Here is a 144,179-nt window from a genome sequence, read left to right as displayed (position 1 = left end):
GATACTGCAATATCTAGATTCATTCCAGAAAGTGCAGCACTACCATAAAATAATACAACACTTTGAAGTCCAGGTCTCCACTAGATCCTGCAAACCAATATGCAGGAGGTGTGGTATTATATTAAAATAGTAGCCTTAATCTTAAAATATTTATTAAAAACTGACTTCCAAATTCTGGAAATTTGAGCCCCATAATGTCATTAGGCTTTGACCAGCAATTACATGCACAGTTCTAAACATCTTGTCAATAGCTGTGCCCTATTCAAGTACTGAAAGTTATCCTCATTGATTTTGTAAGAAAATGACCAAAACTCACAATACAGCAAAGAAATACCATGCTATACAGTACTTTTAAAAATGGTAACATGGTTATAAAATAATTCACAGTCATGCATATCACTACACATAAAATGTGTATTTTGAATATTTGTACCATCTCTTCAATCACACTCAAAGCAAGCAAAATAATGTACAGAATTTAGATAATAGTGACATTAAACTATGTATTAGCTACTCCATGTGCTACAAAGCAAACTTAAATCTACATCATAAAGGAAACTCAGCCGTAAGAAAACAGTTTTCCTCCAATAAGTGTGGCAAAATGTGCAATGCACATTTCTCTCACTGAATTAACTGCTCCCTAGTTCCAACAGTCCAAATGGAGTGTCAAAGAATGGCTTTACTAACACAAGAGTTCAGACTGCATTCAGGCAGAATTCCCATCAAAACAAGTGGGAATCTCTCCTACAGCTCTGTTTCTGAAAATGCATACACATGTGCATATTGAAGGCCACAGGCCCACATGTTTAAAATTAATCCCACATAAATTTGTGGGCTCAAAGGCTAAAGTGGGTGTACAACACTGAGCATTACAGGAACAATGGCTCAGAGATTCCAAGAGGAATTGCTTATAAAAACTTACATTAAGACTGCAATGCTTAATTCTTCAAGCCTCCTTTGAAAAATTTCTTCATTTACTTCAGCTGTTTCCTCAGTAGTTCAACACTTCTGTGTGCCAGGAAAAAAAGAGAAAAGATATCCTCACTGCCTTAACTATTCATGCACTAGGATTCATGCACTATATGAATAGCTATGATCCAGATCAAGTTCTACACTTTATCAAATGGCATAACTATCTAATATGATCATGCTAGACCTGTATTCATTAGTGCTTTAGTCAATGGGGACGTATTTGTAACAGTAAGACACTGTCGCTTCTAAAGGGAAAAGATCATTTTGTGACAGGTAAATTATTGCTATATCTCATTAGGAATGTTATGTTCCTGCACTAAGACATACCAATTGCAAAGTGGTAATCACCATAATAGCATCAAGATGTTGCTATATATAATCTAGAAATCAGAAGAATGTGCTCCCCTTGGACCTGCACAGAAATTTCAGTGCAATTATCAATATTTTACAATTAATCTCTGCTAACTTTTCTCCCATAAATCAATGGTGCACACCGATACCAAACAACCAAAGTGTTGCTTTAGATGGGCAGCTCTTCAAGATCCCAAGTTTATAAAGGGCAGCTGTTTCTCTAGTTCAGAATCAGCTGTATCAGTGCCATCTCATTCAGCAAGGAAGTCTTAGAAACGTCTCTGCCCAATGCCAGGGAGCCCCTGAAGTGATCCTGGAAATCCCCTGGAGCTCAGTTGCTCTTAACATGTAATTCTGTCCACAAGATCTACTGTACCAATCTTGTGTGGGATTGGTTGTATCCATAGTGACAAAAACAGAAATTTGAGACCTCAGATTTAAATCAGAAATACTGACAACCTTTCCTCTTGTTACACAGCTAAAATAAACCACAAGTAATATTTATACTTCCAGTATCAGGCATTTCAAGTGCAACTAAAATTTCCTGAAAAATGGAAGTCAGTTCTTCCACTTTGATTTACTGTATTAACAAAGGAACCCCTCCTGATTTACATTAGAGCATGTGAATGAAAAATTGCTATTACATATGTCAAAATGGTACCTGATAAATTTTTTAGAATCAGAGATTACACCACAAATATTTTTAATGAAACCTAAAAACAAACAAGTGAATTTAAGCCTTTAATTCATTAAGAGCTAAATTTTCAGGGCTGAGAGACATATGTCACTTCTGGGGGATTCATAACAAATCTGAATTTTTCACCATGATAGAAAAATGTGACAAGAGTAATAATACATGGTATTATATACTGCTACACAACTTGGAAAAATTACATCTGCTACTGGATAGATGTGGAAAGAGTCTGCATTAGAAAAGTTCCTGCTGGGTCACAAACATGCATCAGTAATGGTTTGTTTTCAGCGCAAGAAAAATTGCCATTGTCATATTCCAAAGTGAGCGTAAATTGTTTTATTATAAATTCCCTGTTGGTCCCTGTTTAACTGAGAAATCATTCAATCTAAATTTAGCTTTTCTCTGTGGCAATGCCATGTGTCGGTATGACCAAATTTTGCCTCAATAAGACCAGTATTTCTGTAAAAGAGAGACTACACTCCTGATCTTAAGAAACCTCGCCATATATTAACTCTTAGTTTGCCTTCATTTCCTTTGAATTGTAATCCAAGGCTCTCAGTTTCATAAAGAAAAGGCCTCATTGTTGTTGATTCACAAGGCAATCAGTCTCTACAAACTTCCATCATGCTTGACAATTAGACATGTATATGAAAATATATATTTTGAAAACATTGAAAATTAATGAAAACTATCCCCTATTTATGTGACTTCCTGTACGTCAATAGAAAGAAATCCTAGTCCAGATTAGTAGTGATAGATATACCTTTTCCAGCTATCCTCCATTCACTTCGTTTTCATTTGATTTGCAAGAGAACTGACCTGCTTAAATAATGCCACTTAAATGTACACAAAACCAGTATGTAACCTTTTTGGTTCTCCCTTTTCTACATTCTTTGTTCTTCCATCTTATCTTTAGCATCGATGACAACAGGGTAAGTGTCAAAGACTCAAAAAGAACAGTGAAGCAACCACTTAGACATCATACAGGCTCCAATTAGCATAAGAAGGTGTTACTGTTGTCTCCAAGAGCTCCACCAAGCAAGGCTTTGTTGAGGATGTAATTTTTCACACTTAGTGCCATGAAATGTCAACCTGAAGCAAAATCAAATCCACCACACCTAATGTCATAAACAGCTCCATTATACCAACAAGAGCACAGTTGAGGAAATAGAACAAAACTAGGTCTCCAGTAAATACTTACCTGCTAAAGATTAAAAGTATTTTACTTGAATTTATATCCATTGGAAATATTATAAGTTTGATTTTCATATGTATACATCTGCCCACATTCAAAAGGGAATAGAATTGTTTAAAACAAAACATTTCCTTTAATTTTCTTTAATTGGCAATTACAAGCAAGCAAGGCATCAGACAACCCTTCTACTCACTAATTTAACCTCCGGGGAATAGGAATATATTTTGTATCTTAACACTCTTCGCTGCAAACCTGGAGCTATTCCTATATTTTCTTTAAGAAAGGAAGTTGAAAAACATGATGTTACTAGAAACTGTGGGGATCCAATCTTTTCTGTATCTAGCTTCTCCAAGTTCTCACTGGCCAAAGTAGCAGCCAGCTCAGTGTGACTTGCATAGACAAGCCAAGCCAAGTCTGGTGCTGTCTCAGAAGAAAGCAGAAGACAGTGCTGCTTCTCTAATTACGCTAATGAATGTCATCCTTAAAGCATATAATTCATTCCTCTTTCATAGGGTTTTCCAGAAGAGGATATCTAGGATATCTAAAGAAAGGCATAGCATATACTTTTTTTTTTTAATAAATATTATTTACTGGATGGAAAAAACACCAATCCATTGAAATCCCTTTTTATAATGGGATTTTCCAGGGGGGTTTTTTGCTGGGTTTTTGTTTGTTTGTTTGTTTGCTTTTGTTTGTTTGTTTGTTTTTTGGGGTTTTTTTTTGCATACCTGGAGAAAGTAGAAGGCACAAGTGGTGAAAAATGATAGCTTACTTACTTCAGGTGACTGGGAGATCTTCCAAATGAAGAAGGGAGTGTGTCAATTATATTTCTGCAGTATGCAGAAATTTTAGCATTTATCTGGAAAGTGGGTGCTAGAATATGGCTTTGACTCAGCTTAAACTGAGTAAGAATTATTTCCTACAAGAGGAAAGAGAACCTGAGTTTGCCACTGCCCTTCTCCTGCCTCGGTGCTGTTTTTCCATTCAAAAGCATGGGATGGAGAAACTGGAGAGTTCCTGGAGCACACTGCTGCTCCCCACTGGCAGCTGCTAGGTCCCAGCTATTCCAGCTGGGGCTAATTGAAGAAGTCACAGGTGCAGCAATAATCTAACAGCAGGAACTAAGTCGTTGTGATTACACTTTTGGGCATAGAACTGCAGCTATAGACTGAGCTCTGTCTTAGGTATGAACTTACATCAGATCTGCTAAGACAGTTACAGCAAATCTTCAGCAGGGACTTCAGAAGTTGGAGAGGCAGAGAAAATTCAGCTTTGTTTTGGACATATGTGGTATACTGAGTTATTCTGAAGATCCCCTAATCTAAAATGAGATAAAAATTAAAAATATTTGTAACAAAAAGCAGTGACTTTGGCTGCTACTGGCTTTCTTTCCTGTTGGGAAAAGCAGTTTGTGAAATATCTTTAGACAGTTTCTTGTAGCTGCACGATATCTGTTTATTAAAACCCACTGATGTAACTTGGAAGCAAAACATTACATTTGCCAATAAAACTATTGCTAAAGAAAAGCACATATCCTCCCAGTTATTATCTTCACAAGGGTGAGTTCCAGAGAGACTTATATTGAGCAAATGAATAATTTGCGGGTTTTCTGTTAAAAAATCACTGTCTCATGCTATTCAAGCATAACTTTAAACTTCCTTTAGACAAGAATCTAACAATGAAAAAAGAGATTATTTATTTGAATATAAGAGCCTTGGAGGAAAAAAAATATTTTTTTATTAATCTAAGTCAAGAGCAATAACTACGCATACAAGAAATGCATCCAAAATGTGGCATGCTTAGTGGTAGGATCTCACTTATCCCAAAGTTACCAAAACCCAAAAATCTCTTAATGAAGTACAAATGTATAATTCAGACAGAAAAATGAAGAAAGTGTTCATCTTGTGAGAAAAGAAGCACAGAGGCCCCATTAAAGGAGATATTAGAGATGGAGAATGAAAGCTAGGAAACCACTGCAGTTAAAAAGGGAATTAAAAAGCAGCCACACACATTTGATTTCTGAAAACTTTTGAAAAGGCAGCAGTTTAGAAAAACAAAGGGGAAGAAATCAAAACAATGCTTATTTTCTGACATTTCCCTGCCGAGACAAAAAGATACAGATGAGGGGGAAAAGCATTTTCTGAGAATGATGTGAACACACTAATTGGCAGGCTGGACAGTGAGTAACTGAAGGGACTCACAAGGTGAACAACATTCCAAGTGCTGGAGAAATTACTAGTACATTAATCATTCACCAGCTAGGAAAGAATTAGAAGGCCTACCCACTCCTCAATGACCATAATTTCTGGGGTTTATTGTGGTGGGAATATTATTTAAATTAAAAATATGAATAAGTTAAAATATTTTGTTTCACAATACATTTCATTGCTATCATTTTTCTACTAACATGAAGTGCTAAACAGAAGTCCTTTTATACCTGACTCGCTTGTTTTATTTCAAAATTCAGCTAGTCAATCAATTAATTTCTATTACATGTTTGAATAAAAAATATCCTTTTTAAGGCTGCCTTTCTCCCATCTCAAATTTTGTTAATTCTAGCTGTTTGTTACAGCACAGCTGCAATGCACTACAAACATGGGGGAATGAGGGCGAAGGGAGGGCTTTGGAAAGGGCATCTGGTTCAAGGTTAAGATGAGATAAAGCCATAACTTGCTTTAGAGACTTAGAGACTTTAGAGACTTATCTATGTCTCATCTCAGCTGTGTGATATGACCCTCTCTTCTTGCTGAGCTGCACTATCTGATGCTGATACTGTATCAGCTGACAGACTTCTTGAGCTTTATTCTTGCCACTGAGATTTCAAAGATGGCTACAATGAAGTATGGATGAGTATTTAGAGACTGAAGGAAATTTGGAAATAAGTTTTATTTCACAACCATTAGTCAGCTAAACCTGCATCTTGTAATACAATATTTACAATTACTGTCAGTGAAAATAAGGTTTCACTAATTTCCAGTTCATTATTAACTGTGTCTTGCTATTTTTATGTTAATTCAGACTATTTTAAATATACTCAACTGCTTGAAGTACCCAATGGAACACTGTTACTTCAAAATTACATAGTTACTTCAAAAGTAACTAATTAGAGAAATAACAGGAGCATAAGTTAAGTTAGGAATAATCAGCAGCAGATAACTATTTTAGGGTCTTTATTTTTGGGAGCCAAACACTGTCTTCAGCAGAAGAAATGGCTAGAAAATGCAGAGCAGATTTTGAGAAGATTTTAGCTGAATTCTGGAAGTAGCAGGTAGTAATATTACCCAAGCCAGCAAATATCAAGAGGTTTTCAAAGGTTTCGGCTTTGGCCCACTTCAGTGCAAAAGCCATTATGTTGCTTCTAGAATACTTTTGTCTTCCTGCATTACAGAAGCAGCTAACAGATCTCTAACATTAAAGACTGATCAGAACTTTAAGCTTCAGCTGGAGTGAGTCCAGAGATGCTCACATCTGGTTTCATGCTTCAGTGACCACTGAGTCTCAGGAAAGTAAGTTAATAGCTTGGATTTTGATCCTGTTTTGCTCTTGTGCCATAACAATTAAAAGAAATAGTTGTCTTCTGTCTCCCACCAACCATTCTAAATTGTCTTTTAAAAGAACATGTGTTTATTTATGAGAACTGCTTCAAATAATTTAAATTTTGTGTTCAGAACAAAGGACACTGCATTTACACTAAATTCCACTTACTTGCTTCTGCAGCATCCATAAGTGACATCCTTTGTCGGAGATTCTGATATTTAAATCTTAAATTCATACCAGATGACCATGGGCCCAGAAACACCGTAACTGTAAAATATTTGCTTCTGATTTGTTTTATTCAATTTCTATTATTAAGCCTTATTAAAGAACAACTGGACATTCATTACGAATGTTATGCAATATGCAAAATGTATAGGTTTGGTTACTCCACTATATTTTTGATAGCAAAAATAAATTTTCCTAAAACAAGACTGAAAATCATTTATGGACTATCTCCTGCTCTGTTTTCCATTCAGCATCTAAATATTCAAGGCAAACCATAGCTGAAATCCATATATTATGAAAACTACCATTTAAAATTTATTTATGTTTAAAATTACCTATAAAAGTTTTCTTCTAAACCTCAGTTGAGGTATCAGTTGTTTAAATATATTCATCACATTTAGCAGAATACTATCATCTCTCCTCTTCCTATTTAATTAAGAGTTACTTTTGCCAGCCACAGGAGAATCAGAAGAGCTTTCTTTTTAGTTATTCAGAAAGTGGTAAAATAACACATGCAGATACAGCAGCTGACAACATAAGCAGGGTCAGTATTAGGACAAACTGGCCTAAAAGAGCAGCTTTTGGCATAATTTTAATCAGTCCTTGGGTACATGAAATGTCATGGAGTTTCATATTAAATGAAATTATCCCTTTCTCTTAGTTTATTTTTGTTCCAACTAATCCTCTAACTCTTTATTAAACATTATCTTTACCATCTGCTCTGGGTGAATGTTCAACACCTTGCAGAGGAACTCTGGGCTGATTGGTTTTTATGGGCAACATGATCTGAGTTTTATGCACATACTCAGGATTATGTCAAGGACAAAGAGGATGAATAATCCATTAACTATAATAAGCAGGAACCCATATCAGTGCAGCTAGAACATGTGTTATGTTTCAAAAGCAAAAGATGAATTAGAGATATGTGGATCATAAAATACCCATAACCCAGGATCATCTCTATACCAGAACATAATTTCCACACATACACCCTCCACAAAACAGAATTCCTGAAAGTGACGTTTCATTCTTGATGAATCAGACTTTATAGTGCTGAAATGGCATTTCCAGGCCTACATTATGCAAAGAAATAGCTCTGCTGAATTGGGCATTTCCTCTAAGATGGAACAGATGGTAGCAAAATATCTGCCCCACGCACAGGTCTTTTAACCACATCTATATTGTCAATAATAGAACTTCATTGTCTTACTTTCAGCAAGACTCTAAAAAAATCATCAAGGAACTGCTGCTGTTTAGAGTCACAATTTTAAAATTAACACTTCAAAAAGTAATTGTCAAAAGTTAGTCAAACGTTGCAATCAATTAGATCCAGTTATTGCTTCCAGTCTTTGACTACCACAAGCACTAAAATAACATTCACTATTAATTGTGATATTTAGTGTAATGTGTATCAGCTCACCAAGACTGCATTTGCTACAAAACACATAGAGTTTGATTCCTTGCTTGCAATAGTTCATGTAATTACTCCCCTTTTTCACCTTTCCACATCTTCTGCAATAATTTGTCTTTCTCTGACTAACCTTTCAGACCAAAGTATTTACCTTCTCTTCCACTATAAAGGTTTATGATCTCAAAATGAACAACAATTATGATAGTATTTGATAACAGTATATTAACAACAGAAAATATCTGGACAATAAGTCTTTACTTATCGCCTTTGATGCAGAAGGTTTGCACCATATATCCTTGCAGTATGCTCTAAGCCTTACTGACAGACTACTCTTCTAAACAATTTCAGCAACTTGTTGAGAAATATTTGACTCCCACTGAGCAGTATACTTCACTGCTTCACATTCCATACATGAAGGGAAGGATCAAGGCTCTCCACTGGTAGAAGTAATCTGTTGATTTCAGTAGAAGTGTGTTGATTTGAGTCAATTGTGTGATCTATACACTTTTAGAAGAGTGAAACAGTAAGGACTCTGAGAGGGGTAATTGCTAGCTACTGGATATGCTGCTAAAGACTATGAAAATAGTCTAGCTGAGACCTTTGACTGGCAACAGAAGGCTGTATTAAATCCCAGTATTCAAACTCAGTACTACACAAGGTTTGGCTGAATAGGGACCTTGACTTCTTTACCTGTTCCTGTAGTACACACTAGGGGCAAAATAAGCTTAGAAGCAAATCACAGAAACCATGTTCCATGAGCCATGCTCCAGACCACTGCCCTCATAGCTCACTGGATTAAAGGGAGATCAGATTAGACTTGAGATCATTTACTGTATGGGGACCTGCTCAAGTTGCTTACCCTAATCTAAATCTCAAGTGTGCTAAGCAACAGATGAAAAGCTACACAATAATTGCACAGTTCAGGCGCTTGGTAAACTTACTTTCCTATACTTCCAGACTAGTGATCAGCTTAGAAACAAAACCTAGTAATAAATAAAAAATAATACAGCTGAGAGAGCCCAAATAGCATTATACTAAGCTACAAACAATAACCTAGTATCTTCCTCCCCAGTTCCTCTAGCCATGGGCAGCATTTAGTGACAGTCATAGGTGGACAAGGAAGGATCCAGTATGTTTATGTCACAGAATTTCCCATGTAAATATTAGCTGCTTAACATACACACAAGAGTTCTTCCTAGACTAACAGGCCTTTGTGAATCCCCCAGTTCAGAACACAAACTTCAATATTAAATGTAAGAATAAACATACACATAATATTCAGAGCAAATCTCATCGAAGATAAGATATTACTATTCTTAAATAGAAAGAAAAATGGGTTCCAAACACTCAAGTCTAGTCAGGGGTCTGAGTCACTCACCAGAAGATATCCCTATCAGCTCCCATCCTAAACACTGAATTTCAAAGACTCCTCAAAAGTACAGAAGGGAGTTACTTTTTCTACTGCTAATGTTTTCATTAAACATCTCTTTATGAAAGTAAAGTTACTTTCCAGTGCCAATTTTCAACCCAATGGGAATTTTAAAATAAAAGATAAATGTAATGTTCATTCTTACCCATAAAGTGTCTCTCCCCTCCCTAAATCTTATTACATACCTATATGCATGATTTAACTGAGGTAGAAGGACAGTGGAAGATGAAGAAAAATCTTCTCTAAAATAAAAATTCTGAAAGTATAAAAAGTGGAAAGCAAAAGAGTTATGTAAAGTGTTAAAGGGTAATAAAGATTTTATATATATCTTAACTGTTAGCATGAGTAATACACAAAATGGATTTGTTTTAGGTTACCAGCTTTTATCCAGATTATCCCGACCATCAGCATCTGGTTTAAGTCCCCAATGTAACCATCTGCAGTAATGTCACATGAAGGATTAGCCTTATCTGACATTTGTAATGAATCTATGGATGGAAGAAGAGGAAGGAGTGTGACATAGGGTACAACAGTTAAACCTTAAAAGGAGGTGAAACCACATCTTTATTTGCTGATTCTAACCATGGAGGTTTTTTACTTTTCAAACGTTAGCATATGTGTTGAAAAAGAACACATCCTCATTGATTTTTTAAAGAAAAGCAAGCAAACTGAGAAAAATATTTTTATATTTGACCTTTTAAACATAATTAGAACATTAAATAAAAATAAAGCTACTTCACCATATTCAGCTATGACAGATGGATATGATCACAAAAACATCAAAGGCAGGCTTATCCTAATCCTGTCAAGTGGTAAGTGCCTCCTCAAAGGTCCTGAGTGCCTTCTAATCCTACTGAGGATAGGCTGCAAGTGCATGAAGAGGTAATGGGAGCAAGTAACAGAGGTAAGAGTGGGCTTTCCTGGCCACATGAGGAAGAGCTTGTATTAAAAAGACCTGATACATTAGGAAATTACCTGATTTATCTAAATACAGAAATCAGAAAGGGGAAGATGTGTGTTTATTCTCCACTCTCTGTAAATTAGTCCCACATCATGCTGCCCTAATTCAGAAAACCTGCCTTCTCTTTGAGGCTTTGTTATTTGTATAAAGTTGCACTGTGTCCCAGATCAATATATTTACCCCTTGGCAGCACTGTCTTCTTTCCATGAATGGTGAAACTGAAGTGACTACTTTTAACAGATCATGAAGTTGTGCAAAATTGACAATACAGAAGAATCTATGACCATGATTAGTTTTAATGCATCAGAATATATGATGAAAAAGCTGGGGTTTAAAGCAGAAAGAAAAACTCAAATCCTACAAGATGTTTTGATTTGAGGTTTCTCCTTTGGGTGCAATCAAACATTTAGGATAGGGAAAAGGAGAATAAAGGATTCTATCAACTTAAGGCAGGTACCACTATCTTTGGAAGAACAGCTGAATTGAAATGGCTGCTGATCAGGTCAAGTTCAACGAGAAGAGTCCTTTTATTAAAAAACGGCCAGGTGAAAGGTGTCTGAAGATCAGGCCATGTGTTTTGAGGCTAGGTGATATGAGAACACACTACTGCAGCAAAGCAGAGCAGCTCAACAAACAAGGTATATTGTGACAATGCCAACCACTCCTCCCCAGTTTAAAACAAGCTTGTTAAGTCACACTGCAGAAGTACCTTGTGCAAAGTCATTGATGATATCTAGTGCAGCCTGAGAACTACGCCTCAACCAGTTTTATCTCATTGCACTGAAACTCTAGAATCCACCCAGTGGTCATGGATATCTTATTTCCTCTGGTGAAATGGCCACGATATTTAAAAAAGGCTTCCTCATATGTGTATTATTAGATGTCACATGTCCATGAAACTCAAGCTAGGTGGGTATTTTTCAGGTATCCAGACACTTGTTACCAGGCAGAGTATCACTAATGCCTACATTTTATAAATTTGCATGAGACATTTTTATAGCACATGCTGTATTGGCACCATTGCCCAATAGTGCATGCAATTACTTTGTTGTTGGTGTTGTTGCTGAGGGCCAAGCTCTAACAAATTAAATTTAGAGAAGGGAAATAGGCTTATATGCAAATGGAATTAAATGCTGACACAAGGATAAAACAGCCCTGGATTTAGACAGGGCTCTCCCCCCCAACTTTTTAACCAATCATTAGATTTAAATTGAACAGACAGATTCATCTTTGATTTAACTCCACCGTAATCAATGGAACTGCAGCAGGGATGAAGCCAAAGCAATATGGTTTTGACAGGTTTTATGCAGTGACTATCCAGCATGAAGTAGATGAAACAGATTATTTTTTGCTTATAATTTATGAAATTATTTCACCATCCCCAAATCCCTACATCAAGGAAATTAGTTGGTGCATAAAAATGGATAAAGTAGGCAGTTGCATGCCAAACACCAACTGCTGACCATAGGCTCTGTACCCAAATATGCAAAGCCAAAATATTTATCTGACTTACCTGTGATCCAGAACAAGCTCCCTAATGGTGTCAGTACAGCTGGAAAATTGCACAGTTTCTCCTCAATGTCACTTGAGCTGCATAAAAAGAATGAAGTACATTTACTATCTCCATAATATTAGTATCACATATAAATAATGAACTTAGAAAATTATGTTCTTTGGTGATCTATAGAACTCCTAGGAGGAATAATGACTCTCGAGCTGATCATTGCATTGTACGAGAAATGCATTTCAGTAAACTTTTAGAACCCTTGGTTGCATTTTGTGCCTTTGTTACATGACTGCTCCTAGACATTGCTCCCTCCCTTGTCTGTCTCCACTGGCACATCTTGCGGGAAGAATAAATTAGTAACTTAGGGAAGTAACTTGGGAAGAATAAATTAGGACTTACTAAATTAATGTAGGACCAAAGGTCTCTGTCAACATGCACTGTATATGGAGCTAATGAGAACTAGAGATTATTGCTCCTACCAATCTGACAGAGCCTGATTTTTTTTGGAACCTTGTTTTTCAGCATCAACTCCTCTTCATTTTTTTCTCTCTTCCTAGTTTTCCATTGCTTCTTTTCAGCTGACACCTCATTTCTTATTCATTTATTCATGGTCTCATTTTTTTGGTTTTGAGGATTCTCTATTCAATGCTAAGTTCAGAAGTACAACAGTTTGTTATTCCGCACAGCCACTTCTCTGTATTAAAGCCACCAAACAATACATGGCTACATGGGTGTGTAGCTTTACCCTTCTTGTGTCATAGTTTCCACTCTTACATTGTTTCTTCCCACGAAAAGTTTTAGCTTCTTTTTAACTGTATATGTACATGTAATGCTATTTTTGGTAACTGCTAATGGTTAACCAACCATACACAAAGCAAGCATAACAGACTTCCTGCTGGCTCCCATGACATAGTCACTATCAGCCAGAGTCTGCAGATAATCTTCTTGAAATATTAGACTAGGACAGTGCTTTTTACTTGGAGGTCCACAATAGGTCACTAAGGCAAGTATATCGTCAAAAAGTAATTCCATCCATTAAACATTCATTAACTACTGCAGTAGAGATATCCTCAGCTGGTGGAGCAGCCTTGGCACTATAGGTACTCTAGGCAAAGACAGCAAAGCAGACAAATTTCAAAAAGCAAACATCATTTCAAAATAAATCAAATTCAGATCAAACAGCCTTACTGAAACATGTATTTCCTTTGTATATGTTGTCCTACCAACATAAAAACAAGAGGTAGGAATCTAACAAGGCCTAACATTGAACTTACATTGGGGGGATTACTGATCTTTGTTTACATTTCCTGTTCTGTAGCAAATCAGTAGGGACATAGCAAAAGAGTGCTTATCAGTACTATTATACTAAAGTGCTTGAATCAGGTCTAAAGCCTGTAAGAATGTCTCTTCCTTTCCTCAAATATACGTATTTCCTCCAAAAGCACAAAACAGGTATTTGTTACAACTGCATTTTGCTCATTAGATATTTTTGAAAATATAATCAGAATTAACTGGCAACATGCAGTCCTGTGAAAATACGTACAACAGAGAGAATTACTGTGGCATTATGTATCTTAATGCAAAATTGGTTCCAAAAAAAAGGTATAAAAATATAAGTCAATAAAAAGTGTGGAAAGCAACTGCTTTTATAATACACATCCAGCTTTAAAAAGAAAGAAAAGATACTACTTTTGCAAGTATGTCACCATATAATTTATAGGAAAATTAAGATTTTTCATTTCAGCTACTAATAGTTTCCAGAATATAGAGCATGAAAGTCTGAGTACTCCCTTTTTTCAAGCAGTAAAGGTCTCAAGTCTTTACCCCATTCATATTTGTTACCACATTCCAATCATTTGTATTTCATTGATTTCAAAACGTACAAAATGATCCATCAAAATAATGTATTTTATAGATGTTACAAACTGTATTACAATCCTTCTACATTTTTCACCATGGAAACTACAGTAATTTTCAAGTAATAAAACTTCATGCTTACTTTCTGGAGTTCCAATTCTAAACATTTCATTCTGCTCAGTGACTCAATATAATCTGATAGCACCACACTCAAAAGCATTCTCCTTTGTGAAAAAATCAGAGTTAGAGATGGTAACTGATACTTGCATGAATTCAGGAGTCTAAGCAAAACTAAGATACTGGATGTCTGTTTATTAAGAAGTCAAATTGGCATTCAACTGCCCCTTAAAATATTATTAATATTATTAAGAAAGTTTTCAACTCAAACATTATAACCATGATTTCTTTCCCTAATCTTTCAACAGCAGGAATAGAAAGGGAATTTTAAGAAGAGACACATGTATTAAATTCAGTATCTGGGAAAAAACTTGCTGGATTACTATCAGCCTCATGGAGTAACATTAACTGCTGGCCTTCATACTTCAAAGTAAGTGGTCCATTAATTTTTAGCTCTTTCTTCTACTCCAGCTTTGAATTTCTTCTTTTTGCCTGCCAAAATACCTGAATTGATCTGTGGTTGCAAGAATATGATTCTCCAGTGTTTCTTGTGTCTGCAAAGAATCAGCATCAAAACCAGTTAGAGAATTCAGACTGAAGGGAGTCTGTCCATAAAATCAGTTAATCAATTCATGAACATACTATAGGGTTTTATGCTGAAATATTAAATACAATAAACTTATTTAGTACTCTTTAAAATGCTCTTGAGACCTGCGGGTGCCTGGCCGCTATACGGGGTTGGCTTTCTCTGCCCTGGAGCCCCCGCCGGGCTGTGCGTGCACATCCTGCAAACCCCAGGGCGGCTGCTCCTGCCTGGCCCCGTCGGCGGAAGAGCCGGATAAACCACAGCTGGGGAGGAGCTGGCTAAAGCACAGCTGAGGCACAGCCGGCTAACCACGGCTGGGGGAACAGCCGGATAAATCACAGCTGAGGAACAGCCGGATAAATCACAGCAGAGGAACAGCCGGCTAAACCACAGCTGGGAGAACAGCCGGCTAAACCACAGCTGGGGGAACAGCCGGATAAATCACAGCTGAGGAACAGCCGGCTAAACCACAGTTGGGAGAACAGCCGGCTAAACCACAGCTGGGGGAACAGCCGGATAAATCACAGCTGAGGAACAGCCGGATAAACCACAGCTGGGAGAACAGCCGGCTAAACCACAGCTGGGGAACAGCCGGCTAAAGCACAGCTGGGGGAACAGCCGGATAAACCACAGTTGAGGAACAGCCGGCTAAACCACAGCTGGGGGAACAGCCGGCTAAAGCACAGCTGGGGAAGAGCCGGCTAAACCACAGCTGCCACCGGTGCGTGGCTCTCACACGGACATAACATCTTCTACTAGGAACACTTCCTCTTCATTTTTCCTCAATGCTAGAAGTTTATGAGTCTTTTATCCAAACTAAATGATGTTCCTAAAGAAAGTTTTGCATTCCTTTGGGAAGAAAGCTGTAAAATGGGGAGTTAGATAAGGGTCTTTTATACAAAACAAAACAAAACAAAACAAAATATTCAAAATATGCAACTGTCTAACTATCCTGGATTTAAAAATCCAATATGGATTTTTAAAGTGGGTTCATTTTGGGAAACTTCTTCATTCAAATATGCAACTGTCTAACCATCATAGATATCCAACATGGAATTTTAAAATGGGTTCGTTTTGGGAAACTTCTTCATTCATGGGAAAGCACCCACAACACAGAGAGAAAGAACAAATGCAAGTAAAAGAAATGAACCAAACACAAAATCTGAGAGAACTCTCAGGGAAAAGTATTTTACCACCTCTAATATGATTGAATATCCATCTTGCAAATAAATAGTCCAAACAGTGGGGGAAAAAATTAGTAACAATTTCAGATCAAATTAAAATGAACCATTGGATGGCACTGAAGTGTGAAACAAATTTTGGATTCTTCTTGCAGAGCTGTGTCTGACTTGTTATGAAATCTCACTTGCTATCCTCCATTCCTGTTCTCAACTCTGGTGAGCTACAGAAGTTATGGACCAGTTCTCACAGTGGATACGTCTATGCCAAAATCAAGAGTGACAGAGGGGGATGAATGAAAACATTCCCAGACGAGCTTTACTCTCACTGGCCTGCTCAACAGACTTTAGTTGTCCAAGTAAGTCCCCATGATGTCTGTCAGATTTGCATCCTGTGCTGTAGTGCATGTTTCCTGTCCAAGTTCCTTGATAAAGCTTCTTTCAGCTATGCCTACCAGTCCTTCACTTCCACCACTTATGTACAGTGTGCAACAGTAACATTGAATAGGTGACAGACACCTGGATCCCAATGAGCTCTCTTAAGCACTACTTTATAACACATAAAACTAGGTGCTGCTGAAATACAAGCAACTTTCTTGCACTGATGACTTGTTGCTGGATTGGCCTTTCTTTTCACCCAATTTGCTTCTAAAAGCATTTCCTGCAAGTCTGGGCGATTCATGCCCCCTCTGCCTGGAGTGTAGATCCCAGCAGTTTGTGCACTGAGCAGTCCCAACCATTCTGAGCCCCCTGCACCAGGCCCTGCAGCCAGACACCCCGAAATGCACCAGGGAGCAGATGCATCACCTCCCCCTGCAAGCACTGCAACAGCCACTGCACGGGTGGTTGCTTAATGCCAACAGTGTGATGCATATTTCCCGTGCTGAGGGAAATTGCATCTTTCAGGAATTGCACCAGGCTCTGGCAAAAAAATAAAACAGCTAGGGAGAACATATTTCAATATGAGTGAGTTAATTATAATTTTGGCTCCTAAAACTTTTTAACAGACAACATATAAAGTCCAGCTGGCATGTCCTTCCACCTGCTTGAAGGAAATAATCCCAATTTATAGTATAATCAAAAATCACGTTTCTATATTTTTGGGGTTTTCTTTAAGTTACTGCCAATACATCAGCCTATGGAAAAGTCTCAGATTGCTTTCCAAGTGAGTGCCAGGAAGAAAAAGTTTCAATGTATACACATTTTACTGCCTCTACACTGGTTTAAAAGGCACCCAAGATTGCCTGTCTGGAAGTAAGGGGAAAAGAAGTATCAGTTAAGTAAGGAATTTTTGAATCACATAGCCGTGTGCAAGTAAGGGGCCATTGTTAATTTTCAGATTGTCATCAAGCCATTGGTAAATTTGAGACAGTTCAAAAACCAGTTACAATAGAAGGAAGAGGGACTTGGCAATCTGCTGAAAGGAAATCCAGCCCACAGAAAAAAATCTTGCAAGAACCGAGCACTGAAGTATGCTGTGAGAATAAAAAATATATAAGCAAGTGCACAGATATAAAGACCAACGTTATTTGGTATGAAGGCAGAGGGTGTTGCACAGCTCTGAACACAGGTTTGCTAAGTGTATCAGGTTCTTAGTTCTTTCAATTATATTCTGAAAAGTTTGAAACCACCACAGATGTACAGGGAAGCAGATGTATTGATTTTCACTCACTATACCTGTAGTAATAAATCCATTAATAACTCTCAGAAAAATACCATAGCTTTACTTGCCCTGAAACAGCATTGTGAGTATGCACCAGCAAAGGCAGATAAATTTTTCTGCATCTCAATACTAAAACACTGCACCACAAGTAGCAGTTTGCAGTGATCAAAACAGCATTTATATATCTATTTTAAGTGATGTTTCTTTAGAAATATGATTTTGATTACTTAAGTATCATTGTAAACTACATGAAACATATTCTAGGTCGTATGGAAAAATTGTAAGTGACAAAAACTACAACCTTTATTAAAATACACAAGTTTTAAATTATTAACATCATAGATTTCAGCATGACTCTTTTTGTATGCAAAAAGTTTGTATAGTAATCCTAAATTAATTAAAGTCCAGGAATGTGATCTTGATTAGTAATCCTGCAAACCAAGGATAGGGAACCATATTCACTCTTCAGCTAATAGTCATCTTGTAGGATCTGTAGCACATGAAGTTTAAAATGTAACATTTATTCAGGTTCTGAGACTGAAATTTGAATAGGGTACACCTCCTGCATTCTATGGTGCATTGTGACTTGAATGCCATTAACAGCAGAACTCCAGATGGAGGACTTTAGGTGTCTGAAGAAACAGCCAATTTCAGCTATTTTCTCCAGTTGCACAAATTCTTTCAGTAGTTAAACAATGTGCAACTTTAAAGTATGCTTTGGATGGAAATGAAGGCAGAATGGAAACCTGCCTCCACACCCTGCCTGCTACTTCAGCCTTTAGCCTTTATAAAATCAAAACCTTCATCTGCTCCTGATACCTCTCCTCAGCATGTATTATTACACTATAAAGGATGTAGTTTGAAGCACCAATATTTTATGACTTCCTAGTTCAGTCTGTGACAATTGTCCAGCACTCATCAGTCTCCTAGTACTAATAGCTAGTTATTTACTAGCAACTACATCCAGAACCCTGATTTTCTCTCAGGACCCCTGAGAATTCTCCTGTCTTATCAGTTAAATACAAAATTCTGCACATCTTTATACCTTGACTATCTGGTTATCTCAACTACATGTCCTTCAGAGATAACATTTGGGTGTATGAGCTCCTGAGAAGAGGATGCCAATCTTCAGGTCTGAGGATGCAGGGATTGCCAGGATCCATTTTTTGGGGCGGGGGCAGGTGAAGCAATGTCCTTGCTTGCAGCAATGAGCTCACATTACATCTAAAGACAGTGAAGACAGCACTCGTTGTCCTGGACTGTGTAACAGCATAATCAGTAGATTAAGAGAGGAGAAACTCCTCACATCTTAGACCACATCTGAGAGTGTATTTGGGGTTGGAATGTCTACCACTCAAAAGACACAGGCACACTGGTGTGTCACCAACACTGTCAGGGACAGAACACATATTTATATCTCCAGAATATATGTATACATCCAGAATACATACACACACACACACATGTGTATATACACATATATATACACACATATGTGTGTGTGTATATATACACACACATATATATATATATACATACACGTGTATTTTTCCTCATTTTTATATACACATATACAAAAATAGAACACACACGCACACACATATATATAAGCATTTCTTGACTCACAGTTGGCTGTGTGCCAGAAAAACATCTAGATGATATACCTGATGTATATTTTCATATCTTTCCCTTTTTATTTAGCTACTCTTAGAAATAAGATATTGGGCTAGATAAACTTCTAATGCGATTTAATATGGAACTTTTTATAAAGATTATTTTCAACTGTTTCAGTAATATGTTAAGTTTACTATCCCAAATATCCAAAGCATAATTGACAAGAATCCAAATAATTTAGAGTGGTTTGGATTAGCTCCTGTTTTTCATAAAGAAAGTATGAGGTTCAGGAGAGTGGAAGACAAGATGAGCCACAACAGAATCAAGCTGCAGCCATGGTCCACAAAAGTCTGAGAACTACCAAATCACTAAGTACTCAAAAGTGTGCAAAATATGAATAAAATATTGATTTCATTAAAAATGTTAAGGACTACTTAATTCAACAACATTTTATATGTTTGCATATTTATTTCCAAATTTGCATATCTGTTTGCATATATCTTGTAAAGCTGAACATTAATTATACTTTAAAATCATGTATAAATTGTAACAAGAATATTGTATGAATTTTTGAAATGAGACATGCTCAAGTACCATTAATTATAAACTGTCATTTAAAGCACACTGAAACAGACCTCATATTGAAAAAATATTGAGCCCTTGACAAATAAAAAAGGCAGCAAGAGTTATTAATGGGTCTAGCTGATTAAATGGTGTCTCCTACAAGCATAGCACAGATTTTTTTTTTTTCTCTTTCTCCCTCCAGACTTTTCTCCCTCCTTCTTTTACTTAGAAGTGACACATGACGATTTGCTGGCCAAGGTAAAATTGCTATAAAGACCACATGATTCACTGGTTCATTGTTTCCATTTAGGGAAATTAGGTTTTTTTATTTTTATTCACATAGAACTGACTGAAATATATAACAATAGGCAAAACTTCATGAGTTATCTTAATGGACTAATGTCAAATGTGGTGAGTTGAAGTGATTTTCTCACATACTAATTAGATACGTGAAATGATTCCGAGTAATTTAAAAAGCAAGGTCAAATCTCCAACAGCTTCCAAAAACCTAAGTATACAAGGCATGTTGATCTGACTATCACTTAAAGTGGCAATTGGAGACAGCCAAATCTCTAACAGCTTTAGATATAAATCCAAGGTCAGCTATCCAAGTAATCCTTAAAAGCCAGGAGTTTCCTAAGACACAGTTCCTTAAGAAGATTGCAAAAGTATTATTTGCTCTTGTTAATTTTGAGATGTGTTGAACATCCATAAATAAAGAAAATAATTCAAACATACAGCTTGCATAGAGAAGGCTCCACAAGCTTATTAGTGCAAATCAGTGTTGCTGCCCTTAAAAATTACCTATCTCTGTGACAGGCTGTTCCCTTAAGCAAGAACAGCAGAAGGGTAAAAGTCCACACCTCTCTCTAGTCCCTCCAAACCTGAGATCTTAATTTACATGAACAATGAAGCTGAATTTGCATTAATCCATCAGGCTGAAAAGTATATAAGCAGAGATGCAAACTCACCTATCTTGTTGTTCTAGCTTTGCCTCAGGGGTAAGATGAGTGCAAGGAGCAGACTGACAGCAGGAGCAGTGAAGTCTCAAACTTCTGCATGTGTTACGCAAATGGGACCATGCTCATCAGCTTTACTCATGCCGCACTACAGATTGAATTTGGCCTGCATAGGTCTGGCCTAACACTGGCATGTTATTAGCCATTCACACTCCTTGTTCCAGCAAGGGAACGTTCTTCAAATCTGTGGAAGCCTCTTTGCCTGATCTAGTATTTCCCACTAGAAATATAGACTATAGCAAGAGGCAGAGTCAAGAGATGCATTATGGAAATGCAGTTCTTATGCAGTGGTTATCTCTATGTTAACATGTGATTTCAGGAAAATAGCCACAGAGCAGCCACTTCAGGGACATAAACTTCTCATTTAATCCTGTCTTCTGACACCTATTTTGCCTGCACCTTCTTTCTTCTTCACCCACTGAAGAAGAGACTAAGCAGTTGGTTCCATAAGAGGACATGAGTAGGACAGAGGCCTACTGTTAACATTTCTTCCCATGCAAATACTGCTCACACTTGTTGATCTGAGTTAGGTTTGCACTAAACTTTAATAGTTGTGGATTCATACTATAACATGTCAGTGGTAAAAAATCCTGGCCAATTTTCTTTCTCTCTGTAGGAAAATAATGTGAAACCCCATGAGTTCAGACTTTTGATTTCCCAATTTTTTTTATTTTTCTTTTCTTTTCACAGAACATTCTGCAAAGGAAATAAATGCTGCAATTCCTGTGACCCTTCATAAAATCATGTCATTACTTCCAAAAGTAACTGATTCTCAGCCTTGGTTCTTCCTCCTGTATCAGTGCAGAACTTAGAGAACTTAGTTTTAAAGGAGCAACCAGCACAGCTGTATAGAGCAGGGAACTTCCCTCATGGCCAAAAACACAATTAATAAATTACCAGCAGCCATTTGATGCTTTTCTTCCAATGCCAAAGTCCTTCACCTACAACCATGAAACATTTATTTTGAAAAGGGGAAAGAAAAAAGTGCTTCTGTTTCTTGAAAGGAAGACATTTCTCCAGCTGTAATTTTCCATTCTAATGAGGGTCTACAGCAAATGAATTACTAAAGTACTAGACAAGCACCAAATAGTTCTCCCTCCTGACTGATTACACTCTAAAGGCAACAAAATCTCATGGTTGAGGCACTAATGAGTATTAGATAACCCATCTGTTTGCAATAGGAGCATGCTGTAGCGCTTGTAACAGAAGGACATCGTATTGGTATTTTTTTACAGAAGGGTCTAGAACTAGGTTTTTTTAAGAATTGGGATCCAAACAAAGACCTTTGTAGGAAAGATGCCAATTGCAGGGACAAGCCAATATCCTGACTCAGTGTTATGCACTCAAACTTGTATGACTCAAAGTATTTAAGCATTGAGTAAATTTCTTTTGCTGAGCTTTCATGACTAAAGTTACCGATTTAGCTAAACGCGGAAGTAATTTGGCAGCATGATTTAAACATATGCTAAACTAATTCAGCTTAAATTTTAATTTCCTCTGTTCCTTTATAATGGTTTGCTACTTTGATACAAAACAGCAATTGTATTAGGGTCAGGCCTCAGTATCTAATTAGTAGGTGGTAGTGGAATTAGTTAATAACAGTTCAGAAATGTTAATATAGCAATTCATAGTTTGTGTCATCTTTGTTTAATTTTAGTGCAGGTAGGTAGTTCAGTAATGCTTGACAATAATCATTGCATTTTGGCATATTCAACACTTGCAAGACTAATACATGTAAGCTATTGTCTAACTTACATATTTTTCAAGTCTAAGAATCTTCTCAAATGATTTATCAGCAAATTCATTTCTTAACTGAAAGTAGTATACACGAAATATATATAAAGATGCACCCATCAATTCTTTATTTATGAAAAAAAAATAAATACCATTGTAGTTGTTGGAGATTTTAATATGCAGCACGCTCCAGATAACTGCTTTAAAATGGATAAATGTAGTAATTCCTTACTACTTAGCAGAATATTAACAGTGTGATTCCCAAAGAGAGGCAGTCAGGCAGGCAGACAGGAAGGAAGGAAGGAAATGTAATTTTGTCCTTTTTCAAAATAAAATAAAGAATAATTAATAAAGAAAAAAATCCTGTGGGAAAGTAAAGGGACTTTTTCAGATAATTGCCACGCCTTGTTATTTAAACTTACCAATAGACCATATTCTGATTACACTTCATAAAGAACTTTGCAAAAGTAAGTTTCAAATTTCACTTTTTGATCTCACTGATTTTCATTTAAAAATAAAAAATACCCTGTACTTGTTGGAAATACACCTGTAACCATTAAAATGTTAGGTGGCTGCAGCTGGAAAGCAGCTACCATCTTATGCTTTCAAATAGTCTATCATGTGTCTCCCAGTCTTGGCTTCCCCAAAGATGCAAAAAAAGACCAAGGGCCTTAAAAGACAGAGCATCAACTTTTGGACTTGCCTTCTGCAGTTGCAGCCATGAGAAAAGATATCTCTGAACATAACAGCAATCCCCAAAGCAAAACCAGGGGTTGTGTCTTTTTGCTGCTTTTATACATTCTATAGAATGGCAGGATGTTGTTTTACAAGTTGCTAAAAAGCCTACTTTTTGCTTTTTGAAATAGAAGGGAGACCAGGTTTTACTCAGCACTAATTGGAGGGGATGGAAGCACTGAACCTTTGTCAGTTTTTTTCCTCACAACTGCTGTTGCTTAGCAGTTAAGACATACTGAAAATACTTTTGTTATGCTTGTTGTAAACTTCAAGACAGCATTTGCTGTAGTATATTAGCTATTACTCCTGCACAGTTCTGTATACTCTGCCTGAGGAAAAATAAAATATAGACAGCTTGTGGTGACAGTCCACCTTTTCATGCACTCTTACATGCATAGAAAACCAAAAGACAACAAAACCTCATTTGATAATGTCAGGAAAGTGAGTCTCTAATCTTCAACAGTTTGATTTTCGCAACTGCCAGGCTAATCTACTGTTACAATACTACTTCATCCTCAAAAACCCTATTCTGGGTGCAAGCAGTGATATCAGCATTGCAAAGGAAGGGCCATTATGACCGTTTTAATAAGCCTATTACCACTTCCTAGCTAAGTGACACTTTTTTAATGGTTAAAGAAACTCTCACAGCAGAGCCTGTTCAAAATCAGGTAGCACTTAAGCATATCACATGAAATACTTAACTTTGTGTAGCTTTAGGGATTTTAAACTGGCCATGTATTTCCCTCTAACATGACATTAAAAATGAGACTTGCAGAGAGAGGGAGACAAAGAGAGAATATGAGCGATAGAAATCACTCATTAACTGGATGAATCAAAATTCCTGAATGTGTATAGTGTTGGCAGACTGAGAAATTCCTGTGGATGGATCTACACTGAGCAATGTGATCAAGGCAGAGGTAGAATCAATGCCATCCTGTGTATAGAATAGAATAAATTCAAAATCTTAACTACATAAAAAGGGGTTTTCCTTCTTTTCTTTCCCTGTATCAAAATGTCCACTTCAATGAAGATAAAGCCAAAACTATTGTCTTATTAAAAGTTCTGTATATTTACTAACAGAAAAGGCAGAGCTCTCTTGCTTTGAGAAGTATCTGTACAATCTATGACACCAGAGAAAGCACAGGGCTTTATGACACTTGTATTTGTAGGATTGCTTAATTTGGCTCTAAAGTAGAACACATCTATGCCAATCTAGCTTTCAGATGAGTTTTGCAAGCACAGCCTCATATGTCCAAATTTGTACCAATTTAATTAACAAGAAATTAAGATTGCTTTTTTAATACAAAATACTTTTCTAGAATTATCAGTATATGAACTTAAATGTATCCATCCTCAGAGTAACTGCTTGCCTGAGCTGAAACCAACAAATAAGGAAGCCTGAACATGGAATTCCCCCCAGCTGTATATTGAAATCCCCAGGAAAACTTTGTCTTTTCCATGTTCTGAAAATTATTTCAGCTAGGGGGCGTTCAACTAACATATTTTCGATGGCTGCACTTCAGGCATCAATCTGCTCTCAGCAGCCGTGACAGCAGCTTCCTGGTGAGAGCTGTAAGTGTAAAACTCTTATATTCCAGGATTTTAAATTTCTCCCTTACTCTGTATGCAAGGGCCTCAGACTCCACTGTGAAGCTATAGCAAAACGAATAAATAAGAATTAGTGTCTCATACAGAAACGTGCCTGTTATTTGCTTGTTCTATAGCTCTACTATAGGCACTCCAATGCAGGGATACCCCAAAGCTCTCCTGCTGTGAATGTAACAGCATGAATGTAGCAGGTGAATTATACCAACACAGTTAAGCCATGATGCACAGAACAGATTACAGCAGCAACACTTTTGCTAGTGTAAGTTCATGTACACAAAACTCCTTCTGGCACAAAGCAGAGATCAGACCTCGTGTCACCCCAGCTTTCCTACTTCCTACAAGTGACAGCAGCAGCATAACTACAACCTTACTTACCAATGCAACTATTTTGAAATACTACATTTTGGGTATTGATGGGAGCAAGGGCTTCATATCAATTAAAGCTTAGCTTCCCCGGCCACAATCACATGTGGCTCCAGGACACCAGCACCTCCACTTTGCTGCATAAGTTTCCTTGGTGAATGGAAGTCAGAGAAGTTTCATCACATGTCCAGACACATGGGCCTGCAAGAGAACATTTATTCCTGCCTCTTCAATGTAGGCAAGACATGAGCAACAGCACCTTTTTACTGGCTTGAATAAGGGATGCAGATTTCAAAGCTTTGAACCAACAAATGAAATAAATACAGATCTATAAGCCTGGGTTCAATAAGGGTAGCTAGACACTGAAGTAAGGCTAAAATTTTCTTTCAGCAACTGTCACCTCTCCTACACTGATGATTCTCTGGCACGTCATAGGCTTAGCCTATGCCCCCTGTGTTGGGGCAGGAGGTCTGGTTAAGAAAATGCTTTAATACCCCTTCAGGACACATTGAATGAGAATTCTTTTCCTGTTATCTCCCCCTCAGCAGATGAATAACAGAGGAAAATACACACTGCAGTAGGTGACTCATTATATTAGTGGATGCCCTGTGCTAAACTCTATCTATGAGAATTTCCATAATTTCATGGGTACCACTTTAAGAAACAAAATGAGCTGAACTTTCATTGTGCTGTGGGAAGTAACAGCACATCAGCAGTTATGGTATTACACATGGACTTTTGCTTCCTCCTGGGAGTTGTTTTCCTTAGAAGCAAAGCTGATTCCTATTTTCCACTTTGCTGATAGCTCTGTTCCTGCATAGTTTGTATACTACAGTGGGAACTATTATGCACCCTTCCCTCTCCCGCCCACCCCTGCATACCTACACACTTCCTCTTTCCAGAACAAAAGCTTTTTCCATTTATTTAAGGAATCTCACCAAATTATACTTCCTATCCTTATATACTTCCTATCCCTATATAGTGATGTCAATTATTAGTTCCAAAACATACTTTTGAAGGGGAAAGTATAATTGTTACTCAGGAGATGAGGCTCAAGCCTCTATCAATTTTGTATTTAATGTTAAAATAGTCACGGGAGAAAAGCTTTTGGGGAAAATGGAATTCTCTACCAGTTGTGGTTGCACTACCAGTGTAAAAACAATTTGATTTCAGAGGATTACTAATGCAAGGATTCCAGAATCCAAACTTACTATAAATTCTGGTTACTTTCAGGTATTCCTAGTTACTGTTTTATGGAACTACCATTTGGGATTTAGTTCATAGTCTGCAAGCAGTAATGATAGAAACACAAGACAGGTCAGGTTACTACAGCTTAGCTATCAGACCCCTTGAAAATACACTGTACAACCTTCAGAAAAACAGGCTTCCAATAAACACAAGAGGAAAGTTCCAGTCTCTAATTAAGAATTCTATCTCTTAGCCCTGGTTCCCAGGCTAATGAGATGACTTTGAGAAAGCTGTCTTTAAGAGTCTCCCCTTTCTGCTGTCCAGAATTCTGCAGGCTGTATGGTTCATTGCATGTTTCTCATACTGATTTGCCTCTGCCATAATCTGTCTCTCTGCTGCCTGAGTGCAGGAATGCCTCACATTAAATTAAAGGGCCAGAAGCACAGGACATTTCAAGAAGGACAAGGATGTGGCAAAGCTCACTGATTCTGCAGGGAAATCGCTTTCTTAAGGGAAGTGTTGCATTTACTCAGGATGTCTGGAAGATGTAGTTTCTGGGAGAAGGTGGCTCAGCGCTGATAGAGGTGCTAATATAAACTGTATATGAGACTACTGCTGTAATTTCAAAATTAAAGAGATATACAGCCAATCCTTCAGCCTTTTTGTTCCCCCAAAGTCAGTATTTTATTGTTTTTAAAGCTTTGCATTGATACAGTGCCAACCAAAGGCAAACACTACAAAATACAAGCACAGACACAGCGTGTCACTTTGCAAAACAAAAATAGAATGGGGAAGAAGTGCTACAATGTCATGCAAAATATCTCTAGGCCTAATTAAAAAAGAAGAAGGAAGACAATTTTAGATGGAATTAATTGTCCTTAACCTAGAAAAAGAAACATATTCAGAGAACTGGAAGAAAAGCAGTGCCATATACTATTAGATCAAAAAAATATCTTAGCTAAACTGTAGCATTCTATAAATGATTGAATTTAAAATTATCTAAGAACTGCAAACACCTGAACACTGAAAATTACAGTCCAGAAGAAAATAGCCTAAAACTGGAGGTAGAATTTTACTGAAACTTTGATATTTTGGAACTTTGCTTACAATATTTAGCCACACACAGAGAACAGGAGCAGTGTACATAAGGTGAAGGAGTTGTGGGGCACTGTACTACAAAACACACAGGGCCACAAACTGATCTGTGATTAGCACAGGGCAGTGGAACAGCCTTTGATAATTAAGCCTCAGAATAGGATCAGACTAAGACCAGAGCTGCTCTTGTCAGTAACAACTTTATTAAGCAAATCATTGACATTCCCCACATCTAAACAGAAAAAAAACCCAAACAAAACCAAGCCAAAACAAACAAAAACAAAAAACACCAAAAATAAACAAACAAAACCCCCACTTTTTTATTGATTATGCCTTTCTTTTTGAACAATACATTTTCAAACAGCATGGGGGAGTCTAACCAGTACCACTGTAAGCTTAGTTCAGTCTTGCAGTGAATTCAAGAAAAGAATTTTCCATTTACATTGCAGTTGGTCTCACTAGGCCAAGTTTACAAAGAGCACATCCCTGTAATGTAGTCGAGTTAAAAACAATGGCCCTGTTCATACAAGTAAAGTTTTGTACAAGTATGTCATAGGAAGGAAGGTGTTCAGGATACAGTGCTATTGGTAACTTCTGTGGCACAAAATCGCCTCAGCAAAAAAGAATCAGGCTGAATATACTAAAGGTTAAAAAAGAGGAAAACATACTTTGCTGTGTAACAGATAAACTGTATCTTTGGATATTTCTTTATCACACAACCCCAAAAATATGGAAATATTCACTCAGCAGTTTCAATCATCCATCCAGCACAAAAATAAGTGTTTAACAATAATTTGTGATGGTTCTGAAACAATAAACATGCAAATTACACCAATACAATAAAGACTTGATTATGCAACTGTTTTGCCTCCTTCACTGCAGCAATATGCAAGCAAATAGAGACTGAATTGAACACAATTTATACTGCAAAAAAATATTCACTCGTGTTACTGTTTCAGCTACTTAAAATAAATAATTTTGGTAAATCATTATCATTAGGGGACCCTATTTAAGGTCTATATCAAAATGATCTTAAGACTGATTTCATCATGTTTGTGCTCCACTTCCAGATTTTAAAGACAAAATTGCTTTGCTTTCAAAAGACGGTAGAATACTTTTTACAAAATGTATTCAATAAATTTTGTGTCAGCATTCAATTTTTGAGAACTAGTATCTTGAAATAATCTTTCCTAAGTATTTCTACATGAAAATACCTATGCATATTATAATTTACAAGTCTTTTTTTAACCTCATCACAGTCAATGGAAGTTAAGTAGAGGCTTAAATGTGTTCTGCTATTTTTTATTCTGAACCAGTGGATATTCCATTGAACAACACTGAAAACGATACATCAGACAGCATTCAGAGTACACATACAAGGTATGCTATACAAATCATGGCCATATGCTAATAAATAATTTCTTTTCTCATACTGTTGTAAGAAAAGGCACCAACAATGTTGTTTATGGGGGTGATTAGAAGAAAAAGACACCTTTTTTTTAGCTACATGGAATCTAAATTTAAGAGAACATTTCTCTTCCCTGGATTCTTCTCAGAGTAATGGACTTTCTCACACCACTGTGGATGAGAATCCACATTTAAAATTTGATTCATGAATGGTGCTAGAAACAGCATTAACTCACCCTCCAGCCCTTGTGATCTGTGTCAGAAGGGGTCACAGAGTACTGGTGCTGGCCAGCAGCCCGTGACAGCATGGCGAGCAGCCAGTCATTCTGCTATGAACAGGAGGGGGTTCCTGAGGGAATTTTACAGTTTTTCTGTATTTCCACCTTTATCGCAGCTCAAGATCTCCTGCAGAGTTTGCATGTACAGCTTATGGATACTAAAGGCTATGCTTTTCTTTCACTGAACGCTTTCATAAAGAAACCAAATCAACAGTAAGATTTTTATACAGCTTCAGGAAGTTTAGGTGCATGAACTTCTTTTAGCCCCATCACATCCACACTTAAGACTTTGTGGAATTGATAATTTAAGGTAATTCATGTTTTCCTTGCAAGCTGAGAAAAACAAATATAGGAACTAGTAATACTGTCTTGTCTAAATTCTCTGTTTAGGAGGAAAATAATCTTCTTTGTTACAGTTTCCTGTACTTTAACAGTCTTACCAATGAATTACCGGATTTGGTCCTGAAACATTCTGCAGCAATTTGGAAAATTTGTATATACCTATGAAATGAAACCAAGTTACACATGGCTTCAGAGAAGATAAAATAATTAAAGCTTGTATACAAGAAAAAGAGGCAGTATGGGTTATGGAGAAAAAGAATGCACTGTGGCATACTACAACAGTAGGCAGTATCACCAACACATCGTTTTCTCATACATATTTATAAAGCTCCACACGTAAAAGCACCTGCCCACAAATGCACAACACAAAAATCCACAGTTCTTTGGGAAATGGACTTCATACAATCTGATAGAAAAACTTCACTGCGGCATGCTTGAAAATAGATTGAAAATTATTGCCCCACTTTGAACATTTCCTGAAATGCACTGTAATATCAGTACAAAGCTGACTGCATCAATCAGGTATCTTCAGATGCTTCATTTGATTTTTCAGAGAGATGAGAAAGCAACAAAGTGACTAGACCAAGCAATTCCAGGTACTTATGGCACATTAATCAATTTGAAATGAACTCCTTTTGTCTGCTGCTGCAATGGTTTAGAAGATATTTCCTAAACAAATAGATTATACTTTCTTTTCTATTACAACTGATCAAACTCTGAGACTTATATGAGAATTTTTTTAAAAAAACCCACCACACAGTACTAGGGCTTTTTTATTATTATTAAGGAGCATGCTTACAATTGTGAAATCATGGTTACAGAAGTCCAAATAAAGCTTATTTTTTAAATTCTATCTGACCTTGGATTTGACAAAATTGTATATGGGTCAAGATTATGAAAGGGCTTTCATTACATGAAGTTATCTAAGTATTGTTCAGACTGGTTTTCAGGATGAAATACTAGCTGAAGTTTGTATTTACTTCATGTGCAATCACTTTAACCTTGCTATTTGCACAGCACGTCTTCTTCACAAGAAGATAGAAGCTATTGACTATAAATCTTGATAAAGTAAGCTGTTCATTCCTTCCTTGTCAAAGCACTCTAAAAAAGTCGCATAAAAGAGACCAATTACTGAACTGAGGCAAATACTAAATGTTGATCCTAGAGGTCTTATGGGGTGTTCTATACATCAGCTTCTGCCCAAGTCAATCCAGCAGAATTAGAATCCTTGTAGGAAAGTCATAATACAGAATTTGATTCACTTGTGACACTAAATTCATATGAATGCCAAGACTGCAGTTACAATTTTTCTAATTGGCACTATTCCTGAAAACTCAAGAGTTAAAGGAAGATTAAATGAGCATAGGAATTCAGCTACTTCCTTTATCCTTGCAACTTGCCCATTCATTCATCAGTGACACAATGTGTGGTGATAGTGGGAATTGAAAAGCTTGTATTCCCCATCCTAGTGCCAACTCAACAGTTTAAATTACCAAAAGCCTCCAATGAATGCTTTCCATTATCTCTGGAAATAGTCTTGGAAAGCAGGTTCCATCCATTTTTCTGCTTTACTTATTAAGAAAGTGTGTTCCACTTACAAAAACAACATCAAATCAACATAAGAAAGACTGAGGGCCTCAACTTTCTGTTAAGAACAGAAAGTTATGAAAAATATACAGCAGATGATATTTTGGCCATGTGTCTTCACAATAATGGTTAAAACAAAACAAAACGTGGATAAGGTGAACTGTCCTGAAGAGAAGGGAAGATCGTTCCTTCATTGGAGAGCTATAAACATACTCTAGGCAAAGTTTCTAATTCATCCCAAAAAAGTTTGGCATTTTTGAATTTAAATTAGTGGCCTTCAGGGAACTCACTATAAGGACAGAAGTACTATCATTTTAATTTCTCTCCATAAGGTGAAACAAAAAACCACCACTCCTGCTATTTCAATTGTTTTCTACAAATGAACTATCTTGATATACAAACCTGATTCTGCTTTTACTTATGTGATGCCAATGAGCTTCTCCTGAACTTTCTGAAGTAGATAAACAGTCAGGTTATTTCCTATTGACTTTCTGTGGGATAACAATTCATTGATGCTAAGCAACAAAAGATGCATTATGACTGATGTCCTTTTTTTATATAGCATTGCCTCTTTTGGCTTACAATATTTTACAGCCTTTAGGCATCTGGGAATTCCACAACAGAAAAGTTATCTGCAACCCTACCTTCAAAGATGACTTATTGGATAACAAATAATTGGCATAGCACACAAAAATGCCATAAGATAGTCCCATCTTTAAAGCCCATGCACATAGGGACAGGCCTCAAAAAAAAATTAGCATTACTATACATAAATTAGTCAGATAATCTGTGTATTCTCAGTCCAATAAACTGTATTTACTCAATTCAAACAGGACTCTGCAGTGGCAAGACCACAGATACTATTTGCATGCTGCTGTGCAGTCTCCTTTGCCTGTATGCTGTTGTTAAATCTTTCTGAAAAGAAGATTCCCTACTGCACTTTCTGAATAAAATGAAACAGAAATTACAAAGGTATACAATCCTTTAATACTTAATTAGCTATCTAATCAAGGAGTGAAACCAAGCAAAATAATATGACTGATAATACTGATGATATAACTGATCCATTTGGACTGGTTTTGTCACATTATTCTTCTCCAAGTGACCAGAGAGACTTAACACAAGTAATGAGGAGAACTATTCTTTGGTTGCTTAGAATAGAAGTTTAACACATTTGCTGGTGATTTTCCTAGCTTCCCCTGTCAGCCCTGCCAAATTTCTTTTCAGCAAGCTAATACCCAGTTGTTTTTGCCAAGTCTTCAAGCTTTTACTAAGTTAGAAAAGCATGATATATCTGTTTTCAGAGGCTGAGAATCCACAATTTTCCATATCCTCACATGAGTGGCAGATCCTGTTATTTGAGCACTACAACCCAAGTGTTCTTTCATAACTGCCACACACAGTAAAGCAATTGTTTTAGGTAATTTCAAAGACAGCTCTCGTGTGAAAGAAAAGAAAATAGTCATAATATCAGATATGCACCTCGTGAGGATAGCAAGTTACATGGGTGAGCTGTAGAATTAGGTCTGTAACTGGAAAGCATTTCTAATAGTCCTAGAAGCAGCAAACAATAAATGTGACAGTGCACAGGAAATTAATGATGCACACCTATTTCCAGGAGAACATGCAGAGAAGTATTACAGTATTACTGTCTTACAGCAAACAAACATGACACAACATTATGTTTAAAGGAGGTAAATTTCAAACTAAGTTCAACATAATCTATCCATCCTTCTTAGTAAATCATCCTATCAGCTTTAGGAAACAATCTCATCATTAGAAAGCCACAGGTGTTGTTCAGGTGCATTTCCTAAAGGCTTGTAGGACACTGCATCCTCCTACAGTTTTGTAATGTAACACAGGCCTGTTACCTCTTAACAGATACAAAATTGTATGATCCAGATGCATCAGCCTTGCAGACTCTTAATTTGCTCAAATACAACAGCTACCAACTTTTAACTTAGGTTTGCACAAGACATTCTGGTATATATATATACATCTGCACATATCTCAGGTCAGTTGCCACAAGGACATTTTTGGGGCCTTTAATCTGAGGTTGAATTCCTCGTCTTGCTTGTTGTGGGTGCAATATACAGACTTTTTCCAGAAAAGCGTTATTAAATGAGACATATGCACTTCAGAAGGACATCCTCTCTTTCTGTTGGAGCTTTCTACAATGTCCAGTTCTATATTCCAACACGCAAATCTAATACTAAACCCAGAAAGCAGACTGAAAAATACTGCTTCTAGGGAATGTTTGCCTCCATTGCAACCCCTTATTATTTTCTGTTCCAAATCACCTTGCATATTGTAACCCACTTTTCACACACAGGAGAGGAGGGAAAACTTAAACCCCACAATCTACTCTAGGAGAATAACAGGACAAAATTCAGTTTAGAAAAACAGGGAAAGAAAAGAGAAGCAGCTGAAAAGATAAGAGCAATATAGAAGTCCTTGAACACCTAAATTTTCCCCTGCTATGCCTGGTTCATATCTCCAGCTGCCAGTCTGCCGAGTCTGACAATAACTGCTGTGATTGGAATCTGCTAAAGAAAATAGGACGCTATGAGCAGCCATGTTTAATTAAACAGTGGGAAGTTCACATAAGCAATAAACACAGGAAGTGTCAGAAGTCTTGGCAATAGCCAAGTACACAGGGTCACTTCTCTGCTCTGTACTTAAGAGGTCCTTTTTACTGGTTGTCTTTATAACAGAGTAGAGACATTCAGGATTTTGACATAAAGATTTTTAGGTATGCTAATGAAATACCATGTGATTCCACCTGTTCAGAGTAAGAATGCCTAATTCTGCTTCAGACGTTCTGCTTCCAAAGCTTTGATTCACAATTTCACAGAAGCATGAACACAGACATGGGGAGCTTGATGGACTGAAAAAAATGCCTCTCAAGATGGACTTCTGCTTTGGTAGCAGTAAATCTAGAAAGCAGCACCAGAACAGTTCATAGACTGTTCTGCAGTCACAGAATAGACATAATTAAAATAATTTCAGATTAGCTACAATATTAGAACTGAAATTATTCCTGAAGTCTGCACGGTATCAGAGGTTAAAAGCTCACACCAAAACACACCTGAGTAGAACAACTGAGTAGAATGCTTTTTTGTCTGTCAGCATGGAAATACATAAAGACAAGAAATCACATGCTGGTTTTCTTTTCCACACTACAAACCACTAAAATGGATAATTTTTGATTAGAAGTAGATGTGAAAATCAGTTATTTTCAATTATATAAAAGAAAGCAAACCATGTAAACACCACAGAATTAGAATATGATATTCAATAAGAATCATATGAAATAAATTTTAAGAAGGAATTAAACTTGACAGAACTAGAAAAATCATCAATGATAAGAATGTACTGAAAAGAAACAAACAAACAAAAAAAAAAGAAAACAGTGTGTATTTATTTCTTTCAGGGAGATAACATCTATATGATCAAAAAGGGTTGAATAATCAGTAAGATTAGATTTTATTAAAATCCAAAATGAAAGAGGTTAGCCATGCCTGGAGATCTAGAATCACCTTTTGATGAAAGAGAATAATAGTTATTTGCCCAATTAAGTCACACAATCCAGCATTAAGCCAATGAAATAAGCAACCTGATACAGTAAACAATGTAAAATGCAAAATGCCACAGGACAGATTGAAAGAATTAAAACTTCATGGCATTGGTCTAATGAAGAAGATGCATGAGAACAAAATGTTCAGAAATTTGGGAGAAAAGCAAGCTCTTCAAGTTCAGGATAATGCCAAAAAAACCCAACAACTCTGAACTGTCCTATGGAAGTTGTTCAGAGAAAAGGCTCAGATCAGATGGATCAGCATGAGTACTGTCAGTAACCTGCAAAAAGATAAACATGCTCACCATTTTTGCATCCACCCATACCATTTTTAAAAAGACATACTCTGCTAGAAACCAAGGAAGTATTACAGAAGCAAAGATGAAGCCTAAAGAAAAAGCGGACATTGCCTAATATTTATTCACACTGCATGTGGGTAACAGCCAAGTTCTGATGAGCACATCTTGAAAAAAAATAAAAAAGTATACATCAAATATTGTCTCCCTCAGTGCACATGCTGGCTGTTTCCTGGGACTGCTGCTGTTTGGCTCAGGCCTGGAACATTCTGTTTCATTACAAAAATAAGGCATTTTCGATGGAATGAGAAGTAAAATGGTAAAGATGCTTTCTAATATCAAAATCACTACAAAGACACAATAAAGCAACTCCAGAGAGGAGCAAAGTTGCACCAGTACAAATCATCATAAGGCATACTCTGACAATATCTCAGGAAACAAGAAAGATTTCATATACATATTTTTAATTAACTCAAAAGAAATTTATACTGTCTTAAGATAAAAGACCTTTCCATTTCACAGCAATTAATTATTTCTTCATGCAGTATTATCAGGATGTGCTACCTTTGTATCTCACATTTTGCAAGTTAAGCCTAAAGTACAACAGCTGAGGTTAAAATGCACACTGAAAGGAAACTTTATTTAGTATGTAGGGAAGTTACACAATTGTGATATTCAGTGGCCTGGGAAAGGAAGATAGGAATAGCAATCTGCAGTTTTAAGTGACCAAACTAATTGGGAAGAGGAAGTCTGGAAAAGTGCACTACAAGTGAATAATAAAAACAAGTCTTGGGATACAATAAAACTCTTCTAGTCTTATAGAACAGTTTCTTAATATTAAAGGAGTATTTAGACATGAAATAAGGAGAGAATTAATTTACCAGGAAATTAAAGGTAGCAGATAAACCAAAACTGAAAAATGAATGACAAAAGTAAAGGACAGGGGAGTAAGCAACTTGTTACATTTTCAAGGACAGACAACTTTCTTTTTTAAAAATCTAGTACTTAAAATCTGAATCTACACTACTTCAGTTAGCCCTTTCTCTTGCTTTTCATTTTAAAATGTTTTTTTTTGTGTTCTGCAGGACTTCAGCTGCTGGTTGCAGTTTTGGGCTCTATTCAGAAACTGAAAAACAATACTGAACAATCACCCTGAAAGTGATTTGCTGTTCTATGATTTTGCATTCCTAAGCACCTCAGTTCCCTTTAAAGCCAGCTGCACAGGGGATCACAGCAGTGGGCAGCAAGAAATATGAGGGCCTCCTCAAGTGCTCCCTCTTTTTTGATTGTTTGTTTGGGGGTTTTTTTGTCTTTTCAAGGTGTTCAAAGGAAGAAAGCATCAGAGATGTCTGGATTAAATCTCTTCTTAAACATTTTTCTTTTGAAGTTTCTCCCTGCTTTCATACAGCTGGGAAACACAGGTGTTTTCACCTTGATTGACATAAGAATTCCAATTGCTTGTAAAGTATTTTGACATTAACGAATCATTCAATTATTCATTATTATTATTATGAAAAGTACAGCATCAGTGCCAGTTAAGGCATTTGAATGACATGATCTGCAACTGATATTTCTATCACGTCAGGACATGAGATGCATCTTACTATGCTGGACTCAGTACATGATTCACTGTGTATTTTAACTCTTTGACTTCATCCTTATTGTACTATTTATGCAATTCAGCTTCTCAATTTTCCCTCCCAGGCCCAAGGAGAATCTGAACCAAAGACAGTAAGGCATGAAAATCAAGACCTCAAAGGCAGTTGAGACACTTGGACACATAAGGCTTGCTTCCATTGAAGCAAACAGTAAAAATCCTCAGAAGAAACTGGAAGGAAAATCAAAGTTTGTACCGTCTCACATGTGCAGTTCCCTTGGTAGAGAGCTTCCTACATAAAAGACGAATTCAATCTTAAATTCTTAAGAGGCATAATCATTACTAAAGGATAAGAACCACTAAAGGAAAATGTCAGTTTTAGAAGACAGCCACTAGATGGAGCAATTTAATATTAAGATTCCATTTATAAAGATTCTTTCACCTTTCCCATTATCAAATAATTTTTTCTTTTTTATGCTAAGGATACTTAGAAATACTGTGTCCTTGCATACTACGCAAGTAAAAGGAAAACTGCATATGAATAAACACTAATGTTTCTATATTTTGTCTGTATTGAAGCGAAGGCTGGAAACAATGTAAAGTAAACTGCAATTCTAAACCACTTCTGTTGGACTGTTAATTTAATTAATCCACCAGTCTACACTCCCTAATCTTCTGAAACATTAAGCATTAAGAAATATTAAGGAGTTTATCAGAATACTATGCTCTCTATTCACCAGACACCAGAAACTTTTGCCAGAAGAGATTATTCTATCCTACCCTGAACCTTAGCCTATTATATATATAGAATTCTTCTATATTTTAGTATCAAATTAAGAATTAAGAATATTTTGTACTGACACAAAAGGAAAAGAGAATTGACCTCATTAGCTTGAGTCCAAATTTACATCAGTTGTATCTAAAATAGCTGTAGAACTACCATGCCTTCTGTCAATACAAGACCAAAGTTTGAACCTATGTCTACTTATATTTCTAATGTTAATTTCAAGTAACAATTTGCAAAATATCCAAAATATCACATCTATCTTTACCTTGTGAAGTTGATATGTATGTTTAAAAACAAAACAATGGTGTTGTTGCTGAATGCAGCTCAGAGACACCAAGAAAGTAAATCCTCAATGATTACATGTGTCTTAAAATCCTTCTTAAATACTGGATTTGCTGGGAAAGAGGAAGCAATAAACACAGTTAAGGACAGCCTGCAAACAGCAATCCCCAGCTGGCCTCTGCTTCACCATTTTCTTTTAAGGACTTCTGTGATACCATACTTACGAAATTTTCATATTTCTGATTGATAAGTATGATAATCTAAGCATCATGAAAATAAATTTTACTGTCTGCTGCATCTAAAGTCTGCTAACATCATAATACAATATACATTTTAATATTCTTCCTATTATTGCACTTTTCTAATGTTAAATCAACATCTACCTGCACAACAGGTGCAGATAACAACTGGATCTACTGCTGTGTTTAGGTCCACTGTGAAGATCCATGCTTTTAATGTCTAGATATGGTGCTTTCTTTTAACAACTGTTAGGCTGTTTATACTACTATTTATATATTATTATATTATGTTTATACTACTATTAAGGTAATGGTGCATTTCTCTCTTACAGAATTCAGCCACGGTTCTAAAGATTCTCAAGATGTATCACTGATATATCCCCATCACGTCCATCATTATCATGACCACATTTAGCACAGGTTCAACTAATCTAAATTCTCTATCTCAATCAAATAGTCATTAAGGACATTGTAGCTCAATGGCTTACCAGATGGATCTCAGAATGAAGAGAAAGCATATAGCACAAGAGAAGGGTAAACCTTATTATTTTGTTTTGAGATTATTACACTTCATTTTCATGCCTTGCTCCATCACTGCACTACTTCTGGGGGGAAGAGGGGTGTATGCAGGCAAGAGAAGAAAGCAAAGAATGAGCCAAAAAGAAAGCAAAGAACAAGCATGTGCTGCATTAGCTAAAGACATTTCTGACACGTGTAAAAGCTACCTTTATTAAAGCTAACATGTTAACACTGCAGCAAGCAGACATAAATGAACATAAAGAACATCTACATTATCACATTTCAAATATCAAACCAGTATACTTGAGATCTCTCCTCCATTAACTCCACCTCAGTGATTGCCTCTGGCTGACTGGTCTTCTTGACAGGGTAGCTACAGAAAACAGATCTAGGATCCAAAAATTTTTTTCCCTACATTTTTCAGTAGCTTATAGACTCATTTTTCTTATAAAGAACAAACAAATTCACTAACTGCAAACTACCTGCTAGACAAAGCAACTTGAAAGTGTTTTAGATTTGATTGCATGATGATAATAATTCAAACCTGAGGCCAGACTAACAGTGTGGGATTTCAGTTAATCCATTTCAAGAAACATAACCCAAACTGATTCAGCTCAGTCCTTGAGACTTCCAGTGTTTGCCCTAGAAAACCCATGACATTAAGCCCTTACAAGAAAACACTTTACACTTTAAAAAATCACTGGCATCTATGTATCTAAGCAAATTAAGAGAAGCACAAGAATTTAATAAATCTCTCAGATGCCTAATCACTTTCCAGTCAGAAGAGTCACTCCACAAGTACCTTTGCAACCAGGCTTCAGTACAGAAATCTCACCTAAGACTTTCTACATTGTGGTATTTTTCAGAACACATGAAAACACCTTTGAAAAACCTGAAATGTGTGGAAATTACAGCTAGGTAAAAAGGTATATCCCAAATGCGCTAGGTGCGATTAAATTCCCTGCTCGCTTGTGTTATGACCACCCCTCTCCAGGGACGGGGGAGAAAGAGGAAAGAAAAAGAAAGAAAAAAAAGAAGAAAAAAAAAAAAAGGAAAGGAGAGAGAGAGATACTAGTCTAACTTCCCTTTATGCTTAAATAACATTTAAGGGGAATACACTGTAACAAACCATCTCTGAACCACAGAGTTCATAAGCAGCAGAACATAAATAAAAGCAATGTAAAGTTGCACTAAATTACACGACAGCAAGTTTGCCATAGCCTAAAAATAAAAAAAAAAAAAACCAGAAGGTGATGGAATTAAAACAAGAAAGAGTGAGGGGGAAGTACTAACATATTTGGTATTAGAAGTTTTTTGAGTGTTTTTCTCTTTATATTGTTTGATGCAATTGACAGGAAAGTTTTTAAGCTCTCTTCTCTCCTGAGAATGTCCGTCCCAGCAGAACAAGAAGAATGCAATTAGAGCTAGCTACAAACCTGCCAGGTAACTCTTGTTCTAAGTGTTCATTAGATGAAGATAGATCTGCCCTTTTAATTCAGAGACATTGCCTACTAAGTACAAGCTAATAACTACTTAGAACTTCAATCCCTGATGGAGTTACATATGCAGGCTACTGTCTCTGAGACGAGATAAAGACATGGAGCAAAACACCAGCCATCAAGTTAACCCTGACCAGAAATCATTACCATCTAAGACTGAGTGTCTGATGAAGTCTGTTTCAGGACCATTCGACATAGTTATTCATGTGTCCACAAACATATTAGAGCTAAGAAAACACTCATGTGTAGATGCTGTATCACCAGATGCATCATACAAAGGACTTATTTCCTCGTTTTGTTACTCTTAGCTGCAGATTTCAAAACAGCAAGTTAAAACTGGTTGAGGATGATCAGAAATTCACAAACACACACAAACATCAGCTTCCACAGCACAAGGTGAGACAAGTCTGTCAACAGCATGATGCGGTACAGAGGAGAATGGACACAACCTTCTGACTTCTGTATACACCACTGTGAGCTGCTAGCAAATCTGCAGTCTAATATTTCTGGAAGCAACAAACTGCCCTTAGGCAGGTCAAACCCCACATTACAAGCACACAAGAGACATCCCTGCAGCAGCCTTTTAAGCACAAGATCTCTTTTGCAAAGACTTCTTTGAGTAAGCTGTGTCTGACTCATCCTTTGCAATACATTTCCCTTTCCTCCAAATGCAGACTGGGATTTCAGCTGAAGTAGTAAAACTCTTTGTTTTATATTTGAAAAGCCTTTTGGAGGAACTTAATTTTACTAGAATCATAGGAAGTTGCACACCTTTCTGCTGCACAAGAAAGTCCTTCAATTATCTCTCGAAAATGAATTTTCTAATGTTTATTTATAGCAACTTTAGGTCACAGCCAGTCACTTACATTCTTTCAGGAAATCAGTCTTCTTCATAACAGGATGACATATTTGTCATCTTGCCTTGTTTTTGTAACAAACTAAGGTATTTTCCCCTAGTCACCATTTGAAGTAATCTGCTTGCAATTTACAGAAATAAAGCAATGAGACCAGGAACTATCCAGAGGTATAGGACTATCCAGAGTCCTTGCTTGGACTGATGTCTTATCTACATTGTTGGAAAATAAGCTCTTGATGTATCCAGTGCTGCACCAGGCCCTATTCACTTCAGTGGATTCAATGAAAGCATGAGAGTCCATCTGGGCAGTTCATTTGCAGAAACAACATCAAGTATAATAAGCTGGATCCTGCAATCAAGATTAATTAGAATCACTGGGACTTAGTATAGGTGTAGAGATTGATAATGTTGATCCACTTGTGGGCTCACAGCCTTAATGTAAAGGCATAGTGCATTTTGTTATTACTTCAAATAATCCAAGTTTATCTCCTCTAGGGAAATGAGGTCTGATCTTAACAGCTGGTTCTGCACAGGTAGGACTTTCCTCTCATCAAGGTACCACTGACATTAACTAGCATAAAGCAGATTTTCCTCATAAGAAAAGGATGGAAAAGAAAAACAGGAGGCCATAACGAACAGGAATAAACCTCCTTCCCCTGGAGCACTCTTTTTTCACTGACTGCAAGTCTTCCCAGGGTCCAGAACTAATAAAATAGATAGTAAGATAAAGTTTGTTGCACTCCATACCCCATAACATCTGCCTACACTTAGCCCTGGGTAATAGTATGTAAACATAAAAGACAAATTTTAAGTAGAAAGTGTGCAACAATTGCTAGGAGGGTTATGATTACATCACAGTAATCCACACAGAAGTTGCAAGATTAGTTGTGTAATTAAAAGAGTAATAAAGGAATAGTTCAAGTATATGTGAAATTTGCAAGCACCACAAGAGCTAAAATAACAGTCATTTTAGTTTTCTGTGTATAACGTGCCATAAACTCGTCCCCTTCACTGCCACTGGGAGATCCGTAAGAGCTCAGAGCTTTTTCTTTCAGGAGCCTTTTCTTACACGGAATTCCCTTTGAGAAATCTGAGTGAAAGGTGGGTAAGTAACTTCTTAGAAGTGCAATGAAAGAAGTGAGTTTTCAAAAAAAAGCAAAATTATCCACACTTTTGGTTTTTTCAATTTTTTATTTTCTTCTTTATGGCATTTTCTTTAATAAACACCAGCAAGTTCTTGATCTAACAAATATTATTACGTAAATTTATTTTTTGTCTCAAGTTTTAACCCAACCTAGACATATTTATTCCTAAACCTATTGTAAGATGTAGTATAGGAAGCTTTATAAAATGAAGACTCCTCCTAATCCCACAATTATTTGCAAATCAAAACAAGAAGATGGAAAGTACTATTCTTCATTAATATACTATTTTTTCAACACCGTTGGGCTGAAGTCAATAAATAAAGAAGGCAAAGATGTATACATTCTCCAACTCATTTTTCTGTGCCTCATAGTTCCAGAATTTCATAAGGTTTTTAAAGGATCCAACTTAGAGGGTCAACTATGCAAGAGTAACATTGCTTTGTCTAGAAGTCAGGGACAATTAATAGTTACATTATAGAAAATCTGTTGGTGGTGGATTTTATTTTAAACTAATATTGGAGCTACACTTCTTTTATATAGTTAGTTGTCTTTATTCCTAAGTGAAAGAACTTAAATTTTATTCTAAAGCAGCCTTCAAATGTGAATTTTAGCATTCCTGCTTTATGAGACAAAGATTTCCCTTTACAGGTATCAACACTACTTGCAAAACCAAATAACCTTTACCCCACCCCATTAACAAGGTCATTAATTCTTAGATTTTGTTCCGTGCTCAAAAAGGTGGTGAGCTGGCCTAGTATTGCTCTACCTCACTCATCTATTAAGAGCGTATGTAGAATCACATCAAATTTCTTCTTTTCAGGAGTTTCATTTTGTCCATACCTAGGCACATCTCTACACTGTTGTCCCTCTAGACCTGCATTGCTAAATTAAACAAGCAATATTAACCAGAAGTTTAAATAAGAAACTACATTTTTTCCTGGTAGAGTTTTACCAGGAGTTTCATTTTGTCCATACCTAGGCACATCTCTACACTGTTGTCCCTCTAGACCTGCATTGCTAAATTAAACAAGCAATATTAACCAGAAGTTTAAATAAGAAACTACATTTTTTCCTGGTAGAGTTTTACCAGTAGTGAGTATAATAATATAATTATTAAGCACCTATCTAGTGCTCTTCACATGTCAGTCCTCATTTCTATATGCATCAGTAAGTGGAAGTAAGCTCTTTCTTAGGTGAAATACTGGACTAGTTAGAAGTATTCTAAAAAATACCTTTGATTTTGCTTACAGTATCCTGAACATTTACCTAGAGAGCTCTGTACTCTGCTTAAGGGTTCACAAGGTGTGTTTTGCACCAGGAACTCTGAACATCTCAGCTATAGACTTTTCCAGGTCTTTGTGACAAAGACATTAATAACACAACCTGAAGAAAAGAAACAACTGAAGGCCTTAGCCAGCAGTACTGACATCCATTACATTCAGCTTGCTTTTCTAGCTTGCTAATTGACTGCAGGGATGAGCTAACAGAATAGTGGCTGAAGAAATTGCATTCAGATATTTTAAGGCACAGGCTGAACTCAGAACTCCATATAACGCTAAATTCTCAGACTTACGTACTTAACTGCCTTCTATTTTGGGACTCATTCGGAATGTTCCCTCTTCCTCAGCAGTTCACTGTCATAGTACCAAATGCAGAGCTACAGCTCTCCAGGACTGCCTTGTGTTTTCCAGACTCTAAAGGAAGAATTATTAAGTATAAGAGCTTTAGCTAAACTAAAATTGTTTTACCAACCAGTGTTTCTCTGGATTCCTATGACACTCCACTTTCATCAAAGAATCTAGGACTGTGTCCTTCCAAGCTGTGTAAATAACATTTGGAATACAAAAAAAAGATTACAGGCCTTGTCTTGAGAGGGATAATAATATGCTCTAGGCTACACACAATAGGCAGGCTAGGTTAAGCATGAACCAAACCCAGCTGGCTGTTTTAGAGAGAATCTCAAAGCTTCACTAACTTTGTTGACACCCATCCATATATCTATGAATTTTCTCTGGGGCACAATCTGCATTTCCCTTTGACCACATCTTGTAAACTAGACATGCAAGCACATTGATTCTTCTTTGCAATGGGACCAGGCAAGGAGATGAGCTGCAGTAATGGACCACGTACATGCTGACAAGTAAATGAAGTCACTAAGTAACAGTAATCCAGTAATTTGTGATTACTTCTTTATATCCTTCAACATCTGTTCTCAAAACCAGTTCAAATGAGGTTTAAACATTTGGAATCATTCTATCATGGTCAAAATGAGAAACTATTGTAAAAAATTCTTTCCCCATTCCCCCCCATCCTGTTTGTAGCCACTGTGCCCAAAACCACACCATGCACCACAAGTCATTTTATGGCTGCTGACACAGGACCACTAAAATAACACTAATTCATACAACTGACACTGAAGCTGTGCTAACACAGATTTCACTGGGTAAGGGCCTTTCTAAAATAGTGACTTGTAGACAATCAGCAAGTAAAGTTTTCCTCTGAGGCTGTACTTGCCTGGCCACATAGCACAGAAATTAAGCCACTGTTTTCATGTGGACTACGTCTAGACATAAATTTGTATATGTGAAAGATTATGAACTGTATCAAACAGCTACTTACATATAAGTCAGTGAAACTGCAATAGCTGTAAAAATTATACTGTATCAATTGCATGCAATGATACTGTAGAATTATATTAATATTTCTTTTACGTGAAACTAACTGCATGCATAAACTTCTACTGCTTGATAGTACCTCAGACTGTCAGGTTTGTTTGGTGCTCAACTGTGGAAGTATAAGCACACTTAAAACGCTTCAAATTTGCTAGGAATAGTAGTGATAGTCTAACACTGTCTTCTGCCATTCCTATTTCCTAAAAAAAACAAAACAAAACAACCCAACCCTCCAAAGTTTAACTTGCACTCCTAAAGCAAACAGACTACTATTGGTCTGGAGCCATACAGAGATGCAGTAGCATATACAGAGCAAATGCTGATGATGCTTGCATGAAGTTGAATCTATTGAAAATGCCTCAGCTTATGAATTTGACATGAACTGCACAGAGTTAAAAAAAAAAAACAACAACAAAACAAACAGCTATAATTGCTTCACAGAGCATTTTGCATTAGTCCAATTAGCCGAATGTAACATCCGATATTAGGGTGGAATGAGAATGTATGTGGGTATAGAACCGACAACAGAAAGCACACGTTTATGGATAGGTGAAGAAAAGCACCAGCCCTGGACACAAGCAGGAAGCTGAAAAGCCCGCTGTCACTTAGTGTCACGAGGAAACAGAAACCATTTCCTCCCAGACACTCAAACCGATTTTGAAGCTCTGAGAAGCGTATTACTCTGCAGATTAACTGAATAGTGCCAATCCCCAAAAAAGTCACCAAGCATCCCAAGTACAAATGTTTAGCTCTTTAAACTGTTAAAAATGACATTTACAGCCCCCACTCACCACAACCTCCTGGGCCACTGCTCCAGGTCCCCAGGGCGGCAGGTGGCTGCTTGAGACAAGGGTGAACTCTCCTTCCTGAGCTACCCGCTTTCGCTACCCAACAAACTGAGGGCTTCACCTGTCTCCCGGGCCCGGGAGAGCCGAATCCCTGCAGCCCCCAACACCGGGAATGTACCACACGCTCCCCAAACCCGGCCACAAGAGGAAACGATAGGATTCCCAGCGTTTGAGCCTAAAGGATGGGGAAGCGCCAACAGCGGAGTGTGCAGAGAAGGAGGTGGCGAGGCGGCCGCGGGGCTGAGGGGAGTGAGGGGCTGAGGGGAGTGAGGGGCTGAGGGGCCTCGCGCCCCTTCCCGCGCTCGGCGCCTCGCGCCGCTCTGCCCGCGCGGGGAGGTGGGGCCGGGGGGCGCGCGCCGCTCGCCGCCTCCGAGGGAGCCCGCTCTTACTCCGGCACAGTCACGTGCTCCGGGAGCCGCAAAGCAGGGACGCCTTTGCGACGGGGTGACAGCCAAATGGTGCGACATCGGCGGCGGCCGCAGGCGCAGCAGCCGCGGCGGCCCCAGCGCTGCCAGGGCCGAGCGCCGCGCCCGGGCGGGGAGCGCAGCGCGGGCACCGCACGGCGGGGAACGCTCCGCGCCGCTCCGAACGCGCCGCCCCGCACCGCGGGGAGAGCGCCGCTCTGCACCGCGCCGCACCGCGCCCCACTGTCCACCGCGACCCCCATGAGAGTAGAGGGGTCAGCGGCGGCCCCCCCGCGCACCCCCGCCCGCCTGCCTGAGCACGGAGCGCTCCCCCCGCCCCCGATGCGCCCTTAGTCCCGGCCCCGGACCCGCCTCCCTCGCTCCCCTCCCCGCCGGCGGCGGCGGCAGCGGCAGCAGCAGCGCCCAGGTGCGGACTTCAAACCCCGGCGAAATGGCGTCCAACGCGGCCGAGAGGGAGATCCTCTTCACCGAGCTACAGGTAAGAGGCGAGGGGCGCCGCCCCGGCCCCGCTCCTCTCCCTTCCTGGCGGGGAGGACGGAGGAGCCGCCGCGCCCCGCCGCCCCCTGCCCGCCGCTCGGCGCGGGACGCCCACCGCAGCCCTGCCCAGCCCGGGCTGGGGGCCGGCGGAAGCCCGTGCCCACCCCGGGCCTCTTCCCGCTGCTCTCCTCCGGGAGCGGAGGCGCCGCCGCCCGGTCACAGCCCCACCCCGCCGCCGGCCGCGACCCGCTTTTGTCTGCGCTCGGCTCCCTCCTTCCCCCGCCGAGCGGCCGCGTCCCTCCGGCGGGGCCTGCCCGGGCCGCGCCCCCGGCCCCGGGATCTCCCTCCGCCCGCCCAGGGCTGCCCGCGCCCGGAGCCGCTGCGGGGCCGCAGCTCTCGCCTCCCCCCGCGCGGGGCACGGCGCTCGGCCCGGCCGGGCCCGGAGGGCTCCCGGTGGCCACCCCACGCCCGCGTCAGGGTCAGGCTGAGAGCCTCTCTCTCCTCTGGACATGGCACCGCGCAGGAGCCGCAGCAGCTTCCTTCTTGTAGGCCTTGAGCGCCGAGCTTGGAAAGAGGAGAAAATGGTGCGATCAATGCTATTTGTCACACGGCGAGGGCTCTTGTCACTACAAAAAAAACAATCCCAAAAGACCCCGCAACACTAGAGGCTTCCATCCCTGTAATTTGACCGGTTTTGGTTGCCTGTGCAACTGTTACTTTTCTCCTTGTCAGCTGCAAGGTTAGATGCAATTCCGGAGCTTCACTTTTGTGGTCTAGTCTTCAAATGTCAGCACAACCTGCTACCTCTTCAGCTTCCTTGTTCCAAAGAAAGCTTGCTTTATTTTTCTTATTTGTTTTTTAGTTGTTTTTTTAATATACATCACTAAATCCGTGCAAGTTGTTACGTTTACCCAGGCAAAGAATGTGTCTCTGAATTTATTAGTTGGACAATGAACCAGAGTAAGAAGTCCATAAATGGAAAGTATTGAATTTAATGATCAAATAAAAATTGGAAAGGCATATATTAAAAACCAGTAATTTTATTTCCTTAATGCTGTTAAGTTCTCCTGTAATTCTGAATGTTGGAGGTGTGCTCACTTGAATAGCAAAGGAAGAGAAGGCACAACAGATATAGGAGTCTACTTACTATGTAGCACATGAGATGGCTGAAGGCTAAGAATCCATCTAAAATGCTGAACATTAATCAGTGGCTCATAAGTGCCTAGGAAGAATCAGTATGTTAATACAAACTTGATACAATGATATATAAGCTGGTAAACCTGTTTGAAGTGGAGAGCTCTGTGAATAACAAACTATAGTCATGTTTCAAGTAAGCTAAATGGAAGCAACATTTCTGTAGAAGTACCCAAAGCGAGCTTCTGATTACTTTACACAGAAATGTCTGGAGATTTTTGTTTGGGGGGATCGGAAAGGTTAATTTTGGTTTTGTTTTGTTTCTTTTTTCTTGAAAGACGAGACTGACAGTGATACTAATTTTAAAAAATAATAAAGAAACACCACCAGAAAAACCCACCAACCAGGCTGGGTCCAGCTAGGATGGGTTAGATTCTTTGGTTGCACTCTCTTCCATTGTATATGGTAACTTCTGTATCAATAAATACAGTTTCTTGCACAAGACAAAAAGGTTAAGTTAACATAGGAATGCCAGTGGGGTTTAAGCTTAGTGCTAACTTTTAGTTATTTTTAAGAGGAACTTTCATATCAGAAAGAACCACTGTGAAGATGTTGTTTCATTTGCCATGCCCTTTATTAGCAGTGAAATACAGAAGCATCAATATAGTTCTGCTTGGGAATACTTCAAAACAAATTGCTCTTCATATGCCTGTACATAAAAGTTGCTTTAGTGATACGTTCTGAAAGTAAAGGGAACTACAGTGAAGTGTGAGATACGCCATTTCGCTCGTGTTTCTTCAGGAGGGAACTTCCTCAATCGTAAGAACTCTAACTTAAAAAGTGCTTATATATGAAACTGACTTTTACTTGCCTATTGCAATCCTGCACAGAAAGATGAGGAAGTTGTAGAATTCATGGCAACAGTAAAGGTTTAAAGGGTCAAATACATGGGTTGATCTAGATCATGGGTGATGTTTTGTTAATAGGTATGAAAACTTATTGGAAACAAGCTAAACCCAGTGTAAATGCCAAGCTTGTTCCTGACATAGACTCTAAAGTATCAGTCAGTGATGAATATAACACATTGCTTTGTGCTGTGCTGTGTGCTGTGTGCACCTGGTTGTGACAGCCCTGTGTGCTCCAGCGTGCTCCGAGGAAACTGTTAGGTTGGGGTGAAGTTGATAGAAGTGGATCTGTAGCTAGGAATCAATTGAATGCTCCTGACAGAAAGATTGGCAGACTGTCACAACTACTGACTAACAGGATGTGGATTCTGAAAAAATATGAAAAACAAAGGAGCAAAATAACTAGTTGCTAATAAGAAAGTGGTAAAACATAGATGTGGTACATGTACTTGTTTCAAAGGCTTAATTAAACAGACCTTAAATAGACCTTAGATCTCACTTCTCACAATGAAAGTTTTGTATCTTAAGTGATGCCAATCCAATAAGAGCAATTTCTTTTAACCTCTGCTAGAAAATATCCACTTGATATTTCTGTCCTCCTTTTTCTGCAAAATATTGTATCAATTCTTCTATATTTTATTTTATTTTAAACATTTTACAGACTTATAGTGGGATATGGGAATTATATCTTGCTACTTAGCAAGTTTTAAACTAAGTTTGTTCAAGGTGAAAAATGCAACACTTATTTCTCAGGAGTTAGCAAATGCAAAGTACAAGGTAAACTTGGCAATAAGCAAATCCTCTTTTTAGTTTGTTCTGGTAGCTTCACCAGCAAAATTGCCCGATTACTAAAGATTGAAAGATTACATAAAGCCAGATTACCCTTTTTTTACCTCCTTTTATCTCCAGTACATGTTCTTTATAGGCAGAGGAATGAGCTTGGGTAAGAACCAGTATTGCTGATGTTGCCTTCCCTTCCAAAACTCTGCTGTCCTTCTCTGGGCTTGCATCCTTTAGAACTTTGTACACCAGGTAAACTAGCCTCTCCAGTGCTTGCTCTCAGGTTAATTGCACAGTCTTTAACTCTGCTGGCTGGTGGAAGTGGCAACTCTGTTTCTTCAAAGAAATTAAACTCTAACATACATGCTGTAATTTGTTAAATAAGGTATCCATGAAATAAAATATTTTTAAGTTTTTTATGGAAAAAATGTTTGGTTTGTATTTTCCAAATCATTATTAAAAGGAATTTTTTTTTTAAGTGTGTATGCTTTCTTGGCAGTGATGGTAGATGTCAGCTTAGTATGTTGGTATGCCTGGGTTAACAGAAATTATTGCTGATAGAATTTAAATGAAACCATTGTGTATGCCCAGTGATTACACTTGTGTACTTCTAGGTGTTCACTACTGCTTCTTTTCTAGACAGTACTGTAAATCTAAACTTGGGGCTTTTATTTTTAATGTTGCACGATTTATTTTACAAAAATTTTTGCTTCTCTTGAAGTAGTGTTTTGCAAAGCAATACTTGTTTAATATCAGGGGAAAATAGTGTATTATTTGGGTTTATTTGCTTAATTGAAATTGTTTGGTCAAGATACTTGGGCTATGCCCTGAAATAAATAAGCATGCAACAAATCCTCCATTGCTTCAAATGGAAATATTAAAGGCTGTACCTGCAATTAAGTTTTCAAACTCAAACATCATACATATTTTAATATTACAGAACATTGTGAAAAATGTCTTTATACTGGTCAGCATAAAGGGATTTTTTTAATGGATATTTTGTTTTAATACCCTGGTCACCTAATTTCCTAAGGTGCTGTACTTTAGGTATTGTAAAGCATAAATTTCCTGACAGGATCATATTTAAAAGCTACAGTAATTTTTTTTTTTTTTTTTTTTTTTAATACTGATGAACAGTACCACAACTGAAATATGTGTAAATTATGATTATATGGTGGCACATCGGGTATAGTTTTTTTTTATTATTATTTTTCCATTTCATATCTAGGGCAAGAATATTTGTCACATTTATGTGACTGAACAATGCTTAGTATTTTGTTGGTCTGCATGATAGAAATTGGACTGTTGAGTTTGAGGTTATACAACTATGTTTTGTATATAAATGTGCATAAAACTGGACACTTGTATTTGTTAAACTACTAGCTGGGATTCTGAAAACATGTATTTTCCTCGCTTCTCTGTTCTCAGCTAGGTGACATTTAGGCAGATGACTTTGCTTACTCATGTCTTAGTTTCCTCATCTTTAGAATAGAGGTAACAATGTCTGCTTTTTTGGAGTTAGAAAGTACTAGGTATTTATTATTAGCTGTGGTCAAGTGCCTAAGGACACTGTAAAAAGGTACAAGTAACCTAATTAATGTGTTTTGAAGAGACATTGTAATTGGGCTGAACACTCAGCAGTGAGACTGCCTTCAAATAATATTCAGCTAGGACAGCTTTAAATAATTTTGAATGACTCTTGTTTCTTCAGGAGGAAGAATCTCACATTCAGGTGAAAATACTCTGAACTAGTCAATTGTAGTTTAGAAATGAAAATGTGTGTACAGCTGCTTGGGACTTCTTAGGTTCCTACAAATGCTTTCACAATTGGTGGATTTACAGAAGCACTTCAGGGTTTTTTTTCCATTTGTGGATGTATATTACTCTTTAAACAGTCCACTGTTCAAATCTTTTATTAGCAAAATCTGCATCCTGTTCTCAGTGGAACATAAACATCCTTAAAATACCTTTTGGTAGGTGCATGGGTGGAGTTTTTGGTTTTGTTTTAGGGTTTCTTTTTCCATTTTTTAAGTTCTGTTAGTCTTCCTGTTAACACAGGAACTTGTATACTATGTAGACTTGTATGTATTTGGCTGAATTTTCTTTATCAGAGCAGCTGTCTTTTTAGAACTCAGATCTGTTACTTTAACTCAAGATAAATTATTAGTGATGGTTCATGGAAAAGTATTTAGTTACACGATATATAATAGCTCTTCTGGAACAGTTTTTGTACATTATGAAGGTCATTCATTACAATATGGCCTAAAATCTGCAGTAGAATAACTAGATAAATATGTCCTTTACATTGGGAAACAGTGGTTTGAGGATTTCATGTTGGGATTAAGAATTTCTTCATCAGTGCCTCGGTGCTGAATTAGAGACTTAAGACCTCTACATAGATTCAGAGTAGCAAAGTCTTATGTGTGTTCTGTATGTGTTGTGTGCAATGGAGGGCTCAGTCTGCTTTCTTTCTTTTTTTTTTGTCTTTATTTTTTTTGCTTTTGCTAGAAATGACTTGTACAACTGGTACAAATTGGTTGATGGTAGGCTTTTTGCTTGTTTTGTTTTTTCGCTACATGGGTCCAGTAACTGAATGGGTTCAGGAACAGACTGAGCTGAAGCATCTCTCATGAGACTGCACTGGAGCATAAGCAGAGCATTTGTATGGTCTACTTTGAAGTTTTAATTTTTAATGCTTGGTCTGCAGTTCTTGGCACAAGCAAAAGAGCATCTTTGCTAGTCTTTGGTGTGGGTGGGGGAGGTACTTTTTAAAGAAATGAGATTTCTGTAGAATCAAATCCATGGCTTCTGTTACTTTGAGATACACGATTGAGAAGTACTACATTGAAACAAACTAATAGTGCCATTAGCTAACTAAATTCTTTAGACCTGTGCTTAAAAGTAGCAGTAGATCTGGTATATTTGTTTATTTGAACTACAGCAATATAATTACATCACAGTGATATGTAAATTATGCCAAATAGACACAAATTGATACCATTTTTGTTACTGCCATTTAACAACTACCAGTTACTTTCTATTTGACACCTCACCAGTGAATTTAACTGCTTTCATGGCAGTCTGGGAGTACATCCTTTACAGCAAAGTACTGCTGTCTTGGTTTTTTCATGATTTTGCCAGATGATTTTTCCAAGCTTTCAGGAATTCTGTGTCTGTATGTCAAACTAAGGAAGTTTTGTGGCATCCGTCAGGTTTGCCGGTGCAAGTTCTGGTCGCTGGTGAGGGTGAGATGGCTGAGGTTTCACTCACATGGACAGATAGTAGTGCACACTTGCTTATGTTCAGTTAAATGGGCCACCTTTGCTGGGAGTTCTGCTGCTGTTCTGCTCTGCATAATAGAAGAGGCTGAAATGAAGCTATTCGAGTAGTGCATTTAACTTCTGGAGCAGGGTGAGCTGAGAGGGTTCTGTGATCAGTTACTGTGGCTCGGCTGTGGGACCACCAGCTGGATAGTGGTGAGCTGATTGTTTTTTAAGAGCAGGCCACGCCTTACTTTTGATGTTAGGTATAGATACAGCTTCCTATATTTTGTATCAACATTATGCCCGCTGTGGCTGTACTTCCTGTTTACTGCTGCTGCGGTGCACAGAGCACTTCTGGAGTGCATGCACGGAGATGGCAAGACTCTGCTCTCAGTAGTGCAGCTCATTGCTTCCACTGGGCAGCCTGGGAAAAAATAGGAATATTAGCAGAAGTGTATTTTCATAGGCTGAGTATATCTATACTAAAAGCCTTTGTTATTTTCCTGTAGATGCATAGCTAGCTATCAGATAGGTACCAAATAAGAAATGATGGCTGGAAAGGGCTGGGCTTAATATAGGCAGCATTTCCCTGTTCTTTTCTTGTACCATGAAGAAAGGTTGATATTTGGCAAGACCCAGGGACAGTGTGCTCTGGCCCAACGTGCAAATCAGGGTTAGTAAAAACCTTAATGTGGACGTGACTAAGTTAGTTCGCTATTACTACTTCCAATTCCTTTAAACCTTGTTTTCTTCACTGGATTTGCATTGGTTTTTAAATGAGAGAGGGTTTCTGACTTCTCTAAGTGCAGATCAGAGAGCTTGAATCAGAAGCCTCTAAGACCTGGTTCCTGTCTGTGGTGCTATGTATGGGAGTCTGGTGTTGAAGCAAACTGTTTCTTCTCTTGAGGTTTTTCTGACATTTGTTACCTTGCAATGTGGTAGTAGGTTCATAGATTTTAAGTTTCCATTAAACATAAGAACATGTTAGCCTGAAAATGAAAGTAGCAGAATCAGTTCCGTTTCTACTGAGAAGAACCAGGGAGACAGTTTTCCATTAACTTTGCACACTTGTTATTAGGATGTAACAAAATGCAATAGGCAGCAGATCTATAACCAGGAGAAGGCATAATTAATATGCAATACCAAGGTACTAATAGATGGTACTAAAGCTCTAAGATAAATTTCAGGAATATTGTGGGGCTCTCTTTGTTACTGTGATGAAACACTTCCAAGCAGATCAGGTCAAAAAGAACTTTTCCTGTGGGTAAATACAACAATAGTAGTTTCCTGTGCCCTAAACCCAGAGAATAATTCTCAATTCTTGGAATGTGGGGCTGATACACCTTGTGGTTGTTTGGGGCTTTTTTAGCTCCTAATACTCAAAGTACTTGAACATCACTACCACCTACATTTTCTCTAATGAAATTTAAAATTTAATACACATGCATGAACTTCATAAATACATGTACAATATCCTATGTTCTCATATTTGTTAGACTATGGAAATAAATAGGTTATTAAAATTAATAAGAAGTACTAGTAAGTTTAATTGTTATTTACCTGAAATAGTACATGTAAATAATTGCAGTATGTAGGTGTTCTGAAATTATCCTTTTATTCATCTGTGTGTATGTATATCTTTTTTATATATAAACTTCATGTAAATTCTGAGGAGAAATTGAGAGTTGATGTATAAAACATCAGAAAAAATGTCCTTTTTTTTTCCATTTCAAACACGAACTGTCTGATTAACCAGGTAATAGTGATATGATTTAGTATATCACTGGTGCTATAGTTGAACTTAGGAACTTTAATGTATGTAATTTTGAAAACTGTTTAAAGTATATTCAATTTGATTTTCTTTGTTGCAGTAAGATGTAAGGCAGGTCTGGGACATAAATTTAGGATGGAAAAGTTCTAGTTGGTTTGTTGATGTTGTCATGTGCTGGGTTTGGAAGCTTTGCCCATACAGCTTGAGTCTGTTGCTCAAAGAAAGTGTTAGACTTTGTCAGCTGGTACCACTGCTGGAAATGAGTGTGTGCCATATTGTGTTGCTTTACATTTGCACAGGCAGCTTTATGGTGAACAGATTTTGTTGTTTTGTGTTGGTGGGGTTTTTTTCATCCCTAGATTAGTTTTCAGCTAGATGAGGTTGATTATTGCAGTTCACTGTGTGGCCATATAAAGGTTTGTACTGGCATATATCAGTGAATGGTCTGGGGCAGGAACAAACTGTTAGGGGAGGTCAGGACTGCTGGTTCTTTAGGATGCTTTTTTTTTGCCTGCAGTGGTAGTTCATGCAGTAAAATGTTTATCAGATTACAGATTCACAGCTAAGGACTGCCAAGAGTCCAATTCTGCTACAGGTGAATATGCAGAAAATGAACAGTCCAAGCATTGTCTGTGGCAATTCTTTTCTAGCTTTACATTCTTCAAGCAGAAAGTCTCAAAATAAGCATATGACAGTGAAAACCTGTTTGTCTGAAAAAGCATTAAAAATAGATTTGATTTGGACATCATGCATGGATGGAAAATGTAGTTACATTTAGTTTGATGTTGAAGGCTGAGATCAGTAGTAAGGTTTTGTAGCAGTACCTGAGGTCAGTGTAGGGGTATAAACCCAAGTTTATTAGCTAACTTTCAGAAGAGGTAAGCCTTGGCTGTTAAACCTTTTATGCACTCAGTGCAAGGAAGAGTTTTGAAAAATCTTGAGTCTTTTTGTTATTTCTCTTACTGAAATAGAAGAAAAAGTGAGTTTATAATTGAAATGGATGAGATTGAATTTTTGAGTGAAGGCAAAGTACTGTGCAAGTAGTATTGTAAATGTACTGCCCATAAAGATAATGAAGAGACTGAGGTATTATATACAGCTTGCTATGAAGACATTTGTCAGTTAATGAGTAGCTCTATAACTGTGAGATGTTTGAATGTTCAGTAAGGGAAAAAAACCCCATACAGTGATGAGTTCAATGTTTGCAATAAGAAAATATCTCTGAATGGTCACATGAACATCAGTTAAAGCACCACTTAGAGGACTTTGAACTGCTGTGTACAAAATTGATGCAGTGTTTCAGAGGTCTAGGCTAATTTGGGGGAGAAAAGGCCTAAAAATTTGATGCAGAAGTAAGAAGTTTGAGGTAGCAAGGTGATTAAATCTTTTCAACGCTCTTGTGTTGAATTAATTTCAAAATTATCAATTCTTTCTCATTTTCTTTGTACTTACAAACCCTGAACGTATTATTTTATATTTGTGCTGTTTAGGTGAAAGATTATGTTTAAAATAAGCAAAGAGATTGGTTTTTGTGATTCCAGGTGTTCCAAAGCTCTCTGATAACAGCAGGTTTATTTCTGTAATGTAGGCTAGAAACTTTATGCTAGTCCTTAGAAAAATGAAAAAAACTTGCTTGGTTTTGTTTTTCTACTTTTCTTATTTCTCTTCTGCAGGAAGAGGAACATAACCTCTTCCTTTTATGATAGATTTTAGGACTTGCCCTATTTATATCACTGAGCTTAGTAAATATGAGATTGAAGTTTCTTTCTCATCATTGTGATACGTGCTATCACTTGGATTTTTGACTAACATAAGCCCAAAAGCTATTGCCGAGAATTTAGAAAGAATGCAAATTGACTGTGTGGCCTGTTGCTTTTTACAAGCACAATATATAAAACCATCCACTGCTTTTCAACTTACTGTGTTTATTTATATGAGAAGACGCTGCAAAACAATTAAGTGGAATGCGTTTTAAGAGGATGTTTCCTTTATAGATGGATCTGCATATGGCATGACAAGATTTTTTCTTTCCTAATACTCAAATTGTGGAAGCTAAAATTATAAGATAAATTATGACAAAGAGGTGTCAGCTTTTCTGACAAGTCTTTTTAACTGCTGACGTTGTAAGGGTGTGTGCTGCCTGTAACTCATCCAGAGCATGTAGGGAATTATATGAACATAATTGGATGGGGAGACCCCATACAGTAAACCAGATTCTAGCAAAATCTTACAGAAGACAAAGTTTCAAAGATTTGTATTGAAAAAATACAAAAACAAGCATGCAGATCTACAGAACATTTTAAAATCAGCAAGGCCTTTTTGTAGACATATTCTAAACTTAGTGACAGCAGTAGAAAAGTAAAAGTACTGTAAATCGTACATGCCTGACTACTCGTGTAGCATTCTTGAACCGCTGCCCATTTGGGACTCGGCAATCGCCTTTAATGGAAGCATGCTTTCCTCAATATTTGAGTTTGTTTGTTGCTTATTTATAAGCTCATATGAAACTGTTGTTTTAGGCTGAGAATGCCTGGATGTCAAAAGTTATGATTTGCAAATTATAATATCCATAACTGGGGATCCTCAGAATGATTATTTAAATTTAGTTATTGAAACTCATTATTTAGGGGGTTTTCTTCAATTGCTGTGATTTGCGTCTTTGGTTTCTCCTCTCCTGAAGAGATGGAAACATCTCTTTAAACATTAAAGCAGATAGTTCTTCAACATTGGAACAACATAATTTCTTTCAGAGGGTTTTTAAATTGTACTCTACTTCTTTACTCATGCAAGTTAGTATGAGTCAAGCTAATTATTTTTCTGTTGGGTGATAAACTTAGTTTTAACTATTCATTTTTATCAAGCTGGTTCAAATATGATTCCTCAGCATATAAGCAAGCCACTTCACAAAGGAACATCTCAATCCAACTTTTTTCCTTTTCATTTTCTGTGTGCATTTTTCAAATAAAATATTAATTTATGGCAAAGTATGCAGCATTTATCAGCAGTTAATTTTTGTTTTGGGGCAAACTCTTTTCTTGAATTCTGCCTTTACTTGTAACATGCTGGATAACGCAGAAACAATTTACAATTGTAAATTTAATTGCTTTAGAAACTGATCTTTATCTGTATTAGGATTTCGTACAAGAGAGCAAGTGAATATATTCTCAAGTTTTAACTAAACTAATTCTAACAGATTTTTTTTTTTTTTTTTAAATCCTTGGAGGTTTCTGAAGTGCAGGAAGAAAAGGAATGATGGCCTGCTGTAGAGAGGTGTGCAGTACCATCATATATTTTTCATGTTAGCAGCCAGCACTAATTTGTAGTGTTTCTTTTTGATGGGAGTAACTCGGTGACACTGTCAGGGCAGCAGTTTCTGTGCACATGGGAATTGATTTATTTAACTTCGGTCTCATTCTTGAACTAGACAACCTTGGGTATGAAAGAAAAGCAAGGGAGATCCAAGTTCTACTAATGGTCTTCCATTTTTGCAAGTTTTTTTTCTTTCTGCAATAGACTACACTGTTTTATTAGCTCAAAAGTAGCATTTCCTTTCTCTAGCATTTGCCTCCCTTCCCATCTGTTGTTGTCTCCTTTACTTAATTCACTGTCAATTTAAGGTTTATACAGTACTTCAAGTAAACACATTTTTAAAACTTAACTACAGGCATCTGCATTCTGAATTGGTTCACCTACATTTTCTGAACTACGGAGCTGAATTATTTTCTTATTCATTTTTATCAGGCATGTAGTTTTTTCTGCAAATTCTTCCACTAATTTTGGTCTTGCACTTTGCCGACAATGTACATTGCAAATGTCAGATGTTTCTAATTACTTCTGTTAATTTTTCCACTGTTATAAAATAATCCATCCTGAAATACATATGTTTCTTTATTGCAATGAATGTACGTTGTACATAGGGAAGTACAACTACTGGGAATTTCTGCAAACCTGAGATACAAAGGCAGTGAGCAATTTAGTGGCATATACTGGGAATGAACAGAGCTGCCTCTTCCTCACTCAGGATTAGCTGGCTGTGGTTCTGGCATCTTCAGAAAATGGGAAGGACCTGTGCCTAGGCAGAAGCATTGGCTGTACCCCAGAATGTTCATAATAATGCTGGTTCATTGTGTCCTAGCTGGGTAAAACAGTATGAAGGGCATTAAAAAGGAACCAGTAATGCTCAGAGAGGTCAGAGATGTTTGGAGTTGAGAGGATGGTAGCCTGAGCTAAATATAGTAGCTTAGTTTGGAAAACACTGTAGACAGATTGGGACTGTACTTTATTTTTGTAGTTTAGTTTCTTATTATAGAGACTGATTTTTGTTTTTCTCCTGTGACTCTTGACATCTTTAATACAATACTTGAGAGAGCATCAAAAGACACACCCCACCCACTCAAAATCAGCCCCTTCCAAGTGCAGTTAGGAAATAGTCTCAACCACCTAACACTTAAATTTCAGAATATACAAGTCTCTTTCATCAAGTAAGAGTCATCTTCCTGCTGGTATTTTTCAGTCAGAAGTATTTGTGTATTTTTGTCTCCTGAAGATGACATGCTTTAGATTAGACAGGTCATTATAGAGGAATACATTGTAGATACTCTGGGGAATGCAGCAGGTTAAACTTCAACCATAAATAGCTTCTGACTGCAGTACTTTTTTTCCTTAGCTTAAGGCACTTCTTCATGAAGGTTTTGCTCAATGTCATATCTAGAGTTTTCTTTGGTAGTTCTTAGTTATTAATAAAGCAGAATATTCTACTCTTGCTTAACATATTTTTCATGCTACAGTTTCTAGTAGTACCTGAAGGTTTTTCTCAGGCTGCTAACTGAAATACTTCTGAAGTGGAATGAAGTGGAAAATTTTTAGTCTTGAAGAAAAATGCCTCAAAATTTGTGAGCATACCAAAATCAGATTCACATTGGCAACAAATATTTCTATGATGTTTTTCGAAATTGTGTATATGAAAATTGCTATTTATATGTGCCCTGTAAAATAGGATGAGGCTTTTAGTATTAAAAAATGGGTCAATTTAGGATAAACAGGGTTACATACCATTCAAGGTTCCATTCATGTGATTGCTGCTGGAAAATACATAAAATGCATTTGTAACCTTAGCCACTCTGAAAAAGGAAGAGTATTAAAATCACTGAAAATTGTGTCTCGTTGTGGGTTTTCTGAATAATACTCAGCAGTTTAAAAAAACAACATCATTCCCCTAATTTAATGCAGTTGTAAGGTGAGACCTTGTTGCTATTGTTATGTATACAAGGGTTTATAGGATATCCCTTAAGATTTAATTTTATGTGTATGTCTATACATGATGCATTGAAAAACTGTTGTTTTGTTATGTTACAGGTCTCATTGGTGCATTGATTACTTTGAAACTGATGCTTCCCATTTTCTGTTTAACAGATATTGAACTGGTATGGTATTGATATGGTATCAAGAGCTAGGTGGAGGATAGTCCTAGACAAGTATGTGTGCAAAACAGGAAACAGTTTACTTGGGAGATGGTGCTGAGACTGAACATAAAGATTAAAGTGTGTTCAATATGCATTAAGAAATCCTTTGCTAAAATCCTAGGCTTTTATTTTGCACTTTTCACTGCAAACTTCATATGTAAGTCATATGTTCATTTTAGGTCATAAAAAAGTAGATTTACTTAGAGTACTGTATTGCAGTCAGTGGGGAATCAGGGCTCCTAGAAACTTAGAAAATGTAGAAAGGTTTTAAAACCAAAGCTTTAGGCAGATATGTATTTAGAAATGTATTAAGAATTTTTTGTAATCCATGTAGTAAGTGAAATCACCTGCCTATTTTTCATTGCTGTTGAATATAAAGCAGTTAAGTCAGGCAATTTTCTTTTGGCTTCTGTTGTAGGTTAAGACAGGATTCTATTTCTTCATTATTCTATAGTGCCTAGGGAATTCTTAAATAGAAAATGGACATTAAGAGCCAGTGAAAATCTTTCTACCATATTTTAAGGGTCAGAGAAAGAAGGATTGTAAAAACACTATTCAAATGTATCATAATGTGCATCAGTGATGCTATGTAGAAGTCTCAGACAAATGGGACATTAAGTAATGCTTCTATAAATAACCCTGTGTTCATACGTAAACTTTTACTGGAAGAGCATGGAATGAGATGCCTGCATCTCTACAAGTGGAATTTTGGGTGTGGCAGTCCCAATAGGGAAAAAGGTCTTTTCTATAGACCACCTGTAAAAGTTGAGGAAAGGATTTAAGGGGACTTTCCCATCCTTCTTTCACTTCTGGAGGTGAAAGCAGGAGCAGGATTTCCAGCTGATTGGAGTGCAGGCTGTGAATTTCAGTAACTTCAGATATAACAACCCAAGCTACTGGGAGAGTTCTCAATCCTAGAGTATGAAGCCACAGATCCTTGGTATAAATGAAAACATACACACCTTTCCTGTAGTAACAGATTCAGTTACCAGGCTGGGAATCCCATAACCTCTGGTGAAGCCACTGTTGCACTGTCCTAGAAAGCAAAAAATCTGGTTCCTTCGCCAGGATCTAGTATTTAGCCACTTGGCCTCTTGCCTTATAAAACAGATGTTAGTATTATCTCTGATATGTATTGCTGCATTTATAATGTACAAAATAGTTGGCTGCTAAAGATGATGGCTTAATTAGAGTGGAATGTAGACTCTCAACTCTTCCATTAGTTTTGAAATGGCTAAAAATAACTCCTGTAAAACATAGTAAAGTGAAATGTACTAACATATCAGTTGTCTGTGCTGAAAGTTGGAATTGCCAGAAACGAAGAAATTTGAGAGTTTTTCTTTTCAATTACTAGTTATCCATCTCAGAAATTGAGCTTTTCAGATAGGGACCCCTTTATTGTACTTTTCAGATTAAAGAAATTTATTGGTCTTTAATGATGTCCTGATATTTGCATGTGTTACTGAGAAATTCCTGTTTATTCTGAGGTTCTCTTTTTGCATAATTTCAGTGTTTAAGATTTTTAAGCTGCACTGAAAGAACAGAGAAGTTCCAGTTATAATGATTTGTCTTTGTAGTAAGGCATTTTAGCATTCTTCTCTTGCAGTTTAGATAAAGTGTGTTACACTAAAGTACCACTACATAACAGATATGGCAACAGCTGATATTATGATTTGTGGATAAGCAGAATGGTCAATCTGTTACCCAGGATAGATAATAATACTTTCTTAGTGGTAGCTATTATCTAATTCATTTTTATTATAATATGAGAAAAATACCTTACCACTGGAATTGGACCTAATTGTCATTAAGCATTAATAAATTAGAGTTTGGGTTCCTTGAGGTTTTAATTTTGTGTTTCTGCATAGTAACTAAAATTCCTTCACAAGCAGAAATTTACCCACGTGTTTATCTTAATGTTAACATTACAGCTGTTGAAAATGTATGGTTGCAATGGTAACTCCTCTTTAAAGTAAGTCTATTTTTGGATGCATGCCCACCAAATTATCACCTTTGTACAGTGTGCACTGAGTTTGAGGAGGAGTTACCGAAGTCATAAGACATGATTGTGACTCATGTCTGTTGACTTGACCTTTTTACCTTTGAAAATCTCTTCTACCAAATTAAATGTCACATCCTGTAGTTTGGATAATGTAGTGGCATTATTTTTTCAAACATCTTGAGCTACATGTGTAATATTACTCTGCTCTGAATGTTAGACAAAAACAGGTGATTGTTTTATATGAAAAAATTCAATAAACATATTTATATTGGGGTGACATAGAACAAAATTATACTAACTTTCAGTAGCAGCAGAAATTCTTGAGTTTAGGATTTGCTTTAATATGCACTTCACCAGATATCTTACTGGTTATTGTGGAAGCACTATGGGGAAGGGGGAGAGTGTTTCTCCCTGCTGGACAGATTTGTTCCTGTATTACTTGTACTTAGAAGCAAAGTCACCACACAACATTTGCATGACCTTCCCTTTATCTGAAATAGTTCTATTTCCTGAGTAAGTCGTTAGACTTCAAGCACTTCAAAGCATTATAACAACTGCTAGCACCAAACTTGAACTTAATGTAACTACTACAGAGAAATCAGTCAAGTCAAACTGAGACAAATCTCGTGATAAGAATTTCTCTCAAGCCCCCTTCCTTTGTTTCAATCTCTGGCAGTAATTCACAATGAGTGTATGAATTTCTGAAAGAAATGGATACCCCTGTGTAAGGTTTGGCAAGTGTATTAAAATACATCATATTTTAAAATGCGTGCTGTATATGTTCTATAAATAATTTTAGGCCATTAGGAGGAAGTTGTTTATATATTTATACAGTAGAGAAAATTGCAGATGTTCTCATGGAAAAAAAAAAAAAAACAAAAAAACAACTAACTCCTATGGATTTTTTTGAAAGTGTTTAAAGTAACAGGCAGAAAAAACCAAAATTCACAAATGCCTAGGTCCCTCACAATACATAGTTTTGCTATCAGTTTTAAAATTTAAGGGGTTTTTATTTTAAAGAAGCCTCAAACTGTCAAACACACACAAAAATGATCATTTCTCTGCTATTTACTAGTCTTCATATTTTTATGGGATCAATTTTTTTTTTCAAGGCATTTCTCAATAGAAGACTAAATATTCTGTTCAAATTTAGAAAATGCAAAACCAGTTTGTGTATGCAATTCCTGTGTTGGCAGTAGGAAGTAGGACACAGATCCATGTCTGTTTTCACTGCCCAATCCAGTACAGTAAGTGTGCAACTCCACTTCAGGATCTGTGGCTGAGGGACTTAGTCTTGAAATACTTTATGCTTCTTTGAACTTGCTTCTCTTTCATTTGTTGAACTGTCACTTAATCCACCTGTTTTCCTCATCTTTTAAAGGGGAGTGTGTATATTTACCACATTATTAAAATATGCCATGGTAAGGTTACAGGCATTAGATGAAAAATTATCATTTCAGTGCTTCAATTGCGTGCATCTTGGTGAGGCTGTGTTTTAAGGGAATTACTTCAGTCTTCTTGGCACACTTCTATGGTACATCATTATTGGCAATATTTTCAGCGTGCACTGTGGTATTAACATTTCATAAAATCTTTTACCCTATATCTTGAAAGAGATTGTTTATATTTTGGCATTTAATAGAGGCTCACCTATCATGTGTGGTCTGCTTGAAACTATATGTTTACATAAAATGCAGTTTTCTTCTGAGTATATTATTCTCATATGTGATGAGAAGCTAAATGAAAACTAAGCAAAGTCCCATAGAGAATGGAGAAGTAGCATTATTGTAGGCATAATTTCATATACTGATTTTCTTGAGCACATGTTAATAAAGGTTGTGACAGCAGTCCCTAGGATTTTGCTATTTCTTTTGCACATCTGAAAACAGAGAGGGGAAGTTTTGTTTCCAGTGTACTGGCCTCTATTGGAATTTTTGGCTTGGATTCGGAACTTCGAGTTATAGATAGAAGTTTGGAAGCTGCTGAAGTGATTGTACCACACTTGTTGCCAGGGTATGTAGTCATGTTTCTTGGATACTGTAGCCATTTGCTGATCTCCCATTTGAGTGCTCATCACCTGTGTTGTGCCATAGCCTTTGTCAAGTTTTTGTGATCATGAGAAAGGTCACTGTGAGGATTTTCTTTTAATGTCATATTTCTTTGGAAGCCTCCTTGCAGGTTCTTCTCCCAGTGTAAAACCATTAGGAGCTGCTACAACAAGAAGCAGCTGAAGGCAACATTTCTTAAAATGTTTTCTTTCCCTCCTGTAGTAAAAAAATCTCTCTCTTATGCCCCTTTCTCTCATCGATGTTGGCACAGCACTGCATGGACACAACTAGTTCTGTAAGTCTTTACTGCAGTTGGAGCACCTTTTGGGGGCCAAGCTCTTCATGTTAGAAAACTCTGGCTGAGTCATGATTTTTAATGGCTGGAAGCTAGGTGATAGCAAGGACTCCCCAGGGAATTTTATTACCTGTTTAGATGAAGTGTGTTGGCTGAGTTGGGCCACACGGTTTTTCATAGCAGAGCTGAAGGACCAACTGCTCAGCCCAACAGCTATTGTGTGAGTGAAAGCAGGCATCCTCCTAAGGTATTCATCAGGACAACAGCTCAAACTGGGAGAGCTTAGCAGAGGTCACCAGCTGATTGAGGACCTCCCTATTTAAGGAACACATTTTTCCTTTTTTTAAAATCTATTTTATCTCTTACAGATGCAGTTGGGCACTCAATGTTTGTGAACAGGAATTGAACCCCATTTAATTAGTGTCCTACTTGAATTCATCCATGTATAATGTAGTGGACTATGGATATTTCTGCCTTAAACAGCCTCTTGTTACAAAGCAGAAAGCTGTGACTTAGATTAAATTTAAATCCTGATTTGTGACATGTTAGCATAGCAAACTAGTGCCAAAATCTATTAAGCCTCCAAGTTGGGTTTTTTTTTTTGTTTTTGTTTTTGTTTTAGTTCTTGACATTGGGTGAGTGCTTGACCACAATCACATTTGCTTCTGAGCAGGAGGAAATAGTCCATGTAGTTCCAGTAATCCAGACAAGACATCACATCTGGTTTTATGAATGACTTCAGGGGGGAAGGGAAGTTTGCAATTGATTAACATTGTTCGTAAAATCAAAGACTACTCTAACTTTAGGAATTACTGTAGAGAACTTTGGGGACCTTGGCAGTTAACTCAGGAAAGCAGTGTTGTTTTTTTTTTCCTTTTTTTCCCCCCCATAAAAAATTAGTCAGAAATGTATTATACTAAGATACCTAGTAGTTCCAAATCTGTACTTCTAGCTCTTCAAAATCAAATTTCAAGTTAATAAACATTAATCTTTCTGGGTTATGATAACTTTTTTAATCATACATAAGATGAAAAACCTATTTTTATGTAGCATATTTTACTATATTTGTCAAGCAGGTTTTTTATTGTCTATTGAAAAGATTACTGAAATTCAAGAGCATACATAAAGAAATGCTAATACTTTTAGGAAAAGATGTAAGCAGTTTTGCTGTGAGTTTTGATAAGGTCTGGTTTGGGATTTTTTCTAAAGACAGGCTTGGTATGTGCTAGTAGCACATCAGTGTGAAATGTAAATAATATTGTGCACGAACACTCAGCTGTTAAGCATGGTGTAGTTTAAAGCTCCACTTACCTTTCTATAACAACTTCTAACGGAAATGAGGAACCTAAATTTTTGCTCTAATTGATATTGTCTGTATTGAATATATGGTATAGCACAGTGAAGTTGTATTGTGCTGTTAGGAGCAAGTCTTCAGTTGTTACTAATGCCCAGAGTTTTAGTGTTATCTTCTAAGGGGGGGCAATTTGAGAATCTCATTTAGAATTCAAATCCATTCGGTTTACACAACTTAATTTTCTGGTATGTTCAGCTTCATGGTGCTCTCCTCAGCTCTACCATTGCCACTGCCATGCAGTTTGTGCGTTTTATCCTTAAATGGGATTTTGGTGGTAAATGCAGTATGTCAAAGCACCTGCTTCACCAATTATTTGGTTCAGAATTGATCTGAAGTAAAAGTTACAAGCCCTGCATGGTTTTCATTATCAGTATTACTACTTTCTTTCACCACAGCAGCCAGAATAGATTGTATTATTAAAAGACATGCTCAGACCACTACTCACTATTTTCAACAACTATTCTTAAAACATTTCCCAGAAGTACAGAAGTTGAAGGCTGACATCTTGAATTAATCTACATAAACAGATAGTCTTTGAGCTTGCAATTGAAGTGAGGTTGAGTCTGTTGCAATGGGAAGGCTGTATAGATGGACTCCTTTTTTAATTCTTCTTTTTTTGTTGTTGTTTTTGGGGTTTTTTTAATTAAGCAGTAGTATCTAGTTTGTGGTCCTTGATAGTTAATTGCGGTAAGCATTTCTTCAAGTTTCATTACACACTGACATTTTCAGGTATCTGCAGTAGCTCAGAAAGCCTCTCATTGCTCCCAGGGTGGGTAGGTGATGCTGCCCTTCACCACTGCTTGGGTCAAGAACCAGGTCCCCAGCAGTTTGCTGTGGCACAGTGGGGAAGGATGCTGTGCTGAGCTGGCCAGTACTTGACCATCCAGCAAAGATTGGCCCCTCTCTTTTAACCAGCAGTCAAAGCACCACCAGAATTTAAAAAGAAGCTGAGAATCAGTAACTGGCTGCTCATTCTTGCCTTGGATTGTAAAGCAGTGGGGCCTGTTCCCTGTTTTGCCAGCAGGAGTGGTTTAGTCATTAGCTGTTTCAGAGCATTTCCACTCTTAAGATATTTTATGTTAAGTGATTTGAAGAGGGAGAGTAAAGGGAAGAGTTGTGCAAAATTCATTGATGGCTTCTTGGCATGGAGAATGTGAATGATTTCTTCTGTCTTTGCACACGGCCTGTTTGAGCACTGCAAAGGAAAGGACTTGGGCACTGCCCCAACTGTTGTTTCTTTTTACACTTAATTTTCTGGTTGAGTGAGCAGAACACCTACAACCTAAAGGATGTGAGGTTCATCCTGGGAGGGAGTTTATCCAAATGAGAAAAATATTTTTTGAAAGTCTATTCAACTCTAAACAGAGACTTGCAATAGGAGGTCATCTAATAAAGCTGGAATTTGCTGTATTTTAAGTAACTTTAGTTTAAAAGTATAGTTTTGAATTTGGCATTTGGGAGGTGCTTTTCTTAAAGAAAAAATCCTACCTCATTTTGCTGATTTAGCTATTAGATGTTCTGTCCTGTTGTGCCATTGTTGACATTATCTTCATCTTAAGCTGGAACACTTTTGAGGCTGCTCATCTTAGCAGCATGAGGCTCTGTCTCAAACCTTTGCTGTATCTCAGCAGCAAAGCACGTCAGTGCAGGACCAGAGCAGCTTCACTTGCAGAACACATTGCAAGGTGTCACTGCATTCACAGTGACCTTCAAGGGTCACTGAGTGCATGGTTGCCTCCTTGGAAGAATTTATTTCACTGTGACCTTTGTGCCAGGTGACATCTGGATAACTAGGTGAAAGAATACTTTTTGCTCAAAAGTGTAGTTAACTCTGAATGACAGGAGAGACAGGAGTATCATCTGTAGCTTTTGGGGGGGATTTAAAAAAGAATGTTTAAATATACAGGCAGGGTGACCAGCTTCCAGTGTTAGCATCCACACTATTGAACTCTCTACTGTCTCAAAAGGAAATTGAAGAAAACAACTCTATCCTGAAACCCTCAAATCTGGGGACAGAGATGCTGCCGAGACTGCTCAGGCTGAGGAGAACTTTAACTCAGTTACTGCAAATTCAGAAGGCAGATTACTAATGATCAAGGATATTTAATTTCATTGAAGACTTACTAGGGATTCTGTCTGGAACAAGGACTCCAAAAACCTTTTTATGGAAGAACATCACATCACTTTAACAGATGGGATATAGGGCTTGTAGAGAAATAAAAACCTCCCCTGTAACAAAATACATTATTGTTCAATGGATGAACAATTAACTGAAGTCTCTTTGATAAACCCCAGTGAATAATATTTCTGAATTATTTATATCTTAATTACATTGTTCTGTTTGAGAAGTGTACATTCTTGGCATAATTTTAGCAATCTTCAGGTACTATTACAGCATAGAATAAAGGTTTTCTTTAGAGTTTAGGGTGGGTGTTGGTGGTTTTGTTATTTTATTTGGGGTTTTTTTTACATTTCTCATTTATCTTTCTCCTCTGAACTTCAAGAAGTATAATATCCTGCTTTAAGGAAGCAGGTGATACATAAGTTTATTTGTAGAAAGCTTGCAAAACAGGCATGAATAATTGTGCTGTAAAAATGCATGCTTTTTATTTACAAACAGTTTTTAAAATCTTCCTTAAAGGCTGACTAATCTTGATGCTCTTTTTTGACATCCTTAATTTTTATATGTTAGACAAAAAGGGAAATCGAAGATCTTAATCTGATTTGGATATACATACTACTTAGTTTGCCATACAGTGGTTATATCAATTTATTTTCAGTTTCAGTTTTGTCAGAACTAAACACATGGTGGATTGCTTCCTTCATTATGGATATGAACCTTTGTACTAGTTGCTCATTGCTACTGATTATTCTATTTTTTTAATAATTTATTCTATTTTATGTGTCTGTATATGGAAACAATGTCATATATTTCCCAGTACAGCTATTAATAGCCTCCCTACATATGCATAATTATTTATTTTAATCTGCACTGGCAGAAGAGCACTCACAAGTGCACTTAAAGTAAATTTGCATGAGTTTTTTTCCCTTTCATTTCTTACTCAGTTTGTCCTTTCTAAATTGCTTACTTGCTCTCTATTTACTGATAGTCAAATTCTGTGGCAAGATGGCTTCTGACTACTTTGAATATTTAAGAATCTTTGAATTGTTAACTTTTCGTACTAAAAGTAGAAGCTATGGATAGAAAAATTTTAATGAGAGATTCAGGAAACTTGTGAAATAATTGTTGAGGCACTAGTAGATTAGATCTTGCTGATGGAAGGCAGTATTTCTGGAATATGCACAGAAGGAAATAGTTTGACCAACATTATCTGTTGACATGTAGGTTCCAGGCACACCTTTGTGATCCAAATTCTTTTGAAAACCAAGTTACTGTAGAGTATCTGTAGTGGTTTTGTGTTCTGGATATTCTTTGGTTTATTACCTGGATGCTGTGCTCCTCAAACTCCCTCCAGAATGTTTTCTTCTACTGTTTATTGTGATGATAAGTGGTTTTATGACAAAAACCTTCAACATTTTAATTATACCTTAAGATACCTTTTTGTCCACCCCGGTTTTCAGAACTCAAGGCAACTTCACAGTGTTTAAGAAAATTTTGATCTTTTGGGTAGTTGTGTGCAAATCAGGCTAGACATGTATTAAATAAATTCTGAATTAGGGTGTGATCAAATTCAAGTTCAGGAGAGCCCTACTTTGATCTTCACTCATTTACATCTAGCTGAAATTTTTTGGGTAGGACCTAATGTCTGCTCATTGTCCAGGGTCTGTGCATAAGGCACAGAAATCTTGTCATATGTGTAATTAATTGTATATGAACTTCTCTGGTGCAGGTTCTATAATGTGCCCTTTGTGCTCTTACTTCTCAGTGATACATGAATGTATAGTAGGCACAATTATCACCCCCTGTGTACTGGGGTCTGAAGAGTTTTCATCTTCTGCTCCCTTACTACACCAACTCCTGTTCATGATTGCAACTTTTTTTTTTTTTTCGTTTCAGCCTAGCTTGCCTGCACAAGAAAGTAAGATCTGGTTTTTTAATCATTATTATTTTTTAAAGTGAAAGGCTTTACTTGAAGGATTAAAAAAATAAAAAGACCTGGTAAATATATTTCCACTAACAACTTTACAAATCTTTATAGAAATGCCAATATTTCTTTTAAACAATTGCAAACATCACTACATTATTTTTTTTAACAATCTTTAAAAGCAACATTTTATAAAGAATATATAAAATTGCATCACAGATTATAATTGTTAGAAGTTAGTCTTCTTTCCTCTATCCATCTTGTCTATTAAAACATAAATCTATAAAATTGCAAACATGGCTCATTAGCTTTGAGGCATATAACTGCCAGGCAAGCAGCCATGACAAATCCAAAAGCATTTATATCTCTTGGTGTTAAAAATAGGCATAGTAAAGATGTCACTCAATTTGAAATAAATCTGTTGTAAAATGTAGCTCCAGTTAACATCATATCTTGTGATATTGTTGCTTTAGGTCAATGTGAGTGTAACCCAAGGTTAGTGAATGGCCTTACAGGGTTAATGTACAGGGACCCGAGTGCTGGGCTCTATAAGTGTGTGTTGTCAGAAACAGTGTTGCCTGGTGATTATATTACTGTTTTTCTTCCTAGGGGGATGCCAAAGGTCTTGCAACCTATGAGAATGTGAGTACTGGCCAGAAGTTGGACTTCTCAGATACAATGGTACAGCAGAAGCTGGATGAAATAAAGGACCAAATCAAACGAGAAATAAGAAAGGAACTTAAAATCAAGGAGGGAGCAGAGAACCTCAGGAAGGTCACAACGGATAAAAAGAACTTGGCATATGTGGACAACATTTTGAAAAAATCGAATAAGAAGTTAGAAGACTTGCATCATAAATTACAGGAGCTAAATGCACACATTGTTGTAACAGATCTCGAAGATGTTGCAGGTACTGTGCATTACTTAAAATCAGTTTTTCTTTGTAGCTGAGATAAGCTCTCCCCATTTCACTTGTAAAGATTGTTTTGTGAATGAGCAAATCTGTACTTGGTGAGCTTGTTATTTATACATGTCTCTTCATTTTGATTCACAACTCAGTACCCATTACCTTTGAGTTTTAAGTTCTTTTCTAGGGAACAGTCTATTTTATGGACTATGAGTTCTTCACTTTCAGTTCTTAGCATACTAAAATATTTTCTTAGTCACTGTAATGTTTCCTAGTAGCTTTTCACTGTGTGAAAGAAAATTCCATGAACTCTTTCAGTGACTTTCTCTGAGTTACACTGTAGTCATTAGCATTGATGCACCTTTTTATTCAATGCAGGAAAAATTACGACATTTATACATAAAATTTTTGTTGGTTTTTGGTCTTTAAACTTAAGACTGAACTTAGAAAATGTCTGGTTTTTTTGTTGTGCTGTTATTCAACTTATCAAACATTTATTACAGTGAAATTTCTTACAATTTGTTAAGTCTCCAGCCTTTTCCACAGTAAAGCTACCATTTTAAAGACAAATTGAAATTGTTTTCACAGGATGGTTGTAGCTAATGGTTTTAATTAGTATTTTCTGTGGCAGTGAGTCAGTACTAATTTTGAATGTATTTTTAAAAAATACCAGGATTGGTATTCTAAGATGGAATGTTGTGAAAGTAAACAGTCTTCTTCCAGCTTTGTGGAGTGCCCTGGGACATACTGCCAACCTGGTGATTTCACATTGCACAGACTCTTCTTGGCAAAAAGTTAATAATGTGCACAAGCCATCGAAGATTCATCTGAAGTAAATGCCAAGCATAAGGAAGCTTGGACAGTAGAATGAAAGTCTGCATCATCCTTGTGAGGAAAGATTGGTTACAGTGAGAATTTAAGAAATACTGGCAGGTGATGCCAGCAATTCATATTTCGGCCCAGTGGCATACTGCAAAGTTCAAATGTCCATGGTGGCCTGTGCAGTTTCTTTTTGGCATCATCTCTGTGTGGGGATACAAGAGGTGGAGCAGGGACACAGCTGGAACTAGTGAGGCAAAGTGAAATGAATACAATAATGAATGCTTCTAGATAGCCATTGGGCTTTTGGTAGGCATGAAGCATTCTGCTCCATGTCAGCTAAGGTTCATGAAAATCTACTTCAGTGTTGACAGGAGTGTGGCTTTTAAAGGAACAGGAAAAGTGGAACAGAAGAAGAATTGTATACAACTGTGTATAGACCACATATTAAAAATCTGTGCAGACATAATTTGCAAAATTCCTCTAGCAGTAGAACTTAAAAAGTGTACGGGCACAGAAATGCTCTTATTGGAATGCTCCTCTCCAGTGTAGCATTTTTAAAAGCCTTATCTTAATGAGTTAATGAGCAGTATTGTCATTGTGCATGTCTTGGGAAGTGCAGGAGAGAGATATTCAAAGGATAAAAGATCATGGTTGATCTTATGTGCTTCTACATGCTTTTGATGTATGCTAAACTTTTTAGGACTGTGTTCTTTAATTCCATTCTGTTCTAGGTGTTACTGGTAGACAGGCTGTACAGTCTTAGTCATGGAAATATACAAGAAAAAATGTACAAATTCTGTTGAGATCTTTATATTCTCTGTAAAGTATCACATCAGGTATTCCCCATGCAAGACCCATTTTAACAGAATATTTTGCATAATCTTCTTGAGGAAAAAAAAGCAATCTTTAATTCTGTTAATACCTCTTTTTAGATAAAATATTTGGAAGCACCCACTTTCCATAGTTGAAGTGCTTGAGTTTTTGTAATGTTTGCCTTGTAACCTCATTCATGGTCAGTAGTTCATGGAGGGGGAGCACTATCAGTAAATGTTGTCTGTCTTGAGACTAATGGCTGCAAGTCATCTTGGTGATATTTTCGTTTTTAATACTGAAGTCTTGGGCTTGACTTAAGATACTGGTGAACTTGGTCTTTGCAAAATAAAGTTAGTAATATAAAAGTTACGACATGCCAGCTGTGTGTGTACATGTGGATACACACACACGCATGATATTGAGGAAGAACATAAATACATAACCCTAAAGGTCACTGCCATCTGACATAAGATACCTCAGTGGACAGGTCACAGGCACCTTACTTCAGAGATTCTTGCTTTTGCTGAAATAGGCAGTGCGTTTAATAACCAGTTACTGGTGAATATGAGAGCTCCCCCAAAAAGTTCATTGTTTCCAGAGGTTATCTTTATTCATTGTTACTGCTTTTCACTTTAGCTTGTGTTTGACCTTCTTCTGCTCACTTAGTAACAAGTTATTTAAAAGAGAAAAGGAAATATATGGGAAATTTTTAGACTGCAGATCATGAATGCTGAAAATAACGTAAAGAGGGTTCAAGAGCTGTGGGAGTCAAGGTCTGTGTTCTCTTTGTGTACTTTAATACTTTTCAGTATTAAAGCTCTGTGTTTTCCCCTGTCTAACAGAATATACTGTGTAGGTTTTTTCAGGTTCTAAGTAGCAAAGTCAGGATTGAGATTCATTGAGCTGATCCCTTTGACTTGTCAGGCCTGAACTCTAAAGATTTTTTGACTATTCTGTTGACTAATTGAAAGACCATTTTGGTAACTTAGAACAGTCATTTAATCTTCCCTTGTTCCTGTATCTGAAAAGTGGGTGCGAACATGTATTTGTAAAGTGCTCCCAATTTAGAGCTGAGAAATACTATACGGGCTGTTGTGACCCTCTGTTGCTTATGGTATGGAGCAGTAACTTCTATTACTTTAACAAGCCACTAATTTTTAGTGTAACTGTTTTGTGATCAGCACAGAGTAATCAATACATGTTGAAATCATTACATGTAGCATTAACAAATCTACTGTAGAAAAAGATGCTTTAATAACATTCCATTCCAGGCAAGTTTAGGTGTTTGTATGATAGTTTGCCTAGAGCTGAAAGCTCACAATTATTTGAAGAATTGGTACTAAACCCTAGCCAGGAAGTGCAGTTTGTCAAATAGCTTTATTACAACATATGAGGGTAGATTTGGCAGTGGGTATGGGATTCAGAAACAACTTTTGGCATAGCATAGGTATACTTTACCTTATAGGGGTTGCTGATGAATCTAAGTTTGTTTTAGAAGTGGGACTTTGTACCCAAGTCTGCCCTTGTTGTGCAGTGTATTAGTCATACAAGGATGCAGAATTTAAAGATTTGTAGGTCAACAATTAGAAGTGAAGTAGAATCCACCAACTTGAAATGAGTGGGACAAGCCAAGTGACCATTATTGCTGAAAGTCTGAGAGATGTGATGTGTCAAATGGGGATGATTACTTCTGTTTTAGAGATGAAGAAATTTTGTGTCTATAAAACATACTTCTACACAGTAGCAGAGATTAAATTGGTGTTTTTGTATTTGTGTCAAAAGTAGCAGTATAGATTGTGGTTTCTGATATGACTGAGGGACATGTAAGACTGAAATAACTTACCTCTACAGCAAGTTACTGATTTAATTAGACATATTGCTAATACCTAGAACATCTATAAATTGGGAAATTGGTCTGTTTCATAGAGCTGAAGTTAAGGGGGATAGAGAGGTGCAATGGTAGGAAAAGCTGTGAGCATATTGATAAAACTGGATAAAACATGGAGAAAATGAACTCAAAGACAAGTTTATGCCTTTTCTTCCATCCTCCTAACTGACATGAAAGCTATCCACTTTACATCAAATTTGACTGTAGGTGCTGCAAAGAAAATAAATTATTTTGTTTAAGAATATGATTAGCTGACTGGGGGCTTTCTTTGTCCTTAGAAGTGACTGGGTTAATCTGTTGGACACCAAAGTGTCCACATAAGATCAATTACTGGAAACTGGTAGAATCAGCAATCAAACTGATAATAGGTAGTGACTTTTTAGGCAGCAGACTCCACCTACAATCTCCTGTCACTTTTTCAGTAGTTTAAATTAGCTGTTAGCTAATGGAAATTCAGTTTAATTTCAGAAATTTCCAGGTCAACACTGGATGTTTTCATAATGTCCACTGCTGCCTTGGACCTACTGATGACTTAGTTCAAGTGCTGATCCAACCTTCTGACTCCCTGAGAAAAGCCTGACAATGCATCTTTCTTCCTTTAGCAATGTCTAAATGCATTGCAGGTATTTCTGTTGGGTATGTCACCGATGAGGCTAACTGCAATTAAATATCGTCAAATAAGATTAAAATTAACTATTTACCAAAGGGTAAATAGTTGTTAATTGAGTTGCTGTTAATTGAGTACTTAAGCAGCACGCTGCAGTACCATCTGGGAACCCAAATTCAGAAAGTTATGTGGGATCCTAGATTTCACACTGAGCTAACTGAAGAAATAGCATATGTAGCATCTGGGGAGGAGATCCCAAAGGAATGAGCAGTTTTGGAAGAGTAGAGTTATGTAACTACTCCTTATAAATATAATTTAGATGGCAGTGATGGTAAAAGACAATTTAGAAGCAAGAAGTTTTTGCTAGTGAGCACTATACAAACTCAAACTGAAAAGGTTTTCAAGAGCAAAGATCGCAGTTCATATAAGCATTTCAGACTGAAAACTGCCATTGTCTTCATGTAATAATTAAATAACTTAAATATTTTTTAAAATCATTCCTATTAATTTATTTTAAGTCTAGTGAATATATTTTTATGAAACACGATTTTTCAGGTGCTGGGGAAGCAGCGCTGCAGCTCTTCCAGCAGCCTGGATGTGTGCTAACAAACTGCACAGAACTCACTCGTGTTAAGCAACAATTCATAGCTGTTCATCATAATAAGATATCTATTTGCTTGAAGTCAAGTTTACTTGAAATGCGTCTGTTAATTCACTTAATACTCACTGTCAAGAAGAATATTTCAGCCTAGGAGTCTGAATCTGTACCCCAGCAAAGCACTTGCTGTCTGATGCAAAGCCGTACTTGAATGTATCCAAAATGGCAAGTCTTGGACTGCCCTTAACCAACAAATGGGGCAAACTGGAGAATAATCTCTTCTGTTCCCCAGTCTCTACTTTGAGTGAAATATCAATTTGCTATTAGTACTTAATTCTTATTTAACTTCAGGCATATACATAAATCCCATTGATTGCAATTACCTGGATGAATTTATTACTTATTTGTACTATGAAGATAACTAAATGCCTTCAGAGGAGATTTGACCCCCTCTGTAAAGTGCTTTACACAAATTAATCTGAGATAACTAGCCATGCAAAGTCATTACAACTTTGCAGAACAAAGAGAAAAGGAAACAGCTTATACAGATGTAGCTTGTGGTGTTGCTGCTAAGGCTGTCAATGCTTTCTGTAATAGAACCGGTTTGTCTGGCTGATTTAAAAATTAATCTGAATTCTATAAGAAGCTGCCTCAAGCTGCTTACTGAGTAGTAATGGGGAGGTTGGTTGGGGGGATGGTAGAAGGAGTCCCTTGGAAAGCATCTCTGAAAAGCTATTGGTAATCTTTTTTTTACTTTAAAACATGATATGTTAAGAAACATGTTGTTCCATATTTGGGAGTTTAGTGAGCAGCTATTATGCCTGAAGGCAAAAAATTACTTCTTCCTAGCAATTAGTCCCTATTGCAGAAAAAGTTTCCTTTGCTATTAGTTACTAACAAAGCATATAGTACAACAATTTTAACTAAGTAGTAGAGGGTTGGTTACACCCACAAGTACAGACCAACTCTTGAGATGACCCAGGTAAGTGGTGTGGTTACGCCTTCACAGCGGAGACATGCAAAGGCAGATAATAACAGCTGCCTGGGCAGCCTGGAACATGGTATCTCTAATTAGTCCTTAACTTGCAACTTGAGTGTTGTTCTAATGCAAAGAAAGGCTGCTTGTGTACTTTAAAAGCTGTGAAAACAGACTTCAGGAGCCCCACAGCCTTCACAGGGATCATCAGAGGGCTGGGATCTTTAAGTGGTAGAGGTTTGCATCATATATCTAAAGTTGGTAAATATTCATTTATATGATGAATCTACTTTTCAAGGAGACTTGGCATTGTGACTTTCAAGTTCATGTTTGCTCTCATTTTGAATAGATTATTAGATGAGGATTAGTTGAAAGTGAAAACATAAGTGATAGGAAGGCATTTTATTAATCTTTGTGTTACTAACAACAGATTTAAAGTAAAGCTGTTCAAGTGCAGTTCCACAGAGGAACCAAGCCAAAACATTGAGGAAAGGATCAACAACTAAACAGCTGAGGAGTAATGCAGATTTTTTTTAATTTTTTTTTTTTTTTAGCATCTGGTATTTTCTGTCCTACCTTTAAGTAGTGAGGATGCAATAAGAGACTTGAAGTGGCTTGAAGAGTGAATTAACAGCAGAAGAAATTAAAACTCCTTACATGAAATCTGTATGTAGCCTTGGCAAAGCTTGCAATTTAGGAGGAAATTACCCAGCAAACTTGAAAGGAAAATGTATTAAATCTCCAAAAGTAGCTACCAGAAGCCTTTACAGAAGAAATATGAAATGGCAGATAAGACATCTCCCCTTGACACCTCATAAGTAAAAATTTGTAAGTTACTAGTGCACTGCCTGTATTTTCTGGTAATTGAGGATTTCAGGAACTTGGTTCCTCATCCTAGTTTTAATAAAAGAAAGATTATTACAACTGGAAAAAAGATAGTACTGTCTGTTTTCAGTAAATAATGTGTTCCAGGAATCTAGTGCCATTTGTCCCTAGAGAAGGTATTCTCTCAGTTGTTGGGGGTAGAAGAAATTATTTTTTTTTTTAAATTATTACAGTGGAAATACTTTGTCCTCTTTTACCAAAAGGTTGGAAGAGAAGTCATTTGGGCTGTTAGGGAAGATAGTTAGCTCTAAGGACAGATGTTCTGGAAATAGTCCAGTAGCCACTTATTTTCAGTTTACTAACAGTTCGTGTTGCAGAAGCTGAAATTTGAAGTTATTTAATAGACTGGTTTGGAAAAGTTAAGGAGTTTGACTTTATAATTTAATTGATAAAACTAACTTGCTTTCCATGAAATTGATCCAACAAGAGGGAGACCCAAACATAGTAATATTGTAAAATGAAAAAGCTTTCTCCTTCCCATAGATCAGTCAGTTGTTGAGTAACCTGTCTGTCTATATATCCAGTTATCCCAGATTTCTTTATGTCTGCAGAGCAGAAAACATTCAGCTTTACAATCAGGAAAAGGCCTATTTTAACTGTTCTTAATTTTGACATAAACAGTGTCTGCAGTATTCACACTTAAGTAGATGAGGATCTACTCAAGACTGTATTCAGACAGTGCTCATTAGTATCTAATACTATTATCCAAGTTTGTTGTTAAAACACTTTGATTTAAATTTGGGAGTATAAGAAAGCTTAATGGAAAACTGCATTTTTTTAATTGAATCAAGATGTTCTAGAAGAATTAAATCTCCTTTGAAATAAAAATAGGCTCAGCTGCAGACCTGCCCGTTTGCCCCTCCCGGAAGTGATTCATGTGAATTAGGACATGTGTAGGAGTCACAGGGCTTTCGGGAGGCTTTTCATGTTAAGGCGCATTTGCAGTGCTGTTGCAAAGTAGCTCTGGACAGGAGGGTCACTCTTAATTCTCAAATATGATGTTCCAGTTCTGTTTAACCTGTAACTTCATAAAATAGAGTATAAGGTGGGTTTTAGAGAGTGGTTTGGGTGTTTTCTTCCTGTTCTTTTTTGGCATGCTTATATCTTACCTTTAATTCACAGATTGTCCTAGCACTCCTGATACTCCAAATAGCGATCCTCGGTTTTCTACAAACAACAGATTGATGGCCTTAAAGAAGCAGTTGGATATAGAACTGAAGGTAAAACAGGGAGCAGAAAATATGATACAGATGTACTCAAATGGCTCTTCAAAGGTAAGGCTTTGGAATGCTTAAAGATCATTAAATGAATATAGGTTTACACATTGCTGTAATGTGACTGTACAATGTATAAACAGTATGCAACTTCAGCATTTTTAGTTTGGGCTATATTTTTGTTAAACAATTACATCAAATTCTGCTTCAAATTACTATACCATTTTTTGTTGTGGTTTGATACCCACTCAAGTGATTGTTTTATCAGTTTGTGCAGATGCAGTTCAACCTAAATAATAAATCCGGCTTACTAAATTTAGTACATCTAGTAATCTTTGACCATGTGAGATACACTTAGCAGCAAAGCTTGGTAGGACTGACTAGTGTCTGGTGTTTTTCCTAGCTCCACTCAAAAAAAAAAAAGATCCATTAGTTTAACATTGTAATGTGCATGATAATTACAACAAATGCAGTATTGAAAAGTCTGTTCTAAACTTGTCATCTAGTTGTAGTTAGCAGTAAAAAGATCAGTGCCAAATGCTTCAATAGGATGTGTGTAGTATTCTCATAGAGATGTCATAACCTGCATTACACATACACATGAAATGCACATTGAAATAATTTCTTTTTATGGAAGTGTGGTAATCTAGAGGTAGCAACTGATAGAATAAAGTGAAATTAAAAATAAAACTACACTTACTATTGTATCTGAGTTTTGCACTCACTCTCTTGATAGCACCAGAATTTTTCCAAGGAGATGGAGGGAAAGTGTTTGCTAACCTCTAAAAGTGTTCAACTTATTACATATTCTTGTCCGTGTAATAAAATTCATCATAATCTAAGGATCCTTCAACTCAAAGGAAAGACAGTCCAAACCTTTGAAATGAAAGAAAACAAAACAACATCAAAAAAGTCAACAAAACCAAATCCAGAAACTAACACAAAAACCCCACAACAACACATTTTGTTGAATGAAAGGCAGTCTTAGTTCTCAAATGAGAAAAAAGGGAGAGAAAGATCCTCTGCTTACCTGTCCCTTCACCTTTCATTCATTACTCATGAGCTGTCCTTTCCATTTACTTTTACTAAATCATTAAGGAGATTAATTTCCAGACTAAGGGGAAGCACAAGAGTAGATCTAAGAAATAGTGTATAGTAGCTTGTTTAGATGTTTTTGTGTCCAGACAGTAGTAAGTAGAATCGAAATGTTTTAAGATTTTGGCTGAACCAACACCAGTGAACTTACTGAAAGGAAGTGTTTGGGTAGAAGAGGAGGAATCTGGGATTGCTACCCCTTAAAACTGATTTTAACCAGAAAGTGTTGGAAAGGAACTTCATGTTTTTGACTGAATTTGGGCTAAGTGTTGGTGGAGAGGCAGCACTTGTGTTTGCCTACTGTATGACTTCCTTATACCTTGAAAAAAGTAGCAGGGAGCACTGCTTTCTCCCAGCAAATGAGTTTAGACTCAATGGACCAGAGGTGCCATCAAGTTCCTTCTGTCCCAGGTAGCCTTATCTGAAAGTGACCTGTAATATACTAGCTGGGGGCAAATAGAAGAAATATCTGGAGTGCACATTATGACTAAGGTCCTGGGAATGCTGTCCATCCACCACAGTCCCTCAGCTCCTAGAAACCCTTGGAGTCTACATCCTCTGGGGCCATGTACTTAACATCAGGTACACTTAAAACTAATAATTAGCTGACCCAAATGGATCAAAAGACATACATGAATTAAGTTTCTAATAAACCCTTGGTAAGTAACCTTATAACAGGCTGAAAAACTTAACTAAACACTCATGCTGTAATATTAGACATTTGTAGCAGGCTTTGATCAGACTAGGTAGGGAAGACAAATTCTGGTTTGCTTTAGATTGAGGCATGTAATTAAAATCTATGATTGAATCTTGTATTTGCGATTGGTAAATGCTTAAATGACCTACCAGATGGGGACTATATAGGAACTGGGCTGGAGAGAGCAAGCTGGAAAGCACAAAAGCATTGCCAGTCACTTCAGCAAACAGGATGGAAATGGTGGGTATTCATTCTCTTTTTTTTTTTACCTTCTCAATAGTTAGTTTGGCAAATTTGAACTGTAGACTTGAGGATGCTGATTATGTTTTAAAAAGCAGAGCTTAAAAGAATCCAAGCATCTGGATGGGGTGGGCAAAAGGGGCAGAAAATCCCCAGTTTGAATCCAGTCCCAGTAATCCAGTAGTTCTTTAAAAAGTAGTCATAGGACCGTCTTTAAACATATTAAACTTGTTTGTGACCTTTCTTCAAGTGTACTGTATGATCTAATTTCAAAACTGTTGTATTATTTTGAGACCTAAATTTAATAGAGGGAGGTTATAATCTGTTTTCTAAAAATGAAAAAGCAGTCTGTTAATAAACCCATCATCTCATGGGAAGTTTTTCCCTTTGTACTTTACTTGCTTCAGTAACATCCAGCTCAACCTATTTGGACTTAAACATTTCTGAGATAAGGATCATCTTTCCTTGGATGTGTGTAGGTTCTCTGAGATCCCATTACAGCTTTGCAGATCAGTTTTACAGGGACTGTCAGTTCTTCTGTGCTCAAAAGATTCATTGAAATACTTTGTATTCAGCCTCCAAAACTGGGAGAGCTGCTGAACATTACACATACATTTTGATTCTGAAGATGTGATCTTCTGTCTCTTTAGCACGTAAGGATATCTCTGTAGTGCTGAATTGCCTCCACTCCACACATTGAAGGGCTAATGTTGCTCCTGAGCAAGCAAATCCATTCTAGTAAGACTGTGAGGGATAATCAAGAGCAGCAAGATCAAAAAAATGATAAAAGTGAAGATACAGATGAAGAAACACTTCCAGCATATTTATATATCAGAATGATGCATGGATAAGATTTAATACAGGATTTTAGAATGACTTGTAATCTCTTACTTAAATCCTATACCCTGCTAAAGTCAGTGATTACTCCTAAATTTCACATCTGTATTTGAGAAAGTATTGCTTTAGAAAAGTCAGTGTGATCATTAATTGGATAGGTAACATGGAATCTTAAGTTATAAAAACTGTGGTATCTCCCTGAAATGGCAATGATTACTAAAACTTAAAATATGAAGTTGTGAAACTATGGTATGCAGAGGGGGCACAATTTCTTTCCACAAAACCAGGTTTTTTATGTGTAGATCTTGTATCTACCCTGCAGAACATAGGGCAGCATTAAATATCTGAGTGAGTATGTTAAGGTGCAAGATCATAGAGGAGCTCGTGAAGGTAAATTTCTCAGAATATAGATTTTTTCTTTCAGTATGCTTCATGGTGCCAGTATTTCCAGCTCTGGGATCTAAACTTCTTTCTCTTGGTTATGGCAAGGGAAGAATTTAATTTCTTCTTAAATAGTTGATAACTTCATTATTAAATTAAAAATACAATTATAAACCATGCCCATGAGAAAGTAACTTATTAATGAGGTTATAGAGTGGCTAAAAAATGAGTTAACCAAAATAACCCTTTGGGCTGTAAGAAGGGTGGTACACATCTGCCCTGACTGCTGTTAATTACTGTAGATATTGCATGGAGGACAAATACACTGCCTTAAATTTTCTTATGCCTTGTTTTTGTTGTTCTTACTGCAAGTCAGATCACCTTTCAGCTGTCTGGTAATTCCCAGAACACAGAGAAAGAGCCACATGGCAGCCATAGAAGTTTATGAAAGTTCATCTTTAGGAATGTTCTCTTCTAAGCAGTTTCTTGTGATACTGCTTTTGAAAATGAAACTTGGTTATCTTAGTTTATTTAGATTAAAAAGTACTGTACTGTATCTTGGGTTGGTGATGAAATAGCTAAGGAAGTAGCCCTTGTTTGTAACATATTCATTAATACAAAAAATCTTCAGCTTTCATTTGTTCAGAAAAACTACTTCAGAATTCATGTGCTATATAAGCAATGTCATATTTCTAATTTCAATATCGAAAATCAGCTCAGGTTAAATAATACAATTACTTTTATGTGGGCTTAGTCTAGCAAATTTGTCTATGATAACAGTTTTTACCATACTCAAAGTAATTTGGAGACATTCTACATAGTTTTGGAGATATTTTGCACTTAGTATCTTCTCCTTTCCTTAGTATCAGATTACAAAATATTAATCTACACATGTAATGTTTTTAGATCATGCCGCCTTTACTCACCTTGAAACACATACAGTTACCCTGGGAGTGGCTTACAGTCTTTAATCAACCAATGCCTCTGTCCTAAGTTAATTTCCTGTAATATCCTAATGTGGTTAGTTTGCTTAATGCTATACTAATGAAAGGTGTAGATTTAGTTCTTGTTCCTAAGTATGTGTGTTTTGAAACTTTCAGCATGACTTGTTCCATGAAAAAGTTTGATTTCAATTTGTCTGTTTGTTTTAATAGGACCGAAAGCTTCTTGCCACAGCTCAGCAGATGCTCCAGGACAGCAAGACAAAAATAGAAGTTATAAGGATGCAGATTCTTCAGGCAGTCCAGACCAATGAGTTGGCTTTCGATAATGGTGATGGTGTAGAAAGGAAATATGAATCATTAATGTCAGAATGCCATATAGATATATACCCATATGCACACAGACTTATCATAAATTTCTGGTAGAAACGTTTGATACATCTTGCATGAACCAAAAATAATCAATGATCAGGCAAAATTTTATGTGTCTTGGGGTGCCAAAAACATCTGATGTGAAGGAAAATACCTTCATCATAATGAAGAGAAATATAATCTCTCTTTATCATCCTCTTTATAACTAATGCCATCCATTTTTGCTTTGTAGTCTACCTTCTCCCTTTGTGCATGCTTTCTTTTGTCTTAATAATTACTGATTTTTCTTTAAAGCATATGATTTTTATATTATGATGCTAAAAAAATCTGATGTCACTACAAAGCCTGCTTGTCATATTTAAATAGACTGACCTTATTATTTCTAGTGGTAGGACAGATGGAGGAGAGTTTTTCCTGGCTTTATTGGTATTTAGACTAGATTGAGTGCTCAACAACTACATTTAAAGCAACCAAAAAAGTATTATTAAAATGACCTGGCTTGAAATCCTCATGCTGTATTTCAGAAGTATTTTTAAATTTGCATTTCACTGAAAGTCTGCAAATAAAAAAAAATTACTTCTGAGCTCTAATAGCATGAGTGTACTAGAAACTTATGGGCATATGGGTATATCTCTAAGTCTTGAACTTTATTTGTGTGCATTTCTGAATATTGACATTATATGACAATGCTTGTAGTCAGGGCCTGTATATAGCCTAGATAATGAAAAATGTGTGTGTTTTGTTTTCTGGTGTGTGAGATGTTTGTTTGGTTTCTGTGTTTGTTTTTCCACACACTTGTTAACACCCCATTTTAGCACATGGATTACGTATATCATTTGTTTAAAAGAAAAAGAAATTCAAGGTAGAAAGGCCTCTCAAATGCCTTTTTGTGTTCCTGCTACTCTTAGTGCTTTAAACAGAAAGGAATATATTCAGGAAATGTTCTGTTTGTGATATCTAAGCACTGTAAGATGTGGACATTAGAATGGTTAACCCAGACCATTTGGCAAAGGCAGTGTATGGAATCTCTCACATTTATTTCTCTGTGGTGGCAGAAGCCAGATTCCATGGGATTTCAGGTGAAGCAGGGGGATTATCAGAAACTGATCAGAGGTCTACTTGGCTACAGAGCAATTTAAAAGATAAATGCTTACCGTGTAGTTCAGGAGTATTGAAATCCCAAAACTTCCTTGCCAGTTGAATATTTGGGATATTTCAGTTTTGTCCCTTAACTCCCCTGAAGACATACTCTTCTCACATCTTCTAGAAATTTTAGCTCTTCAGGAAGTAGGAGCTGTTTACTGAATTGAGGCCCCGATCAGTTATTTCTTCATTCAAATGCAGATGCTTAAAATATCACTTTTTACTTTTATTACATATTTCAAGCTCCTCTTTAGGCTGCCAAATACACATCTCCCCTGTTTTTTTTCCTTTTTCTTCTCCCCTTTGTTTATATGGAGGAGGGGTTGATGTTAAAGAAATTAAACCTGGTTGTTACCTTCAATGAAGGTTGTTTGTTTATATCTCTTTGCAGCAAAACCTGTGATAAGCCCTCTTGAACTCCGAATGGAAGAATTACGGCACCATTTTAGGATAGAGTATGCTGTAGCAGAAGGTGCAAAAAATGTGATGAAATTACTTGGATCTGGCAAAGTTACCGACAGGAAGGCACTTTCAGAAGTAATTTGTCATTACAATTTCTGATACTTTGTTTTAAAGATTCTTTAAGGAAAAAAATTGAACTATTTCAAATTTCTTTTAATTTTGAAAAGGCTCAAGCAAGATTTAATGAATCAAGCCAGAAGCTGGACCTCTTGAAGTATTCACTGGAACAGAGATTGAACGAACTTCCTAAAAACCATCCCAAAAGCAGTATTATTATAGAAGAGCTTTCACTAGTCTCTTCACCCACATTAAGTCCTCGTCAAAGTGTAATATCTACTCAAAACCAGTATAGTACACTGTCCAAACCAGCAGCTTTAACAGGTATGATTTAAAGAGCATTTTTGTTTTTCCTTTTTTGATCTTAATTAATGGTTTAAAACAAGCCTTTAATGCCAACTGTATTTTTTACTGGATATGTTTAATTGTTGTTCTTTTCCTAATCTAAGGCATTTAGAGTTTCCAAGTGTCTATACACTGCAAAAAAATGCAGATAAGTTTCTTTGATTTATTTGTTGACCTTTTTATAATGTTATTGAAAATGTGATGCTCTAGCCTTAAATAGCTTCCTATGAAATGATATTGCTAGCATTTACCAAATGCCTTTCATCTTGAGATTATCAAGTACTTATCATCAAGGTGGATAAGTATCATTATGCCCATTTTAGAGATAGGGAAACCAAGTTGCAGAAGGGTTCAGTGAGTTGCCCTGATCATATAACAAGTAGGTAGGTGTTAGAGATGGAGATAGGCAGTTCCTATTTTGCCAAACAGATGTGAAACCATGGGAGACTCTTGTTTGTTGGTGTCAACTGTTTTCCTTGCAAATAAGATTGGGTTGATTTTTTTTAAAGAGACTTAGCCTACTGTGAGGAACCAGTACATTTATATATAAATGTGACTTAGGAATGTCTCATAGTTTGGGTTCACCTGGAATTGTCCTTCATTGAAAGTAAGATTTCAACAGATAAATGATACTTTAACAAAGGTCTTGAACATTTGCCTCACAGCATTCTTCAAGAAAAACATGCTTTTGACTACTTGGGGATATGTTGCTGTTCTAAATTTGTTTAGTCAGTGGTCTAGAATTCCTATAACAGATAGATTTGATTTTATGTTTTGTTTCCTAACATATTTTGCATGTAACTATTAAGCCTATTATTAACAGAGTAAGTTTATTACAAATAAAATTCAAATGTTATCCAGGATATACATGTAGAACTGAAACAGAATTTAATTTTGAAGTACTGTAGGGTTATATTTTAAAACAAAAAGAGGAACTCGTCTGCTTGGCAGTAATAATAATAATAATAATAATAATAATAATAACAACAACAACAACAACAACAATAATATGGAGCAAGTCTGTTTCTCTTGCACTGTGGTTTATCAGGACCTCAGCCAATAGTCCTTGTAAAGTTGTGTGGTAAGAAGAACTTTTTTCATCAAATTACATCTCAAATGATCAGTGACCGTAGGCAGGAAGTATCATGCCTCAGGTTTAAAACAACTTGAATTTTTTTCTGTTTCCTGTAACACATAATCTAGGGTCAAATACCTTATAGTGACAATTTCTCTTTAAATGTGATTTACTGATGCATACAAAATTTTTTTAATAGAAATTGACAAAGCCACATGCTTGTGAAGTTCTTAATAGTTTCACTTTCATATTGCCTACACAAAGAGCTTTTGTATTGGGCGGGATTTAAATTAACAGTGTCTCTGTGTTTTGCCTCTAATGTTTGTGAGAAATAGAGCAGTGCTACTGTCATACATCTTAAAGTGCATCAACATGACTTTCTGATTTGCATCCATTCCTTATACAAGAGTATAGCTTTTCTGCTTATTAATATATTTTTTTTTTCTAAACAGAGTTTGGGAATGAAGTATTCTTTTACCTTTTAACCTGTTTCGGAAGCCAATAGCATCTCTTTGTCTTCATAGCCTAATGCTTATCTGTCACTTACGGCTGTTAGCTTCCTACAGGTTGGGATTTCTTCTTAGACTGGTTTCTTGCTGTCTGTTCTGTGGGCTATGATGTTGCCAGATCATTTTTAGGTTAAGTCTGAGTTAAGTTTCCGTTACAAAAGAGTACCTTTAAGTTTCATGGTTAAGTTTATTTGATATTAAAACAAGACTGCATTTCAGAGCTGCATTTCTAGCTGACATTGATTATGAACTGGCCAATTTCACCATTTCTAGTACTTAATTTTGTCAGTCAGTGGTGTCACAGTTTCATAGATGTTATCTTGTACAGGATGAAGCCAGCCTACCATTTTTGTAACCATCTGTGGTGGTGAGATGTTTTTGTGCTGCTGGAAGAAACTCTTCAATTAGAACAGCAGCCTCTATACCTCATTTGGTTAAAGATGTAGATTTGGAAGAATAGCTTGTTGCAGAGTAGCTTCTTGTCTCAGTTTTTATAAATCCAAATTCAGTCAAGTTGGAACAATTGAATGATTTTAAACTACGTACTAACACAAATTTGACTTTAGGGTACAGCAGGCAAATGTGATTTCTAGTATGTGATTTATTAGACAGATCTGTAGTCTCAACAGTTTGTTGATTTTATCTAATATTAACTAGTTATATAAAACTCATTAAAAATTGTTATTGCTCCTTCTGCAAGATTCTTTTTTGTCAGTCTTAAAAAATGACATTGTTTACAACTCGAACCCAAGTAAGTTAGGTTCCCAAGTGAAGAAAACTTATTTTGTATTATCTTGGTAAACTGTTGTTCCCTAGAAGATTGAGTCCCACATAGCTGAGTTTTAATGCTTTTATTTTCAGTATAGTATATATGTGTGTCCTAGATTTGTCTTTTGATTCATCTGATCTTTCTGTTATATCCTGTGGGAGTCAGAATGTGAGCTATTGCCATCAATTAGTCATTAGTCATTCACTTGGTTTACTTAAGAGCAGAAATCTTTCATAAATTATTATCTGTCTTCTTCTAGGTACCCTGGAAGTGAGGCTCATGGGCTGCCAAGATATTTTAGAAAACGTCCCTGGTCGATCAAAAGCCACATCAATTACTTTACCTGGTTGGAGTCCAAATGAAGCCAGATCATCTTTCATAAGCAGACCCAGTAAAAGTAAAAGTGGGAGTGGTAGAAACCTTCTGAAAACTGATGACTTGTCCAGTTCAGTATACTCTTACTTCTCTTATTTTTATCCATTATCTTTTATTTAAATTTTCATGGGTATGATGTGTTCTGTAATTTAAAATACTAAATTGATTCAAAGCTTTAAACTTTAAATGTTTCTTCACCTCTTAAGCTGTTAACAAAAGTAAAAGCACAACCACACTATTATGCCCATAAGAACCAATTAAATATGAGATTACTTTTCTAAGGGAAACTTACTGGAGATTTTTTTGTTTGTGGAAAAATCCTCTTAATGATTTAAGCTGAGTTTGTGTATTTTACTTACAGATGAAGTCTGTGCTGTACTGAAGCTGGATAACACCGTGGTTGGTCAAACTAGCTGGAAACCGATTTCCAATCAGTCATGGGATCAGAAATTTACACTGGAACTAGACAGGGTAAAAATGTGGTCTGATTTCATTGACAGCTGTCGTTAATTCTTGTATTAATTTCATTTTGCTTTTTTTTTTCCCCTCTTGCTGTCAGTTTGTTCAATTTTTTTAAGTGCAGTATTCCCATCTTTACTTAAATGAGCTCCCTGGGCTTAGGCTGTTGTGCTGGGCCAGCATTCTAGAAATCTTACCTTTTCTGACTTACAAACCAATGTAGTATTTTTGTCAAGATCTAACCCTTAGTGGGTTTTCAGACATGGGAGATGGGAGAGATGGTGCTTACTTTTTTATTTGGATCATCAGCTTTTATTATTTATCAGTAAAGTGTGATATCAGATCAGTTTGGATGTTTTGGTAAAACCATGTCATAGAATTTTTCCAGTGTGTTTATAGAAGTATTCTGTAAAGTTGGTCAGTTCTTCAGGGATAATAAATTCATTAATAGTTCTTTCTTGTAACTTCAAAATTACTTGGAAGGGACAAGTATTGAATTGATACTTTTGAAGTAGAATTTATTTTATATAGATTTAATCAAGTATTTTCTTTTAGATACCTGATAGTCCTAGTATTTTAAGGTCGAAAGTTTATTTTTTTTCTGTCAATGTAAATATAGGCTGAAAATTAAACTATATTTTAGGAGCTTAAATGTTATCTCCAGTATATGCTTACTCCAGTACATACTTCTCACATGAGAAAAAATAAAAGCCACTTCCCTGTTTTTGCTTTTTCCCTGCCGAGCCCCAGTCCAGATTCCCTCCATCTAGGTAGGAAGCAATTTTAGACTTGCAGGTAGAGAAATTCAGATTACAGTTAGGAGTAGTGCAGGAAAAAACAAAGCAGCTGTTGAGCCCTGAAGCCTCAATTATTCTCAGATTAAGACTAGAACCTCATGATGTAGTAGCTGCTCATGCCAGCCTTATATGTGTCATGGGCTTTATTTAAGACTCAGGTTTTGGTGCCAGAAAAGGACTTTGCTTCTGCTGTTCCTGGCCACATATCCTGAGACTGGCAGAGCATGGTGCCGGTAACACCGAGGTGTGGCTTCAATCCCCAGAGGGGTCATTCACTTAAGAGTGGGACTTGATCCACTCAGGTCCCTTCTAACTCAGAATATTCTGTTAATCCTTATGTGCATGAAATGCAATTTAATCTGGTGCTTCTTGACTCTTACTTCTTCTAAAACCTATCATGGCTACGGTAAACAGTATAAATTGATGTATCATGATGGAATTGAAGTAGTAACACACAATGGTGCTGCTACATTGCAGGATTCACATGTATTGCAGGATTCTTCACTTGTGGGACAGGTTTCTGTAACACACATGTAAGACAGTCTAAGAACTCATAAATCACATGAGCAAAATGCAGCATTAGTTCCTGGCAGTTTAAAGTTTTTGGCCCCTCTTTACAACCATGTTGCAAAAGGTGTATGCATTTCTAGAGATACTCTATGAGGTTTTGCATCATCATGTATGTAGGTACTAAAATGTCTGCAGGCATAAAATGAAATAGATACTTGTAAAAAATATGGAAACTACCAAAATTGAGGTTTCTAAGCACAAGTATACACTTTGTTATCAGAGCTTGAGCTAAAACATTTTGAACAAGCAGTGTTGTTAGACTGACCAAAAAAGTCTGGTGACTGTGGCTCTCTGCTTCTACTCTCAGGGGAAATTTTACACCTCTGCTTTTATTTGTGCACTGGAGATCTCATCTGAACTGAAGTGAAATGCTGTGATCATCCTAATGAGACCTTCAGTCTGATTGGTTAGCCCTGACAGCTTTTTAAAATAACTGTTCTGCATCTTAGTCCTTGAGTTCCTTGATCTTACAGTTGTACTGTGGTAAGTGTTGCAGAACAATTACTAATAAGTGATTTCCTGTGTCTGTGTTTCCTGTCATAGTCACGTGAATTAGAAATCTCAGTTTATTGGCGTGACTGGAGATCTTTGTGTGCAGTAAAGTTTCTGAGGTTGGAAGATTTCCTGGACAACCAGCGGCATGGCATGTGTCTCTATCTCGAACCCCAGGGCACTCTGTTTGCAGAGGTAAGAATGTTTCTTTGAAGCACTTGAACATACTTGCAAGTATTAACATGGCAGAATAGTTTAACAAGTTTTCCTTGAACTTTTAAGACTGCATTTTGTTCTGAAACTTGAATTATAACATACGTTATTTGAACTGCAGGTTACGTTTTTTAACCCAGTTATTGAAAGAAGACCAAAACTCCAGAGGCAGAAGAAAATTTTTTCAAAACAGCAAGGTGATTCTTTCATATAAACATGTAAAGCTTTAAAATTGTATAGATCTGTGCAATGTTTTATAGAGGTCTAATGTTTGCCTGCAAATAATGGTGTTGATTATGGAGGATTTGGCACTGCATTTGGAAATCTTTTGTATTAGAATTCCTTATTATGCATTAGCATTTAATTGTGAATAATTAGAAATTGCTAAGGAAAATTACAAATTCAGTTTGGTTTTCATAAACTATAAATTAATTAATATGAGCTTTTTTAATTATTGGTTTTGGTAATGAGTAAGGAAATTACTTGCACTCTGTTTTCTTTTTTCACAATATCTATAGGCAAAACATTTCTCAGAGCTCCTCAGATGAATATTAACATTGCCACTTGGGGAAGGCTGGTAAGAAGAGCTATTCCTACAGTGAATCACTCTGGCACCTTCAGCCCCCAAGCACCAGTGCCTGCCACGGGGTCAGTGGTGGATGCCCAGCTCGCTGAACTGACCCTGCCAGCCAGGTAGGTCACCCCTGCAGCTTTGCAGTACCCCTGAGTGCAGGAGGGAGCACTGAGAGGCTTCTGCCCTGATGTACAGAATGTGTGCAGAGCCTGGGTATCCTACAAGGCTAGATCCACACACAAGGTTTGGTTTAGGAGAAATCTACAGGTATTAAAATAGTCTTTGCTATGCACTGAGGAGTTATTTATTTTCTTGTCAGTGACTCTCCTGTAGCCAAATTGGACTTTGAACTTGAGCCTGAGCCTCCACCTGCTCCACCCCGTGCATCTTCCCTTGGGGAAATATGTGAATCTTCCTCTGAGATAAAGGCTTCTGAAGTGCCTTCTCAGGCAAGTAGCTTTTAAGAATCTTGGGTAATACAATTTAACAAGGTTGTAATATTGGCATCTTTATGATGTATTTCTTCCTTTATATATCAGCAGATGCTACCTTAACTTCCACGCACAGAATTGTGTAAATAGAATGCTCTGATTGCTCTTGGTGGCAAATTGTTTCTGTGGTTGGTGTGTTTCACACTCCATGTCATTGGTTCCACAACAGAAAAAACTCAAAAAAAAAAAACCCCTTCAAATCTATTAGAGTATTCAGGATAAAATGGTTCTATTAAGAAAAAGCAGAATGACTGGAGCAGTAGGTTTCATCAGTCTATTAAAACCTTACTTACCTTTATCATCTGGAAGTTTGCCATTTTAGCCTAGGTAATGGGTGTATTAAGAATTTCATGTGCTTATAGTAAAATTTCTGCATTCATTTTCTTTCATAATTAGTTTTAAATTTTCACATTTATTATTCATCACAGGATGAAGTAACAACTTTTGATTTTGAAAATGGCAGAAATAGTATTGTTCCAAAACTCCAGCCTGAAATAATCTGTGAGTCTGATGTTCCCCATTCAGACATGAAATACACCAACACCAGAGAGTCTGAAGATAGAAGGTAAAAAGCAGTGATTTTCCTCTTTTTATCTGAATAATATTTCTTAAACTAACCAACTAGAAGCTTTGTGCTTTTTTTTTTTTTAATTTACATAGATCACAACAAAGATTTCAGTTCAGTCTGAAGGATTTCAGATGCTGTGCTGTACTGGGCAGAGGACATTTTGGAAAGGTAAATTTCAAAAGGCTGTTTCAAATGTCAAGGCTTTATCAAAAACTAGATACAGCTCTTAAATTTATCTGCTCTGTTTTAGGTGCTGTTGGCAGAATACAAAAACACAAATGAGATGTTTGCTATTAAAGCCTTAAAGAAAGGAGATATTGTGGCTCGTGATGAAGTAGACAGGTCAGTTTGTACAATATAATGTGTATTCCATAAATGAGTTGTGTGATTTACCAGGGAGTTGTTGAATTGAGTGGAAGAGCAAAGTCTGTTGTCATCTCCCTGTCTAGCTGGCTGCTGTAGATGTGTATTCTTGTGGGCAAAGAGGGCACAGAAAATCCTGGTTTTAGTGCCCTTGTTATGCCTGAACTACAGCTCTCACTTAAATCCTATTTTTGATTTTCAGTTTCTCTTGCAATTATTAATCCTAATTACTTCTAACTACTTCCATCACACTAGGGGATAACTGTTTGCTTTACTGGCAGAATGCTTGTTGCTGTTTCTGAACCTGTAACATACTGTCATGCTCTGTCCATCATATTTTCCCTTTGAATACTCCATTGTTGGCTGTTTTTCAATCTCCTTGGCCCAAAACTCAGGTTCTGGGGTTTGGATTTTTTTTTTATTTGCTTGGACATGTAGGGGCCATTGCAAAACTGTTTGGTTTTAGTGCAAGATGTATTTACAGTTGCTTAAGAGCAACTGTATCCATTTGCAAGAAGGATAGCTGTATTAACAATAACCTACAACTTAAACAATTGGTTTGAGGAAAAATAACCAGGAGTTACTATAGATAGATATTTGTAATACTGCCACTGAGTTTCCACTTTACGTTTTGCAAACAATTAAAATGAAAATTTATATAAATGAATGTCACTATATCAATGTATAGTTAATGCAATCCAGGTATTTGGAAGGAAAATTGTCAGGCCATAATTTTCGTGGACTGCTAGGTTTCCTCTTTTCATTTGAAAAAGCTATATATAAATTCATGAAATCCTGATATTAAAATCTCTCTTGAGCCAAAAGGAAAAAAAAAAAGAAGTTCATATCTTATCCTGAGAAATAGAGCAAAAAAGCATTAAGTATAAAATACCAGTAATTTCTAAGAATTGAAAAACTGTGGTTCAGCACTGAGCTTTATATTGTTCCTGATTTTGTTTGCAGCTTGATGTGTGAAAAGCGAATATTTGAAACTGTGAATAGTGTAAGACATCCCTTCTTGGTGAACCTTTTTGCTTGTTTCCAAACCAAAGATCACGTGTGCTTTGTAATGGAATATGCTGCTGGTGGGGACCTGATGATGCACATTCACACTGATGTCTTCTCTGAACCCAGAGCAGTGTGAGTATCCCTCCCTTCCTGTGCCATTAAATGAAGGGCACTTTGCTCAGTGAATAAGAACTGAGGGTTTTATCACCATATGCCACCACATTATGCCACTTCAGTAAATGTTGCTGAAGTTGTTAGAAGACATGCAGGTTTAATGTGCCTGAATCTACACTGAATTCAAAATCTATATACAAGTATTTAATTTTTATTATACTTTTTTAAGATTACATTAAAAAGCTGAATGAAGAGTTAAAAAGTAGAAGAGGCTAAAAAGGGAAAGAATAAGCTGATTTAGGAAACCTTCAATGTTATAGCAGTGAACACTACAGAAAATTTATCTTCCAGCCCAAGCAAACATGTTACAGTTTGAAAGATGCAAGTTAAAGTGTTTTTCCATCTGGCTTTAAAACTCTGGCCTTGTATAAAACTAATCTGTACCCAAAAAAACCCTGGTAATCTTGAAAGTTTGGCTCATAAAAAAACTCAAGAATAGTTGAAAAGCAAGACAAAATACCATTGAAATCTTAACTTTTTCAACAGATTTTATGCTGCATGTGTGGTTCTTGGACTTCAGTATTTACATGAGCACAAAATAGTGTACAGGTAAGTAGTCATTTCCAGCAGATGGATTTCAGCTGTTCTGAATAGTACTGAAGAAACATCCAGTGATGCAATTTTGTTCTCAAATGTTCATTTAGAGATTTGAAGTTGGATAACTTATTGCTGGACACAGAAGGCTTTGTGAAAATTGCTGACTTTGGTCTTTGCAAAGAAGGTAATGGCTCTTAAATTTTCTTTCTAGGAACATTCCATAATCTGTCCTAGACTTGCCTGTTCCTTGAGAGTTTTGGACTGCAGGATGTGTATAGGGTCTATTTACTATCTGTCATTTGAAGGAAAAAAAAATTACATCTCTGATTGTACAAATGTGGAGGTAGAAGGAAGTTCCTTACTAGGGAAATATCAGGAGCATGTGAGCATTGCCCTGTTCTTTTTGCTTATTTTTTGTCAGTTGTGAGCATCACTTATTCTGACTCTTACTTCGTCACATCTCCGCTTGTTAACAAAGCACACTGTGCATTTTACAAGTGAGTAGAAAAAGGATTAGGTGATTTCCTCATTCTAAACAACTTAGCACTGCACAACAAAATCAAGTGCCATTATAATCCATCCTGAGCTCTTGCTTTTTTACAAATTCATTATCCAATTTTTCAGCTCAGAAACAGTTGCAACTCTGAGTATATGGAAATGATGTGCCAAGTATATTACAGCTAAAATTAAGAGATTGTCCCAAAAAGGAAACCTAGGAAGTTACTTTCAAGCATCTCACTACCGGCAAATAGAGGCAGCTATTACAGTGTTTTTGTCAAAGCTCATTGTGTGGGTGAAGATCCTTTTTCAGTTTATATAGCCTGTCTTCCATGTATTTTCTGTTAAGGCAGCCTAAGAGGGAATTGGGTAAATTCAGTAGGTCTTCAAACATGACTGTCAGGGCAAGTGCTGGGACTGTAGCTACAAATAAGTTCTTTAATGACAAAACAAAATGAGAAGGAAAGCTCTTTCCGTTACTGACTGCTACAATAAATGGTTTTCTCAAGTTTTCTGCAGCAGCTCCTGTTGTCATGTCACATCAGGCGTGGTGGTGCTGATGTCCTGAACTGTGCCCCTCTGGCAAATCCACAGGGCTTATTTTGCTCCACGTTCTTTCAGTACACTCCATGTTTTATTTTACTGTATGTAATTTGTGCTACAGAAGCACCCAGAGGGGCACATTTGGATAAATTGGTGTGTACTGCATTTTCTTTTGCTAACTGGTAGAAATGGAGCATAAGATTGTATCTTTCCAAACAAAGGTGACTGGGTAACAGAGTGTAACTGGAACCTTAATCTGGCTCATTGCATATAGCAAAGGATAGCAGAATTTCAAGAGAAGCATATGTGAAACAAAGGCATGGGGAGGAAGAAGGGGGGAATGTTTTACCTCACTGGCCTGAGCCTTCAGGACAGGCCCTGGATCTGCAACATCAGTTGAAGTTGTTTTGGAGAGAGGTTCTGCTTAGAGGAATAGGTTGCGGAATGGCAGAAAATACTGCTTGCTTTTAATTATCTGTAACTTTCAGGAATGGGATTTGGAGACAGAACAAGCACATTCTGTGGCACACCAGAATTTCTGGCTCCAGAGGTGCTGACAGAAACCTCCTATACAAGAGCTGTAGACTGGTGGGGTCTTGGTGTTCTTATCTATGAGATGCTGGTGGGTGAGGTAAGTTCTAATGAGGTACAGTAGAGTCATAAAAAGCAATGTTTAAAGGTTACAAACCTCAAGATACCAGCCTGTTAACTCATATGCCCTACCTGCCACAGTGTTAGTATTCCTTACAAGGCATGCATAGGTATGCCCAGCTTTACAGTGAGCATTTTAATGTGTGTCATCAAAAAAAAAGAAGTGTGAAATACTGAGCTGCTTCTCACCTGATATTGGCTGGCTGCTGTAACACTGGAGAAGTTCACAAGTCATATCTGGGGCTTGAATTATCAGCAATTGTAGAAGTCAACAAATTGTAACAGATCTTTGCTTTACTCTATTTCTAATTACATCATTATGTCTTAAATCAAATTCTAATAATGGCATATTAATATCAGTGTCTCTAAGTAAGAGCACAGTACATCTGTACTTACAGTCTGGGGGAGCTAGGCTTCCAGGGCACATCTGTTACCAAGTCTGAATATGCACAGCAATACCAGTCTTCTGCTTTCAAATGCTTTTGGGGGAAAAAATAAAATTCTGTAGCTTGAACAGAAGTGAACTTTAACACATAAACTGGATAGCAATGAAAGATTATGCCAAGCACACTAAAATAGAAAGCCTCAGTTCCATGTAAATGAGCTGGAATAAATAAATCACTGTTGAGAAGTTTATTTGCCATTGCATATACTGCTCTACCTTCTGGTCCATTTTGTAACAGTGTCTCCCAGGTGGCACAGTGATAGCGCACATGCTAAAAACCCACAATTTTGTTCTTTTCCAAAAAAAATGGTCATTTTACTGACTTTCACTTCCTTTCAGGTAAAAAAAGACAAAAACCTTGTACACTGTCATCTACATCAGTGACAGGCCACTTCAAAATAGTTTGAAAACCCGTGAGCTGCAACATGCTAAAGATTTTACAAAAACAAATTGGCCCTGCTATTTGTGAATGGCATATGCCAAAGAGCTGAGAGATAATTTCCATGTACACCTTGAGTTCAAAGAAGATCCCAGTTTTAGGTGTTTCTACATCTAAAAGCACATTTTTGAAACACAGTCCTTCACCAGGAATTATGGGATAATACCAACTTGCCTTTTCTCTCTTCCTTATGAAAAGCCATGTATCTGTTTCTGGGAAGGAAGATTTCATTTCATGGTGTCTAATTCCAAATATTCAGCTGAGTTTATGTTGTTTTCAGTTGTGATTTTAAGCCTGTTTATAGTGGTTTTTTAATTACTTTCATTGTAGTCTCCCTTCCCTGGAGATGATGAAGAAGAGGTGTTCGACAGCATTGTAAATGATGAAGTAAGATATCCACGATTTCTGTCTACAGAAGCCATCTCAATAATGAGACGGGTAAGAACATTTTAATAATTACTACAGTATCTCTCTTTTGTCCTGTTTTCAACAATTATTTCTGTGAGGAGCTAAACAGTTTAGGAACCTGCACTTCGTTTTTATTTTGACAATTAAATTTTGGACTTTGCCTGTCACCTTAAATGAAAATTGTCTATGCCATTCCACTTTATTAGGAGCAAGTTTTTATTTTTAAAGTGTAAAACACTTAAGGCTCTATTTTCTCTCTAAACTAAGTTTTCTAGTTTCATCTAACTCGAGTAGTTCAGCTCTCTTTTTCTAGCCAAACACTGCTGCATTGATATATTTGGTAGATTAGCATTGTCACATGAATATTTTAATTCAAAGACTTCTAAATCTTTTTGGTTTCATTCCAGCTGGGGCAGGGAACACTGTACACATGGCATCTGCAGTCCCATTCTTGGCAAAGAACAGCTGATTTTGGTGATGGTTGTTGTTAGTGCTATTCCTTACTGAGATGTGTCTGCTTATCAAAGGAAGGCAGTTGAACCTAAGTTAGCACCTTATCACAGCTGATAGAAAGGCAGTACTGTAGGTGATTCCCAAGCCTTTGGAATCATCTTCTCCACATAAATGCCTGATGCTGAATATCAGTTTAGCACCCAATTCAGCAATATGCTGTAGCACAGTAACTACTGTGACATAACTGTCTAAGTAATAGCATAAATATTCAGTAGCCTAAAATGATTTCTTAGTCCTAGAGATAAAGTGTTTTCCTAGAGAAAGAAAGCAGAGTACAGTTTTCAGGGCAGTACCTAGGAAAAGTGTTTTTGCTGTGAAAATTCATGCCAATATCCACAGAGGATAGGATGCTACACTGCACCCACAATACATGTACTAGGAACTTTGTACTGGCAGTTTAGTAGTTGGAGCTCTGTGCATGCTCTTTCCATCACAGAATTTAATTTATAAAATCGTAGGCATTATTTTTTGATGGCTGCATTATAAATATCAACCCACCTGCTACTGGCCCTGCCTGAAACAGGGTGCTGCTCACAGCAGTACAATTCACAAGGGGGAGCATCAAACTTCTAGAGTTAACTAGGAAACCCTTTCCTTTGGCTGAATGTATGAAGCAGCTTGAACCCTCTCCTGGTAAATGAATTGCTGTGAAGGAGCTGAGCACTGAGACAGCAGGGTAATCTCTTCTTTGAGCTGAGCAAGAACCACTGGCTTATGTAAATCTGTACCCTCACCAGCAAAGAGGAACTTTGCACTCTATGCTGAGCACTTGCCCAGTACCAAACATGGCAGCACAGCTCTGCAGGGAGACAGATGAGTCTGCTCTGGCACTGGTCCTGACTTAGCTGCTACTGGAACTGTGCTGGCAGGCTGAAAGAGCACTGCTAAAAGCTTTGTCTGTCCATTTCTTCAACGGGCAATGACTGCCATAGGTCAGGCAGTATGAATTTCACTGTCCACCTCATCTTGGTGTTGGCTCTTAGACAGTTACATCCTCCTTCCTTTCGCTCCCCCTGAATTTCTCCACTGAAACTCTGCATGTTTTGTCAGCTGCTACGAAGAAATCCAGAGCGGCGTCTTGGAGCTGGAGAGAAGGATGCTGAGGATGTGAAAAAGCATCACTTTTTCAGGGTGAGTACAAACTAGTATTATTTCTAAGGACACAAAGGAGCAGAGATAGAGAAACTAAACATCAGTTCATTTATTTTACAGCAAATAGATTGGCATGCTTTACTGGCCAAGAAAGTCAAGCCTCCTTTCGTACCCACCATTAGAGGACGAGAAGATGTTAGTAATTTTGATGATGAATTTACCTCTGAAGCACCTATCCTCACTCCACCTCGGGAACCAAGGATACTTTCAGAAGAAGAGCAGGAAATGTTCAGAGATTTTGATTACATTGCTGATTGGTGTTAACTTCCACACACTGTGAAGCCCCAGCTGACTGGCTCACAAGAATGCCTCTCTCTGAAGAATACCGACCCTTCAATTGCTTTCTGTGCCACCTGTAGCTTCTGGGTTTTTTTAAATCACATGAAGATCCTTTTAAGTACTGTTTTAACACTCTTGTGAAGAGTGGCCTCTTTGTATATTGTTTTTTATCTGAGCACTGGAAAGCAGGTCTATGGCGTTCCTAAGCTGAGTTGGTGGACCCAGGCTGTGTTGAACTTCCTGCACACAGGCACACATGGATCTGTACAGTTTCTCTCACTCTTCCACAGCAGATAATACTGCTTTTTAAAGTATCTGCCTCAAGTGGGAAAAGCAGACTTTGAGCTAGGTAATCTCCACTCAGCCACACTGAAGTAAGTTGGGATACTGGTGACACTCACATAGAACCTGGTTCTAGTCGGAAAAGGCAAATGATTTCAGCTAAATATTGTGCAGTCTTCAAAACTACACATTTTTATGTACACCTTCATCTTGTGTTCTTAAAATAATGGTATTGAGAACAGATATGCCTTGTTTTGTAAATTTTCTATGGTATTTATTAGGAAAAACGTTAAACACCTTGCCTTTGAGATAACAACTGTGTAAGTGCTTCCATTACAAAGAAAAACCCAGAAAAATCCGGAGAGTTTACCAAAGTCACTTGCCAAACAGTTTTGCCTTCAAACTCCTTGAGCACGGCTGAAGGCCCTGGTTGGGATGAGGAATGTAAGGAGGAGGCTGCTCAGGGTAAGCCCAGAGCAGAGCAGCTGCAAGGCCCAGGCCCAACCCCTCCCGTACTCGCCTCGAGCCTTTCCTGCGCCCCAGGGGGCAGAGAAGTTCCCAGTGTGTATCCAACCCCCTCCATCCTCCTCTGTCTGCTGTACAGTATCATATCACTTAGGAAACGTAAGGATTTTCAATGTATACATGCTGTGAACATGTATATTTGGAAGTTGTAATGTATTCTTACCTCCAGGCAAGTAATTTAACTGTACCACTTCACCGATGTTGCATAGTGGCCAAGTGAACAAAAAAACGTATCCATGTAGGCCACTGACCTCCAGCCCCTGGATTGGCAGTTACTGAGGGTAAAAAGCAATATGTTGTAATAGAATGTATAAATATTTTTGATAAAAACAGTGTATATTTTATAAACCCCTTAACACTAAAAGCTGTACCTCAAAAGTTGAAACGTAATTTAGACCAGACACTGTGTGTATTTGTAAACCAAGATCTATTTTTGGCATCTGCTGTTCTGTGGGTAAACACTGACTCTTTGAAAATAAATTTCCCACGTGGTCCTTACCTCTAGCACTATTCAGCACTGTAACCTCACAGGTTCATCCTGGCCAGGAGTTTGCTGTTCATGGGCTAAGGTAGTGAGCATCGCACTCAAATGAATTAAAACTGGTAATTTTATTAATTCAAAGAAGAAACACAAACCACTGGAGTATGCAATGCTAAGGTGGTGGTTTTAAAACAAGATGCTGGACAGACCTGCAGGGTTAGGCAGGGGAGAGGCTTAAGGGAGAAAAAAATAAAATAATGGTTACTAGGTCTAAATCAGGCCAGTCCCCTACAGGATGGGGCAGGCACCTTCCCCACTGCTACAAATCACGTTGGGAAGAGTGACTCAACTCCTCAGCATTCCTTGTTTCCAGGTTCTATATTGATTAGAAACAAATTATGTTCCTGTATCTAGCTGAAACCAATCCTTTTGGGGTACAGTCAGCTCGCCCTTCTTGGTTCCCAAATATATATATACACAAGCATCTCAAAGGGTGCTTAATACTTACAAAAGTATCCTCAAACATACCTTTTTGTAACTACATCTTGTACAGAAATCTTTTTTTAATCTAAGCAAATCACTAAAAAAAAGAAATTAGAAAAAATTAGAGGGCAGGGTATGTTCACCCAGTTAAGCTGAAAAAAGCACTAATTTTATCTCTGTAGTTTTTTAAATATTTTTAGGCAGATTAAGATTTAAACCCTAGATTGTAAATATATTTTGCTATACTTTATCTGTATGTGGCTGCTCAAGCACTTTGTAAGGAAATTAGGATATTTTAGAATGGTACACTATGCATTAAATGAAATGTGCCTTTAACAAATGTCATTCTAAGTGTTTTGCAGTCATTAATATCACAAATTAAAGTTCTAAATAGAGTAATTTGTAAATTGTGTCGCAAACATGATTTTGCTGTTTCTTCAAGTAGCTGGTCATGTTTTCTCTACAGGTAACTTCAGAAAAGATCTTACCATCAGAAGGGGATCCAATCTCTTGGTAGGAGCTCAGTAGGCTTCCATTCTTTTTTTTACTTTTGATTAAAAAGAACATTGCGAACTGCCTCTGAGCAGTGTGTGGCTTGAGCAGTCACTGTTGGTGGAGCCCAGCCTGCCTGACTCTGCCTGTCCCTGAGGGCAGGGACAGCTCAGCCGCCCCTGGGCCTGCTGCCCTACAGCCTCTTTCCTACCACCCTTCCTTACCGAGCTGTGGAACACAACACAGCCTGCCTACCCCACACTGAGCTCCTTCCTTACAGTCTGGAGGATGAAGCTTTCTTCTGAGTGCATTTACAACAGAACTCTTCACTCTTACGAGCCACGTGGAATTTTGCGCAGCCATTTTGCCCAGAGACGGACACTTCATTTCATACCTGGCTAAACAAAGGTTCTAGAAAGGGCTGGCTCCCGAGTTTCAAGGCTCTAGTCCGAGCTGCCGTTGAAGGCTTGAAGAGGTTCTGCCCGTGCCCCTCACGGCGCTGCGTTCCCGGGCTGGCTGCTGAGCCCCCTCAGGCCCAGAGCGCCCCGAGCCCGCCCCCAGCCTGAGGGCGGCCGCTGCTGCCCCGGCCCTGCCCCTGCTCCGGCTGGCACAGGCCGGGCACGAGCACCACAGCGCTCAGAGCTGCCTAGGGGGAATGCAGAGCTAAGCCATACCTTTTCCTGCTATGCTCCACATTAACTAGTACAGCACAGCCTTCAGAATATTCCTGCCCCTTCAAGCACATTCCTAGCTCTGCCTCTGTGCTGCACAGTACTGGCATCTCCACACCCCAGGAGATCCAGGAACGGCTTGTGGGACTGCAGGGTCAGGGCAGGATTGCAGGTCCCTGCCTCCATCTGCTGCACTTCAGAGCTTTGCATAGATGTATTTAAATTCCTGTCCAGGCAGTCTTCGGTGTTTGCAACAATTTCAACTGCAAACAAACCCGGCACATGTCAAGTGCTCGTGCCTAATGCCTGAAAGGATTTAAGTATAAGCAGTATGGGCAGTGTACATTTCAGTCACTATCAGCCTTCATGGAGAAGATTTAACCCACACATCCGTGCTGGAAAGCAGCATTCACAGTAAAACAATTTCCACCTTTGCGTTCCCAAGCTGCAACAATGCATTAAAGGTTGGGCCCAGCCCATTCAAAGCATCCCACCTTCACCCACAGAGGATGCAGGTGGATTAGCTCAGACCAAAACCAGGAATGCCCAGAGAGATAACAGAAAATGTTGCAACAAAATCAAAGGCAACAGATCAGACAAATGCATGCCCTCCCAACTACTGAGTGTACCCCTTCTAACATGTGCACCAGAATCTTTCATGGCTGCAACCAACAGCTCCTGTATACAACCTTTGTTTACCAAAAAAAAAAAAAAGTTCAGTTTTCACATTTCCAGTATCTACTGGCAAAAAAGAATTAAAGCTCAACTAGCAAAAAACCAGTGAGGGCTATGGCAATTAGTGCTATTAGCACTGGACACAGCCTTCCCTCTAGATGGCTTAGGACCAGATGTGCAGCAAGCTGACTCCTCAGCTGTTCGTTTGTGTGGTTAAACTGAATTTGCACCTGTGATACAAAATCTCAGGAACCACAAGACTCCTATTAAGCACATTTGTTGCTTTGTACACAAAGGGACACTATCAGGAAGCAGTCAGTGTTCAAAGCCCTTAGTCTGGGCAGGGCTGAACAATTTCAGGCCTTCACTCAGCACCTGACTTGTCAGTTCAAACAGCAAGTGTTCACTTAGAACATAATCACAGGCCAGCCAAACTGCAGGGTGGGCTGGCAGGCCAGAAATTTAACACAAACTTATACTAGAAATATACTTTTCTTTGTACAGTTCTAAGCATCACAAAGTTACCAGGAATTCAACTAAAGTGACTCCTCATGCTTCTCAGTAGCTGCTTTGTCATTATGTCAAATCCACAGCAGAAAAGCAGAGACATCAGGGAGACTGTGCCAAGGACAGGATTAATCCTTTTGCAACCAGTTTGGAACTATTCTGCAGCAGTTGTGCAAAACTTGGAAAGGCATTTCAGCAGCTGTTTTCTGGGTGCAAGCACCTACACTACAGCTCCCTTCAACTACTAGCCCACTCTAGAGATCAGAAATTGTCCAGAAAATGAATGTTTAAGCAGCCTTGTGACCAAACCCACAAGTATGAAGCTCACTCCACCATTCCATGGACTGCATTCCAGTTCTCAGCATGTACAACAGTACGTGCATGTCACATTGCAGTCATACCCACAAGATCGTGTTTTTGGAAAACAGTTTATTTGGGAATTACACAATATTTTAAATTCTCCAAAATACATCTTACTAGATCCCTATAAAAGAAATCTAAGTACAACAGTATCAAATTAAATTTGTTGCAACAGTTATTAAATATTTACTTCCACTAATATATACATACAAAATGCCACACAATGAGTTTGTTTACCCTTGGAATGTTATGCTGCCTTCCAGCAGTTATGCTCCATCTCCATATCCTCCAGTTCCACAACACGAAGACCCAATATTAACACTTTGTACATCCTTTATTATAGGCAAAAATAAAGAGTTTGTTTTTGTTGGGGTTTTTTGGGGGGGGGAGGTTAACAGAAATTAGCCCTCTGCAATCTCACAGCTGTGGTAGCTTGTCTACTGGGGTATCAAACTTGAAGTCTGCTGGGAAAAGATCTGGAGCTCGAGGATAGATCAGCCTGTATGACTGTCTAATCGTAACATCAGCCACACCAGCAATATCACCAATTTCTACAACAAAAAGCAGAGAAGTGATTAGTTTTTGCTTTTGCTATTTGTATTCAAAAAACCAACAAGCATAACTTATCAAGAGGCACTGAACACTTACTTCACTTGCACCTCTCCCAAAAGCCTACTAGAAATGGTTTTAACTGTGGTCACTAGTATTTTGGATACATAACTCTGTCTTCTTATGCACCACAATTCAACTTAATCTATAAATCGTGGAATAAAATTTCAACTTGGCAGAGGGCTAAGAGTGTAAAAATTATTAGAAACATCTACTGTAAACTCTACTTATAACCAGCAATATTTTAACAAATCATCAACTTCTAGCTCTTCATTTTTATGCTTTGATTAAATATAAGCAAAAAAACAAGCAAAAAATGAGTCAGACAAAAAACAATACCTTCAGTTAAACATGAAGTATCTTAACCTTAAAATGCACCAAGAAATAAGGCAGAGGCACCAGAGCACTAACAAGCTGAGAGAACATTTGTTTGAGATGCACAGACATTTAAATTTCATTCAAGAGTTAGTCAAGTTAGGAATTTAAACCTTGAACTACATGAGAGATGGTGTCCATGGGAGGCAGCTGTATTTTAACAATCACTCTGAAGAGATGCAATCCAGTAGCTCACAACCAGCAAAGATGAAGGTATTGAACTTCCTGGGCTCCAGATCACCCACAGGCCCAGGAAAGTGCCAATAGGATGGAAGCTCCAGGGACATAAGAAGTTAAAAATGCAGAAGAAAACACCACAACCTGACAGATAAAACTCTTCTTTATCCAAAAGGAACTCTCCAATAAGAAACTGCTACGTTTTCAACATTTCACCAGCAGGGAATCTGCCCCAGCAGATCCATAACAAATGTATCCATCCCACACCTTCCATCTTTACCACAGGCTCACGGTAAGTCAAGGACCATGTACTAATGCAGCTGATTCCCTGGCTGCAGGAATGATTAAAGAGTCAACATAATCCAAAGCCCAGGTGCTCCCTGCAACTGCTGCCAAGTTTGTGTTTGGAATATTTTAGAGCAGCAAAATGGACAAAAAAAATATTAACGTAGGTAAACTTAAACTGATATGCTCATTTGAATGCACTGGTCCACTGCATTCAAGAATCCAACTCCTAATACCAGAAGAAAATGAACTCAGTTTACATTGAGTGTAGTCAATTAATGTTCATTTTGGGGACTGGGAGATCATGGTTTGGTCCTTGCTGTATGCAGTTAGAATGGAGCTTATCACTGTTTGCAGAGACCTCATCCAAGTTTTACAGTAACACTGAATTTTCTTTCAAGAAGAAACTAAAAATAAACACAAAAAAAAAGAAAACCCAAAAAAAAGTCAAGTCTTACCTTTTTGTGTCCTTTTCTCTGAAGAAGCTTGTGATGCCATATAAATAGCTGCAGCTGCTACAGAGATAGGGCTTCTCCCAGGAACCAAATCCAATTCCACAGCTTTACGGGCAATGTGTGTTGCTGCCATTTGCACTTGTTTGGGAAGACCCAGATTAGAACAGAATCGTGACATGAAGTCTCCAGTTGTAATCAAATCAACACTGGTTTCCAGAGCTTTCAAAATAAGTTTAAAACACCGGCCTATTTCTTTCTTTGAAATCCTGGACACTGCACATATTTCTGAAAAGAGAGTATAAATTTAGTCTTAGGCTTCACAGCATTTGCTCCCCCCAAAATAATCAAATTTGTTTCTCAATATATTAAGACCCACAAAGAAGGCCCATGTCCTGGAGGCCACCATCACTAAATAAGCTCTGACCATTTGTGAAACTTCCGTCAGTGCAGATTTATCATAAGGCACTAGTTAACACACCTCGCTTAAGTAAGGGAAATTTGGTACTCAATCCTAGAGAGTAGCATCTCTGTTAGGGAAAAGTTGCACAAACTTACTACAGAACTGCTGGCTCAAATTCCATTAAATTCAGTTACAAGTGTCTCCACTATCCTCTGATCAAAGCAATGGCTTTTGTTTCACCAACACTCAAAGTAACTTTCAAATGCTAAAACCCCCATAACCCAAGAGCCTACTCCACAAATACAACAAATTCCCACAGACTCTTCTACCCTCCCCTCAAAGGTGAGCTACAGCTGAGAACAACTAATTTGAAAAAGTCCAGGAATAAGAAAACAATCTCCTACAGTGACAGTAACTAAACCTCTCCTTCATACCAAAATTGAATCTGTATCACTGAAAACTTACCTTTAAATGTTCTTGGAACACCCTCTTGCCTACAGGCTATGTAGAGACAAGCAGAAGCAATAGCATCATTACTTCTCCCCTTCAGGCTCTTTTGCTCATACACTTGCTTGAATAAATTATTTGTTCGATCCTTCAACGCAAGAAGATGAAATTTAATTAACTCTAGGCCATTTAATTAGCAGCAATATCAAAAATTCATGTGCTCATTATATTATGCTAACTAAGTCAATGCCAGAACAATTTAAAGAAAGGAGACATGAACTTACAACTATATTTCTAGGGAGGTTGATTCTGTCTGCCATGTTCGTAATCTCTTTAAAAGCATTCATCATCGCACGATCAGAGCTGCTCATAGTTCTGCGATTTTGGTACTTCGAATTCCCAAATTCATCAAAACTTGCTGCACCTGTGCCCTGAAAAGAAAAATTTGTATCATCAATAATACAAGCAACTTCCTGCTCACTTCAAAAGCAAACATCTTCTAGCTTCATTTAATTCATTTCAATTCAAGGCATCAGTTCCAGCAGTTGTGAAAATAAACATCACTGAAAGTAACTCATTCAATTGAGCACTGTTCCACACAACAGGTTCTATACTTTGCACCAGTCTCAAATAGTGAACTGCATCCCAAAGACCACAGATTACAGGGGGCTTTTTCTTCCCTCATGTAAGAATAGTCACAGAGTCAAAAAGGAAAAGATAATATATAGCCAATGTATGCATCTCAATACTCCTGCCGCCAGTGCTGAGGTCCAGGATGATATTCTATGCAACTCTTGTGTGTCCTTTGGGCTGCAAAGGACAGGTGAGCCAGAAAAACAATGTTATGGTCAGCTGGAGACCAGTTGTTACAATGATAACTATCATAGTGAAAGCATGGGCAAAGAGAACACACAAACCATTGAGCCAGTCAAACCCAACTTGATACCACACCTGCTAGAGGCTGCAAACCTTAACCAGAAAATGGAAATATCCATGTATTTTGACTTTATGGGAAAATCATAGGCCTCTTTAAAGAAAGCATTGAGGTCTCCAGAGAAGTGAGAGCCTCAAACTCAACCTGGCAACTTCAAAACAAGCTTCCAAGGTACAATTTTGTTTATACCTTACAACTGATAGTGCAAAATTGCATACTTCTATTAAATATGCAAATTTGCCTAACCAAGAGGGTCTAAAATGTTTAAGGTTTTCAATCTGCCAGCAGTCCAAAACAAGTCTTAACCAAATAATGCCATGTCAGATGAGTGATAACTGATGACAACCTGCCCTGCAAGTTCATAAGAGCAATGTCTTTTACTTATATTGTCTACATTCTATACATGTTCACTGTCACAGTATGCAAGGGGCCCCAAGTTCTTTCAAGTAGAAACCACTTCTTTACAATTCCATCATGTGTAGAAACCTGTATTTCCTGAATCTGCAAGTATTTATTCCTTCTGGTACCTTCAAGCAATTTACTTGAGATGAGGCATCCAGCTTTCACTACAGACAGATGTGGTCATTTAAACAAGCCACTGCAGACACTAACTACCACATTATCATTTCACCAAAACAGTAAACATAAAGGTCTTGATCTGTGACTGACTGATAACCTGGCCAAGCACTTGCACAATTTGAGTTCTCAAATTGAATACCCAGCAATAGACGAGATGTCCAGGCTGTACAAAGTGGGGTAAAGACACAGTGAAGAAAGGATAGAATGGCCTGGCACCACCTTTTTCTTCTGAGCTGCCCAGCTTCTTCATTCCTGACCCATGTTGTTGGGAACTGCCCTTCTATTTTAACACAGACTCTATAATCTCTGAGGTGCACTTCTGCATTCAATACATTCGTACAGTTCTCTGACTGACAGTAGTAACACTTGCTCTTGACCATTCATTTACACTGCTCCCCTTCCCATGCCCAAGGCCTCAACGACACCCCACTTCCAGCAGACCCAGTGGATCCCTCCCTGCTGAGACACCACCTGTGGTGCTCACACACCTTGATTCACTGTGGCAATCGAGGACTTCAGCACAGAACCCTCCTCACAAGTCTCCCTAAGTCCTTCAACAGGTCTCTACAACAGATTCCAGAACCATTCCTGGTTCTTTCCTACTACATCAAACATCCTTTAGTACAAAATAAGCACCCAGACACGATCCTGGCACCAACACAGTAGAGGGCTGCTCCAAAGACAATCTTACTTTCTTGGCTGGATGAACACCTCCAACTGTTCAAAGGTTCCCAGTAAGATGTAAAGGCAAACAAAGATCAAGAGTGAAGCAGAACAAACTCCAGATCACAAAGAGCAATACTAGACCCTCCATTCAAAAATTATGCCAGAACTTCCCTTGGCATATACAGGAATCTCAGGTCAAAATGCTCCTTGCTGGCCATCAGTCACACCTCTGTTCCTGCAGGGTGTTACATTTGTGTTTATCGTGGCCTTCTAGACCAGTGCTATGCACAACTGCTTACAGGAACTGCATGAGCTCAAACTCTTGTAGATGCCAGAAGAGTGAGCACAAACAACAGCAAGTCCCCAGGTCCTTGTCTAGTCAGGCTTTATATCAGAGACTACTCTACCAGGAAATACTGCTCTGTCCTGGAGTCAGCAAGGATTCCCCTTCACCACAGGGATTTTCCCTGGTCCACTGGTTAAGGAGAACAAAAAAATAATTTTAAAAACTCCACATCTATTAGGTGCTGTGGAGTAAAACTAGACAAGGATTTTATGCTGCTGATGTGAGCCCTCTTCAAGAGCCATGCCCAACATACAACTCACAGCTATAAAAGGGGTGGAAAACACTCTTCCACCTCAATTGTTTACATAAACCACAGAAATTCTCCCTGCATTTGTTATTTAAATGCACCATTTACTTTCCTTCTGGAGCTTTGAGAGACAATGCTTTGTTGATTTCAGCCCTTGACAACCATGTTTGGAGTCCCTTTTCCTTCATGGAAAAGACAGAAGCTACAGAGTTTTAACTGAAATGAAACTGACTTTATAAATCATGTGGTTTACTGTTGTGGCCTTTGAGTCAGGAGTTCTACCTGTCTGGCTTTCAGACAGAACAGAAACCTCATGGATACCATCCTGGAAACAACCTTCAAGGTAGCTGAAGTGAAAAAATGCAGTCAAGTAAATAGTGACAAACTCTGAATGGGCTCAGTGGAGGTCAGGTTTACATTCAACAGCTTTGTACCCCAGTATTTCCCCACAGCAGCAGAAAGTGTAAGTATGACCAGTATCACCCACACCACAGATCTATGGTTAACCACAGCACCAACGCACGCCCCCAGATCCAGCAGTCTTCTTGCCCAGTACAATCAGCTCATATGGATCAGTCTGATAGATCCTGTCTCTTTTTCATCTGCCCCTGATACCTTCTCATTGCTTATCAATAGCACTTCCAGATTCAGGCCATGCACTTTAACAGCCAGCTTCCCTTCAGAGATATCTGATCAAAGAATAGGAATTCTGTGCCAAGAGATTGCATTAGATCTTCATTCAACCAATATAAAATCTCTTGGAGTTACTACAAAAAGGAATCAATTAGCTAGCAAAGGCAACAAAAGACTTTCCACAAGATAGGAAACAAAACTTACAGTCTGCTTTTAAACTCATAGAAAAGAGTTCCCTGTATCAAAGCAAAACTAAAAGCTGCTTGTTCCGTTATTTTTCTTTAATTTTATGTTAGAATTTTAGAAATAACTATAACCTTCTGGCAGTCAAGTCACAATTAACATGACACTTCACCATGCCTCCAATTGATCTGTACTGTAATCAGATCAACTGCAGCACACGGTATCTAATTTCAGAGCTACAGTTCTGTGCCAGTATCCTGAAGATCTGCCTGTGGAATTCAAACCACTTCCACTACTGCCAACTATGCTATTCACCCTCCTCTTCACAGGCAAATTAATCTTTGTTCCAATGCAAGCTGCTGCCTCAGACAGATGGGTTCCTCAAGCATTAAAACCAATTAGGAATTAATCCCTTTGCACGGGCAGAGCAGCCTCTAGTGCTAACACACAGACCACACACCCCCGCAGGAAGGGGCCCCAGAGCACCTCCTGCCTTCCCAGAAGAAGGAGACAAACCACTCTGTGAAGCAGAACTGACCCTCTTCCTCTACTGTTACAAAGCAATACTGTTGTAACTCACCGAGACTCCATTTCCACCTACAGTTCCCAGGAGTTTGAGAATTATCAAGGTCCTTCTCTTCTGGATTTCCCACAACACAGGTTGTGTTTTAGGGTTTTTTCTGATGGGGGTGTTTTTGGGATGGTGGAGCAGGTCAGCTGTAAAGATTTTATTATCTGCAGTCCTACCTCAAGCAGAAGAAATAGCCCTGGTCCTGTCCCCTGTGAAAGGTTAAAGCCATCTCTGGCACACAAATACTGGGTCCACTCCTGGCCATTCTAAGGACCTCTGTTAACTGAGAAAATAATACTCTTACCTGGCTTAATTCTCTGGAATTCACAAAGGTTGTTCTGTACTCTGTCAGATACTACTTATCCTCTTCAAGACTACACTGATTTCACCCATGTTCAACAGCTGTGTATATCTAGTGTTCAACCACTGTGTAGCCTAGGTCAATCCACACCCCAGCCTAATGCTAGCAGGTACTTCATATGACTGCCTGAGAGATGTACTACTTCCTTGAGTTAGTTATTTTTGCTGCAAAATTCATACCCTTTCTGCACTGACAGGAGATTTCTTCAGCATCTTCTGATAAAAGCCATTCACTTCCTTCCAAGCAACTGGGAAAAAAAAGCAGCCCCTGATACAGAGCTCGCATCAATGAACTGACATCCCAGAGCTCCTGCTTACCAGCAGGACAAACACAGGAACTCTTGTACAGAAAACATCCTGGTTTCTCAAAGGGACTCTCAATTTCCCATAGAAAATAATGCACCTTCTGCATTTCCTCCCTAAGCAAATAAGTACCCACAGTTGGACTGACTGGCCCCTCAACACTCCCCAACACAATCCTGGCAGTTCCAGTACGTTTTACTCAGTTATCAAACTTTTTGATTTTTTTTTTTTTTTTGCAAAGGCTGGCCCTTTCCTTCTATCCCCAGGAAAGGGCCACATTTTATACACTGTTGAAACATTCAAGTTCAGTTCAGGCAAAAATCTCTTAAAAAATACATATGTTGTATAGTTTCTCTATGGATGAACAATCTGGTACTTGGCATAAAAACACCCAGTAAAATGTAGTATTTGCAGTGTTACCTTGCCAATCATCGTACTCAAGTCGCCATCACTCAGCAACGGATTCTGGGTATCCCCAACTCGAGATGGGTCTTTGGTTGCTTTGTCATTGCTGAACGTTCTCCACTCTGACCCCACGTCTATGACCCGGTCACCTGAGAACACAGAGCAACACAAAGTCTGCATGGACACAGCTTTCAAATACTGCACCAAACACCAAGCCAGGCATCTGAGCTCTGCACTGTAAGGAGGCAGTCTGCTGCCATTCCCAAACACAACAGTAACTGGCAGAACAACAAACCAGAATGTGCAGAAACTACAAGTTAAAGAAGTGGAAAAAAGTGCAACTAGAGCTGCACAAAAGACATAAATGACTAAAGAATTCAGAACACAGGAACTGTCACCTTTATGGATTACAGTTATCCATGAAGAACATCATGGCACTTCCAATACACAAAAGGAATCAAGGCCTCAATTTCCAGCTGAAGTCAGGACTGCCTCTTCATTGTTCTCGATGAGTCAGTTCCATCACGTTTGCCACAGACTCACAGTGCATTATGAATTATCTATCATGCACAATTCCACTAAGGTATAGTACATGACTTCTCTTGCATCATTTCCAGGTCCTTTTTACTCTCAACTTTGTACCTTCTAACCCACCATAATGACATTCAGCAGTTCAATTTTTGTTCTTGAAGACAGTTCTGACCCTGCCCAATTTCATGATGCTGGACAGTATCAATATATAGCATATATACTCAATTACTACTTCTTAAACACAATCAACCCAGCTATAACTGAAGACTTTCAGTATAGATTCAGAATAAACAGGAAGAGCACCACATTTTCTGAATAAAACAACTTTCCTTGCAGCCCTCTCAATCTCACACTCACCCAAACCTTGTCTACAGCAAGTTATCAGTTTGAGAAATAATTCTCACCAACATTCTGATGCAGGCAAAAGCCCTACAATAAACACAACAATAGGAACTTATGGGGGAAAAAAAAGAAACACAAAAGAAAACACAAATCCCAGCCCCAAACCCAGCAGTTTACTGTATTCACAGATCTGATAAAAGCTGCATCTCAAAGGTGTTGCCTCCAGAGTAATATTACAGAATTTTTAAGAACACATGCACAGAAGAGAACAAAAGCAACACTTTTCTTAGTGTTCTGCAGTAAAGGAGAATACAGCTCTGTGCAGGATGCCAGAAGGAACTTCAGAATAACTGGTACCCTTCTTAGCTAAACCTGTGGAAAAAATCCTCACTTTTACAAATGTTTAAGTTTGTTGTGAGAGAAACGTCTGCCACAAAAGTAGCATTGACTGTGTAATTTCCAGTATGGAAGTCTTAGAATGAAATCACAAAGGCTGATTTAACCTGGTGAAAACATAAAAAAGCACTCTGCAAACAATGGTAACACAAGATCTGAAGATGGAGAAAATGCAGAAGGTGTGGACAGAGTGATGCAACTGCAGAATTCCCTCGGGGATACAAGGGTAATCTATTCTGACAGAATAACTCAATTTTTAACACAAAATTATGCAAGGAGAACGCTTGAAATGGAAAGATGCAAATGAACCAAAAGAAATTGCTACAACAAAAAAAGAGTAACTTTAGGTTAAAGGTGTTCTCATCAATATCTGTCAGACCTGCTCATAACTATGGCTCCACCTTTACTTACTGGTCCAATAAAAAACAAGAAGAAGAAAAAAAATCAACCATGAAAAATTACAGGGTTACAGTAGAATGGATCTGGGCTGCCTTTTACTCTTTCTGCTACAAAGGTCAACCCCCACACCCTTGGCAAGCTTAAATTTGCAGACAGTGTGCTCCTCTGACTCCTGGACTCTCTGTAAATATTTGATTCAGTAATGCTCCTTCTATGGCCTAGCAGTAACTTTACTTTTAGACAAACCCCCAATACTGTTTACAGCATCTAAAAAAAGCAAAATGTACTTAAAATTCTGGCAGGGTATAAATAGAACACTGAGTACAGAGCAATGATGTAATATTTTTCCACAGAAGTGGGAATGACCTAAATGACTCACTCAGGGATCTGCCTCTTGTGAGTTATGAACCATTCCTGCTTTAACAAAAAACTTCTATATCACTGCCTGTTTTGACAAACACATCACAAACAGATGAGAAGACTGAGACTACTATTTCAGAGTGAGAAAAGATTAAGTAGAACAAATCACTGAATATAAAGCTTTTCTGTAAATAACATGCAGTATGCAAATATCTTCATTTTGCCAAGAAATCTGCTACAGCAGAAAAGGTTTTCTGTACACTGTCAGTGTCATTAAAAATATACAGAAGGCCTAGGCAGCACACTCCATCTTCAAAAGGCTTCTATAAGAATGTAACACAAGCTAAAAGTATTAATGAAAATAGAACAAATAAGCCTGCAGGTTTCCATAGATGGAAAATACAGTCAGCTACAGTAATCAGTTGGATTATCCCATTCAACAAGAAACAAAATGTGGCTTTTATCATCTTTAATTCTTCAATACACAAAAGCCACTTTGGAAATGTGATATTAGTATAGATGCAATTAAGCCCCACCCTAAGTGGTCAAAGCAAAACTTTCAAATACTAAACTTAGTCTTATGAAAAGCAGTGTAAGAAACTTTGAAAATTGGTCCTGAGTTAAGATTAAGTTCTAAACTGAATTTGCTAGGTCATACCCTCCTGACTGGCCTTCCTAAACAAGCTGGAAAATGGGTCCCAGAATCAAACATGAGAGTAAGAAAGCTCCCAATAAGTACACTATGCAGTTGTCTCTGCTTTCTCACATTATTATCTTGGTTTGGGCAACCCTATAAAACTTCAATAAGGGGCCACATATTCCTTGGCTATTTCCTTCTGATGCAGTCCTTTTGAACAAAAGGGCTTCACTAGACACAGTTACATTAGATACTCCTTCACTTGATTTTCCTTTAACACATGAGTTCATCGCCTCAGCTTCTTCCTCTGAAGCATATAAACAACAGTTTATAGGATCAAATCCTTGTGAAATGCATCTCCAGGCTGATATCTTTCTGAACAGGTGAATTTTTCTCCATTGGTCCACTTCTTTTCATAAACCGCTCTTCCAGTATTCAGTTTCTGTTTAAAATACAGTCTAACTGCCTAACACAGGCTCCAGTGCAAACACACACTGCCAACTTCCTTGATTCAGGTCACTCATCATCTGAAAAGCTCATTTAGTAAAATGCAGAAGTGCTACTCAGAACAGAAAACCTCAAGCCAAGGTTACTTTTCTTCACAACTGACACATGCAAAGAGCATGTGCTACAGAAATGCAAGAGAAAACTCAGGTCAGACTCAAAAATTAAAGTAGAATTTTGAGTAGTTTTTAAAACCCAGCTTGAAACATCTACACATCAAAATTTATGTAGGTTTACTCGTCCCCTAAAAATAAAGTCATTTCTCAGAGGAAAATATTTTCAATCAAAAAGTCCTGAGTTTTCAGTTACATATTTGCAGAGAAATAATACCAGCTATTTTAACGTTGCACTTCACTTGCAGCTCCTCATAAAATATATGTATTTTCTTTTCCTTCTGCATTTTGCATTATGTTATAAGAAGACAAGATAGCTTAAAACTGAAGATGTCTAGCCAAAACAAGAAATATGATGACATTCATGAGCAATGTAATCTTCCATATCCAGTCTTGAAAGCTTCTGAGAAGGCTTGTTCTTAAGTTCTTTTCAGAGCTCTAATGTTAGCTGTACATTGTATTAAGTTCTGCATATTATTAGCTAACATTTTAATTTTAACATAAATACAGTATTATAAGTTCATTTGCACTCTGAAGTCCCAAAGTATCTACTGTTAGTAGAGAATGTTTCATTCTCAGTTAGTTAAGGAATCTGCTGCCATCTAGTGAGCACATATATTATACTTTTAATTAAAAGCATTTTACAATGCCAAATTTAAACAAATATATGTGTATATATATATAGGATTACACTTAAGTTTCAGTCAGCTCCTCATTAAGCAGAGTAATGAGGTGCTGCCACAAACGACAGTGAAAAAACTAAGGAGCAGACTATAAACTGGGGAGAATCATGAAGATGTGAAACTGCACAGAGCCAGGCTGAACAGAGCCAGATTAAGCTTCAGCCCTCAGCCTCTCCTAACCCCTAAATCACCTTTGCAACCTTCTGCTGGACTTGCTCCAGCAAGTCTCTCTCTTGCTGGCACAGAAGCCCAGGGCTAGGCACATACTCCAGGTATCCACTCCACATTCTATTTATTAGCTTACATACTGCCCCATACAGTAGCACAAGATCTTTTTTTCCACTTTTCAGCTTTAGAACTTCTATTAAGGACCAGATGTATCAAATGGTACCCAAAAATAAACTAATGGGGAGGGGAAAAAAAGAAATTAACACAATTTTACAGTCACTGTTTTTTCTACAAAATTTCCAGCCTTTAGTAAGACATTAGTATTCTTTGTAAAAGTTATCTTGTTTTCAATGAATTGTCACCACCACAAATTTATCATCACAACCAGCAACACCAGTCTATTCACAAGACAGTTAAAATAACTAAAGCAGGCTTTCAGATACTAAACAAAATATAAAAAAACCCACAAGCAAACAAAAAAACCACAGATGATTTTAAGTAGTTGCCAGACATCAACAGCATCACACCAGTACCAAAAGGCATCTATGGATTAAAACAGACAGTATGGCACCACAGGCAAATGACTGCTACAAGAACAAAAGCTTAGCAGCTTCCTGCATATCAAAATGATGACAAATCTAAAAGGACATACAGGCTTCCTAAGTCATCAGCTTGCATTATAATTTTGGAGGAAGCAAATGAGAATAGAAAAGTTAAATGATCAGGTGGACAAGTCTGGTCAGCTGAAGTTACGCCTCCCCAGGACTTGAGGCCTTTAAAAGATTAACAGCTCAAATACTTGTGAAGGATGCTCCAAACTACAGAATCTCAATTAAAAATGTTGTGTCTGATCTACCCTCCATCACAAAATTTGAGGCTTTTTCCATCAGAGGAGCTCAGACTGTTTCTAGCCCTTATTTGCTTAATCACCTTTGCAGCCTGGAAAGGAAGGAAGAACCACTCCCCTAAATAGGATAATTCAAAATGTTACTGTTGCTTACTAGAAAAATCTATTACTTCACCTAATGAAATCATTAGTGGCCCTCAAATAGGTCAGCAGCCCTTAGGTTGACAGCCAAAACCCACTAACTAGAAGGCCTCCTCCACCCTCCAGGAAATTTCATGCTAAGAGCAGTGTTTCTCACAAAGCCTGACAAAAGATGCTAACTTTTAACATCTGAAGTCTGTTTCCACTCATAAAAACATTACTGCTGAACACCTAGAAGCATCACTCTACAACTTTAATGCTGAAAAGGGTTAGAATTAAAACAGACTATTTAAAATTCTGGCTGAGAAAGGCAAGTGGGTTACTTTCTTCATATTATAAATTTCCTGTATAAAGTATTTGTGAATGCCCATGCAAGAATCAACTATTTAGAATGTCTTTAAGCATCAGTATATTTAGCTTTCCTCTGAATGCAAAGAGTCTTTTTGCAAGCACCAACTTTTGTCCTACACTTCTTAGTAGTCTGGACACCAAGAATGCAAAGTCTGCTAATACACAACCATATCTAACAACTTTTGCCTACTTTTTTAAGCAATACTTTGAATTAAGAATTCATATTTTAAAAATTGACAATACTTGCAGAAAGGAGGAAACCTGAACATACACCCAAATATTAAAAAAAATCTTTCCCTATGGATGTAACTGCCCTCTACTGGATCCAAGTCAGAAGTATTTAAGCACCTTCCACTCTTACTGGATACTATAAACAGATGAAAAAAAAACATTTCTTTGATGTTCAGAAAAAAAAAAACCAAGATGCTATACAATATATAGCACTATACAGACCTTATCCCTAAGGACAGACATCCTGAGCAATGAACTGGCCAGCTGAGAGGCAATTGTGAAACCCCTTCCTACTTGCTCATTATACTGCCAGGAAAATAAACAAACCTGTAGTACAATCAAATCTTACCTATTCTTCAGGGACCACACTTGAATTTACAATGCACCATTTCGATCCCAAACTCACCAGAAGTATCAGCCAAACAAATCCCCAGGCAGATTTTTCTAACAGCCTTAATGCTGACCACAGGCTACAGAATATTTTTCCCTACAACTCTTCAACTGAACACCCATGTATACACAGAACACAGCATAAATGTCTGAATATTGGTCATCTGATTCAAAGCTTTAATGAGTTGATACGTGCCCAAGAATCTTCACCAGCTGGAGACAGACTTCTGCTTTATCAAAGAAAGCTGCCCAGGAAAGATCCACACAAGAACACTGTTCCTCCAAGCCACACCTGCCTACTGAAGCAGACAGAGCTAACCAGTCCGAGAAAATCTCTTACTACACACTGAAAATAAATTCCTCCCTGCTTAACTCCTGCACAGTAAGACAACACTCAATGAAGGTACCTATATAGAAGTTTAAGGAATGTCTTAGAAAGGTATTCCTACCCCGAGATATTCTTAATACCTGAGATATTACACAGCAGTACATACCACTGGACTTGTTCTTATCCTCCTCTGAAATCCACATCATTACCCTGCTACATCAAAAAAATTCAGTGCTTTGTCTTCCACTTTCACTCTGCTTTCTTCTGCCCCTTCTGGCATATTAGCAGATTTCCAGATTTTTTAACTGCCTATAAGGTAGTAAGCAAAATATCTGCCTGTAAAGAACTAGCCTTCTGTTCTTGAACAACCCTCTAGAATGCTTTTCCCCCCCACCAACCCTGAATGAGACACAAAGAATGTTTAAAATGAACACAGAACTAAGCCAAAAGAACTCTGTCCTTGAACTCTGCTACCAGCCCATGAACCCTTACTGTAGCACATAGCTTAGAATGACTGCAGAAATGTAGGGATAATAAACCACAATTCTTCTAGCAGCAAATCAACCTGGACAGAGCTGTAAAGTCTCAAATGCATGTCAATCCAGACTAATATTAAAATTCCATGGATAATTGTAATTTAGGTCTCCAAGTGCCTTTCAAGCAAAAAGCAATTAGCAGAAGGAAAAGTTAACAAGTTGGAAATAATTACCATGAAAAGACAGAACACAAACTAATTCACAAAAGGTAATAATGAAAAGGCAGATGAGAGGTTTTAGTAGAATGAAGCACTATTTTGAAACAATACACTCAACACCAACTTCAGTCACAATGACATTACAAGATGAAATTATTTTAATACTGCACAGCAAAACACCAGTTATTTCTAACACATGGAAAATACTGTGCAAAAAACCAAACAAACAAGCATTGTAGACATAATTTAAATTGCAATCTTATCAAGACTAAGAATAAAACCAGTAAGTAGAAAACAACTGATAAAAAAAATTTCTCAAAAATCCCTTTACAAAGTAGTACTTGCAAACATACAGCTCTCCCTAAAATATGGAATTCACTATGATAAAGAGATCAGCTCCTCCTTGGCCTGGCCTCCTGCTCCCCCAAAACCTCCTATTGATTTACCCTTTCAGCTACAGATTTGATAAAGGCAAGATCATTTATAATAATACTGATTTAATCTCCTATTCACAGAAAATTGATTACAAATCTGAAAACTATCTATTTTATCCTACAACACAGTTCTACATATAATATTCTTACACTCTTTCCATAAATAAGCAACTTCAGTGCTTTACCAAAGCAAGCAAGAAAAACATCAAATGCAAATACTCTTAGTTAAGTCAAAGACTATTAACTCTGCCTATAGCTAAACGGCACACACACTAAAAAATAAGAAAAAAAACCCAGTGAAATCATACCAATATGTACCTTACAGCAGTAAACAAGAGCACAAATTCAGCATTTACTATTTCCACCAGCAGGGCTCTGCAGACACTAAAAATTAGTATTTTAAAATAAACCTCCCTAGCACTTTTTTGGCTACACAGTACATTGATTTTTGCATGGGAGGGGTTAACTGTTCTAAATGATTCCCCTCACTGAAACATCTCAGTAACTTTTAGTTCATCCCAAAATATAATTTCAGTGGGCTGTGCTCATGTGTGATCATGACGCATGCAAGCCCTGAAACAAAACTTTTTTCTATGTAAAAACAGGAAATGAAATCGTTCCTCTCAAGGGGAGCGTGTCTCATGGAATTGCAACAAATACAGAAAAGCTGCATCTGGAACACATGAAAAATAAATCTTCTCTTCACTCCTTTAAGACATCCCTACTTCACAAGCATCTCCAGAAAACAGGCATCAAGCATTGGATCTGGTTTATACCCTCTCTAAATTTCTTATCAGACCAGGTGAGAATATTTAGTGCTTACACTACTGTTTGGTCATGTGCTCTTCACCCTATTTAACTGGTTTTCCAAACTACCTGCTGGATACCTTAGCTAAGGAATTGGACACAGAGGTAAGCTAAATTGCTGAATGTATGCAACACAGAATGAGAACAAACAGCACAACACTATTAAAGCCTTTTGGTGACAAATCCACAGAAATGCTTACCTAAAAAACATTTTTTATCCTATCAGTAATGCTGGCAGTAAACTGCAGTAAGACAATTACAAACACAAAAACTCAATTCAGAAACAGTGTCTATTAATATTCTAATGACCCTGCTCATTGAAAATGTTAACATTTTGAACTAAAGAATTCACCAATGCTATTAATTCAGAAAAACCAGAGGATAAACTCTTCAGGCAAGAATTCCTTGAGACTAGGTAACAGAAGGTACATGAAGTGAGACTTCATGTTCCAGGCTCCAAAAAATTACATTTGTGAAGAAAAAGCTCTTCCTCTTCTCCCAATACCAGAACTATCTTAAAAGTTATTAATCAAAATGTGCTTTTCTAAGCTTTTGCTCAATCTCTGACAGCCATGCAAAGAGCTGAAGATGCACCAAACCAATTTTTAAGCAGTAACTTAGCAGCTTACTATCATATTTCAGTAGGAAATACTGCTGTGGGTATTTGAATTTTTAACCAATTAATTTATTCTGATTCATTGACCTTTAGCAGAACATATGCAATTTAAACCAGTCCTTCTTTTTAACAGTTATAACCCTTCTTTTAAAGATTTTAAGTAGTTTCATAATTTCAAAGGAAACTTGTACTAAAGTTTAAATATTTTAATATTTACTCTAACCATCTATGTAGAAGTTTGCTTTTGCATAAAAAGGCATTTTAATTGCTTGGCTAAATTAGTACTACCTTCACCAAAAATTCTTTAACTTTCAGCTTTTTTTTTTTTTTTTTTTTTAATTCAGCAAGGCAAAACAAAACCACCACAGTCTAGGAAAGAGGGATATAAACAATTTGAAATATTTAGCACCACTGATTGAATCACCCAAACATGCACCCTCAAGGAGGATTTTTTTCACGTAATAGCCTAAAAAATATAAACAGCAATCAATGAAGTTTAAAGGATTATCATAATACAAGCATGGACAGTTTCCCATGATAAAAGAAATAAAGACAGTAAGGTGCACGTAGGATGCTCATCCTAGAAAAGAAACAAAAATGTGTATGCAGCAGGTTCAATGACAACTTCCTCTCTCTCATTCAAACAAAAGACAATGCCTAACAGGCCTTTCATTTTAAAGATTCCATTTTACTTAGAAATACAGTTTAGTCTGTGGAAGTTGCTGCTACATAAACCAAGTAAAAGAGCTCCACAAAATTCCAGTGGGAAAACTTAGGATAGTCTTTAAAGCCTTGGGACAAGTGATTAATAAACACACATGCTGAAAACCATAAAAAGATTAATCTTTCAGGGCAGAAGATAACCTGTAGCTACTGGGAAACTGAGGTTGGGGCTTGGTTTTGTGTTGTGTCGGCTTTTTTTCTTGGAAGCTGTTGTAATTCAGTATTTGAGGTATAAGAAATTATATCAAGGTATCCTGTAACCCCCTTCCTGCAAACCCCAGTTCCTGTCTTCCTTTCCGGTCCTGTGACCTTCCCCTGTGTCCTTGTACCCACTGGGGGGGTCGGGTATTCCGGCCCCTGTCCCGTCTGTGTCTTCATCCCATTGGCAGCTAGCCAAGGCCACTCCCATTCCCCTCTCCTGATTACCTGTTCCCCAGAGAAACTCGGTCTCTTTCCGGCCATACCATCGCCCAGGAATAAACTAAGACTGAAAGAGCCTCTTTTTGTATCCTTCTCCATCCATGATGCGATACTTTGTCTGATCTTAAGTAATTAGGAAATAGACACAGTTTAACCGCATCAGTTGGCGCCCAAACGTGGGGCTCTCAGTTTTAGACCCCATTTGGCTAAGAAAGGCCCGTTGAGCTGTTCAACTACCTCTGTGGGTCGGAGCTGTTTTTGCCAGCCCCGAACATAGGAGGGTGAATCGGATAACTTCTCCGCGAACTCGGAGGAGCCGGTTCTGGATTGGAGCTTTTGCAGAGTTACGGCGAGACCGCACTCCGTCTGAGGAAGGTAAATCCCTTCGGGGGCGGGAACCCCTAACTAGCCCCGAGGTACTGAGGGAGGGGGGAGTTTTAGACGGAGTAGCCCCAAATTCGCGGGGGGAGGTTTGTATCCCGCGGGGGCAGCGGCGGCAGTTCCCGCGTGGAGTGGCGAACACGTGGGTGGTGTTGCGCAATCCCACCGGCATTTACGTGTTCGGCCCCTCCACCGGCGTGGTTGGGCTATTGGCGTGAGCACGGGCGCGGGGAATTCCCTTCGGAGGATTTCCCCGGGACCGCCCGGTGCTGCCGTAGCGACAGCCGCGTGTGGTAACAAAAACCCAGCACCCCCACACCTGGGTTTGCAACGGACTGCTAATTTGTAACTTTCTGCAACAGTATAGGAATCGTGCATTTGTGTTTATAACATCGGAATGGGGGGGAAATTTTCTGCACAACAAAAGAGCATTATTTCTCAGCTTAAAGAAATGTTAGATGCGCAGGATTTTGTAATTTCTAAAAAACAGATTCAAAAATTTGTTAGTTTGTTGTCTCGAGAAGTTATAGAATTTGAAAAGCAAGATGTCACTTCAGTTTTATTTTGGGACAATGTTGGAAATTTATTAACTTCTAAAATACAGAAAGGCGATACCACGGCTGCTTTATTTTTGCCTATATTTCTAAATATTCACCAACACTTAACGCAATTAAATTCGGAATCTTCTGTCCCTGAATTAAAAGAGAAATCAGAAATACCTCAAGAAACTACTAATTCTAACAATCCCCCCAGTTATACAATGTTGCCGCCTGAAAATTCTAATTTAGAAAATCACCTTTCTTCAGTGCAAGGGGGAAAATCTGTACTAACTTCAAACCATGTGCCTTTTTCTTCCAATAACCCATTCCTGCATCCAACTCCCGTTTCTGCTCCATATCTTCCCAGCTATGTAAACCCATATTTCCAAGCTGCTGTTCCTATATCACCTTGTAACTATCTTTCTAACACGGGGACAGAAAACAATAGTAGCTCCGTGAGAGCTGAAACAGGGGGAGGGGCAGCACGTGTTTCAGGAACGCAGACAGAGACACAGAACCACTTAACCCCTAACTTGCTGACTAACCCTCCTCAACTCTTTGATACAGCTCCGGTTAGTTATGTGGGTAGAAGGAATGGTAGGAGAAGCTACGAGCCATTCTCATACCAAGATAAAAAGGAAATTTGTAAGGTGCAAAGGGAATTTGGGAGGCAAAGTGAAATATTTAAAGGGATACTAAGAACAACCCTTTTGTCTAATGAATTAGTTCCCCAGGATATAAAGGACCTTTTTATGTGTTTGCTAACTCCAGCTGAATATGAATTATGGCTTAATATTTGGAAACGTTCTTTAAGCAGTCTTTTAACAGAGCTTCACAAAAACCCTGAGCATTCTAAAGATTCTGATGATAATGAAATTACATTGGACCATTTATGTGGGGAGGGCGAAATTCACTGCCCTGAAAAACAAATTCGGTTATTATCTAAATTTATTTTGAATAAGGTTAGTGATGCAGCTGAAAAGGCCTTTATCAAATTGCCAACACCTGAAGTAACTACTAGTTATGTTCATATTAAACAGCATTCTTCTGAGAGTTTTTTAAGTTTTATAGATCGATTAAAGACACAGGTGGAACGCCAGGTGCAGAATCCAGCCATGCATGCAGAACTGATTAAGGAATTAGCAGAGAAGAACGCCAATCAAGCATGTCGCAGAGTCATCTCAAGCTTACCACTCTACCCGGAGCCCAGCCTAGCACAGATGATAGAAGCATGCACACGCAAAGCAGAACTGTTCAGTAATCCTGAGAGGAACCCGAGTCCAGCACCTCCTAAGCCTCCAGCACCTCCACCACCACAGATGAAGAAGCAGCACATGTCATCACAGCAGCTAAAGAAGATCACCTGTTTCCAGTGTCAGCAGGAAGGACATTTTGCTAGGGACTGTCCTCAAAACAGGAAACAGAAGAAACTCAGCGAACCAAAAAACTAGAACTGAGGCGCTGGCCTGCCATAAACACCATAGAGCGCCAGGATATAAGTTCTGCAGGCTATACTGTAGCAAAAGCCTCTCTCTTAAAAACAAAGGGGGAGGGTGGAAGGGACAATGTGGGGATAACAGATGATATAAATGTTAAATGTTCTCTTAACCAGGTCAGGCAGTCCTGTGGCCGTGTAAGGCTCCAGACTACCAAAGGTTTTCATTTCAGATCTCCTGAGTGGACAATCATTACAGTGGACATCTCAAGCCCCTTAATTGACATGACGGTTTGCCACATGGAGAGTGAGTATTTTGTTGTGGGAGACACAGCACACACACCTTTAGAAATTGAAATAGCTCCTATGATCATGAAGGGGAAAATATCCAGTGTTATAATATTAGCCCGTTGCTCTCAAGCACCTTTCTATTTGTGTGAGGGGCAAGTACTGGCCCAAGCCCTTCCTATTCCAGCAGACATCACAGCAGATGATAAGTCACCAGAGGTTTACTGGGCAGAAACAGTAAAGGAGGAAAAACCTTCTCTAGCATGCAACATGACACATGGAACAGATCACCTACACGTGCAGGGTGTTCTGGACACGGGATCAGACGTGACCATTATTCCTGAAAAACTTTGGCCTTCACATTGGGAATTGCAACCTGTGGCTGGGCAGCTCCAGGGTATAGGAGGAGTTAAATTGGCAAAAATATCAAAACGCATGGTACAAATTGAAGGACCGGACGGCAAATTGGCCAGTGTTCGTCCGTTTGTAATTGATTACAAATGTCCCTTGTGGGGGAGGGACTCCATGTCACAGTGGGGAGTTAAAATGATAATTCCAAAAACCCCTCAGGATTTTTTGGAAGCGGCCACTGTAGACTGCCAGGTCCAGAAACTAACATGGCTAAGTGACACACCTATTTGGACAACACAGTGGCCGCTCAAAAAGGAAAAATTACTGGCACTTGAAAAACTTGTAGAGGAACAATTGGCAAAAAATCATATAGAAGAAACACTTAGTCCCTGGAATTCTCCAATCTTTGTAGTGAAAAAACCAGGGAAAGACAAATGGAGATTGTTGCATGACCTTAGGGAAATAAATAAAGTAATTCAGGACATGGGGTCTCCTCAACTTGGGATGCCTAGTCCTAGCACGTTACCTAGAGACTGGAAATTGGCAGTGTTAGACATCAAAGATTGTTTTTTCCAAATCCCATTACACCCTGAAGATGCTCCCAGGTTTGCATTCTCAGTACCATCATTGAACAGAGAGGCTCCAATGAAGAGATACCACTGGAAAGTGCTTCCACAGGGCATGAAGTGTAGTCCTGCTATCTGTCAGTGGTATGTAGCTTCATTGTTGTCTCCTGTGCGTGCACAAAGCAGGGAAGCGATAATCCTACACTACATGGATGATGTGCTGGTGTGTGCTCCTGACAATTCCATACTCCAACACACGCTTGACCTAGTAGTTAAAGTTTTAACCTCTGCTGGATTTCAATTACAGGAAGACAAGGTTCAAAGGATGCCACCTTGGAGATATTTGGGCCTACAGATTACAGCCAGGACCATTGTTCCACAGAAATTAGAAATTAATTGTAACCCTAAAACTCTTGCAGATCTTCACTCTCTGTGTGGGTCATTGAACTGGGTAAGACCTTGGTTAGGCCTCACTAATGAGGACTTACAACCCCTTTTTAATTTATTGAAAGGGGAGAGGGAGCTACTGTCTCCCAGAGAGCTGACACCTGAGGCAAAAGCTGCAATTGAAAAGGTACAGCAAGCCCTGTCTAAAAGGCAGGCTCACCGCTACCAGCCTGAACTACCTTTCAAATTCATTGTTTTGGGAAAACTACCACATTTACATGGGTTAATATTTCAGTGGATTGAGGGGCAGAAGGACTCACTCTTAATCATAGAATGGGTCTTCCTCTCCCACCAAAGATCCAAAACTATCACACAACCACAGGAGCTTATGGCTCAGTTGATTCAAAAAGCAAGAATGAGGCTGCGTGAACTGTCTGGGTCTGACTTCACATGTATTCACCTGCCAATTAAACTTTCTATGGAGGGAAAAAACTCTCCTGAAAGGTTAACAAAAGAAATGTTTGAGCATTTGTTACAGAGCAATGCCAGCCTCCAAATATCTCTGGATAGCTACACTGGACAGATATCTGTTCACAGCCCAGCTCATAAGTTGTTTAATGAGGAATTCCACCTCATCCCTCGTGAAAAGAGGAGCAGGAGACCGCTTCAGGCACTCACAGTGTTCACAGATGCATCGGGGGCCTCCCATAAGTCGGTGATGACTTGGAGAAATCCTCAGACTCAGCATTGGGAAGCTGATGTTAAGTTTGTGGAGGGGTCACCCCAGATTGCAGAACTGGCTGCAGCTGTGAGAGCCTTTGAGCAGTTTTCAGAGCCTTTCAACCTGGTAACAGATTCAGCTTATGTTGCTGGGGTAGTGTCCAGGGCGGAGCAGGCAGTGCTCAAAGACATCAATAATGAGCAGCTCTTTAGGCTGCTGTCAAAACTAATCTATTTGATTTCACACAGAGAACATCCTTTCTATGTAATGCATGTGAGGTCACACACGGAACTACCAGGTGAAATCACAGAAGGGAACCAGATGGCAGACACTCTTGCAGCTCCAGCTGAAAAAGCACGCCTACCTGACATTTTCCAACAGGCAAAGCTGAGCCACCAGCAGTATCACCAGAATGCACCAGGTTTGGTCCGTCAGTTCCAGCTAACACGGAGCCAGGCCAAGGCTATTGTAGCCACCTGTCCCAGCTGCCAGCTCCAGGCCATGCCATCGCTGGGTGTGGGGGTTAATCCCCGGGGCCTAGGCAGCTGTGAGGTGTGGCAGACAGACATCACACACATTCCTAGTTTTGGACGCTTCAAATATGTTCATGTGAGTATAGACACATATTCAGGTGCAGTTTATGCATCCGCACATGCAGGGGAAAAGGCTGTACATGTAAAACAACACCTAGTGCAAGCCTTCTCAGTGTTGGGGATCCCTAAGGAAATAAAAACAGATAATGGACCAGCGTACACATCCAAGGAGTTCCTGGAATTTGTCCAGCAGTGGGGACTGGGACATAAAACAGGCATCCCCCACTCCCCTACAGGCCAAGCAGTGGTTGAACGCACACACCAGACACTCAAACAGGTTCTAGCTAGGCAAAACAGTTCAACTGTGTGGATGTCTCCCCAGCAAAAGCTCTGTAAAGCTCTGTTCACAATCAATTTCTTGAATTGTTCGTTTGAAACCATGACACCTCCTGTGGTCCGTCATTTTAACAGCAGTAAACAGTTTAAATTGTCACAGCATCCACCTGTTTTGATTAGGGATCCAGAAACATGGGAAACCAGGGGTCCCTATGAGCTAGTAACCTGGGGAAGGGGCTATGCATGTGTGTCAACCCCCTCAGGTCCTCGATGGATTCCCCAAAAGTGGGTTAAACCTTTTGTTCCCAAAACTCCAGCCGCAGCAGAAGGAGATGAGAAGCAAGTAACCACTGCTTCAAAAAGAAGACGCCGCAGAGGGAAAGGAAACAAAAACCTCATAAAGGAATACCCTCTGGCAGAAAAGGACTTATAACATGTTTTAAACTGTTTGTTTTTCCTTTTAGAAGAAAGCTACCCTCCAGTTAACCCTGTGTCCTGTTAGCTTTAAACAGTTTGGCAGCAGCGTGGATCATCCCTCAGAAAACATATGCCTGTCCACTGCAGCAGCAACAGACCCTGTGTCCACCTGCCTGGGATGCCAGGAATTTGAAGGACTTTGCTGCATGAACCTGACTGCAAGAGCTCCTAAATGTCCACGCTGCTCTGCAAGAAACAAAGGACTGGCTTAATAAACTGTTCAAGGGCTGGGGGTTTTCTGGGTGGTGGACTTCCACAGTCAAAACCATTATGTTATTTGTTGTTATTCTTTTCCTTGTAGCGATAGCATTTGGTATCCTACGTCATTTAATATTTAAAGCCATTAATGGTATAATTTCTTCTACCTCAACAGGCAAGCATATAGAGATGGCAAATATAAAACAATCTAACTCTCCTGCTTATCAGAAATGGTGGGCAAAATAATAAATTCAGACTAGAATTAGTTTAATATCATCCCCCTACTTAAAAAACAAAAAAACGGGGAGATGTTGTAATTCAGTATTTGAGGTATAAGAAATTATATCAAGGTATCCTGTAACCCCCTTCCTGCAAACCCCAGTTCCTGTCTTCCTTTCCGGTCCTGTGACCTTCCCCTGTGTCCTTGTACCCACTGGGGGGTCGGGTATTCCGGCCCCTGTCCCGTCTGTGTCTTCATCCCATTGGCAGCTAGCCAAGGCCACTCCCATTCCCCTCTCCTGATTACCTGTTCCCCAGAGAAACTCGGTCTCTTTCCGGCCATACCATCGACCAGGAATAAACTTTAGACTGAAAGAGCCTCTTTTTGTATCCTTCTCCATCCATGATGCGATACTGTGTCTGATCTTAAGTAATTAGGAAATAGACACAGTGTAACAGCATCAGGAAGCAGGTTATTTCACAGAGAGCTTTTGTAACATCTCTTATACTTTCCTGAATGAAGGAAGAATCATGAATAAATACAGAGTACTGGACTAGACAGTAATTCATATGTAATTCATATTACAGCACATTTTAAATTTTCAGTCTTTAAAGAGAGTTTAATTCCTTTTATAGTGCAAGAAGTTACCCAGAAGACAGGCTATTCAAAACAGCAAACTTTTAGCAAACAGACAATCACAAAAAACCTTAAGCACCACAAAAAAGCCATAAACAAACACCCCATCAAATCTACCACCCACAATGGGGCATCAAGAGAGCACAAACCTACACACACCATTTAGGTTACATGGTAATTTATAAAAATATTAATAACTACTTACCTACTACTAGCCCACACTCAGAACAAATCATATCACCAGCTCGGTAATCCTCCACTAAAATGGAATCTGGATGATTTGGGCAAGTCACCCTCGGAAGTACATCCAAACTAAGAAACAAATGAGAAGTATTCATTACTATTAAACAAGCAGGCTGCATAGCAAAAGTATAAGAGTTCCCTGCTGATAAGAATACTTCAATAATAACACATTTAATGATTTAAATTAAAGAATATTAACTTGATTACCTGAGCTGCACTTTTTATTTAAATGCTATAACACTACATTTGATAATCAAGACTTCAGATCACCTTAAATTGAAATTTTCTTGTACCAAAATCACTTCAAATCAAAACATCAAAAATCTTAAATAACAGACTTGATTACATGCAGTGTAACACACAAACTACTGCTAAAAGAAGTTTCACAAGAAGTTAATTGCGATTTCTTCATTCCAAACAAGCATTTTCACTCCTCCTACTAAGAACAGTATTATTTACCAGGCCCTTAACTCAGGAGGTAGTGCACATACAACATGTGTGTTTAGAAAATTCCCAATTCAAACACTGGTTTATTTCCAAGTATTTGAAGAATAAATTCCATTTTAAATTAAGCAATTAATAGTGAGATCTTAACAAAAAGTAAACAGCTCGTAAGTCAGTTACATGACATGAAGTTCTGATACCAGAGATCTGTCTCATATCCATGGATCTCCAAAAATTACAGCTTCCCATAAAGCATTAGAATTATTTAATACAACAGCTTTCAGTTGCTGACTAAAGTAACAACCAATTGTTTCTAAGCAAACGTTTTCAAAGTAAATACTTCATATTAACATCTGTTCAGTAACTCTACTAAAACTAATTATTTCAAAGTTGGAGTAAAAAGTGTTCACAACTGGGATCCATGTATTCCACAAAGCTGTTTTGCTCAAGCTTAAAAGCACAAGAGTATAGAAGCTGATCCCAAAAAATTTATTACTACTAACCTACATCAGATTAAACCAAAAAGCAATTTTTAATACTTTCAATTGTAAAAAATTTCCAAATCTAATTACTCTGAGTTACCCCATTTTCCACTATTATTTCTGCCATTACTTCAGCCGAACCTATACTTCCCATCTTAATTTTCATTTTTTAGATATTTCTGAGTCTAGAATACAAATAACCCAAACATTTTAACCCACTGACTGTTCACAAAAATGTCTGCAACACGAAACCAAAACTTAAAATCAACGTAACTAATAATTTTAAAACCTCCAGAAAGCACATGTCAACACAAGATCTTCACATGCAAATTATGTTCAAAGCACTATAAACTACTTTCGTTCTATTCCCAGCCAGAAGTTTCATATGACAACACTGTTGACAAAGCATTCACAATCATCTGACATTTGGCATTACACAAAAGGCAGTGACACACCAAGGAAAAGGAAAAAAAAAAAAAAATAAAATCCAGGTGCCTCAAAGAATACCAACAGTGTTTTGTTTCAGACTTTACCTTCATAAAACATTGCAAAAAAAATCTGTCTTCCTATCCCAGTTTAACTCGGTTTATCTATACATGTATACTGTACGCTTCGCAATGGGTTTAATTTCAAGCCGCCTACACCGAAGGAAAATGCATGGCACGTGTGTAAAGGCCCATCTCAGCAAACAACTCCCGAGTTGCAGCAAGACTACTCGGAAGCACTTCCTAGATCCTAGGACAGGTTTGGCAGGAGTTACAGAGTCACTCCGTGGGCCTTTCCGACTAGAAAAACTCGGTACGTCTCCAGGATAAAAGAATTCAGGGTCTGAAACCCGCCTGGTCTAGTTTTTTGCCTAGAGCGGGTAGGGATTTCGGGTGGGAGCCCAGAAGCAGCTTCCCGGCCGCGGAAAGGCGGAGGCGGGCCAGGGAGCTGCGGGCCAGGGAGCTGCGGGCCGGCTCGAGGCGGCGGAGGGACGGACCCACCGGGGCCGCGCAGGGACGGCGGGACGAGCTCGGGACCACCTCAGGCCCTCAGGGCACGGCCAGAGCCGCCATCGGGGGGCCAATCGGGCCGGCTCGCCGTTCGCACTCAGCTGCCGCTAACGAGGAGCCCCGCACTCAGGTCATAAATCCCCCAAAAACTCCGTCTCCTCGGAGCGCTGTCCCCCGCAATAGCGACACGAAGACGCAAAGGCGGCGAGCTCGGCCCCTCAGAGACCGCTCAGCCGGGGGCCGCCGGCCCGGCCCGCACGAACGGGCGCCCCGAAGGCCGGCTGCCCGCAGCCCCAGGAACGGCCCCGACAGACACGACACCGGAGAGGGGCCGGTGTGCCGTGCACCGCGAGAGCCGCGCTGAAACGGCGGCACCAGGGCCGGGCAAGGGCGGCGATGGCCGCCGGTCAGTCCCCAGGCGGCAGCGGGGCCGACGCGGCCATCTTCTGTCCGTGCCGCGGACGGGAGCGATGCCGGAGCCGCTCCCGCCGCTCCTCCGGGCCCCCCGCGCCCAGGCCGCCCCCGTACCGGCTGGTGGACGCCATCTCGGCGGTGCTTCAGCAGTGCCGGAGACAGGACAAGCCAGCGGATCCAGCTATTAAAGCCCGAGGGCGGCGGGCGGGGCCGCCGAGCGCTCCTACGGGTGCCGCGAAGGGGCGGGCGCACGGTTCCTCGCTGGTGCCGGTTCGCGGGCGGGCGGTTCCTCGCTGGTACCGGTACCGGTACCGGTGCACCGGCGGTTTGTGCGCCAGCAGGGAGCTGGGCTATGGGATATGGGCTGGAACCTTCCCCTCAGTCCAGGCAGCAGCCCACGGGCCCCCTGCGCAAAGCCCACCATGCCGGCCCGGGGCGTGACTCCGGTTCGGCTGCTCTTGTGCACACTCCAGCAGTTTCATGAATTCCCACAGAAACCAGGCGTGAGCAAAACTGACCCAAGTTTGCACAGAAGTACATGGGGTACCACAATTTCTCGGCTCCAATTCCCAGAAAGGGGAAGAGAAGTTTAGTTCCTCCTTGCTGCCATCGCCGGCTACGGAATGAGGAGAAGAACCGGGCGCCTCTCTGGGCAGGACCCGCAGGTGTCGGGCCGGCTGTGGCTCGGAAGCGCTCGGCAATCAGGCCGTGCTCGGGCGCTCGGGCTGACTGAAGCAAACACAAAGCCGCGAAGGTTGTGTGGGCCGCACATCTGCATGGTGTGATCAGCTCCCCTTCTGTCTCGTGTCAAGGAGGGGGAGAAACCACAAAAACTGGCCTTTGCTCTTGCAAAGTCCTTCAGCACAGGACTCGAATCCTGGATTTCACAAGAGTTTATCCATATGCAAAATTAGTCTGTAGAATGAGCAGCAAAACTGGTTTTCAAGCCCAAGCCATAAAACAGTGGAAAAGAAATCTATTCCTTCAGAATGAGCCTAGCCCTGCTGTAAGAGAAGGATGAACAGGACAGGAAGGCCTATAGATTTTGGAAAATGCCACTATTTCAATGCTTCAAAGTGATCAGCATCAAAGTCTCTCAAGAGTTATAAATTTGCTCTCTATTTGTTAATCAGATATACGGGACTTTTCACACCAGTTAAGTCCATGTCTCCCCTATATAACAAGAATATATTATTCAATTTGCTAGATCAGAGGAAGAAATTTGCTGTGGTTGAAAAGTTCTCTAACACTTGCTAAAATTAAATCAAAATAATTATCACATAACCTCCAAACACTTTTCGACCAACTGCAGTACTGTTTTCTGATTGAAAATGGGCAAGTTTAAACTTGACAACAAATTTTAGGATGAAAAAAATAGAAACCTCTTGGAATATAAGAAAGCTGAACTATTAGAAAACAGAGATGCTGAGATACAAATTTAAAACTTTTTTTCTACTTGCAATGATCTTTTTCAGGAATGCTCGGTAAATCCTAAAGAAGAATGAGTAATGAAAAACAAGTCACTGTAACTATTGGTGTAAATACATCACATGGTCCTAAGTTTCTCCATAACTTCTGAAATATGGAGCAATGACTTCAACAGATGTGCCTCATCACCACAATGAGTCCCTTCGAGCTTTCCAGGTTTGTCTTGGTTTCTCCTGCTTTCTGTTCTACAAAAAAGATGTTCTGCTAGCAATCTCTGTCAACCCTCCTAACCCTATCCTCATTAACTTAGAATTGCAAGAACTTCATTTTCACCACAGAAGGACAATAATTTTCAGAAATGTTGCGAAAATACAATAGATGAAATATCATTAATTCTTTATTCCTTGTCTGCAGCAATTTTTCAAGCAGCAAAAGGTGGTTGATGTGGCAGATGGAAGTGTCACTATTAACAATCTCTACCAACAGATGATGTTATAATACACAATGTTTACCTTGCTGTTCCCAGCTGTTCTTTCCTATCACTGTAGTCACAACAATAATCTTATCTTCTCCTATAAACTTACTTCATTGGTCATTCTGGAGTTTCTTGAAATTTCACACCAAGTTTCTCACATTGGTTACTTTCAGTAATAAAATTGTGTGATTAAACTGCAATTCTTACATTGCAAATATTACCAGCATCATTTCAACAATAATGCAATGCAATATTCAGATTCCTTTGCAAACACAATGAGCAGTACATTAATGAAAACAAATCACTGGTTCTTATTTGTATGTCTAAAGGACCTTTGTAATGGTTTGTTGATTTATCATGCAGTTCAACAGCCTGTTGCAATCTCTTAGCTCCTGCAACACCTCAGCTCCCCAGTGCAACTTGCATAAACAGATTTTAAACTCCTCGTAAAATAGAGTGTAGGTTTCACAGAAATTTCGTGCCTAAAAAAAATAGTTTATCCTGGAATTTAATGTAGAAATTTTCAAATTAAATTAATTCTGAAATTTCAGCTAAGGTAACCTAATTGCTTTTTCTATAGAAAGACTACACACCACTTTCTAAATACTTGCTAACCATCTTCTGGTGAGACTTGGGGAATGGCTGTGCAAGACAGCTATAAAGACTATTGATGTCCCAGCTACTGGATTCCCCAAAGCCCAAGACCAAGAAGTATTAATGAAAAAATCTAGCTGCTCTTCTCCCAGTCCAGTTTCTATACCTTTTTTTAGGTCCTGGCCATGGTCATAGTCTAATGAAATTCAGTTAAGAGTCTAGCTATGCGATCACAGAATGAGTAAAACATCAGCAAACCAAATTACTGAATTTGTTGAGGCTTAGCACCATAAGAGCTATGTCATTGTTTAAGCCTAGCTGGCAACAACCAACCCCAGCTGCTCACTCACCCACCACCCCAGACTGGTGGAATGGGGAGAAAAATAAAAAATAAAACATGTAGGTCGAGATAAAGTTTAATAACTGAAAAAAGAAGAAAAAAAAAAAAAAAAAAGCAGAAAAAAAAAGAAACAATAGTAAATAATGATAACAAAAAGGATTTTTAAAAAAGTAATGCACAATACAGTTGCTTACCAGTTTGGTATGACATTGCCAATGCTGTAACATGGGAAGAAAAGGAATTATATAAATAATTATATCACTGTACATCTGATTGTAAAGGAGCCTCTATAGCAGTCTTCTATATTTTGCTTTGTAGATTCATCCATGTAATAAATACAAGGTAGACATAAGAAAATAGAATTCCTATTCTAGATACCACTTTTATAATTGTATTGAGGACTGAATACTTCCAGAACACCATGCATGACTATTCTAGGCAATAAAATAGTAATTATGTAACTTAGAACTTTTCACTTTATTTAAACTGATGCAATTTCTGCATACAGAATAGGTAGGCAGGTATGTAGAGTCCCTGCAATTATCTAATATGAGCCATGGGTCTTCATCTTCCTCTACTGCAGGTTATTTGGTTTCACAAATTAAGATGTTTCTAAGTCTCTCTTTAGTTCCCATACTATCTCATACCAAAAATACCTCCCCCTTTTTACTTGTAAGTTTAAAATACCTATATAATTTCTTTATTTTACACAGAGTCCTATAAATCTTTCCTTTCAGTAAAAAAAATTAATACCACTGGGGTTTCTTTAAGAGAAAAGCACTTTATTTTTAAAAGACTAAAAATAACCTCTGACTGCATTACACATATTTCAGTAAATCATTGTTTTAACTCTTCAGTAGGTAGGAGCAAAAAGTTATTTACAATGTCATATTAATTCTGTACTGTATTAGGTAATTTTTTTCTTAAGTTTCCAGAAAAAAACCACCAAACCTACTCTTAGATAGTTATACCATATGGAAGAGTTAATAAGAAAAATCAGCATGTCTGTTTATTCCAGTTCTTCAGGATCACTTCAGCTGCATCTAGTGTGCTGTCTTTCTGCAAAACACGGAACAACACTATTACTGCAAGAATGGAATTCCTGAAAAGAGTCAGTCATGATTATATCATCTCAAATCAGTATTTGGTTTTTTCAGTTGAAAATATCTTTTCAACCAGTTTTTCATTGACAGTTATGAGGTACAAATCTGGACTCTACAAAGAATTCAGTGCTGATTCCTTGAAAATATTCGTTAGATATATTTAAAAGATACCATCTCAGCATTCATATTATCCCATTTAATGAAATCAATACTTGCATAAATTCATGGCACTAATGCACCGGTGTAACTTAGCAGCTCTGGTTTGGAGACATGCTAGCACACTTTCCTAATCCCTGTGAGTACAGTTGGGATTTTTTAATCTCCTTGCAGCCACATTATGCTGTGAACTACTTAAACATAATCCCTCCAAACTGTGTAGCTTGGGTCCAGCCCTGTGAGTCACACAGGCTGTCTAACTTGAAATGATTAGTGCTGTTTATCAGCCACAGGTACAACCAGTAATTTTACCCTGGTTGTTACTAGCTCAGTTTATACCATAGACTTTACACCATCAAAAGATGTAAGTAACACAATGAGAAACTCTCCTTCTTTACTGTTGCAGGCTAAGACTCTGATCTTTACACAGAACAGTTCAGGATTTGCACATGTTCCATTATGATGACTCTGTTACAGAGCAATTGGGAAACATCTTAGGGCTTTGGCCTTATCAAAGTTTACATACCTGTCTCCAAAGTCTTTCAGACTTTCAAGAACAGACGTAACAGGGGGAAGAATATGTGCAAAGAAGATGCTCACAAAATTGCAAAAGTCAGCCAATTCAAAAAAACCCCAGGTTTTCTTATGTAATATGGAGCTCATGTGAAACTCTGTGTATTTTCAGGCAAGCAAGCTAAATTTGAAGGTGACCTCTTCACTGTTTTTGCTGTTGGACACTGAACAGGAGTGGGGCACATACTGCTATATAATTATTCTCTGCTCTGGATTATAGGTATCACATCAATTGATAGCTTACCTGTCTCAATAATTTTCACTGTCACCACTGGTCAAGAATGTTTTTAAAAATCAATACAAGAAGCTTAAAAGGGCTATCCATCCAGTTGTTTTCTGCCAGTTACCCTTCCTAGCCATGCCACCCACACTGATGGCGTAAAGTCCATCAGCAAAAAGACAATTGAAGATACTTTGTGCTGAATTTTACACCAGACTAACTTTGTTCCTAAAAGCTTTCAATACAAGAGGTCCTGGGAAAAATGTAACAGTCTCTTGCGAATTCCTGTACTGCTTTGATTTTCAGGACACAATTTTACCTTAATGAAGCAAAAACGTATGTATTTTTCAAACTGTTTCTTTGTCTCAGGACCACAGAATGCTGAAAGAGGAATAGCTGACAGCTTCTGAAACATAAAACAGAAATAACATTTGCTTATTTAAATTTGTATAAAAAATCTGATTCAAGCATGATGATTTTACTATTCTATTTCTAGAACCCTCCCTCCCTACACATGAGGGAAAGACAAGGTTTAATTTTATATGCACTAGCTAGGCTTTACTAAATTCAAACTACTTTTCTTAGGCAAAATATTTCAAAGGTATTTTTGTACAACCAACACTTAAGCATGCTGAAAGAAAAGTTCTGGGATGTAGCACAAACCAACAGCATACATTTTCAACATATTTAGCAATATTTTAGTCACACCACTATCAGCAACAACAAATAATATTTTGAGAGGAACATCTCTACTATTGTTTAATAACTATGGTTGCACTGTTCTTGCTTTCAACAGAATGTAATTTCTAAAATTAGAGTATGATTAAGACATCTTACCTTAGATGCTATCATCCATTTGACAAATTTATAATCATAAGGTTGTTTCTCATCTATATCAGAGAGATCCACATCTAAATGTAAAACACATATGTTGTAAGATTTCCTAGACTCCAATGGGAAGGCATTCATTAACAGCATTTTATTACAGTTAATACTTAAGAATTAAGATACATGTTTTTATTTTAATATATAATTTTAAAATTGTACTATAAGAAGTAAAATAGGCCAACAGATTGAACCTTTCCCTTCTGATCTGAGCACTTGTATTCTGTCCAAAGCAAATTCATACATGTAGCTTGGAAGAAAGCCATGTAATACTCCAAAAAGTCATGAAGTCTGGGCTATTTGGGGTCAGGGCTATGGAGGGTACTAAAGAATGCATTTATTGCATGGACAGCAATATTCCCTGAAAATGCAGTTTTCTCATCTGTGAAACCAGTGTACCTAAAACTTCCTGACATATGATTAAACTATATCATTCTTCTGTGTTTAAACATTTCTGTCTGAATGACAAATGCCATTTAGACCAGTTAGTGAAAAAATTTAGAACTAAAAAAAAACCCTTCCCCTGTGGGAATTCTTCTACTGAAGCTACTATAACCTGAATTTTCAAAAGGTTTGTAAATTTTGGTAGCATTTTACAGTGTTTAGGGATCAGAATGCTTCAAAGAGCGTTTAGGGTGTGACTTCAGATTAGGAAAAACAAAGAAACAAACAAAAAAAGGCCAGAAAGAGGAAAATACAAATGGTATGAACTCAGGATATTATCCAGGTGCTAGGCTCTCAAACGTTTACATAGTCATAGATATTTTGAAAATATTAATGTTTATATAATTCTTTTATCCTCTCTAAAAATTGTCAAAGCTTTGCAAAACATGGACAGCAAGTTAGGATCACAAATGTTTTGCTGAAGCTCATAAAATCAACCTTGCCAGCTAAGCTGGAACTGAAAATTTCAATTTTTTTTTTTTTTCAATTAGTACTCCTGAAAACATTATGCACACATATATGTGCATATGAGTTGAGAATATAGTTTAAAATGAAAGCTGCATTTTCTGATTAACCAAATTTACTTTCCACATGCTCTTTAACAAACTTTATACTGACTTAACATGGAAACATCAACAATCATGAAGTATCCTCCATCTGGAATGACAGGCTTTAGTCCAGCCTCTTTCAGTAGCTGAGCCATCCGATCACGCTTGCTTTCCAGCTCTCGAGACAGCGAGTAAAAATAGCACTCTGGGTCATCCATGCGCTTATAGTCTATCCAAAATGCTTGTGCCAGAGCCTCCTGGGAACATAAGGTCCAAAGTACTCATTGACACTCAGTAAACTCACAGACACTCACATTTCCTGCTGAAATCATGGATTTTTGTTCAATCCTGGCCCTCATGAAACAAATCGCCACAGGAATTACACAAGATACATCTGTAATCTGTTTGCTACTTTTTTTACACTTTGTGCTGTGGCAACAGCCGAAACACCCAATCTTTTGCTAGGCACTAATCATATAAAGAAGTCAGAGTCTTGACACAAGGGCTTACAATCTGAATTTAAGTTAAATTTAATTGTTTTGTAAAATATACCATAGATTACTAGGCACTAGTAGACAGAACTTTCACTTATATTTGCTAGGCAATCATTAAGATTGTCATGTTTTATGCAAGAAGTAGTTTGTAGGTAAAAGACGAAAGAATCTGCAAGACTTTTTTTTTTAAATGCCTGGTGAACAGATCAAATTTGTTTCCTCTTCTTACGCCCTAGAATATGTGTTTTGATAACTAAAAATCCATTGTTGTGATTATTTTTTTATTACATGAGACCAACAGCTTTACTTATACCAGAAAACAATCTCTCTTGCCCCATCTGTACCTACCTGTAATGGAGTTGGGCAAGTATATAGTGTATTTTGGTGAACAACTTGCAAATGCTTAATCAAATGCTCAGGACCAATGGACCAACCAAGCTAAGGGAGGAAAGCAGGCATATATTATACTTATAGGCAGTGCTGTTATGAAAAGATAACAAATACTAGAATTTAGCCAATGTCTCAAGTTTATCTTATTTTAAGATTTTTTTTGTTAAATTGTTAAGAAAAAGCTGGTTTACACAAAGCTTGGTGTATGATACCTTTAAAAAATGTTAGATTTGAGACAACAGTTATAGTTTTCCTTATTCCTATCTCTCATAGGATACTGCTCAAACTTTTAACTCTTCATGTAACAAGGGTTACAAGTGAAATTGAACTTTTATTAGGAATGTTATTTCTAATTGGTTTAGAACCTTTCCATCTCTCAAGCTCCTGTGTCAAAGCCAGTTTGAATATGAAACAAAAGCTCACTACTGAATCATGTATATGCTGTGGTTCAGTTTGTACACAGGTGATAAAGAAGAATTTAATCGCTAAAAATTTTTTTTTCACTTTCTGATATATATTTAAAAGTCAAGATGTGAAAACTGGATAGTTGAAATATCATAATATCCATGTTTTCTCCAAGAATCTTTTCTGATTTTGAACAAATCATACTGTGGTGGATTTTTTAGTAACTTATGCTCACAAGAGTTTATCAATTAAGAGACAAGAAGATAATTAAAACATGGGTGCTAAAGACAGGTAATTGTTCTTACTGAATGGTATTGTCACATTTTGGAAACATGAAGATTTGTCAGAAACTTTCACAACACAGGTCATAAAAACAGAGGTGCTTTAGAGTAAAAAGTGCATTCTGTTATCTCTGAGTTAACTCATGTATATTGATTCTTCTTACCTTCCAGCCAGTTACACTGTATGTTTTCCCAGCACTTCCTATAGTTACTGTTCTTTCCCACATACCTGGCAACATAGCTGTACAAGAAATAAAATTTATTTGGTACAGGTGCGCTCACATATTCCGTGTAGTTTGAAGAACTGCACTGCCCCTAGCCAAAAGCTGTATTTTCATTGCATCTGAAGTAAACAAGAATGTTGAGAACGTTCTAAAATTATAGCAATTGTAACAAACGAGAAAGGATATATGGGCCAGTGCTTTTTAGTATGAAAAGAAGGTCAGGATTAATGAAAGGAGAAAGAAGAGACAGAAAGAGGTACACTTTGAAAACTACATGTCAGTTATCCTCAGCAAAAATGCACAACTATGCATAAGAAAAATATGAACTAAGGCTACCCATTTACCCTAGGACAGATTATCTCTGAAGCCTGGTAATAGTACTATACACAACACTAACTCAGGCACTGCAACCCACTTTACTAGAATTGTCCAGTTCAGTGTCATTGGCTGTCCAGACATCAGAAAAAAAATAATTACTAAGACTTCTAACCCAGAACCAAACAACAGAACACCAGAAAACTAGCAGGGTGAGTAAATAAATTATGCAGTATTGTACAATTTGAACAGGCCTGAGACTGACTGACAATAGCAGTTAACTTAAATATCTGCAAGGATTAAGGAACTCACAGAGGTCTGTCTCTGTCTTTGCAGTTTTATCTGATAGGAGACCAAAATCCTTTGTTTCCTTTCCAAAGAGATGACAGAGCAAAGGTCTCTTCCTGTAGTTTGCTATTTTTTTTCCTCTATACAGCTTCTGCAAAGCTCTACTTGAACTCCAACTTAATTAATTTCAAGAGAAACAGATAAATCCAGACACATTTAAGTCTGAAATACAAAGTCAGACAAGATTGCAATTACAGTAGTCACCAACATCTGTCTTCACCTCATTTGTATACTAGAACCACTACTAGTTGTTAAATCCCCTCTCTAGCGAGACCAATGAACAAAGATTTTCCAAATTAAACCCTTGAATTTCCCAAGGAAGTTTTTGCAGCAGTTAGGCATGGTGTAATTCTTTCAGTTATTTGAAAACATGTGTTGTAATTTCTTGAGCAAACTTACCAAGAAGAGAAACCAAACAGCATGAAAGCAACTGCTTTTCCTATTAGCCTACACATACTCAACTACTCAACTACTCTGTGATGACTTTGAAATGAAAAAGGATGAACAGATGTATCTTCTAAGCTGGCCAAGAATATAGATCTCTTCCTAGAGGCACCCAAACTGGCTCTCCCAGACTGCCTAAAGAATTTGCTTTCAAAGCTAATGGGCTCTAGCAAGCCTGTTTTGCCACATAGTCACAGGAATTCAGCCTTGGAGATAGAATGGGACAGCATTTCAAACAATAGCAGCAGTACAAGGACACAGAGAAAGAAGCAGCTCCATTGCTTTTACAATCAAGTTTTAAATAGGGTAATTTCCCCATGCCACCTGGCAACCATATATGACATCATATGACACCATAACCAAGTCTGACTACAATTTAAAAACTAATCAAGTGCAAACTAACATATAATAAGCCTGTTACCCGAGATGGTGCTCAGCTTGTTGAGTGGCTTGTTCAGAATCCTCATCATGAGGTGAATCTCTAAATCTGTCAATGCAGCCCTAGTCATTATGCAGAGGAAGTCCACATTTTTACAGAAGCCAGATGATGGGAAACATGAAGTGTTCTTTGCTACAGAAAACTGCTTCAGTGACAGCACAAAGACTGTACTAATTTTATGATCTGTGGCTAGCAACCCCTGCTAAATTGTATCAAGGAACAACTATCAGATCTCATAAATTGATGCAATATCCATTTTGTATCTCCCACAAAAAAAAGTGTCACTGCATTGGATAGAATATGTAGAGGTGGTTATGGAAACACAAGAATTTATAAATAGGGAAATAGCACACTCACTTTTATTGTATTATTTTTGTAGACTTAAAAGTAATAAGGAAAATGAGAAGCATAAGTAAAAAAAAGAGAAGAGTCTGATTCTTTCACTGAAATAATGTTGTTGTTTACAGGATTACTCTGAAAGTTCTGGAGTACTTTTAACACTAAAGATGATATCATGGGATCTGTTAGAGAATCTGTACCTAAACCTAGTTGACTAACTTTCTGGGCTTTAATTTGCATTTTCTTTATACAGTAATTTTACATTTTATGCTAAATTACAGAATGCCTTTTATTCAACTGGAAATATTTTGGCTTGAAGCATTAAGATGCTGATGACAATGGAGTTACTGCATCTTAAAAATTTGCCACCTGTCCATAAGATGAAGTGTAGCTTCAACAACAATGTTGTTGGACCTGCTGCTGTTGAAAAGGGGATACCTTACACCATACACAGAGATTTTGATTCTGAATACAGCCTTGCATGAAATGCTAAGGTCATGAAACACCTGCTAAGGCCATGTAGAAATCTTTAATCTAACTGACTTCACTTTGCAACTGGGATACATGATTAGTTACTGTTGGGTAACCTGTTAGGATGCAGTGACTCAGATTACAATCACATGAATGTACCCAGAATGTTCTCCTTCTTCCATGTCTGAAGATCTTCAATAGGATTCAATATTCAATATTCAATAGTATCACTGTCAAGGCAGCCACAACAGCCATGAATCTAGGTCACTTTCAACACAGACTCACAGCCTGTGCATGGCCAATGCAATCAATGCACTGCAGCTGGATGATCAGCAACTGTGCAGCCGAGCTAACAAGTATTGCAAGCTCATTTAGATATAATTTTCTATTACTCATAAGATTCAATTTTCACACTGATATAGCCCCCACCAATGGATTTTATTGTCACTCTACAAATATGAAAATGAAACCTAGAAGCAAAGTTATTCCACATCTAACCAGTGGCAGAGCCAGGAAAAAAGGTAAGTCTGTTCATGTCTAAATTATACTTAAGTGTCTTGATTTCATTGTTTAATCTTAACTATGTGTCTCTATTGCACATGACTGAAATGTGTCTTCAATATAACAATAATTCATGCAAGGTAGTTCATGCAAGATGCTAACATCAGAAACAAAATATCTGTACATGTGAGAAGGAAGTTTTGGACTGTTCAAACACATCAGCAGAGCCAATCCGAGGTCACCAGACTAGAAACTTTCACAGAAATACATAGCGGTAGCATTATAGACCTGGCAAAGAGTTCAGTAACCTGCTCTAGATTAAATTGTCATGAGGCAGTGGGAGTGATTCCACTAACTTCAGTGAAACTTGGATCAAGTAAAACAAGAGGATCAGGAACCTGGCATCATTATTTGTTTTTCTGCTTTGTTCTTGAAATGGTGCTTTACCCCTGTAGCAACACTACCTGAAGATTTAAGAGGCTTTCATACTGCACTTGCAGGACTTACTTGACTGAATTTGATGTCCAGTATTTAACCCTGTCTCCCAACCTTCAGAGGGACAATGCTCATCCACTATCTCCACAAGGATCTTTATGCTATTTTTTAGTTTTTATAATTAGTGGAGCAAAAATAATTGTGTTCCTCATTGTCCATTTCCCTCATTGATTATCTCTACAAAGCTTTGAGAAGGAAGTTCTAATTCCTGTTCCTTTTACTAGTTCTTCAGCAAAACATTGTCAAATACACATACAGTAACAGCAGCTATACTTGTCATAGCCAACAAAGTAGCTTAATAAAAATGACAAATTCATATGATCATAACTGACTGACAAGCATCATTCTACAACCACTTCTAAGATGCCACAAAAAATCAGTACCTATTTTAATGTGTTTATTCCCTTTATACACCAGCCATTCATACACTTCATCACTGATGCACAGGGTGTCATGTTTAATACAGAGATCAGCTATTACTTGGAGCTCTTCTCGGGTAAAAACCTAGGATTCAGAAAAAGTAAAGGAAAATGCATTAATCACAGTATTTAAGGCTTTCTTTGAAATTAAGGTGGTATTAAAGCAGGACTCTTACCTTGCCTATCGGGTTGTGTGGAGTATTCAGAATAATTGCTTTTGTTTTGGAATTAAATTTATTTGCAAGTTCAGCAGGATCTAAGACCCAATCAGCACTAGATGCAGTGTTTCCATCATTTTTCTAAAAAAACCACAAAAAACCACAAAAGATAGTACCATAATAATTTTATACATTACTTTAATACATGTTGCAGCCTAAAGAGAGCTGCTTAACTTATCACCCTCAAACACTTTCATAACCATATGTAACAACCTATCCAATCTGTCTTGCTCACCTGAGAGAAGGTAGTTCTAGGAACAGGTAAACTATTATGACAGTAGCTGTTCTCTCCTGGCCCTGTCTGTCTTAAAGCCCCTGCATGAATTGTTTTCCAGGATCTTCTTGTACACATGCTGGTTATTACAGTGTGTAATGAAGAAAGCCCAGTCACATGGCAGGAGAGTTTACAGCCTTGCCAGACAGTAGAGCCAGCGTGCGCTTGCTTGACTGAAAAGACTGATCACCAGGTCTTTTCCTCCTCCTTAAACTAATGAAAATGGCCAGAGTTAAAAATCTGCACTACTGAGTCTCTAGAGTTTATATACTACACAAGTATTCCAAATGATTAAGAAGTTTGGGCCAGTTGGTACAGAGAACACAAAGCATAACCACACTACCCTTCTGACACCTGCAATGACTGGGAGAGGGCCAGATGGAAAACAAAAGTGTGAAACAGAAAATACTTGGAGGTGCTCTGTCATTCGAAACATCCCTAGAAGGTGGGCATCCAGAGGAACAGT

The 144,179-nt window shown here is 38.1% G+C and overlaps 3 protein-coding genes across 6 annotated transcripts in view; 1 reads left to right on the top strand and 2 right to left on the bottom strand.

Moving 5' to 3' along the window:
• Nucleotides 1-46,019: 46,019 nt before the first annotated feature.
• PKN2 (protein kinase N2) lies at nt 46,020-100,848 on the top strand. Its single transcript, XM_056497642.1, has 22 exons — nt 46,020-46,437; nt 70,106-70,406; nt 78,115-78,266; nt 82,611-82,728; nt 84,304-84,449; nt 84,542-84,755; nt 87,389-87,574; nt 87,866-87,975; nt 89,874-90,017; nt 90,157-90,232; nt 90,554-90,728; nt 90,929-91,058; nt 91,529-91,665; nt 91,761-91,836; nt 91,919-92,010; nt 92,995-93,171; nt 93,700-93,762; nt 93,858-93,934; nt 95,280-95,422; nt 96,657-96,764; nt 98,298-98,378; nt 98,460-100,848. Exons 1-22 carry the CDS (start codon nt 46,390-46,392, stop codon nt 98,661-98,663), a joined length of 2,958 nt encoding a protein of 985 aa, XP_056353617.1. The 5' UTR covers nt 46,020-46,389; the 3' UTR covers nt 98,664-100,848.
• A 2,621-nt stretch (nt 100,849-103,469) lies between these two features.
• On the bottom strand, nt 103,470-131,216 carry GTF2B (general transcription factor IIB). Its single transcript, XM_056497641.1, has 7 exons — nt 131,005-131,216; nt 128,518-128,624; nt 111,145-111,278; nt 106,187-106,333; nt 105,921-106,050; nt 105,059-105,340; nt 103,470-103,705 (listed from the first exon to the last, which is right to left on the bottom strand). Exons 1-7 carry the CDS (start codon nt 131,019-131,021, stop codon nt 103,572-103,574), a joined length of 951 nt encoding a protein of 316 aa, XP_056353616.1. The 5' UTR covers nt 131,022-131,216; the 3' UTR covers nt 103,470-103,571.
• Nucleotides 131,217-134,487: 3,271 nt separating this feature from the next.
• Nucleotides 134,488-144,179, bottom strand: part of KYAT3 (kynurenine aminotransferase 3) — a 19,497-nt gene continuing 9,805 nt past the window's right edge. For all 4 annotated transcript variants that reach the window (XM_056497637.1, XM_056497640.1, XM_056497639.1 and 1 more), the window contains exons 7-14: nt 143,398-143,520; nt 143,186-143,306; nt 139,391-139,467; nt 138,499-138,588; nt 137,727-137,913; nt 136,617-136,690; nt 136,099-136,185; nt 134,488-134,786 (exon numbers count right to left, since the gene is read on the bottom strand). In XM_056497637.1, coding sequence (XP_056353612.1) covers nt 134,724-134,786; nt 136,099-136,185; nt 136,617-136,690; nt 137,727-137,913; nt 138,499-138,588; nt 139,391-139,467; nt 143,186-143,306; nt 143,398-143,520 — 822 coding nt within the window. In that variant the 3' untranslated portion in view covers nt 134,488-134,723. The remainder of the gene's footprint in view (nt 134,787-136,098; nt 136,186-136,616; nt 136,691-137,726; nt 137,914-138,498; nt 138,589-139,390; nt 139,468-143,185; nt 143,307-143,397; nt 143,521-144,179) is intronic.

Source organism: Oenanthe melanoleuca, chromosome 8 (assembly GCF_029582105.1).
Source record: "Oenanthe melanoleuca isolate GR-GAL-2019-014 chromosome 8, OMel1.0, whole genome shotgun sequence".
NCBI lineage: Eukaryota > Metazoa > Chordata > Aves > Passeriformes > Muscicapidae > Oenanthe > Oenanthe melanoleuca.
This window is presented reverse-complemented; position numbering and strand designations above follow the sequence as displayed.

Excerpts from the sequence above, each read along its gene's own strand:
- PKN2 (XM_056497642.1), top strand. The coding sequence starts at position 46,390 with ATGGCGTCCAACGCGGCCGAGAGGGAGATCCTCTTCACCGAGCTACAG. Across the intron at positions 46,438-70,105 it reads TCCTCTTCACCGAGCTACAG|GGGGATGCCAAAGGTCTTGC; the intron begins GTAAGAGGCGAG and ends TTTTCTTCCTAG. Across the intron at positions 96,765-98,297 it reads CCATCTCAATAATGAGACGG|CTGCTACGAAGAAATCCAGA; the intron begins GTAAGAACATTT and ends ATGTTTTGTCAG.
- GTF2B (XM_056497641.1), bottom strand. Across the intron at positions 111,279-128,517 it reads TGAGTGTGGGCTAGTAGTAG|GTGACCGGGTCATAGACGTG; the intron begins GTAAGTAGTTAT and ends CTGTGTTCTCAG. Across the intron at positions 106,051-106,186 it reads ACCTCCCTAGAAATATAGTT|GATCGAACAAATAATTTATT; the intron begins GTAAGTTCATGT and ends CTTGCGTTGAAG.